Source organism: Pogona vitticeps, chromosome ZW-PAR (genome assembly GCF_051106095.1).
Source record: "Pogona vitticeps strain Pit_001003342236 chromosome ZW-PAR, PviZW2.1, whole genome shotgun sequence".
Lineage (NCBI taxonomy): Eukaryota > Metazoa > Chordata > Lepidosauria > Squamata > Agamidae > Pogona > Pogona vitticeps.
In genome coordinates this window covers 10154479-10298657 of record NC_135800.1, presented here as the reverse complement: position 1 = coordinate 10298657, position 144179 = coordinate 10154479, and the positions used below count along the sequence as shown (strand labels likewise).

Sequence of the window (144179 nt, the reverse complement as noted above, 5' to 3'; positions counted from 1 at the left end):
CTCGTGAAAAAATATAACAGACAGGATATGCCTTTTTTTAAAAATTCGAAAACAATTGCAGCAGACAAGAAGAGCAGAGAGCATTTGTTTCTCATTAGCACACTTGTTTCTCTTGCTTGGCTTTTGAAACAAAATCTGGTTCCTTTCAAAATGTTGGGTCTGGAAACGAAAACAGGCGTTTCCCTCAGTACAGGGGAATCCCAACTAGAGCAGGCCAGTGGAATGAGTGGAATTCTTTATGGTTCTGATCCGTCAGATGCCCACTGACTCAAAGCGCGCAGTGAAATTCCATCTAGCAGTGGCTTATGACTGCAAGAGAAATGAGCCACGACGGTTCTCCTTTGACCAGCTAAATAATTTCCTCTCCATGAGCAGCAAGTGGCCCAGAGGAGGTACGGCCAGGTTCCCTCTCTTACGACTTGGTTAGAAGCTGCTCAATGAATAACAGTAAGTGGACACAGTGTTCTCCTTGTTCACATGTAGAAGAGTGTTGTGTTGTGATCACAATAACTGTGTCGTTCATTCCCGCTCTTCTGCTGACCGAGATGAAGCTCTGGAAGGCGTGGCCTCTCCATGTCCGACTCTTGAAAAGAACCAAAGGCAGTTTGCTTCCAGCCAAATTTGTATAACGATTCGTATTTCAGAAGTCGAGTAACTGTTCCCAGCCTAAAGAGGGGACCATTTGCGGGCAAGAGGGGCAGGATCTGTTCTCGGTCATCCCAGAGTGCAGGAGACACAACCATGGGCTCAAGTGACAGGAAGCTAGATTTCAATTGAAGATCAGTGAAAACGTCCCAACTGTTGGAGCAGTACGACAACGGAACCCATGACCTCGAGAGGTGGCGAGTGCTCCAACACTGGAGACCTTCAAAAGAAACTTGGATAATCCCCTGGCAGATATCCTTTGACTTGTATTCCTGCCTTGAGCAGGGGGTTGGACTTGATGGCCTCACAGGCCCCTTCCAACTTCACGATTCTGTGATTCTAACCACCCATGATCTAGACATTAAAGGTGAAGATTGGAGCCCTTCAGTGTTTGGGGAATTGGTAATTTTAATTCACCATTAAAGGACTTCAGCCTACCGACAAAGAGAGCTAGCCTTTTAAGAGATGATGATGATGATGATGATGATGATGATGATGATGATGATGATGATGATGATGATCATAATAATAATAATAATAATAATAATAATAATAATAATAATAATAATAATAATAATAATAATAATAGGCAGCCATCAATTTGATGTCAGGGTCATCTCTCTCCCCCCGTACAGCATGTCTCAGAAGTCACTGACCATTCCTTTCTCATGGGGGTACTCTGGGATTGTGGAGGCAGCCCAAGGCTACACAGGCTGGCTGGCACAGGAAGGGAATCAAACTCTGGACCATTGGGCTCCATCGCCAGGTCACCAGCTTAGAGAACTACCGAAATTCTCAGTCTCTGACCATTTGGTTTGTTTTGGAAGAAAACTCAAGCTCTCCCTGTTTCTTTGATGAAAAATTTAGGAATATTGTCAAATTCCTTGTTGTGAAGAGTCCCACGGAATTCTGATCCATTCCAACTTTCCAAAAGCGACACCAGAAACTGGCAGTGTCATTAAATGTAGTCAGCCTCTTAAGAGCCAGCTTGTATATTGAAGGAATGGATGTCACAAATATCTTTCTTTTTAGGATCCTCCCTCTTGGGCACTTGCTAGCCATGTTCTTGTTGTTTTCCTGCTTCTTCTGATGATATCCTTCAGGGAACCGCAGGATTGCACAATACATTTATTTATTCCCCAGTTTTGGCAGCTGATGCTCCACCATTTGGCGAGAGCCGCTGTTGCTTTGTATTCTTCAGGGTGTGAAGCAACTCTTCAGCAAGTGACCTACGGACTCCCAGACAGGAGCGCCATGTGTCCTTTTGAAATGGAGAACTGTCCTCTGTTTCAAGTCCGTCTTCCTTTAGAGGACTTTATAAGGTACGTCCAGCCCAATTTGAAGACAGGGGACCATGGGAGGGGAGATCTGGGTCTTTGATTTTGTCCATCCACAAATGGAAAGCACCCGGGCAGTAGACACAGTGACTGGCATCCAGGTGAACTGCTGTCACAGACATAGCAAGAGCAAACTGACATCAGAGACATCAAGAGAATATTCACCAAATTCTTGTTCTCATTGACTTTGGTGGTCTCAAGAGGATAAGTCATGTCCATGAGGAATTTTAGAGCCCTCTGAGATTCCCCCAGCTCCATCTGATAGTGAGACAAAGAGGCTCCTTCAGTGTCTCAAAAGGAGCCCATGTCCTTAAATGGCCCCATTGACCAGGAACTCTGTTTATGATCCAGCAAACTGCCTCTCCAGTCTTCCCTCCACCTCTGTGTTTTGGGTAACGGCCAAGAAAGTGGTTGGCGGTCCTCATTCTGCATGGAGATACCACTTTCCACCGTGGCCGACAGAAGAGAACATATCGCCCAGAGTAGACTTCGGTCTAGATGGGCGGGGTATACATCTAATAAATAAATAAATCTGGATCCCTGAAATCAGAACACTAGGAACCCTTATGATCCATTTGCTGCAGTGGGAAACTAAAGTGAAACCATGTCTACCAGGCTTTGTGCTCTGGAGAGGACACTCCAGCTTTGCATGCAGCGTCGAAGTCCTCCATACAGAGCACGTTACCATAGTCTCTCGAGACCGAAGGGATGCCTATGAGGTCTGCTCGAAACATGAGGGCCTTCCTCAACACACCATGCTAAAGTACACATGAAAAAGCAAACATATAGTACACAGAAGCAAGGGGAAAAAAAGTTTCACAGCCTGAGTGAGTTTGTAAAAATAATGTTGGAGGAAATTGAGCAACTCAGTCAAAACAAGACAAGATAATTCTTCACCTCTCTCTCAGTTGAGCAACAGTTTCTTTACCTCATCTTAAACTTTGGATGGCAGGTACATTTCCCGGGAATCTTCTACCGCAGGATTTACGCAGAAGGAGAACAAAAAGATAGCTATTTTGAGACAGGACGTCGTCTGACGTGTTCCTTAACCACCTCTCTATTGAATTCCAGCCAGCCCTTGTGGCTGATATACAAAGATGATGAATGTTGAAATCTAGAGACATCTTGAAGGTAATCGGTTTCCCATCCCTAATATACCCATATATTTCATTCCGTTCTGTACAGAAGACCTGTCGGGACTGCTAAAAACAGGAACTTGGGGAGGGAAGTCTGGAAGCTTGAAACCGTCTGTGAGGATTGTTTTGACCCTGAGCTTCTTCCCTCAACAAGGAAGATGACACAGGCAGAATATCTTCCAAATGGACAATTCTAAGAGATCACCCACACAGTCTTGGATTTCCAGTCACCATGTATGGTATGGAAGCTGGACAGTTCAGGAAACTGACAGGAAAAAAAAAGAGAGCGAGATTTGTTTGAAATGTGGTGCTGCACGAGAGCTTTGCAAGTATCCTGAATGGCCAGAAAGATAAATAAGTGGGTCCTAGATGATATCAAGCCTAAAATATATCTGGAGGCAAACATGTTAAAGCAGAGGCCGTCCTACTTTGGGTATGTTCTGAGAAGGCAGGGTTTTCCAGAAAAAGTTCATAATGCTGGGAAAGGCGGAAGGTGGCAGGAAGGGAGGAAGACTAAATACCAGATGAACTGGCTCCCTAAAGGAAGCCACAGACTTGAGTCTGAAAGACACAAGGACTGTTGAGAAGGACTGTTGAGGACACAACATTTTTGAGATTCATGGGGTCACCATACGTTGGAGGTGACTTGACCGCACAAAACACCAACAAGATTCAATGGCATGTGTCTTGAATCAGAGAGATGAAATGAAAGCAATTTAAATTGGTGTGTGTGCATGAATGCACATGTGTGTGAGAGGAACATGTGGCTCTCCAGGTATCGTTTGAGGGTGCTATTGAACCTCTGCTGAACCAGGCTGAGGTTTGGAAGAGAAATATAGTCCCATATCATCTAGGAGGCTAGATTTTGCTCCCCCGTGGATGTCATGGCATCCCGTTTACTTTCACAAACCAGATGTTCTGAACCTAGAATAATAAAGCAGGTTCCCTTAGAAGGATGGCCCTCGACCCGAAGGCCTGAACACATTCTAGAGTTCAGTTCTGAGGATCACTTCTGGTTGACCATGCTATCTGGAGCTTTGAGGAGATGATAGTCAAGTTTTCTTGGTGACTACAAGTGGATGACCACTTCCTGGCAAAAACACAGCCCCCTCATAGGCAAGAAGAGCAACCGAAAGTCAAGAGATAAACAGGAAGCAACTTACTGTCCGTTGAAGTGCTAAGATCACGATGGTTCCCAAGGCGACGAGGAGGCAGAGGGTCAGAGAAGCAACGATGAAACAAAGGTAGGTGTGGATCGGGGCATTGGACTGCCTGGGGACACTGCCTTTGGTCATATCTTTGGACTCCTCTTGAGGAGAAATCATTTGGATGAAAGAGCTCTTCTCTGGAGAACGACAGTTCATCCCTTTATAAAGTTCTCACAGTTTTCCCCCATTGCTCCCTTTGATCGCTTTGGTCTTGCGCCTCGGCTCCCGAAGAAGCTCCCCCACTTCTAGGCTCATGCGTTTTGGAAAAAAAATGCTTCATCATTTCTCGTAGGAAGAAAAATAAGAAAAAAAAAATAAGGAGAGGAGATTAGGGGGCAGGAGGTGAATCGACCAAAATCCCAAAGATGAGAAGGTGTTTCTATGCGCTTGAAGGAGGAGTCCCCATTGGTCACGCCTGGTGCCGAGGAGCATTAGGTAATGCAAAAGCAGCTCCTGTTGCCCGTGCTCAGCAGTATTCTGCAAAATCACGATCAACACAGTGTAGACTGAATCACGCGTGGTTGGTGACTTCCTGTTTCGTACATTCTAAGCTTGTTTCACATAAAGGGCGAGCGAGCGAGCGGGCTGAGATGCTGCGACGTTGAAGGAGTTCCCCTTTTTCTCAGCTCTGAAGATCTGGATTCCCAGAGATTGCTGATTCACACTTATTTTTAGAAATGCACATAGCCGCTCTTTCCTTAAATAAATAAATAAATAAATAAATAAATAAATAAACAGACAGACAGACAGACAGACAGAGACAGACAGATATATGATAGATAGATGGTAAATAAATAAATAGCTAGCTAGATGACAGACAGACAGACAGACAGACAGACAGACAGACAGACAGACAGACAGACAGATAGATAGATAGATAGATAGATAGATAGATAGATAGATAGATAGATAGATAGATAGATAGATAGATAGATAGATAGATAGATAGATAGATAGATAGATAGATAGATAGATAGATAGATACCCATCACCTAAAGAAAAGGGAAACACTTCACAAACACACCGTTAAAAGAGGATGATTAAAGGTACTAAATTGCATGGACTTGCTGGCGTATACAGGTGCAGAATTAGATAATTTGAAGAGAGTTGCAATAAATCTCACCTGGTGGGCGAGACCAATGACCGCATGACCTGGGTACTTGTTCAGTTTGCTGTCTGGGTACTTCTAACTGGTGATGGGCAACATCCAGGTCCTTGTGGGTCTTTGCCTTTAGATCAGGCCAGACCAGAGAGCCCTTCAGATACTAGACATGACTCAAGCGAGGACTGTCCACTGCTCAAAACAGAAGAGCATGCCTCACCATCTGAGCACCACTGCCCCAAGTATCTGGGGGGGGGGAGAGGGTCGGCTTCTGTGATTGACTGCTCTTGGATGTTCAGCCTTAAGCCTCTTACAACTTCAGTCTGGACAAACAAAAAAACACAAAAAGCCGTACCCTGCCCCGAGGGGGACCCACGACATCCTACGTAGGAGAATGAAAACGACAGTCTGGAGGCACAGCGAAAAAGGAGAGGTGCTGAGGCTTGAGATCAATACATTTTAGAACAACATCTGCTATCTGTGGCAGCATTGGGTGGGTCACAACTAGGCAGGGATCTTTCTTAGGAAAAGAGTTCTATGATGGCCAGGTTTTCTTGGAAATGACAGACAGACAGACAGAGAGACAGACAGAGAGACAGACAGAGAGACAGACAGACAGACAGACAGATAGATAGATAGATAGATAGATAGATAGATAGATAGATAGATAGATAGATAGATAGATAGATAGATAGATAGATAGATAGATAGATAGATAGATAGATAGATATAGGCAGGACAGTCCTTTTACTTCCATTAAGATCTATTCTCCTCCAAAATGGAGCATCTCCACTTTCTGTTTTTGGAAGGGGTTTCTCATGGTTCAGTTTGATCCTTTAGATGTGCTCCTACAATGAAAGATGTTCAGTCCTGTCGATTTCACTTTTGCCAAAGTTACAGGATGCACGGTGCGTTGTGTTTAAAAGCCACCCCCTGCATTACTCATGGCTTCCCATCATCAGGATTGTCATCACTCTTATTGTTGCTGTTGTGTTATTGACCTCATAATGATCCATGGAATTACGTATTATTAATGTGTTGCATTGATCCTATCGGAAGGGTAGGGAAAAATATAGGGAAAATTTCTGTCTGTGAATCCATTTCAAACATTTGATCATCCTGATGTGCAACCTGTACTCTGGAAAAAATGCTGGTGTTAGGGCAGAATAGAAAGAACCAGAATGGTTTCCCAGTGGAAAAGACACCAGACAAGGGTGGATTTTGTCTGCCATTCATTCAGTCTACATGCAGAACACTGCCTATGGAAAGCTGGACTAGATTTAGATCAGTCCTTCCCACCTTGGGTCTCCAGATGTTCTTAGACTACAACTCCCAGAAATCCTGGCTTAGCACAGTGTGTGGTGAAAGCTTCTGGGAGTTTTAGTCCAAGAACATCTGGGGACCCAAGGTTGGGAACCATTGATTTAGATGAAGGAGGCATGAAAGTTGGTGGAAGAAACACCAGTAATTTAAGATACAGAGATGAGACCATATTAGTAGCAGAAAACAGCAGTGACATCAAACAGTTATTGGGGAAGTTAAAAGAAAAAAGTGCAAAAGCAGACTTGCAGTTGAGTATTAAGAAAACCAAAACCCTGAATACAGAAGAACTGTATACCATTAAGGCTGGCAATTAAGAAATCAAAGTAGTTCGTTCAGTCATCAGTCCAAGCCAGAAAACAAGAAAATAAAATGTGACTTGCATTGGTTCGATAAAATAAACCACCATATTTAGTTCATAAGACCTGAAGGTTAGGCTTTTATTGTCCCTCTGGAAGTCACTTCGTCATAATAATAATCATGTGCTGTCAAGTCAGTTCTGATTTAAGGTGAACCTTTTCAGGGTACTCAGAAGTGGCTGATCCTTCCCTTCTTCTGGAGGCGCTCTGGGACTGTGCAGCTTGCCCAAGGCCACCCAGGCTGCCTCTTCTCCCTGAAGGCCCAAGGAAGAATCAAACTCACAATCTCTGACTCCACAGCCAGATGCCTAAACCACTGAGCTCTCCAGCCAGCTTCTACTTGTTCATAAGATTCTAGGATTGTCTTAAATTGGAAGCAACTTAAGACACATAGCAACTCTCTGGTTCCATCTAGTGGGTGGTTTTGTTACTGTACCTTGTACATTTGATGGCACCCTTCAGTCTCGAAAGACTATGGTATCGTGCTCTGTATCGAGGACTTGGAACAGTGTCTAGTGTGGCTGAGAAGGGCAATTCGAGAGTGACAATCCCTTCCACACTGAAGACAAATCCAATCTGTACATATAAAAATACAAAAGAGAAAAGCAATTAATACTTCCCTTACCTCTTAGGTCTGAGAATAGCATAAAACTAAAAATAAAATAAAATAAAAATAAACCCCTACCCAAATGGCTCTAAACATATCTTGAAACATCAATAAAGACAAATTCTTGAAAGTAACAAGAAAACATTGTTGGCCTCATTAAAAAGTTATGCTGACGTTACTGTAATTGTGCTGTAACTTTACAACTATTCATTGAACTATTAACAAAGTAATTAGTTACTTTAAACTAGTTCCTCCCAAGCTTAGAGGTTGCCTATTCTCTTGCATCTATGTGTAGAGACAACATAAGCAGGGGCGACCGTGGAACAAACAGGTTTCTCTACGCACCACAGACACCTCACAATGAGTCAGAGAAAACCTTTCACTGGAGAAATGAGTCTCAGAAAGGAATTGAAACACCCGGTCAATTTCACCACTTCGTTGCTCTTGCTGCAGAAGTGGAGAGAAAGCATGGGTGTTCGGCCCACTGTTCCTTGCGGCCACCTTGTGCAGATTTCTGATTTTGTGGTTTCAGAGGACTCCGAGGAGAATCCAGTCTTTACAGGAATTTTTTAAAAATCAGAAATTTCAGAACTGGAAGAATTGAAGAGCTTAAAAATCAAAGTAGAGATGGGCTAAAGAAAGACCAAATAGAGCAACGGAGTCTTTAAGATATCATTGCTGGTTAGATCAGTGGTTTAGGTCTTTGGCTGATGAGCCAGAAGTTGGGAGTTCGATTCCCCCACTGGGCCTCCTTGACCAAGGCTGGACTTCATGGCCCATTGGGTCCCTTCCCTCTCTTCAGTTCTAAGAGGATGATTCTCCTCCTCCTCCTCCTCCTCCTTCTCTTGAGCCCCTTGTATGATCAACACATTTATGATCAGATTGGCCTCTTTCTTTCTTCGAGAGTATTTCTCATTTCTTAACACCGCCATGGGCTGGTGTCTGTATCCTGTTCCATTCGACTCTGAGAATGGTTGAACCTCTTGATTTTGGCAGGATGGAACTTTTGTTCCAGTTTGGGAACATAAAATAACCCCCCCCCCCAATGATATGCAGGGCAAAGCAAAACTGGGTGTCACAGGCATCCTTCAGTCTCGAGAGACTATGGTAGCATGCTCTGTATGAAGGACTTCGATGCTGTATGTGAAGCTGGAGTGTCCTCTCCAGAGCACGAAGCCTGGGTAAAATAATATGGAGGATAGGCTGTTACCCAACCAGCAAATCCCCCCTCTCCACATCACTGAAATAGTCCAATGGAAAGGCAAGAGCCAATACAACTGGTTCCAGCGATGTCTCAGGAGTTGACAGAACAACACAAACTGCCTCCGGGACTCCGGCTCTGGATTTTGCCTCAAGGTTAACTCCTGAAGCCTTTTCCATCAGTGGATATAGCCACAAGGGAGGTTTGAATTCAGAATTTTCCTTCTCCTAGATGGGCTGCCTTCTAGTTAACGCGTCCCACCTACCCGGGCTGCTCCATCGTCAAGATGTGTCAAAATACTCTTATCCATAGGGGATGAGAAAAATGGGTGTGTGTATCAGAACAGGAGGAGGTCTTTTGTGAAGCCAATGAGCCTTAATAATTACCCTTTCAAGCCCAAGACCTCTTTCAAGATGAATGATATTAACCTATGTTACAGCTACTGCAGTTGTCAACAACTGGTGCCGTTGCTACAGGAATCTTTCCCATCCCATTCCATAGTGTGAGCCCTGCAGCTAAGCTTAGAGAGAACACAGACAGAGGAGGTGGTTAAGCCATCTTCCTTGGTAATTTTAAAAGTCACCGTGCTTTGGACCGGTCAGTCCAGCTTCTGCTCCACCACCCCTCCAGATCTGGAAAGTCACATACTCATGATGTCATGAGCGTTTCTCTTTCTCCCTCCTTCTCTGGGTCTGTGACCACTCCTGCCCCTATCCAGCTGGGAGGCCTCCTGGTTCGTAGCTTCCATAAAGTTGAGACTCCCAACTTTGAGAGGAACTGGGTTTTATTAAGGTCAGGGGAGAAGGTATGAGAAAAAGTTGTCCCAGATGCATCTCCTCTCTCCAGGTTGCTGGGGAGCTGAGTTGAGTTCAGTAGGCCTTCTTGCCAAGCCCAGTCCTGGTCTGAAATCCAGGTCCACCCACTGTGGACTATCCAAAGTCCATGGCTGATCAGGGTCTTCCAGACAGCCAACCAACACCCTTCAAAGGTTAGGCTTGCAGTGCTTTCTGCTCAAAGGGGCCTGGAGCCTCACCAGGTTATTCCTCCTGCCACCTCTTGCATTCTTTCTACAACTTCCTCCTCCAGTACCTCTGTTGGGTTGGGCGAAGGCCTTGATGTCCTGCTGGACAACAAGGTCTCCATGGTGTTGTAGTTCATGATGAGCTGAATGGGCGGGGGGCAGGGAGGGGACTCCTTCATACCCTCTTCCTTTGGCCACCTCTACCTTGACCCATGTCCCAATCCGGGAGTTCTGGGCAGTTATCGTGTCTCCCTCCCCTAGGGCTCTCTACTTCTCTCAATAGCTCAGTGCTTCCCAACCTTGGGTCCCCAGATGTTCTTGGAATGCAACACCCAGAAGCCCTTGCTGTTTTGGCAAGGGCTTCTGGGGGTTGAAGTCTGAGAACATCTGGGGACCCAAGGTTGGGGAGCACTGCAATGCAAGGAGATAAGTCCCAGTCCCTCTTCCTCCTCCTGCCTGATGCCAGCCTTTCAGATGGCCTCCTCTCCTGCCTCCTTGCCCTGGGGTGGCCTGTCTCTCCTACCCACCCAGACAGTTCTTCTCTCCAATCTGAAGCCTCTGTCTCCATGTCTGATCTTCGTGGTGCCTCAGAGCTGGAATCTCCATGGAGCCCACCCCAGGGTGTCAGGTGAGAGCCCACCAGGGAGGCCCAAGGCAGTCTCTTTCTGTATGGATCTTTTTGTAGAAGGAGGTGAAGAAGAAGAAGAACTAGAACTAGAACTAGAACTAGAACTAGAACTAGAACTAGAAGAAGAAGAAGAAGCAGCAGCAGCAGCAGCAGCAGCAGCAGCAGCAGCAGCAGCCTCTCTGTGGAAAATATCCATCTGAAGAGCTGGTGGGACAGAGCACAACAAAACTTCAGATGACAACCATCTCCTGAAGCACAAGGAACAAGAAGGAAAGAGCATGAAAGGCGATGGAGGAGGTGGACGTGGGCGTTGTGAAAGAAAGAAGCAAAAAAACCTGAAGGGGCAGAAATGTGAAGTTCAGGAATTTTGAGAAATCAGCCTCTGCATTTTGTTGGCAACAGATAGCGATCTGTCTGAATCTCTGTTTTTTGAACATCGCTGCTTTGCAGCTACCGTTAAAAGTTTCCAGTGTGTCATTTCCATTGTGGTTTTGGACTCCTCACACGTATGTATGCGTTGGTGTGGCTCCATACAAACGCAGGCACATCTATCAGTATTTATGCACCTGCATGGCTTGGGGTTAAAATCCTGTCCCTCCAGCGTGTCAGGGGATTGTCCCTAAAGAGACTCCACCGTTGGGCAAAGGATCGTCAAATCATGGGTAAAATCATTGCAGCTAAATTGCCACTCAGAGAAACCTATGGAACTAGAATGAAGGAGATGCAGAGATTACGAGATAATAATAATTTTAAAAAAAACCTATCAGGCTCATCTTGAGCGCATGGCTGTGTAGGCAGGTGAATTTCCTCTGTTCTTCCCTGGCATTTCTGCTCCCCTGTCTTTCAGCCCTGATTTTGACTTCCAGTTTGACTAAAAGATGCTCCAACATTAAATTCTGTACTTCATTTGCCCCAACGACCTCTTTATTTGCATACTTTCCCCTCTGTTTCCTTTCCAATATGTAAATGTATTTCCATAGAACTGACTCAAAAAGGACCTTGAAGTTTTATTATATGTGTACAATTGCCTCTTTGCTAGGAAAAGTTGAAAGCAGTAGGAAAAGAGGGAGACCAAATATTAGATGGTCTGACTCCTAAAAGATTTGAGTTTAAAGGTGTTGAGTTTAAAGGACATTTGGGGGTGGTGGTGGTCGGTTATTCACAGGGTTGCCATAAGTTGGAGGCAACTTCATAGCATTGTAACAACAAACACAGCAACACCATCACATTGTATGTATAGATCTGGTACTATTCTGAGTTTTATATATATCCCTGCATCCCTGCACTGCAAATTCTTTTCTTTAAAAAACAAAAAACCTGAAACTTATTAAAGTACAAAATTCCTCTTTTTTGGGTGTGGGAGACAAATACACGTTCTGTTAGAAGTCTTCAGTGTTCATTACCCTTCAAATTGTTAATTTTTTTGGAAAAATAACTATTTTCACCACTAGAGGGCAGAAGTGGGCTTTTCTGTAAAATACCTATTTGTGCAAGAAAAAAAAAATAGGGGTGGGGTATGGGTGATCAGGTATGTGTCTTTAAGGTCCAGGGAGGAAGATATGGGATCAACAAGTTTGTTAGGTTGTTCTCAAGAGAGATACGCATCCTCAGAAAGTGAGCTCCACACACTCTCAGTTTAATCTCTTTCTGAAAACTCTCTGCACTGCATTCTAATATGGATAAACAGACAGCCAAACATGGACAGCTTCTTGCCCAATAGCAGAATTTTTTAATTTTTTTTTTAAAAAAAGAAATTATGCTAAACAGGAGGTTTAAATGCCACCGGAAAACTAGCTGACTATGCTACAGAACAGCTGGATTTACAACAAAAATCTATCATTTGAAAGGCATTAATGGGGCTTTGAAAGAAAGGAAGCCAATTAGCTGGCTGTTACAGCTTAAATGAATTAAATCACAATCTGTTTGGTGGTTTAAAAGCTACCAGTTGGGGGGAGGGATGTGGTTAGGGTGGACTTGGACAACACACACACATTTAATCCCCATTCTGACAGATTTTTAAAACTTGCACTGACTCAATTGGTTGGGGGGTATTTTCAAAACCCCTTGGTAATTATCAATGAATTCCATGCCTTCCAGCAATATTTAAGCTGCTCACAGCAGTACTTACAAGATCAATATATAAATACTTAACTGAAAACTCCCTATACCCAACTGAACAGGAAGGGAACTTTAAAAAGCCAAGAAGCACAAAAGATCAGCTGCTTACTGATAAAAGGATGCTAAAGAATACAAAAACATGAAAAACAAATCTTAACATGGCCTGGATAGACTCCAAAAAGGCAACTGACTCATTGCCACACAGCTGGATTAACACTGTATACGAATGCCAGAGGTATGGGAAACAAACAAGAAGAACTGGAAATTTTAATTCAGGAGGGTCAATGTGACTTGATAGGAATAACTGAAAAGGGGTGGGATGAATCCCATGATTGGAATACAGCAACTGAGGGATATAAACTGATCAAAAAGAGCAGAGAGAATAAAAAAGGGAGGTGGAGTGGCAGTATATGTCAAAAATGCGCATTCCTGAACAGAAATACAGGAGGAGGCAAAAAACAAAAGGAATTTGGTAGTTGGAATCTACTACCGACCACCCAATCAAAGAGAGGAAGCAGATGAAACTTTTGAAAAACAAATTACAGGGTTTTCAAAGAGACACAACGAAGTAGTGATGGGAGATTTCAATATATGTTAGGAAGCAAATTCTGCCAAGTCTGGCCCTTCCAAGAAATTCCTGGCTTGTGTGGCTGATCATTTTCTCCTACAAAACGTGGAGAGAGAAACTAGAGGACGAGCTATTTTTGACTTGACTTAGTGACCATCTCGATCTCAAAAGGAAACAAAGCAGAGTTGTAGTCACACACATCCGATGAGTCAGGTCCTAAAGGAGTCCAAGAAGGGTGGGAGTTTCTAAAAAAAGAAATTCGAAAAAACACAACTGCAAATAATTCCAACAAGGAAAAAAAAGGTGGGAGATGCCAAAAAAAGGCCAGTGTGGCTTCACAAAAAGCTGTGGGAGGACCTGAAAATAAAAAAGACATGTACAGGAAGTGGAAAGAAGTCCAGGCCACTAAGGATGAGTACAGACAAGTAACAAGGATGGCATGAGGAGGGCAAAAGCTGAGAATGAGCTGAGGTTAGCTAGAGACACTAAAAGCAATAAAAAAGTATTTTTTGGGTATGTGAGTTGCAAAAGACAATCGAAAGACATTGTGGCACAGCTCCGCAGTGGAGATGGAAAAATGATAGCAGAGGACAAAGAAAAGGCAGAGGGTCCCAATTGCTATTTTAGTTCAGACTTTTCCCATAATGACTATGAACTTCCAAACAAATGGAAAGTGCAAGTGGGAGAGACAGGCCTGAGGCTGGAGAGAGATAAACCAGTAGTCAAGGAATACCTTACCACCTTGAACGAGTTCAAATCTCCAGGGCCGGATGAACTGCATCCAAGAGTGCTGAAGGAACTGGCTGAAGAAATCTCAGAACTGCTATCCATTATTTTCTTGAAATCATGGGAAACGGGGGAGGTGCTAGAGGATTGGATGAGGGCAAATGTTGTCGCTGTCTTCAAAAGGGGCAAAAAAGAGGAACCTGGGAACTATAGGCCGGTCACCCTGACATCAATCCCAGGCAAAATTGTGGAACAGATAGATCATAAAGTGGTCATTGGGCAAGCACCTAGAAAACAAGGCAGTAATAACTAGAAGCCAACATGGATTTGTCAAGAACAAATCCTGCCAAACTATTCTGATCTCAGTTTTTGTTCAGGTAACCTCCCTGATAGACAGAGGGAATGCTGTAGACACAGTATATCTTGACTTCAGCAAAGCTTTTGACAAAGTGCCCCATGATCTCCTGATTAGCAAGCTAACTAGGTGCGGGCTGGATACATCAAGTGTCAGGTGGAGACACAGTTGGCTACAGAATTCATACTCAGAAGGTGATGATGAATGGGTCCTTCTCTAACTGCGAGAAGGTAACAAGTGGGGTACCCCAGGGCTCAGTCCTGGCTCCACTGCTCTTCAATATTCTTATGAGGAAATGCAGGGAATACTTTTTATGAAGGAGTGCAGGAAATGCTTGTCAAATTTGCAAATGAAACCAAATTTGGTGGAACAGCTAATATTCTAGAAGACAGAAACAAAATTCAAAATGACCTTGATAGGATGGAGTACTGGGCTGAAAGCAACAGAATAGAATTCAACAGGGAGAAGTGCAAAGTCCTGCACCTCGGAAAGAGAAACCAATTGCACAGTTACAAGATGGGGGAGATCTGGGGGAGACTATGGAATTGTCATAGATCATGAGCTAAATACAGTGGACCCTTGACTTACAGACGGCTTGACTTACAGACTTTTTGAGTTACAGACTTCTCTGGCCGCAAAATTTAGGTTTGACTTGCAGAGTGAGATTTGACTTACAGACCAGAAAAAAACCAAAATGGAACAAAAACGGGCTGTTACGGGATTAATCGGTTTTCAATGCACTGTAGGTCAATGGAGACTTGATTTACAGACTTTTTGACTTGAGAACCGCCTTCCAATACGGATTAAGTTCTCAAGTCAAGACCCCACTGTATGAGCCAACAGTGTGATGTGGCTGTAAGAAAGGCCAATGCTATTTTAGGCTGCATTAATAGAAGTGTGGTTTCCAAATCCCGCAAGGTGGACAGATTATATTTACCACAAAAATCAGAGGCCCTGGATTACTGAAAATACAGCAGATAGTAGAGGAGGAAAAAAGAAGCCTAAATGTCAAATGTCAAATGTCATGATCAGTACAAGCAGAGAAAAATTACTGAAACAGTGAAAATGGAGAATATTTTGAAAACAAGAGAAACAAAGGCTCAATATAAGAAATGACAAGTTGAAAAGAAATTAAACAGCTGGAAAAATAAACCACTACATGGACAACACCTGAGAAATATTGATGGAAAGCATGATCATAATAATTCAACATGGGCATGGCTAAACCTGGGGACCATTAAGAAAGAAACTGAAGGTTTGATGTTTGCTGCACAAGAACAGGCACTCCAAACCAAGGTGATGAAAGCGAAGATCCAAGGAGTTAGTGCTAACAGCAAATGTCGACTCTGCCAAGAAAAAGATGAAACTGTGTCACACCTCATCTGCAAATGTCCAAAGATTGCACAAACAGATTACAAAGTTAGACATGACGGAGTGGCAAAGTAGTGCCCTGGGCGTTATGCAAAAAATTAAAATTGTTGGTCTCTAAAAACCCATGGGGACCTCAGGTAGAGAATGTGTCAGAAAATCAGGACGTCAAGATCTTGTGGGATTTCCAGACAGACACCTTGAACATAACGTACCAGACATAGAAGTAGTAGAATGAAGAAAAGTCTGGATCATTGACATTACAATTCTAAGGGATGCAAGAGCTGAAAATAAAGAATTGGAAAAACTAACCAAGTACAGAGACCTGGCCATCGAAACATCTTGCTTGTGGATGAAACACACTTCAGTGGTTCCTGGAGTCATCGGGGCTTTGGGAACAATATCAAGAAATTTCACACAGTACTATAAGCAGTTGCAGATCTCAGAAATCACACCATCAGAGCTACAGAGAAAATTGGCAATATTAGGAACAGCATACATACTGCGTAGATATTTAACAGATACAGTGGTGCCCCGCATAGCGATGTTAATCCGTTCCAGGATTAACGTCGCTATCCAGATTCGTCGCTATGCGGGGGGGGGGAACCCCATAGGAATGCATTAAACTCTGTTTAATGCATTCCTATTGGGGGAAAACTCACTGCTATGCGGGGATTCCTCCATTCGGCCTCCATTTTCGCTGCCTGGTAAGTGAGGGCAGGGCGCGAAAATGCTGCGGGCAGCCATTTTCTGCACCCGGTGGCCATTTTGGAACTGCCAATCAGCTGTTCCCAAAACATCGCAATGCAAAGAACGGTAAGCGAAACGCTTACCGATCATCGCAATGCGATGTTTTGCCTATTAAAACATTGCAATGCGATCGCATTAGCAATCGCAAAAAACGTGTCACTATGCGGATTCGTTGTTAAACGGTGCGCTCGTTAAGCGAGGCACCACTGTACTTAGGTTTTTGGTTAAAACTTGTATCTGTTATGTAATACCAGTCAATGTTGTTATAATTTTGACAGTGCCTGAAGTTTTTAAAATGATGATGATGATGATGATGATGATGCTGCTGCTGCTGCTGCTGATGATGATGATGATGATGATGATATGAAGAAGAAGACGAAGAAATTTTAGACTTGCAGGAATCCTTTGCCAGGTTGGCTGTTTTCCCAGGAGCCCCAGTGGGGAATCGAACCCCCAACCTTTTGCTCCACAGCCAGAAACTTCAACCACTGAGCTGTCCAGCAATCATCAATACATATGGAAGTGTGTTTTTATATAGTATGCATGTGTGTACATGTGTACTCTCAGGATCTCCTCCTCTTTAACACATATATGCCAATATGTGCGATACAGGGGCTCTAGCCAGTCTAGTTATGAGAGACAACTGGTTTACAAATTTGCTCCTCCACAGAAACAAAAGGAACTTTTCTTCCTCTCTTTTGACTCCTGTTTTTGAGTACGATTGTATTTCTGAATCTGCAGTTCTACCTCTCACTCCTGCCACCTTCTGGAAGTTTGAGATGGTTACTTGTGCATTTTAGGCAAACGGGCAACATACCAAAGAATTCTGGGGTGGGGTGGAGAGATAATGTCGGTTTTCGAAGTTACCCTTGTCTCTGAGCAGGACTAGAGTTTCATGGAACACATCCGATGCTGGAATGTGTTTCCTGGGGAAGAAGCTGGATAGTGCACCAACCCCCTATGGAGGGCAGATTTACGAGCAACACTTTGTAATGTGTGGCACCCAGCTCTTAAAATAACTATGTGCCATCAAATCAATTCTGACTTACGACAACCCTTTTAAGGGTTTTCCAGGTGGAGAAGAATCATCTATGGTTTCCCTTTCCTTTCTTTTGGGGGTAGCCCTGGTATCATCTGTGCTGCTTGCCCAAAGCCACCCAGGCTGGCTCTTCTCCCAGTGCAGGATTTGAACTCCCAACTTCTGGGTCTGCAGCCAGAGACCGAAACCTCAAGAGTTAAAGGCAGCAGGCTTAAGTAACCTGCCATAGTTGTGAGTGGAAGTGATTTCATGAGAGATCCAGCCAGAACTTGCAGGGAAAAAGTTCACCTGCTCTGTTCAGAGGCAGAAAGACAAAGAAACATTTTCCCCCACAACCACTTAAAAAACAGCTCAAAACAAGTCTGATCAGGGCTCCCAAAGGATGTGGTTGATCATTTTTGGTGCAGTGACAGAGAGAACAGAAAACTGAAGTATTACATCATGACACTTTTGACTTCCACCATATAACGCTTGCTCTCACTAGAATGTGCTTTATTTAAGCGTAACCAGCAATTCCAAAGTGGGGGACACAATGCCCGAGAAAACCAAATCTATTAACCTATGGTGTTAGGATGTAAAATCTCTCCCTCTATTGTTCGATATTCTCTCTTGCTAGCTGGATAATTCAGTAGAGCCAGCCTGGGTGGCCTTGGGCCAACTGCATGGTGGTCCCAGGCTGCCCTCTAGAGGTAGGGAAGGGGAAACCACTTCTGAGAACTCTATCTGGAAAACCCTGGAAAGGGTTGCCATAAATCCAAATTAACTTTGACAGCACACAATACATGTAATCTCTCCCTCTCTCTCTCTCTCTCTCTCTCTCTCTCTCTCTGTGTGTGTGTGTGTGTGTGTGTGTGTGCATACTTCATGTATTCTGAGTAGAGATGGACACAAACTGGGAGAATGACGATTCGGGGTGGATCATGGTTCGTGGCAACTTGTGAACTACAAATGAACCCACGAATCCCAGAAAAATGAATCGGTTTGTGGGTTGTTTTCATGCCTGGGGGAGGGGAACTTAATGGCTCCGCCCCTTCTCTACTACTGCCCACCCCCTTCCCACTGCCCCCACAGCCTCCCTACAGTGGACCCTCGACTTACGGAATTAATCTGCATTGGAACGGTGGCTGCAGGTCGAAAAGTCTGTAGGTCGAGGCTCCATTGAGCTACAATGCATTGAAAACCGATTAATCAGTAACCAGCCGTTTTTGTTCCACTTTTTCCCCCCGGTCTGTAGGTCGATTCTCTGGCTGCAAGTCAAACCTAAATTTTGCGGCCAGAGAAGTCTGCAACTCGAAAAATCTGTAAGGGGAGCCGTCTGTAAGTCGAGGGTCCACTTTACCTGGTACTGCCTCCCCCTCTTTCTCCTCCTCCTCCTCCTCCTGCCTCCGGAGACAGCAGCCCGGCTTCCCTGACACTGATCATCAAGGCTGCAGGCTTAGCTCCCGGAAGGGAAGCCAGGCCCTTATCTCTGAAGATGGGCTGCAGCCGTAGAGGAAGAGGAGGCAACGGGAATGAAGCAAGGCTGTCCTCTTTGCCAAAGCCAAAACCAAGCGCTGGATGGGAGGAGATTCGGGCGCTTTGTTTTGTTTCGGCAAAATGGGATCCATGACCCGAACCATGAACCGAATCACAAAGTGCTCCAGTTCATGGTGGGTGGTTCCCCCCCCCCCGGTTCCTAATTCCGCTTGTGCCCATCTCTAATTCTGACAGGGCAGGAGAGTCAAAAATCTCATTTTGCTTCCTTTTTTTTTGCAGATCCCCCCCCATTCCATGTCTGGAGGGCAACGTGTTTGAGATTTTTTTTTAAAAAAAGGGAGGAATAAGTGAAACCAGGTTTCCTCGTCTGTAAACGTCATCTCAGACAGCTGATGTCTCAGCCGCAGCGGACAGCGAACTTATTCCCGGGTGTCTTGTCTGGCGTGCAGCTACGTCAGGGAATCAGACCCGCCGAGCTATTTAGGCTCAACAATTTCCTGAGCAAAACTATTTCCATCTGTTGTAGAAATAGATGGCCGGTGCCATCATCACGTCATCCACAGCCCAGACAGGAGACTCAGGATGGAAGGCTGCTCAGGGAACATGAATCGCGAGAGAAAGGAAAGCCATAATCTGTGACGAGAGGAAGAGAGCCTTTCGTGATCCGACTCCCCAGCCTCACTGGGGGAAAAAAAATCCCCCAAAACAGCTCCATTCTCTTTCCTTTTTCATTGACTTGGGTGTAACCTTCCAGCCTTCTTTCCCACGATGTCTGTGAAACCAGAAAAGGAACTTACCTTGGCATTCAGGATGGGAACATTTCCTAGTTTGTTTCCCCTGCCCCTGCAATATCTATTTGGAAAATTCAAGTACTTTCATCTCACAAATATTTGGGGGAGAGGCAGAATGCAAATTCTTCAGATAGAACCAACTGGAATAGGCCACGTGGGGGCGTCCCTGTTACATAGGTGTTAACAAGGAGGACTTTTTCATGGTGGTGTGGAAGGGTAGCAATCCTAAGTACAGTAACTGAATGCACGGGCATAGAGCAGCCTTCGTTAGTCAAAGATTTTTGACCTGATATATTTCATATACAGTGGTGCCCTGCATAGCGAGGTTAATCTGTTCCGGATTAACCCTCGCTATGGGAAACATCGCTCAACAAAACGAAAAAAACCATTGAAATGCATTAAACTTGGTTTAATGCGTTCCAATGGGCCCCGAAACTCACCGTTGAGTGATGCTTCACTATGGCCGGCAGCCATTTTCGCGCCCTCCCCTTGCTTAGCGAGGGCGCGAAAATGCTGCGCGCGACCATTTCAGGGCTTCCGGCGGCCATTTTGGAGCCGCCGAACAGCTGATCCGCGGGTCGCAAAGCGAACTGCTTACCGACCTTCGCTATGCGATTTTCGGCCATAGAGGCCATCGCTTTGCGATCGCATTAGCGATCGCGAAAACGTCCTTGCTATGCGGATTCGTCGTTCTACGGTGCGCTCGCTAAGCGAGGCACCACTGTATGCTGGCTGGAGAACTCAGTGGGTTAGCTTTCCGGCTGTGCAGCCAAAGGCTGAGAGTTCGATTCCCCCACTGGGCTTCCCAAGAGAAGAGCCAGCCTGGGTGGCCTCGGAAAAGCTGCAGAGCCCCAGAAGAAGCCACCTCTGAGCACTCTCTACCTGGAAAGCCCTGGGAAAGGGTCACCCTAAGCCGGAACTGACTTGACAATACGTGGTGGTTGTTATGCTTCTGATGTCCAGAATCTGCAGCTTCCACCGAGTTCAAATCTTCCCATTGGGGATTGGCGACATTTAAAAAACTCAGTTCACCATGTACACCCCGTTTTCATTTTGCAGGAAACCACCACCAATTTACAATCCTTAATTTCTAGAGCAAAGGAAACATGGCACCCTCTTTGTGTAGGTGTGTTTTTTTTTGTGTGTTTTTTTTTTGGTTGTTGGGTTTATTTCTTTTTGCTTGAAACACTCTCTAAGGACAAGCCCAGACAAGTACTGCAAACTCCGGGTTTGTTTTGCCTTGCCTTGCATAACAATGACACTGGGTGATGCTCTCGAATTTTACCAGCAGTTAGGGTGCATGCTGTTTCCATGAAATCCTCGGTTCGTTTGCTGGTGTTTCCAGGAAGTGTCTACCAGACAGACCGGTTATAATCATCATCCTAAAACGGCACAGCTGGGAGGGACCCTCTGGATCACTGACTCCAATCTTTGTCAAGAAGGGCCGAGTGGGGGAATCGAACTCCCAACCTCTGGCTGCAGCCAGACACCTAAATCACTAGGCTATCCTGCAACTTCTCACCCAATACGTTTCTAGAGAAAACCTTGGTAGCCAGTATGGCAAGAGATCTTCACGACACCCATTGGGCAGACAATGAGCTCATAGGGAGGATTTCTGGTTTGGGCTGACATCAGCAAAGCAGGGTGTAACAGAACAATAACGGATGACAGCTACCTCTCTCCCCCCCCCCTTTCTTTCTCTTTCTGCCCTGCTGGCATCTGTCATTCTGTCTGCCTGGCAGCTTTTTTTCCTCCTCTTACTCATAACTTTACTGTAAAGGCACAGGAAATGGTGTGATTTCTTTTTTCTTTTTCAATTTCAGAGGGGAAAAAAAACCAACATTCAAGCAATAACTGTACAAGTATGGCTGTCCTCACATCATCTGGCTTTTCCACCCTTTGCTGGATCCTCGGAAATGGGAGCAAATGGCGTATTCAATGTGGGCACAGAAAATCGGAGGCCGGAGGCAACTATCCACAACGCAACTCATTGCAAAAGTGTTTGCGTGTGATAGCCTCCTTGTTTCACATCTCTCCTCTGATTTCGTGCCCCTTCTAACTCAGGTTGACCTGCCGGACACCTGCAAGGAGGAGAATAACAGGCATGCTGAGGCCCCCACCCCCGGGACCTGCCTGCCAGGTCTCAATGGTGGAAATTGCCTTGAGATGGCACACCGATTCTCCCTGCCTAGTTCCCTCGAAGAAGGCAAAAGACCACAGCGCAGGCCACGAGTCCTTTAAATCTCCCGCAGAGCCGGCTGCATCTACCCTGATTCTCGCTTCTCCTTTCCCATTACAGCCGGGATTCCCAGCCTGGGGTAAAGGTACCCCCAGGGGTACGAACCAGAACATTTTGGGGGATGTGAAAAAAAGTTGAATAAGGGCAGAAAAGGGCACATCTGGTGAGCAGTCAGAAACCCTTTGGCTTCTTCCTTCTCCCCTGTGCCAATCGACATTTGCTCCAACCCCGTTCTTGTTCTTGCTGCTAACCACCTGCTCCTTTCCTGTCGGTGGTAGTTTTTAGAGGACAAAATCTTGGATAGATTTTAACCCTTTTGCTGTCATGTCTCTGCGTGCTGCCAGAGGGGACGAGGAAGCAGCCTGAAGACAACCCGGGCAGAGAACTGTGCCCGCACGAAGGTACAGTTTACGGAGAAGGATTGCCAAGGGGGTCTGCAAGTGAAAAGATGCTGAGACCCACCTCATTAAAGGTGTGGAGCCCCTTTCCTCAGTCTTTTAGGCTCTCTCGAGAAATGGGTTTCCCTTCCATCTGGGTGGGAAGGATATCACTCCAAAGAGGTTTCCTGCTCCTGCCTACGAGCAAAAATTCCAGCAACTTCTTTTGTCAGACATAATGTTTGCAAACCTCTCTTCCATGGAGGAGACCTAGTATTTTGCACAAAATCCGAGGTGGCTGTTTTGGCCAAATGACCTTAAAAAAAACCAAACAAACACCCTTCTGAAGTTTTTTGTAGATGTGGAAAATGTACAAAAAACCCCGCTTGCAATCTTTCAAGACCTTTCGAAATGTCTCCGTACTGAGGACCTAGAGGGGTACATCCTGACCGAAGGGCCACAGACTTCCTTGGGTTCTCAACCCCATCAGAGTTTTCCTTTTGAAGGTCCTTTTTCGCTAACTGAAGTGTGCTTTGTCTGCCATCTGCTGTTCGAAAGAAGGAAAGCCATCGAAGAAGACCGTTGGGGGGGGAAGCAAAGGAGCGACAGTTTCACTGAAACCGATGCAGTTTGTAGGGGCGGCTTCTCTCTTCCTTTTTTTCCTTGTGTGGGGGTCAGAGCTTTCTGGAGGGATCCATGAAGATCGGGACTTGACTTGTCCTTCCTTGGACTTTGTTGTTGTTGTTACATGCGGTCAAGTTTTCCCTGATCTATGACAACCTCGTGGCTCTCCGAGAAAGGCCCCGTCCTCCCTCCACAGTCCTGTTCAGCTCTTGCAGACTCAGCTCCTGCTGTTCCAAACCCATTTACCATGCTGGGTTAGGATCCTGGCCACTAACTTCGAAAACGTAACTTTTCTAATCATTGTTATCCCAACTCTGGAAAGAGTCCTATACAGTGGTGCCTCACTTAACGATGTTAATTCGTTCCAGCGAAATCGCTCTAGAGTGAAAACGTCGTAAAGCGAAAATAAAAAACCCATTGAAACGCATAAAAACCTGGTTAATGCGTTCCAATGGGCTAAAAACTCACTGTCCAGTGAAGATCCTCCATACGGCAGCCATTTTCGGTGCCTGTATAGCGAGGAATCCGTCCCTATGCACAGCGGGGAGCCATTTTAAGCACCCAGCAGCCATTTTGAAAACCCAACGATCAGCTGTTTTGATCATCGTAATGCAAAGAATCGGTTCCCGAAGCAGGGAACCGATCTTCGCAAAGCAAAAAAAAAAAAACCCATTTAAAACATCGTTTTGCAATCGCAATTGCGATAGCAAAAACATAGTCATAAAGCAGATTCGTCGTAATGCGGGGCAATTGTCAAGCGGGCACAACTGTATTCCTTGCTGCCGTTCAAGACAGAGCCCTGTTAGTGAGCTCATAAGGAATGAAGCCATGACTTTTAAGAACTAACCAGTCAAAAGTTAGGGCCCAGAGGGACGAATCTGTACATCCGGTGTCTCCCATATATGGATTCCAATCCTACTGAAGATGTACCCTTGCCTAAGAGAAGTCGAGTAAGTCTTGGCAGCAATGTGCTTGTTAATAAAGTGCAGGTTGCATTTCTGGCCATGTGCTAAGTTGCACTAGCGGATGGACAGAACGCAACCAGCACCTTCCTAAGAAGCCACCCTTTGTGGTCAAGACCAAGAAGCGGTTTCTCTTCCTTGATTCTGGCTGCTCTTTTTATTATTATTTAATTATTACTTAAAATAATCTTGTCCTGCTTTTCTTCTTTAAAAAAGGAGCCCAGGTCCTTTGATCCATTCTTGTTCCAATTTCTTTCTGAAGCAGATGTGCAAGTTTTGGTAAATTCTGCACCGAACTGAACCAGAATGAAAGGCGGCCCCGAACTGCAGTCATGGAAGCTTGCCGTCCAACGTTAGGAAAGCTGAAAGTTTTTTTTCTAACTCTCTTTAAGATTCAACCCATCACTATCCACATGGGAAATAGTACTTTATCTACCATATTTTTCACTCCATAAGACGCACCTTTCCATAAGATGCACCAATTTTTTAGCAGAAGAAAACAGGAAAATATAATCTGTTTTCTTCGCTCCATAAGACGCACAGACTTTCCACCCCCCTGTTTTGTGGTGAAAAAGTGCATCTTATGGTGCGAAAAATATGGTATTTATACAGGGGGGAAAGAGAGAGACAAACAGACTGACTCATGAATGCATACGATAGATCTTATTAATCATCAGTTGCCCTCAAGTCAATTCTGGCTTGTAGTAATCTTTTTTCAGAGTTTTCTAGATAGAGAGTAACTCAGAGGTGGTTCAGCATTTCCTTCCTCTAGGGGGCGCCCTGGGACAGCTGTGCAGCTGGCCCAAGGCCACCCAGGCTGGCTCTCTTTTATAGGAAGCCCCACGGGGGGGGGGAATCAAACTCCCAACCTCTGGCTGTGCAGCAACCACTGAGCTCTCCAGCCAGTTTAATATACACAGGATCTCTGCAATTCCGAAAACAACCCAGCCCAGGGGAAAAAAAACAACAACTGGACATTTCTGTAAAAGTAACATTGTGCTTTTATTTATTTCTTTCTTTTAAAAAAATTTACAGTCAGACACTGTCCTGCTGTCTTTTGGATAGCCTGGGTTTCTTTTTCTTAAAAAAAGAAGATGACAAACTTTAGCTTAGCATCCTTACCCTCATCGTCGGCATTATTATTTTCCTTATATTAATAAAAAATTAATCTTCGGCTGAAATGTTGAGACTGGACAGCTTTGCTTGCGTGTCCTACTTGCTGCGTGGAATCAAACACACACACACAGATACACACACACGCACATATATTACATATACATAAAGTTTCCAGATGGTCAGCTGAAGCTTAAAGATGGCTAACAGTGAACGTGATAGGATACTTGGTGTTTTTTTTTAATGTAAAGAAAAAAAATATGGCTGGTTTGTTTGGAAACCGACAGCCTTCCTTTTCTCCCCCCTGCCCAGCCACACACTTGGTCGCTCAACAGAGCCCTTGCCAAAGATGCTACGTCAACAGAAACCGACCGGAGAGGAGACAACGCGCGCCCAACCCACCCTGGAGATTGTCATCTTTGGTGCAAAGAAAGCCAGCTACGGACAGAAGACGGAGGTTCCGTCAAGCGTGCTACGTTTCGAAGAAGGCTTTCCCGTCCACCATTCCCACTTTTATATATATATATATAAAACAATGTTGAAAGGAGTCAAGGCTTGGCCAAGCAATGTCACCGCTTTGGTAAAGTCCCCATCGTCCTTGCTAATTCTCTCTGCCCTCTGTTAGTGGGGAAGAACCCAACCACCTTGTTCCCGCTCGGTCTTGCCCGCTCTCTCTTCCGCTCTCTGATGACTTCGGGAGACGCTTCTATGCTCTCTTCCGTCTTCCTTCTAGGTTCCGGAAGCTGTAGGGCCTCAGTTTCATCTCGGCAAACTGGATGGAGTATTCGTGACCTTTCCAGTGGAACCAGTTGACACCCTGGAGAAGGCAAATAAGGGCAGATAAGGATAAACCAGCAAACCCGAAGGATGGGAGAGGAATGTGCTCCCATCCATCCCTAATGGTGTGTTCTTGTTTTGTGAGCGGTGTAAGGATCTTGTATTCTGGGCGAGAAGGAATAAACAGAAGAAGTAAGAAGTAAGAAGTAAGAAGTAAGAAGTAAGAAGTAAGAAGTAAGAAGTAAGAAGAAGAAGAAGAAGAAGAAGAAGAAGAAGAAGAAGAAGAAGAAGAAGAAGAAGAAGAAGAAGAAGAAGAAGAAGAAGAAGAAGAAGAAAAGAGCTGTAGCTGTGTTGGAGCAGCGAGGATTTTGGTCCAGAGCAGCAAAATTGAGCAGTGAATTTGCCAATTTCCTTTCTGTGAAATGATGAGTTTTATCTTTCTTTTGCAAGGGTTCCCCCCCCCCACATTCTCTGTGTCCTCTTCCGGGGGGTTGGACATGGTGTGAGTGAGCATGGATGGAAAGAGGATGCCACCTCCTCCAGGGGCCAAAATGGCTAGTTATGGCTCTGATCAGGAAGAGGATGAGGACCAAAAGAAAAAATGGAGGAGGAGAAGGAAAAGAAGGAGGAGGTGGGAAAAAAGGGGAGAAAAAACACATAGTAATAGTAGTTGTAGTAGTAATAGTACTGGTAGAACAACTTGCCTGGCTGTGGTTGTTGTCTCCATATCTACCCATCAGGTTGACTCTGTGGCAGTTCTTGTACCAGAAAGCTCCTTTGTATGATAAAGCACAGTTTGTGATAGCCGAGTCGTTGTCTTTGTCATAAGTGGAGAAGGATCGCCCGTTGTGGTAGGTCATGGAATCACCTGCATGGTGGGGGGTTAGACAACAACAGCAACTTAACAACCTGGGTCATTTTTTTGGAACAGTTCAAACCATGGGTTAAAACGATTTAAAAACTCTGGGGTGAACGTGTCTTAGCTCTCGTCTTTGTGTAAATATTTCCGAGATGTAATATCAACATTGGCCACTAGGGGGAATCTATTTTGGGGGTACGCTTAAGAGTATCGGAAAGCTCCTGTGAAGTTTCAGATTTGATCCTATCAACAAATTCAACACCCCACCCAGTACTAGGCCACACGTTTTACATTCCTCTCATCCGCACCCTTGTAAAATGTCTATGTCGTAAACTGACTCCTATGCATCTGGGAAAAAAAAAACTTACAGCCCACAATATCTTATGCTAAAAGAGTTAATCTTTAAAGTGCCACCAAATTCTCTGTTCCTTTTTAAAATCCAAACTCTGACAGTAACTATGTTGGGAAACTTGGAATTGTTATTATGTGAAAGACTGTAACTAACTGATAATTTTAATCTAATTAGTTCCAAACTTTGTTGAGGACCCAGTTTAACTCAGTCTAGCCAATGTTCCAGCAGAATCTGGCCGTCTGCTCTCATGACAAAGCACAGGCTGTCTTTGACAATATTTTCCAGACTTCTTCACACTGGGTACAGATTGCCAAGAGAGAAGCCAGCTAAGCACATTCTTGGCATCGAAGGCCCTGCTGCACTCACTCTTATAAAGCACATTCATGACAGGTAGTTAGAGCTTCAAAGGAGACATTGCTGAGCTGAATCTGTTCGTTTACATTCCAGGAAAAGCTTGCCATAAAGAGAGGCATGAAACTCGAAGTGGCGTGGACTGAAAATGGAAACAGCTCAGCAGAGCAGGGTTATACTGAGCCCTTGCAGAAAACAAAGCTCTATGTAAGGAAAACTCAGAACTGGGAAGGAACTAGTTACAAGTAACATAGCTATCTGTAACTGATTACTTTTGGGATGGTAAACAGGGAAACTAGTAGTTACAAATTACTTTTTAGGCTTAATGAATCAATTGTTTTCAAATATTCAAATACTTTTTTTATTTTTAAGATGTGGTATCAGATTTGAGCACTAGAGGGGACCAAATACCATATTTTTCTGTGTATAAGACTATACTTTTGTCTAAAATCTTTAGACTAAAAATTGAGGGTCGTCTTATACACAGAAGTAAGCTGAGGAGAGAAGAAAAACAAGTGGAGGGGAAAGCAGGGATCAAAGCGATCCTGCAGCACTTTGATCCCTTCCCCCCTACACTTGCTAATCCCCACTTAGATTTCTTAATTTTGGATTAGAAAAGTGGGGGGTGTCTTATACATGGGGCCGTCTTATACACAGAAAAATAAGGTAATAATTTCCTGCATCTTTGTGGTTTGTTGTAAGAATGACGCCGTGTATAATGACAATGCAATGTGTTAATAGGGCACAACACAAGACATTACGTGTGCAGTCAGAGGATAGAGGTAATGGCAACCTGGCTGTCATGAAGTAACCAATAGCACGAGTGGCTTTCTGGAGAGGGCAACTTCATTGGATCCAGTAGAGAACAGTAATCACCACAGACTGCCGCCCACGGTCACTGTTGCCACGTTGCTGAAATTTGGTGGCAAACCACTAGAAACCCTATAAAGGAATAATTTTGTGCTGGTTTTCAAGGGCCTTTCTGAGGTACCACTGAAATGTCACAATGTGATTCTCCACCGGGTATTTGGCTGGGTAGAAGTGGGGGGGAGAAATAGCCTTGGGTGGCTGGATGTGCCTTGTGGACCTGCCATCCCTCCCACCCCCTTCTGATCCATATTTGTGAGCTGAAACAAAAGGAAGTGGAGGAACATCAAGAAGCTTCGTGGGCACAAATGCGAACAGAGGTGTGGATAGGGATGAGATGCCTCCGAAACAATCCTAAGAGTTCCATCCCATAATTCATTCCTCTGCCCATCACTTGGCAGCAGCCATTCCAATGGGTTGTAGAACAGAGACCATGGGAAGGTAAGTCAACTGTTGTTTTTGACACCACCCACTTTGAGTTCCTCTTCTCTTGTATCTTTTCTAGATGGTCCTCATAAGACCTTTTCCACTGGTGCCCACGTTTGCTCTTCTCTTCCTTCCCGATCACCCTTTCCTTTTGTGTTGAGTCTTTCAGATCAATCAGCAAACGCATACCTGCCGTGCCACTGTAGCCGTCAACTTTCACCCGGTAGCGAGTCCTGGCGTCTCCCACCGTAAACCTGTCATAGAGGGCATACGCAGTTTCTCCGTGGTCGCGCAGATCAACCCGCAACTCATATTGGCCCTGGGAAGTGATTTTGTGAAGCTTGTCCAGACCTGCGGAGCACAGAGGGCAATCAAAAGCTAAGTGGCTATCGTGCACACATCTTCCAGCCATGAAGCCATATTACACTTGATCACACTTTTTATAACACTAGCCCCAAGAGAACGACACGTTCCCATGTTAAAGAGCTTCAGACCTTTTGGTTTCTAACAATGAAAGTGTGACTCCTCTTTGATAAAGCATGAAGCACCTGAGAGTAGAATTACTCAGAACAGCAATCCTATCTGATGTCAAGGTTTTGGCCAAATTCCTCCCATGTACCTCCACTTTTTGTTGGCCATGTGCAAATGGCAGATGACCTCCAGTACCCACTTACCCAGCCAAAATTCTCCCCTGGGGTTTCCAAATCCAGCCTCATATGTCCTCCAGTTCCTGTAGAAATCTTCTGATCCATCCTGCCTTCTTAGGAACACCTGGAGGCACCCCAAAAAGCCATTGATTAATACATTTTAGTTTCTTGAAATCTGCTCATGGACTGAAATACATTTCTTAGTCACTAGGTGGCAGTCACAAGGCATCTCCCCAGACCTTTCCTAAACAAAAGAGAGGAAGCTGGTATGTTCATTTTCCAGAGGACCTCAAGGCAGTTTCATGTGGTGCTTTCCTCTTCAGGGTCCCTGAATTCTTTCAAAACAGAAGGGCAGGAGGGAGGGGCCTTGTGTCTGAACAGTGTACAAAAGACTGAAGGAGCAGTGGGTTAAAGAGAGGGAAAGACTAGCGGGAAATAAAAAGAGCAAAGGGCTAAGGGGTGTGTGTGTGTGTGTGTGTGTGTGTGTGAGAGAGAGAGAGAGAGAGAGAGAGAGAATGGATTGAAGGTAAAAGAGAACCAAGATGGTGTGGGGAAAAAAGGACTTGATAACCCTTGAGGCACTGGCTCCTTCTGCTGGCTTGCAGATGTATCCTTAACAATCGGTAAATAAAAGAAGAGATACTCACAATCCATCCACCACCGTCCGAAGTCATGTCACAGTACACTTCCGCAGGCTGTGACCGGTTTCCATTCACATAAATGGTGTAAAGGCCAGAGGATGTTTCTCCGTTCAGTAACGCTTGGGAACAATCTCGGGGGTAGGGATACAGAAGCCCAGCTGCAGAGAAGGGCAGGCAGTGAGCCAAGCATCAATGTTTGGGTACTTGTGGTTTTGTTTTTGCAAAAAAAGGCAGCCTCGAGGACCTCCTCGGGTCGTTGGTCTAATTCACTGCACCTCTTCCGCCTCCCTCACCTTTCCTGTTTGTCCCCTAAGCTCAGGAGGGGAAAACAGAAGGCCTTTGAGAAGGTGTTGGACTGAACCACCACCAGCCTTGACCACTGGGCATGCTGGCAAGACCCGATAGGAACTGACATCCTATAGGATTCCAAGGTCCCCAGGAACCTGTCTCTGCCCTTGGTTGTTCTCCTCTGTAGACAAAAGCCAAGCCAAGGCTAACCGGGCCATGAGAACTGAGCCGATTTTGGGTTCCATACTAACTCTTGTCATAGAATCATAGACTAATGAAGTTGGAAGGGGCCCTGTAAGGCCATCAAGTCCATCCCCCTCTTCTTACTCTGCTAGATCCTTTCTCGGTTGGGCCAACCAGGATTGGGCACCATACTTAAAATGCAGCAAGGTCTTGCAACGAATCACGGCAGGGATTGCTAAAACAAGCAAACAAACAAACAAACCCACCACCACTCCGATCCCTCCTGTGTTATGTCTTACTTGTGGTGAAAACAGTTTGGATGATTTTGCTTCTCAGGCCCTGGTTCAGCGCTTGCAGCTTCGCTACGTATTGTGTGGACGCACTCAAGTCGGACAAGCTGTACGACGTTGACTCGGGCCCCAAGATCACTTCCTGGAGAAGGGCGGAAAAGTCAGTGGCAGGGGACCCCCTTTTTGCAGAAGAGCCGCGTGGCGTTAGAAAACAGCTCTTCCATTTTTTAAAGATCTGGGTGCCTTGGATGGATGATTCATAAGAAATCCGTTAAGAAAACAGTTTCAGTGATTGATGAGGCCATTCCCTGTTCCCGATAGATGCTTCCCCCGCTACCTTCCCATTAGAGGCAGGAGTTGGGTGACCACAAATGAATGCCTCATAGGATAATGCTCATGTAGCGGGGCTAGAAAGCAGGGTGGGGGCAGACACGGACATGGTTGACACTTGCGCTATAGTTGTGCGCTATTGCATGCATGCAGTGCATTAAATATTTAGACTTATTCCTCATCAGCCGATCCCTTTAATGCGGCTGCATTAATTAAAGAGAGGGGATTTTCTTCTAGTAAATTGGATATCTTCTTAGCAAGATAAAGGCAAAGGTTCCCCTTGGCGATTAAGCCCAGTTGTGTCCAACTCTAAGGGCTGGTTCTCATCCCTGTTTGTAAGCCGAAGAGCCGGCCTTTGTCTGTAGACACTTTCCATGGTTGCGTGGCTGGCTTTGTTAGACATGGAGCATCATTACATTCCCATCAAGATAGTATGCACTCATCCACTCACATTTCCATGCTTTTGAACTGGCAGGAGCTGGGACAAGCCACAGGAGCTCACCCCGTCGCGGATTCAAACTGCCAATCTTCCGATCGGCAAGCCCAGTGGCTCCGCAGCTTAATCAGTCACTGTGTGATTGAAGCTCCCGTTGCTTCTTGACAGCGGATGATGAGGGATTATGGCAGTCCTAGCTCAACATCTGGAAGGCACGCATGCCTCCTTTGAGGGGGACCCCAGTGGAGTGTGGACCACAAATGTGAACCCATTCCGGCTTTGAGCCCAAACTCTACAGCTGCTGGACCTTGTTCCCCAAATAAATTGGGAATCTTGGATAGTTTGATCTATAGTCTGCAAGAGATTCATTCTCCCCCACAGAACACCATCCACCAACACTGGTCCACAGTGACTTTTAGGGTCTTCTCCAAGACTTCAGAGAATATTCCCCCCCCCCAGTCTATTGGGAAATGTTGAACACCGGTCCTATGGACCCCTATCCACAACCCCCCCATCCGCAGTGGGCGATGGGCTTTTCCCTGCAAGCTGCCACCTGGGACCAAACATTTACCTTGACTTTGCCATCAGCTGATTCATAGATCAGGAGGTAGCCTGTGACAGGGGCCCGAGGACGTTTCCATGTCAGCAGTGCTGTTTCGGACTGAACATCCGTGGCAGTCAGATCCCTTGGTGCATCGATGCCTAGCAGAAAAGTAATAGCATAGAGGAGCATTGGGACAAATCACACACAGGCGATGAGCTAACCGATGCTTGCGGTTGGCTGCCACTTCCTGATCAGGACCGACTGGGCAGGGTGGCCAACGAAGAGGAAACCAAAGCAGATAGTAGGTTTTGTTAAATGTGAGTTATTTCTTCTTAAAAATTAAAATTAAATGTGAGTTAGGTCTCTGGCTGTGGACCGAGAGGACGGGAATTTGATTCCCCCTCTGGGCCTCTTGGGAGAAGAGCCAGCCTGGGTAGCCTTGGGCCAGCTGCACAAAGTCCCAGAGGAAGGGGATGGGAAATCACTTCTGAGTATTCTCTGCCTTGAAAACCCTGGAAAGGGTCAGCAGACGTCAGCACTGACTTGACGGCACACAATAATTACGGAATTTTTCCATGTATAAGACACCCCCATGTATAAGACGCCCCCACTTTTCTAACCAAATATTAAGAAATTTAAATGGGGCTTAGCAAGTGGAGGGGAAAGCAGGGATCAAAGCCCTGTAGGATCACTTTGATCCCTGCTTTCTCCTCCACTTATTTTTGTTCTCGCCTCAACTTACTTCCATGTACAAGACAACCCTCAATTTTTAGTCTAAAGATTTTAGACAAAAATATAGTCTTATACACAGAAAAATATGCTATTTATTATCTCCACACTGGGAACAATGACTTGGAAAGCATTTTGCATGGATGTATTGTTCATACACCACCAGAACCCCAGAATGTTGGGGTTCTGGATCATACGAGCGACCCTTTGAAAGGTGATGGACTGCCCTCTGTTGGAGGTGCTTAAATTGACAAGGGATGGCCATGCCTCGGCATCAGGTGTCTTTAGTCATCGACTTCCACCTTTGTGATTCCTTTTGGGGCTCTCTCTTGCCCTGGAAGCAGACTTGGTAATGCAGTCATGCAAAAAGGACCAACTCTGCTGGAGATATGGCCATCTTCGACCATCCTGCCTATTCTCGATCGCAAGAGGAATTTATTTTGAAACTTACCGTAGGCCAAAAGACCCCCCCAAAGCCCCCAACACCCTGACCAGCATACCTGTGGTGAATTTGGTGGAGATAATGCTGCTTTTCTGTGGCCCCTTAGTGGCGTAAATCCTGAGTGTGTATTCAGAAGCTGGACGGAGGCCAGTGAGGTCATATTCAACGGTATTGCCAGAGACACTCTGAGTCACTTCTCGTTCTAAACAACAAAGAACAGTGCTTGGATAAATGAGCAGCTGAGAAGCTTTGAGTGCATTGAATAAGTGGCTTATGGAGTCACTCCATTTGCAAACTACGGTGGTTCCTCGCAAGACGAATGCCTTCCGGGACGAAAAACCCGCAAGACGATTGGTTTTTGTGATCACTATGGTGCAAAACAGTTTCTTCTATGGCCGTGCAAAACAGTTTCTTCTATGGCCGTGCTTCGCAAGACAGTTTCTCTCTTCTCTCTCGAGACCGATGCCTCGCAAGATGAAAAAAATTAATCCGTCTTTCGAGGTTCCCATAGGAATGCATTGCAATGCATTCCTATGGGAAACCACTTTTCGCAAGATGATTTTTTCGCAAGACAGCACTTCTCGTGGAACGAATTACTTTCATCTTGTGTTGTTGCCACTGGTGAATGTACAGTGATCCATGTAGACAAGGAGCACTAGGCAATACAGTTAAAGAAGAGTGATTTTTTTCTTTTCTTTTAAAGATAAACATTTCCCAGAATTCACAAATTTTTCACTTGGGAGACAGCTATTTTGAACGTTGGCAGTGATGCCAGAGCAACCATGGGGGAGAAAAAAGAGACATCCTAACATCTCAAAGTGAAGTTCGTGTCTAGGCACTCAAAGCCCAGATAAGAATGCAGGCATACACACACCCTCACACTTTGTCACAGTTGTGTGACTTAAGTTTTTTAAAAGAAGAAGGGGGGGCTGGAGTATAAAATCCAGGCAATGCAATACCCCAATTGAATGTCACACTGAAGGGGAAAAATTATGCAAAGGATTACTGCCACAGCCTGGTGACCTTGCTCAGAGACCCTCTTCAGTGTTTGGTGACTGGTACATGTAAAAGAGGACTTGGGCATTGATTGTGTGTGTTTGTATATGTAACTGTCAGGCCATCTCCTTTGCCACTCGCTCAGTGACTTCCTTAAAAGGTATTGATGTTTTTGGTTTCTTTTCCCCTCCTCTAATTGCATCTCACCTTTTTCACTTCAACATGCTGAACCTCATGATTTAACACAAGGAGGGTTCTGCTCTCCCCATGAATGACTCTGGCTCTTTGCTCTGCTTGGTGGTCACCCTAAAAACACCCAAGTAAGCCATATGAGCATTTCAACTTTCAGCTGAACACAGTGGTTACTGCTACTTACCACCCTCAGTAACGTAGGTGATCACATACTCATCCACGGCAGCTATTGCTGGCTGCCACACAGCTAATGCTTCAGAATCTGTGATGTTCACTGCCCTTAGTCCTGAGGGACTGTCCAAAGCTGAAGAAACACAGATGGATAGGATATGTCATAATAAAGCAGAAAAACCAGAAACAGTGGGTGTTGCTCAAAACATACCCAGTATGTTTTGAGCAACAAAACCAGCAAAACAAACAAACAAACAAAACAAAACAAAACAAAAACAGCCATATTGTGGTGTGAAGGAACTGTCTTTTGTGTGCCTTACTCTCAAGGCAAACACATTTGCACCTACTATGCAAATCAAGGTGGGCAACCACAGAGTATTTGGAGGCCATTTTTTGGGTTGATTGTTAAAAAAGATACAAATAAGCCATTCAGTGCTTAGGATCAATCAAAGTCAATGAAACCAAGTTCGGGGGGTTGAATTTCTGTGTCATTTTTGCTCAAAACACGAGAGAGTTAGGAAGCATCTCCTCCTTTCAAAGAGTTAGGAGAAAAGGTTTGCATGTCTTGACCTTGTATGCAAAGATGAGACAAACAATGATCTACACTAGACATGGGGATGAATAAAAAAATGAATCATGATATTTATAGGAAATCATTGATGCGTTGAATATTCGTCACTTCATATTCATCAATTCCAGAGACCCAGTTTTTTACTTGTCCATTCGTTGTTCCAGAAAAGCAGCTTCCCTTTCTGCCTATGCCCCCGCACAGCAGCGGTTCCTTGGGGGCATAGACAGAGAGGAACGGCTAGGCTGCCAGAATGGCAGTTTCCATTCCGGCAGCCTAGTTTGTTCTCTCTGTCTATGGGCCTGCCAAACAGCTGATTGGCAAAGATGGCAGCACCAGTGGCAGAGGCAGCAGGACGAAGTAGAGAGGCAACAGGGGCAGTGGGAAGGGGGAGGTTCATCCCCATTTCTCATTTACACTGTGTTTTGAGCATCACATGCATTTTGGCCCAAGGAGTATTTATTGGCTAGAACAGCCACACAAGACACAGGGAGTTGTCCACGTTCTGTGTTCTACAAGTGTCAAGAACTTAGCTTCTTCTGCACTTCCCTCTGCAGCAAATGTAATAGATAACATGAAAGTACTGCTCGTCTCATAGTGATTGATTGGCATCCTCTGACGGTTCAGTTCATCATTTCCCAACTTTCCACTTGGGAAAATAGATCCATAACACCTCGTTTATTTTTCTTTCTTAACTGTCCAAAAGTTCAAGAGGACACAAATAACAGGCACTCAGCCCGCTGAAGATTTGGAAGACTTATTATCATTGTGGGAATGGGAGGTCATTTATGGAGGTCATGGTGGACTTCAAAAACACGTCAAACCCAAGCAAAGCACCGATTATACAGTATTCTATTGCAGAGTTAGGAGAGACCGTTGGCTGAGGCATCGAGATTTGAACCTTATCCATCTCTGTCAGAGTACATTTCTCCCCTCTCCATTCCAGTCCCAGAAAAATGTTGGAGAAAACCTTGTCTGGAATTTTGGAAAAGGAGAGCGAAGAGATACAAGAGCGGGCAGAAATCATGACACTTCACAATGGTGACCTTCTCTCAATATCTGGGTCTCCAGAGGTTCTTCTGTGATATATCAAAGGAAGATCATGCAATGTAAGTCACTTTATTTGGTTTTGTTCTACTTGAATACCCGCCATCCAAAGGTCTTCTGCTCCTTCAGATGATTTCATCCTTTCTCCCTTGCTGCCCCATCCTTAATCACTTGGAAATTCCTTTCTCTCTTCAATCATCAGCCACATATCTCCCTTCCTTTGAACCCCTATTTGAACCCCTTGGCACAAACCTTCAATTCCCACACCCTACTTGAAGGAGACACTGCTTTCATCCTAAGGGTCAACATTCAAGAGAGGTCCTTGCTAGTTGCATTTCTGTGTTGGGTGGCGTCAAGTACAAAGAACCAGGGCCCCCTCAAATACCAGCATAGGCCAACACACAAGTTTTATTGTTCATGAGTGAGTCTTCAAAGAGACATTTTAACGTTAGGTTGGGAGAGGACCAAAACAACAGTTAGGAGAGCAGCAGGCATGGTGTAATGGATAAATTTGGTTGCCAGCTGGGTGACTCTTGAAGACTGGATTACTAACGGTGCAAATTCACATATACCCCCTTTTTGTGGTCTCTTGTTTCAACTTGACAAGGCACCTCAATGAAGAATGGTCAAGCCCCCTGGGATGTCTCAGCTCCATGTGAAAATGAGACAAGGACCAGCATTTCCCCCTCTTCATTTGCACAAATTGCTCTTTGTGCAAAACTACTCTCTTGTCTCCTTCAGAAACAAAGCCGGAGCTGGCCCTGGACGAAAGGGTGATTTTAAAAAAATAAAACAATTACACAACCCCTTCCAGTGCTCCGAGTCTTTAAAGACCCACACTGTGGAGCAGCCGTCATGACTGTACTGCCCAATCTGTATTATATGGAGACTAACTACTGTATAGATTGGGGGAAGGGAAATATTAGCAGAAAGCTGGCCACACAGAATGTTTGTTCAAAATGTACACTCTGCAGGGGAACAGAAATGAAAATGTTGGTGCAGGCTTTTCCTGCAAACGGATGTGCGTACAAGTCGAAAAGAGCCTACGGATGCAAAAACGAGAAACCGCTAGAAACCAAAAGGGACCCATTCGCCTATTTCTACCAAATGAACGACACCACACTGGGGATTCCTTTGTGGATAGAGTGACAGACGAGGACTCTGGAGGAGAGGAAAGTTACTGAGGAAGTGGAGCTGGCCAAACTACTCCTTAAACACCTTGCTTACTTTGGAAGCCCGGTTAGAGTTGATCTACCGTATTTTTCGCTCCATAAGACGCACCTTTCCATAAGACGCACCAATTTTTTAGGAGAAGAAAACAGGAAAATATAATCTGTTTTCTTCGTTCCCTGTTTTGTGGGGAAAAAGTGCGTCTTATGGTGCGAAAAATACGGTAAGTTGATTCCACCTTGATGGCACAGAATACCCCCCACCCAAGCAAACGGTGTGTGACTGAATCCATCTCACCAAGAGCTAGTCTTTGCCAGCCCCTCCCTCCCTTTTATTTCCTTTTCTACTTTGTAAGCTCCTTGGGGCAGGAACTTTTGTGCGTTGCAACAGGCAGATGGGGCAGCCCGATCGCCGCCCGTCGAGTCCCTGCGCGTACCTGTGGTCAGCGATCCGGAAACAGGGTCACTTTCTTCAAATCCTTTGACCGAGATGATACTGACAATGTACTCCACGCCGGGGACCAGTTTCACCAGCCTAGTTCGGCTTTTGCTTCCGTCTACGGTCACAGCATTGGGAGGACCTGGAATGGACATAAGCTGGGATGCATAGGGGGCCAGAGGTTCAAATACCAAAAGAGAGAGCCTTCCAGAGGTTTCGATCAGTTGGACACCAAATTGTGGAGTAGACCACTAGCCCCCAGCTGTGGGTCCCTGGATGTTCTTGGCCTACAATTCCCAAAAAATCCTGCCCGGCATAGCTAGTGGTGAAGGCTTCTGGAAGTTTTAGTCCAAGAACATCTGGAGACCATTAGAGAGTTACATGACCGTGCTTCTTGTTCAAGATCTTAATAAACAAATGTGCATAAATGATTTTCCCCCCTCAGTTTCTCCAACTACATATCTTTCAGTTTCCCCCTCCATTCTCCCCTCCAACTGCATGTTAAAAAAGAGAGTGTGTTGGACTAGGACTCAGGAGTCCTGGGTTCAAATCCTGACTCAGCAACAGTGGCGCCCTTACCTCCAGTCACTGGGACGTAAGTAATCCGGTAACTATCCACCCGTGTCCGTGGGGGGGTCCAGCTGACCACGGCTGAGTTTTCAGTAATATCTGAGAAAGTGATTTCCTTGGGAGCACCCATCGCTAGCCAAGAAGAAAGACACAAAGAGAAAGGAGGAGTTAACATGTGGCTTTATCAGCCAAGCCAGAGGGAGGAAGAGGGGGAAAAACACAGACACACACACCATGCATTTGGTCTCCCTTTTGCAATCCAGCAGCCAAAATTACAGTAGATATTCAGGTCCAGTGTTACGACAGGAATGGAAAGTTCCGTAGAATCTGGGTGTCCAATCCAGGTTTTGATTTGGACAGTCACCTTGCAGTCTTATCCAAAGTCTCTCTCTCTCTCTCTCTCTTACACACACACACCTTGTAAGTACAACTCAAAGAATCTTGATGAACAGCCAAAAGATGGACCAGATGAGGACAAACACTGCAGACCCAATGGCATGGTGTTAGGCTAGGAAGGTATGGTTTGGGCTGATTCCTCAATGGTTGAGGTCTCCTGGCTGCACAGCCAGAGGCTAGAAGTTCAAATCCTGCACTGCGTGCCTCCTGGGGGAAGAGCCAGCCCGGGTGGCCTTGGGCAAGTTGCACAGAGGTAACCCAGGCACCTCCAGAAGAAGGGACAGGAAAACCACATTTACCTAGAAAACCCTTTAAAGGGTCACCATAAGCCTGAATTGTCTTGATGCATCATCATCATCATCATCATCATCATCATCATCATCATCATCATCATCATCATCATCATCATCATCATCATCATCATCATCATCATCATCATCAGTTTTGATCATCCAAGTGATGTGCAAGGGTTTGTTTCATGAGTCTACTCTTCCTCCCCAGAATTTACAGACAATTGGGCTACACAACCCAGAATCCACAGCCATGTGTCATAACCCCAAAGTAACATTTAGAAGCTCTAGGTCTTCTTCTATGAAAAATAAACTGATGTTTATCTTCCAGGTTTTTTTTTGTAGGGGCTGCTGTCCCCTTCTCCTCCTTGCATGCATACTTGCAGATGATGTGAAAAAAACCACCCAAATCAAAGCCGTACGAGTCTACAAGCTTTAAGCTAAGAGGGTTTTTCTTGTAGCGACTCTGATTTGGAACTTGTTGCGGAGAAACTCATTGTGAAGACCGAGGATGTCTCTCCAGCACCAGGGGAGAATCTGGCATCCCAACATGGACATTCTGCCTTTTCTCTGTAAATAGTTTCCTTTCCTCCCCTCAGTGGCAATGAAAACAATTCGGACTTTAAGAAATGAAAATAAATAAACAGCCCACACAAGAGAAGTCCATTAGCAAATGGGAGACAAACACCAGAAGCAAACCACATTAAAAGCATCGATGGACACGTGCCAGTTGCAGTCAACTGGCTGATTCGGAAAGCAGGAGAAAACCTGCATAGATGAACCCATGTCTTTGTCGGCATCCCAAATAAATTTTGCACCCACCACGTCTCTAACTCCTTCCTCCTTTCCTTCCATTCAGCATCAGCTCCTTCCTTCCTTCCTTCCTTCCTTCCTTCCTTCCTTCCTTCCTTCCTTCCTTCCTTCCTTCCTTCCTTCCTTCCTTCCTTCCTTCCTTCCTTCCTTCCTTCCTTCCTTCCTTCCTTCCTTCCTTCCTTCCTTCCTTCCTTCAACCCAGCCAGAATATTTTGCTGCCTGACACGGTGAGGAAATGGGCTCCCTTTCAGCTTCAAATGCATAGTACCTAAGCCTTATCAAATTATGTTGAGACTCAAGGCAATACGTTCCACCACTTCTTCCTTCTCTTACATAAAAAATGCATAATATATCAACAATTAGCCATTTGCTCCCTTTTTATGCCAAATATTCACTGCCTACCAGAGCACCATTCCTAATAGCAGGGCTGGCCCGTACCACCCCAGCAACTTTTCTTGTAACTTTTGTACAACCAGACAATCCCGAATCCTTCCTCTACCTCATTCTATGGCTTTGGAAAACATTTCATTATGATCAAAAAAAAAGCCTTAGGGCATTTAATTAAAAGATAGTTGCATTAATTCATTTATTTTCTTTTTTCTTGGGCTTTGTGGAGGCTCCGGGCTGGTTAGAGCTGTAAAAGAGTTTGTTTTGTGAGTTTTTCTTGGAGATTCTAATGGACTTTGTCTTATTACAAACAGAGTTATAAAGTATGTCTACAGTTCCTAAATCTACCCCCCCCACACCCTGGAAAAAGACTAAACAACAACAACAACACAAAGGGCCTTATGGAAGGAGGTCCTTCAGTCATCATCAGCAACATCCTGGTGGAAGGAGGTCCTTCAGTCATCATCACCAACAAGAGAGATGCTGCCTGACAAGTTAGTCTTAGAGAGATGCCCCTTTGGGATGGGTCGATCTGAAGGCAAATGAATCGGAAAGGGTTTGATGAACAGGTATTTCACATTGGGTTGACGGAAGTTAACCTGTTACCTATTTTCATACTTTTCAATATCTTTAGAACAGTTCCTCCCAACCTTGGGTCCTCAGATGTTCCTGAGTTACAGCTCCCAGAGATCCTGGCCACCAAGACCAGTGGTGAAAGTTTCTGGGACTTTTAGTCCAAACACATGTGGGGACCCCAGGTTGGAGATTAGAAGATTAGAGGTGGGAAACAAAACTCGATGCTACATGGAATGAGTGTTGTTAATGATGACTACGTTTCATCTTCCTCAGAGGACGGCATCTCAGCAAGTGGACTCATAAACAAAGCCTGTGTTTATCTCCCAATCGGAAAGCAAACCAATCTCAACGTAAGGTACTTTGGAAAGAAAAATCAAGATGACAGTCAGATAACTTTCACCACTGGAGGGAGCACATCTGCAAAAAATGTGCTAAACCTACAGTCTTCTATGACCTTGTGCTTGAGTGGAGCTAGTTTAGACTACTTGAGAAAACAAGCTGGTCTTTCATGATGGAAAAAAAGGAGAAGTGGGGTTATGCATGTGAAGGACAACCAAAGCATGCATCATTCTTTTCCATAGATAGTGTTTCCACAGAGAACGTTATCTGTGAACGGTCTTCCACATTATTTAGTGAAGGGAAGTGTGACAAACACAGAGACACACACAAGTGCACACATACACACAGAGACGAAGGTGAACCATGCCTCTTCTTCTTCTCATGCGAGACGTGGACAATACCTGTTGTAGCAATTGTGTTTATAGGCTGAGAGCGCCGTCCGCTGGTCACCCCATAGAGATCAATGTAATACTCTGTGCCTTCTCTCAACCCAGTGATGTCATGGGTGCGCTCGTGGCCTGGTACAATGAACTCCAGAGGATCGGACGGCCTGTGGGTATCCCTGATTTTAAGAACAAAACTGTCAAAGGCGCCGTCGTCCGCCGTCCAGGACAGGCGGAAACCATCACGGGTGGCATCAGACACCAGCAGGTTGTCCACCTCGGGCTCAGCTTCTGTAAACAGAAATTGAACAAAAAATAAAGGAAGAAGGAACACAAGAGGAGGAGGGGAACAGAGCTTTTAGTTTCCTTTGGAAAAATGAAGACAGAGAAGGAAGAAAAAGTCCAAGGCAGGGGGGATCAACCCCTAGTCAGGTTAGGAGGTGAAGGTTCCAGTCACAGGTTCAAGGCAGTAGAAAAGACCAGTGGGCTATCCGAAAGGAGGGAGAAAAAAATGCATCCAAAGGTTATGAGCAAGAGAAGTTCCCAACCAAAAATGTCAGTGGAGGTGATGTCATTCTTCAAGAACTCAAAAGCAGCAATGAGGTACAAACGAACAGACCATATCCCCCCGCCATGCAATATTAAACATGCTGGTAGTAAGCTTGATGTTCATCCGTTCGCTGTCTTCCATCAGAGCTACTTCGCTTTCTACTAACTTTATTTGACAAGCATAAGCTAAACTGTTGTAACGAGCTCCCATTACCCCTTCCCCAAGCTCCTTTGATCTGTCAGAGCAGTGCTTTCTTTCACATCTTCTGAGAAACGTCCCAGATCTGTGGCCTGCATTTAAATATCCCAGTCAAACTGACAATGCCCCCTTTCCACACAGTTCATCAGATTGCAAACAAATGCCCTTGGCTACCATTCCAGCTGAGGGGACGAGGGCCATCCTGCTCAAGTGACCTTAGATAAGACCTGTGAAGAGGTCTTGAAAGAGAGTTGTGTTTTCTCCACACCACACACTGTCAAAATTCACACAGGACACACTACCCAAAGCATGGGCAATGGCAACTTTGAGTGGAGTGCTGTTGCATTATTGCATCTGTCGTTGGGAAGCCCATGCATTTCGTGTCATAGTTAAGGTACGAAACAAACAGGGAAGGGTATCTGGAATAATAAGTGCACAGTGGAACCGAGCCCTAGGATGGAACTCAGACTGAAATTCAGTTCTAAGTGGTACTTTTACCAAGGAGGGAACAGATCCACCAATGTCTACTCACAGCGGAATTCATCATCCTAACAATCAGAGAGTACCACTGCAACAGTGCTGGGCAATGTTTGGCCTTTCAGGTCTACAAGTCCCACCTTCCTTTGCCCAGATAGCCAATGGTGCTGGGTGAAGGAAGATCTGCAGCCTTCTCATTGCCCACTCTGTCAAACAATCATCCTATCTGAGGAAGTATCCATGAGAGGCCACTTACGGAACAAAAACAGATCCTGAAGTTTGATGGCATTTTTGTCTAATCCAGCAGGGACCTTCTAGTGCTCTTAGGGGCAGAAAGAGGTCCATGGAGCAGCATCTAACCACAGCACTGGAACAAATAAGTAGCAAGGTGTGTGTCCTACCACACAGAATGAAAAAAGTAGGTTTTTCCCTCAATGACAAAGACACGATCTCCTGCTCACAGAGGCTTCTAGAGCTGTCGTCTCTACAGCTCGAGGGAGACGCAATCAATCCCAATTCCAAAATCAAAAGAGACAGTGATTATGTTGGCCTTTTGAGACTTGATGTGGCCTGTACAAAGTGTTCCCGAAAGGTCTCAGATTCTTTGATATGCAGGTGAGAGACTGTCTGGACACAAACTAGATATGGAGCCTTCAGTACTATAGAAGAAAGGCAGAACATTCACTGGATGAAACATTTCCAAGGAACTCTGAGGCAGCCGAATTTCTTGGTCTGCAAGGAAGATGAGAGAACGGCTAACTAATCATGCAACTGGGTTAAGACACAATATTTCCATGGAGGGGGTTATCATGAAAAGTGTGGATATATACGCAAGTCAGAGTCTGCACCTAGAATCTGCACAACTGAAGAATACTCAAGAAATGTGACGTTCCTTTGTTCACTTAATTAGTTTCTATTACCAATCTCCTTTCTCATTTTGAAGCCCCTGCGTCATTCGGAGACGCTATGGTGGTGGATCTTGAAGTTGTTCAATGGGTTTATCATGGGTCTTGGAAGTGGGAATCACCCCTCTATAAACACATGTTTAACCATAAAGTTCACCATGTACTATCTATTTGCAGACTGAAGTAACCCACAAGGAACTTGTAATTGGACTTGGACTACCTGAAGATATAACTATGTTGAAGTTAATCAGAGATGGGCTTGGCCAATGTTGAGCTAGGAGATTACTACTACTACTACTACTTCTTCTTCTTCTTCTTCTTCTTCTTCTTCCTCTTCTTCTTCTTCTTCTTCTTCTTCTTCTTCTTCTTCTTCTTCTTCTAGTTCTTCTTCTTCTTCTTCCAGTTCTAGTTCTTCTTCTTCTTCTTCTAGTTCTAGTTCTTCTTCTTCTTCTTCTAGTTCTAGTTCTTCTTCTTCTAGTTCTTCTTCTAGTTCTTCTAGTTCTTGTTCTTGTTCTTGTTCTTGTTCTTGTTCTTGTTCTTCTTGTTCTTGTTCTTGTTCTTGTTCTTCTTCTTCTTCTTCTTCTTCTTCTTCTTCTTCTTCTTCTTCTTCTCCTCCTATTTCTTCTCCTACTTCTTCCTCTTTTTCTTCTTGTACTTCTTCTCCTTCTCTTCCTTCTCCTTCTTCTTTTCTTCTCCTCCTCCTCCTTCTCCTTCTCCTCCTCCTCCTGTGTTTGCAACACAAGCTGCTTCCTGAGAGCAATTTGTAGAATAACTAAGCAGGGATTAATAGGATGCAGGTACATTAGCGCTCCCCCTTTGGACGGGATGGTGGAGGCACTTGAATAAGTCAATACCTGTACAACATCTACCACATTTTAAATTGTTGTCCTGTGAAAGACAGGAAATAAACATCCAGGTAGGAGGAAAAAGGGAAGGATAGGGGGTCACGTTAGTGGATGTGTGAGTAGCTAGTGATGAGGGAAGCCATGGTTTTATTTGGCAAATGGAGATGGAATGTAAGATCTTCCAGAAGAGTAAAAAAGAGTGAGTAGAGAAGAAAGACAAGAAGAACAGCATTCCAGTTGCATGAAATATACCTGTAAGAGCAACAGCACTTAAAGGCCTGGTTTGCCGGCCTTGGGCAAAGCCATAAAGCATAACTTCATAGCCAATCCCAGTAATGAGACCTCTAAGCGAGAGCTGACGCTGGGTTCCTGGGAGGAGGAACTCTTGGGGGTCCAGCAGTTTGCCGGAATCCACCACGATGACTAGAAAGCTGTCAAAGGCTTTCTCGGATGCCATCCAGGAGACGGTAAACCCATAGGGGTTAATATTTGAGACTGTGAGGTTTTCCAGTGGGGGTAAAGTCTCTGAAAGAAGGGGAAAGGTTGAGTTAGAGGTGGTGGCATGTCTATCTTAAGATATACCACTGGCTTCAGGGAGAAGGATTTGTGATTATTATGCTGTGGGACTGACTGTCAAAGAATCATATATAGGATTCATGAATACTGAATATGGCTCATGGAGCATATAAATAACCCACTTTATGCACAGATAGTGCTGGCTGGATAGCTCAGTGGTTTAGGGTCTCTGGCTGCTGAGCCAGAGGTTGGGAGTTCGATTCCCCTCTGGACTTGATGATCCATGGGGCCCCTTCCAGCTATACAGTTCTAAGATGATGATTAAAATACCAGGCTCAGTCAATCAAAATTATAAAAACATTGACTGGCATTATATAACAGATACAAGTCTTAACCAAAAACCTAAGTATCTGTTAAATATTGTCACAATATGTATGCAGCTCCTAATATTGTCAGGTTTTGTGGTCTGATGGTGTTATTTCTGAGATCTGCAAATGCTTATAATACTTTGTGAAGTTTCTTGATATATTCCCAAAGCCCGAAGGACTACGGGGACACTGAAGTGTGTTTTATCCACAAGCGAGATGTTTCGATCACCAAACATAGTTTTCTGATTCTTTATTTTCAACTCTGGCATCCCCTGGAATTGCAATGTCAATGATCCAGACATTTCTTCGTTCTATTACTACTGTGTCTGGTGTGTTATATTCAAGGTGTTTATCAGTTTGTATCATTATTATTATTATTATTATTATTATTATTATTATTATTATTATTATTATTATTATTATTATTATTATTATTATTATTATTATTATTATTATTATTATTATTATTATTATTACATCTGAACTTGTCCATTGCTAAACTGTGGTTTAATTAATTAGGTAAAGGTTCCCCTTGACATTTTAGTCAGTCGTGTTCGACTCTAGGGGGCGGTGCTCATCCCCGTTTCCAAGCCGTAGAGCCAGCGTTTGTCTGAAGACAATTTCCGTTGTCACGTGGCCAGTGCGACTTAGATTCGGAACGCTGTTTACCTTCCCACCAAGATGGTACCTATTTATCTACTCGCATTTGCATGCTTTCAAACTGCTAGGTTGGCGAGGAGCTGGGACAAAGCGACGGGAGCTCACTCCGTCGCGTGGATTCTATCTTATGACTGCTTGGTCTTCTGACCCTGCAACACACAAAGGCTTCTGCGGTTTAGCCCGCAGCGCCACCACGTCCCTATTTAATTAATTAAGTAGCATACAATTCTTGATGCCAACTTTGGATGTTGACATCTTGTCTCCCCCATATTGCTGGATTTTAATACTTGGGTGGGCAAAGAGCTGAGATAAATCGGGGCGGACATAATGAAAAAATGAAAAGAAAAACACTTTGAAATGGATACCTGTCATCACCAAAGGGATGAGGGGCTCCGTGGGCCCCTCGCCCGTGGTTGTTCCCTGAACGTTAATGTCATAGTCAGTGTAATCTAGTGGGCCTGGCACAAAAGTGTCGGGAACATCTCCCGTTCCTGCAAGCTTCTGAGGCTCTTGTGGTGGCAAAGAGCCTCCAGCATGGACCGCCAGCTTGGCCAGAAGTTCATCTCCGGTGGTCCAGGAGAGGTTGAAGGCGCTGGCCTGAGCGTTTGTGAGTGCAAGCGTGCTCAGCTGTGGGTCGGCCTCTGAAGGAGAAAGAGAACACAAAGCAAAGAGAGGTCAGAACAGCTGGTGGGAAGCTGTGCGGCAGGAAGCCAACCGGAGGGGTCTCATTTCAGCAGTTAACAAAAGAGTCCACAGATCACGCCTCGATTTACCTTCAGTTGGCTATGGCGTGAGGAGGATCTCAGAAAGTCAATGCATGCAGTTCCTTCCCATTTAGCACAGTGCGGTCAACTCCCGTCTTGCAATGGCCATTGAAGGGGGTACTGAGGTGAGCTGAAAATCACCCAGCCCCTTGGGGTCCTCCCCTCCTCTCTAGGAGCCTTGTCTTCTCCAAGGTAACTTAGCGATGGAGGAGATGATTTGGGAAAGGAGATGGTTGTGCGCAGGACAGCCAGCAGATGAGAGAGGCCATCCGCTTGGCCCTGCTTTGTTTATGCTCATGGTGTAAGTGATGCTTGAAAGACCCCAATTAAGGATTCATGCTTGCCCTGCCTTCATGATCCCAGATCGTGACAAGCAGTATCAGCATGATGCTTCTTCCCACCCATGAAATGAGACAAATGGTTCCCTGGGGATGGCACGGAGTACAGAGCAGAACAGGTGACAGACAAGGTGCTGTCAGACTTACATGCAAGTCAGAAATTGTTTCCCCTGCAGAAGGTGGTCCCTGTGGACATTTTCAAAGCATGCTTTCACATCCAGAAACAGGCAGAGCCCTCAGATCACAAGGGTTCCTCCATGCAATGCAAGTTGGGAGAATCTTGCCTGGCAAGATCGAGAACGTTCTTTGTATGTTGGGGATGGCAGCTGCTAGCAAACCTTCCCGGCATCTCACAGGAGTTGAGACATGGTCATCAAGGAGAGACGTAGGACCTCAAGAGAGGGGCTTTGCTTTGACATTCCAGCTACCGATTTGGCCTCACGACGTATGAGACGATTTTGGGAAGTTGTCATGCAAATACCAAGATCCTTCCAAATTCAACGACAGAGCTTTGCTCTTCAGCGTAGACCGTGATGAAAGACTGCATGCAAAAGAACCATCTCTCAGACAGTCGAGGACCTTGGACGCCAAGAGTTCAGAATGAGGAAGAGAGAACAGGCAACACAACAGAAACACAACGAGAGAGAGAGGAGTAGAACCAATGTAGATCAGATTCAGAAATGTTCCAGAAAGATATCAGGCGGAACAACTACATACATATACATATATATGTTGTAGCCAGATGCGTGTCTATATATACACACAAGAAGAAAGAAAGAAAGAAAGGTGACATGGATCTGAATGTGTGCATATATAAAAGAACCAGACAAATGGGTTCCAGACATTAAATTCCCTTAATTGTGGGGCTATGACAAGATTGTTCTCTGTCACAAGCTAAGAAACAAGGCCTCCTTTTTAGTTTCAAAACAAGATGGGATGGAGGTGAGATCATTGGCGGAAATCGCACTGAATGCTGAAGCAATTCTATGAAAAAAAATTGAAACATTCAAAGTTGTGTACCTGTAGTTGCCAGAGCTGTCAGAATCTGGCCACCGTTCCCATCAACCAGGCCATGAAGCTGGAGGCTATAATTAGAGCCTGGCCTTAAATTGGTGAGAACGTATCTCCGTACATCTCCCGGTATTGTGTGTTGCTGGAAGTCCAGAGACTGGTCGTTGGTGTTCCTAACATCTAAGAGAAACTGATCGAACACAAAGTCCTGCGCTTCCCATGTGACCAAGAGGCCGTTGGAGGTCATGTTTGAAACTGTGAGTTTGCTAAGCAGAGGTGCAGCTACTAGGAGGAGAGAAAAAGAAACACACGGGCTGGGATCAACATTGGGAAAGCTCCTGAAAGCTAAATACAACAGATGTGAAACTGACCTTGTTTTTATTGGAAAAACCATGAGATCTAGCACCTACCCTCAAAAGAGAAGTTCAGTAAGATGGACAGAGAATCCAGGAATAAAGGTTGGCTCTGAGAACATCATCAACCCAAGCATTATTTTTTTCAGCACCAGAACTGAAATCCATGCCCAGATCCTTTCACATACTGCAATTTTCCACCTCCCAGGCCTTTGTGACCTCACAACAGCCTAATTTTCGCACCTTGTTGTCACAGTTGTTAAAACCCTGGGACTCAGGAACCCTTGATCATCCCCTCAAAAATGCCTGGAGACCTGCCAGGATGTCCTTTTCCACCTTCTGTCCAACCCTATGATAAGAGAAGCTGAGGAAGTAAGCTTTTTGGGACCCCCTACCAAAGTTAAGTCCTGGGGTTTGGGGTTTTGTTTATTTGATTTTTCCATGTATAAGATGCCCCCATGTATAAGACGCCCCCCACTTTTCTAATCCAAAATTAAGAAATCTAAGTGGGGCTTAGCAAGTGTAAGGGGAAAGGGATCAAAGCCCTGCAGAATCGCTTTGATCCCTGCTTTCCCCTCCACTTGTTTTTGTTCTCTCCTCAGCTAACTTCCATGTATAAGACGACCCTCAATTTTTAGTCTAAAGATTTAAGACAAAAGTATAGTCTTATACACAGAAAAACACAGTAATTGTGCAGAGTGTCAGTTTTAATTAAACAATACTCATTCACAATTCATTGCAGTGGAGATCTGTGCAGAAGCCACTCATGGTCAGTTCTCTTCTCCCTAGTTGGTAATCAAGGCCAAGCCATTTGCAGGTGAATTTCTTGCCCGTACTTTGAGATATTCCCTGGAGACCCTGTTATAGGTCCTTCTGCTGTTACATGGTTGACCAACCTGGAACCAGGTCCTTCTCATCATTGGCACCATGGTAATGCCACCCTCTCCAGCCTCTAGTTAGTGTCATTCTCTCGCAGACTCTACGCAAAGACAATGTTTTGGACAGAGACCCTTTGAGACTCTGGGTTGGTCTTTTTCTTGCTTTGTTGCTTCTACTGCAGGTCTCATGTCCTTGAATCCCACTCAGTACCATGGAAAGGTAGGAAAACTATCAGGGAAGGATATGGCTTAGTCTCCTAGACGTGCTCATGTTGTATGAACATTCTGTTCTCAAGTCGGTAGGATTTGAGAATTATCCTGCTGGATCAGACCAATGATCTGTGTCTGGGCTAATGAATGTTTGGCTCTCCAGATTTTTTTTGGCCTACATTTCCCATCATCTACATCATGAATGATTAACTGTATGGGATCATAGGTTCAAACTACTTGGAAAGCCAACATTTCCTCTCTAATTTGGTGACGTCCTTAGACTTTTCTGCTGTAGTTTAGAGCCATGCATGAGCGCTCTTTGGTAGAGAGGTCTAGGTCCCTCCTCAAACTACAAGTCCCAGCATTCCACATTATGAGGTCATGGCACTTAAAGTGGATTCCAGATGGTGAAGTGTAGCTACTACCAATGTTTGAGAAACAGAAGGAGAACATTCTCTCTGTCCGCTATATATACTTCATCCTGGTGTATGTGTACATAATGGCGTACATACACCTCCCAGGCTGTGTTTGAGATCCTCAGATCTCCCATGATCTTCCAGAGGGGAAATTAAAACAAAACAAAACAACCTAGAATAAAAAAGGTTCCGTTTGATCTTGGAAGCATCTAAGAGCAGTGTCTTGAATCCCAGTGAGCCACTAAGCCTACTGTCCTCCCCACCAAACAATCAAAACCAGCGGCAGTCATCCCATTCAGAGTCTACATCATGCCAAGGTTTGTGTACTTGAGTCACGTGATCCCCGTTCACCTCCTCCTCCTCCCACCACAACATAAGAAGTTCCAGATGTGGTCCTCTTTCCTGGAAGGGTAGCTTCAGAGCCACACTTTGCTAGAAGGCAACATAAGAGCGGAAGGAAATGAATAGCTATGAGGCGGCCCTGCAAGGAAAGAACAGCCGATTTGTTAGCATACGAGATGGGAACATGTACCTGTAGTCACAGCAGCACTTAATGTCTGAGAACGGAAGCCATGAGCAATTCCGTAGAGGTAGATAATGAAATCGGTTTGAGGGGACAGCCCTGAGATATGAGCGCTCCTCGAATCGCCGGAGACATTGTACACCATGGGTTCTGGCAACCTGTTGGAATCAATAATCTCTATGGTAAAGATCTCGAAGTCTCCACCGGTGGTTGTCCAGGAGAGGTTGAAGCTTCCCGGGGTAATGCCCGAAACCGTTAGCTCGCCAACTTCTGGCTTCGTGGCTAAGAGAAGGGAGACAATATTTACTCCTTTTTCGTGCAAGCTCAAAGACTGCTCCTCCGTTTTCTGCTCGGGCGCCTGCATGCCACATTTCCGAAGCAGGAGATGGAATGGCGAAAGCAGCTCACGCAAGGAAAAGAAGGGGAAAGCGGAGAAGCAACACCAAGTTAGATGCATTGCCCAGAAGGGGACTCTCCATAGCAGCCATGCAGATAAAAGCAGGAAACAGCAACCACTCCTGGGGAAAGAGGTGGGGGTCTCTTCCCATGGAGAGACTGGACTCCCTATACAGCTTTCGATGAAAAATATGTTAGCTTGGAGTAAGGGCCTACCTAGATTGGATGGTTCCTAAGAAGAAGGGATCCTTTTCCACGGACTCCATAGGTGGAACAAATTTAATAGGGCAAGCCTTATGAGCACAGAGAGATGTCTTGGAAAATATTGTTTGGGGGGGAGGGGATTGATTGATTGATTGATTGATTGATTGATTGATTGATTGATTGATTGATTGATTTGCTTGCTTGCTTGCTTGCTGGGGGGAGGTTCCTAAATGCCAAGCAGATTTGGGGAAGGGTTGAATGGAATCTACCCAGAATGACAGAAAAAGCGGAAAGGGCTCCTAAGGAAAAACTGCAAAGGATCTCTTTCCCATGACTGGAGGAGTGTCGGAAACCAGTGTCATCTGTGGTTCCGAATGGAAGCATGCAAACTGCTTCATCGGCGTGCACGATCCCATCCTCATCATTGGGACATGGGAAATGTACAAAACGTACATTGGTGCTCAAGGTAGGCAGCTACGAAAAACTACAAACACAGATTTTTATAGTTCTATTCAACCATGAAGCCCAAAGTTAGGCTTCGGCCAAAATTCCTGGCCTGTCACTTGCTTTGTGGTCCAGTTATCTGAAGAGAGAAAATTTTGGATGGGCTTTGTTTTTTTCTGGGAAGGTCCCATTTTCAATCTGTGAGATTTCTTGCAATTTTATTAGTCGGTAGCTGTTGTCTCTTGACACACAGAGACATCCTGATCTATGGGCCATTGTGCAGAAAACAGAGCAGACATATTACAATTTCTGACAGAGGCAACACAAAGAAAATAACAACTCCAGGAAGAGGAACATTCAAGATGAATGAGAACTGGCCGGTTTAGGTTAATATACAAAGGAAGCAAAAGCAGAAAATCTTAGCAAAGCAACAGCTCTGAAGAGGTGGATTTTTGGAGGGCTGGGTTGGAAGAGACCCCCTGCTTTACCGAGAAGGCAGGAATCTTGCAGAGAAGAAAATGGGAACACCCAGCAATGGTTAGTGTGTGCCAAGTTCCCAAAAGAGGCAGCACAATTGCATGCAAAAGAAGTTGGGTTTCATCTCTTCTGTAATCCATGGGACACCCTCTCCACCCCCCCACAAGGTTCATCGGCATAAAAGGATTAGCAGCGCAATGACGACATAGCAAGAGTTTATCAAAGAAAGAACGACCTATAGAGCTGGAGGAAATCAGAACAGAATTCAGGGTGGGTGTCGAGGGGCAGAGTTAGGGTGAGATCTTTAGAATCCTAGAGCCATGAATTTGGAAGGGGCCTCTAAGGCCACCGAGTCCGACCCCCTGCTCAAGGCAGGGATCCCAATCAATGAAGATCGGACAGAGGGAAGTTCTCCAATTTTTCTCTTGAAGGCCTCCAGCGTTGTTGGCCACCACCTCCCAAGGATCATGGGTTCCATTTAACTCTTACAGAGTTAACCCTCTGAAAAATTAGGCAGAGTGATATTGTTAGGGATGTGGACTTTCAGAATAAACGTAGGGAAACGTGATCAGATCTCCCTTCGGTCGTGACCATTGCTATGGAGTCATCTAACCTACCTCAAAGGTTGATTTATGACTATGGGTATTGCCTTGCTAATTTGGGAAGAAAAATCCACACATATTTGTAATGTAAATTGATGAGGAGAGAGTCTCTGACAAGTATCACTCAATGAGACCCTGGTAGGTCCAGATTTCAGTCATTCAGGCTGAAGATGTTCCTTCTTTCCTCATATTTTGGACTATGGTTCTGCTAACAGCATTTTTGAAAAGGGGATAAAATATTTGAATGGATAGCCTTCTGGTTATTCTTCCTTTTCACCCTTTTTTTCTTTAAGAAATGAAAAAAGAAGGGGACCCCCCCAAAAAAAACATGTAATATAGTGCCTTAGGTGGTGTTTCTAGCTACAAGATCTGAGAGGTTAATGTGAGACGGAATATCCAAGTTACGGTTGGTTGGAGAGGCGGGGAAAGCAGTCCAGAAATGGATGGATCTCTCTGCCTGTAAAGGAAGGAAGGAAGAAAAGAAAGACGGAGAGAGAACCGGATTGGCTGAAGGAATGCCCAAGGATACCTGTAGTGGATTCAACCGAGAGGGGTTTTGTTCTATATCCCTGAGTTACACCATACAAGGTGACCATGTAAAGTGTGTTCGGTAGAAGGCCCGTGAGATCCACCCATCGCGCACTGCCTGGAACGGTGAGATTCTTCGCGTCGTCTGGCTGGTTGGAGTCCCGCACCTGTATGACAAAGGTGTCGTAGGCGCCGTCCGCCGCTGTCCAGGTTAGCTGGAAGCCATCCCAGTGAACTTTAGAGACGGATAGATCTCCCAGCTCAGGTTCCTCCTCTGGAGAAGGACAGAGAGCCAACCGGTTAATGAGATTTCCCAAGCCCAATGACCCAGGAGCACCGAGGCCCTGTAGCGTTTGATGAAAGGGCTTTCTTCTTAATGAGTTCCACTTGTAACTCATTACGCATTTATGAGCCCATCTCTCTTTCACTTACACACGGGCACACTCGGCGTATAGATCTGCTTTATGAGAGAACCTTTGGATTAGATTTCCAGAAGAAAACTTGGCAACTGAGCCAAGAAAAGCCGACGTCACCCCGGTATTAAGTTCCAGGACCTCAAGGGGGATTCAGAGGCTGGTTTCCTCTGAAATAGTTTTACAAGCACTAATTATGCCATGCAAGGCCTTGTAAGGATTTTGGCTGCCAGTTTTACAGAGGCCCTTAACTATTCAACATTTGCTGTTCCAGCGCTATGGCAGTATTGCGCTAATGAGCCAGGCTTTCCAGCACTATGGCAGTATTGCGCTAATGAGCCAGGCTGAAAGCTCCGGAGTTGGGGTGAGCAGGCCTTCAATGCTAATGATATGCCTGAAATTAGAGCTTCCCTCGAAGACAAACCATCCGCTCTCTCCATTCCATGCCTCCCATATATTTCAGCCCAAGACATTTTACTGCCTGAGGGAAAACACCATACGGCATCGCACCACATACAACTAGATTGGCAGCTGAAATGTACTTCATTACAAGGCATAAGGTAGCATTTCTTGCCATTCCTGAGGACAACTGGCTAGTATAGGGAGTTCCTTAACAGGCGAATTTCTAAAGAAATGAATGATGCTCAACCCAAACCAGCATTCTAGCTAAACCTTTCCATGCAAAATGGCAGCGATTTACAGTGCAAGAAAGCACTTCATGTGTGCATTTATTTAATGCAAATATGAAAAATGTGCAAAAACTCTCATAATTTCACTCAGGAGGGGGGAGACTGTTGCATTTTTTCATTCTCACCTGCAAAAATGAAAAAAATATCTTTTTTTCTTGAGAGATAAGACTGCTTCCATGCAAACAGTGCGCCCAAATATGCTGTGGTTGGGTAGCAGCTGCTTCTGTGTGGATGCTGTCAATGATGGGCACCTTCTCCCCCCATGCATGATAGCAAAGAAAGAACCAGAGTTTTATGACGTGACTCCAGTTTCATAGCTGCTGCAAATCCATGCCAGGGTTTGATCAGCACATTGCAGGAGCTAGCAAAAAGGCGCTTGGCTAACTAAGCGCAGACTAAAACATGAAGTGGATTCATTGCTCTGCTGGAATTAGAGCCACAAGCTTCTACTGGAAATAATCCATGCTTTGTCTCCCGGACATGCAGAAGTGGAAACGTTTGTGCACCATAACGCCAAAAAACACGACACTTTTCAGGGATGAGAATCAGCCCAAGACCAAGATGCTCCTTTTTCCAGTCCAAGCACAAAAACCAACTGGACTGGCAGTCCAGAGCTTGATAATGCTGGAGAATTCTGGGAAGCATATTCCAAAAAGATAACTTTTCAAAACCTAGGCCTTAATTCAACACGGGCAGTGAGACGGAGTCTTACCGCTACATCGGAAGGGAGCTCCCTAGTTTAGGAGATGTAAAATATACTGTATGGCAATGGCAAAAGCTGCTCTGTCTTTCAAGAGGTAGCAATGACCATGAGTCCCAGGAAATATAGGTGAAGGACTGAGCACCCCCCCAAAAAAATAGTTAAGCACCATGGAGAGCTCTTGTAAAGTTCTCACTAGAACTTGGGACAGATTTGCTTCCTCTCTCACACATAAGCCCGAGCTGTGGAGGGCCACACCTCCCTCACTAAGATACAGTTGGACCCTCGTATCCACAAGATCAGCACTTATCCGTGGTCTGGCAATGTTAGAAATATTAAAAGAAAAAACTAGAAATATATATTTCCACAATGTATTTGCCAGAAGTGACCACTAGAGGGCATCAGAGACCATGTTATGTATTCTTCTTGTTGAAGAACACCGTATGGCACCACACGATTCCCTCTAGTGGCCAGTTCTGGTAATTTCTTTAGCTTTCACTATTTATCCACTGTTTCCAGCATCCGTGGGAGTGCTTGGAACCAATTTCCCCCAGATACAGGGGTCCTACTGTATCTTCCCTAATAGGTTAAAAAAAGGGCTGTGTTAGGAACAGTCATTCATGCAACCTTCACAGGAGAGAAGAAATCAAGTGCCATTCTTAGGTTTTGCTACTTTCCACCTCTTATGAGAATGAAGCCTGTTGACCTTATGGCAAAGGATGGTGGTTCTGGCAGGAACCTCCACATCTCAAGCATTCCTTAAAAAATAAGGCCAGATGTCATTTTTTTCTCCCATCATGCATCAGCATGTCAGCCACAATCACCTCTTGCTTATAGAGCAGCAGACATTCAAGACATACAACTTAAGATAAACAGAGAACAAGCTTCTCCTATTTATGGTCTATATCCTTTGTTTTCTCTCCTCTTTCTCCATATTTGTAATGCCACTGGGTAGCTCAGGGGTCGAAGTCTTTGGCTGGGGAGCTAGAGGTTGGGAGTTCAATCCCCCCCTGGGCTTACTTGACAGGGGATGGACTGGATGACCCATAGGGTCCCTTCCAAATTCTGCTGATCTAAGAGGACAATCTGATAGTCATGATCAGCATGGGCATCTCAACATTAACTCTCACCCCACTCATATTGTGGACTCCCCCCACAAATCTATGGGGAAATTTACTCTCATGAACCCCTCGCCCCCCAGCGCTAGCCTCTTATGAGTTGCTAGCTGACCAGTTTCCCCCCTCATCTCCTCTTCCCTACAACATGTTTTTTTCTCCTAAGAACCCTGTGGCTGATCAGTTCCTAGAACGCTGTCAAAACCAAGGAGATGAGAATTTGAACTGCGGGCTCCACCGAGCTATTCTGAGCTTCCTCAAAGGGAAGCCTGGAGAGGCATATAATAAATATGAGGAATGGAAACATGAGACATGATGGGATGGCAGTAGCCGGACCAGAGCAGGCTGATTAACTGAGAATAAATACAGGCTGGACTTGAGAGCTTTTTGGACAAACAACAGATACACTGCTATAAACATTCTTTCCAAATGCAAAATTCCTGTATTTATTATATTCTAGGCTCAGTAAAGCCTCCCAGCTTATGCTTCTGTCTTCTTATATTGGCCCAACTGAAGAGCTGAACCCTGTAAAAAAAAATTCAAGGCAATCCCTTCCCGTTATTTCGAGCATGGAGGTCAAAGAACACAACATTTTGCTGGGTGCAGGGTTTTCTGTCCACATTTTTTACCTCTGGTGGTAGATTCAAGCCTTTATGAGGCATGGAGGTGAGAAGACAAAAGGGTCGGAAGCCATGTGAGGCTTAAACCCCAAATGGCTTAGGACTTCAAAGCTTGCCTCTTTCCACGTATTCTTACCCAAGCACAGATATCTTCCGGGATATCTTCCAGGGTCGCTGCAGTGGGAGCAATAGGTCACCATTAATGGTGATGGCACAAGCTTCTCTGATCCTCCCAGCTTGTTGTGCTCCATCATCAGAAGGCCAGGGCAGGCTTTGCCTGAATTCTGGACCAGATTGTTCAGACACGAAACTCAGAGGAGACACCATCCCGGACCTACAGTTTCAGCTTCTAATGATCTGCAAAGCTATAGCCTCTGATCTGATCCATGGAGATAAAACTGGGGTCTGGACATAGCCTACCCAATATCCATGGAAAGATGGTGGGACTAAAATAATGTTAGTGGGTACTTGGGCACTCTTAAACTTTCTCTGAATCAGGTCTTGGAAGTCTAATTGTGAGAGAGCGAGATTGAGTGTGTGTGTGTGCGTGTGTGTGTGTGTGATGTTCTCTGGATGAGTTTCTTTTGAATGTTCCCCATCTTTGCTTGTACAGAGTGGCTTCTGGAGGAGGACTCACCTAAGAATCCAAGAGGCCTGTTCTGATGTCTAAGTTAGAATTACTCAAGTTTCCAAAGCTTCTCTTTGGGCATATAAAGTAACTCTGGGGCATTTAAGGGCAGAAGGGCTGGAATGATGGGTCTTGTCATACTTGGCCCAGGAGGGGAGGTTTCTCACCCCCACAGGCGACCATCGGCGGAAACAAGGCGAGGATTGGTTTCTTGAGCCACATCCTGGCATCCTTCCAGGACGCCCTTATTTGAACCTTCCTCCTGATGGTTGCATACAAGGACCCCCCCCCTCCGCCCCTCGAGGTGGAGAGAGCTCACCCAACCGGCTAAAACGTGGCTCCCTGGATGTAAGAGCGTTTTTGGCTTGCTGACACTTCCATGCGGAGTCCTGGAGAACAGCTTCAGCTTGACAAGGAAGGAGAAAGGATCAGCAAGCAGCCCTTCAGGATGCTGGACTCCAACGCCGGAGAAACCCGGCTTTTCAGAACTCACAGTGGGTTTCTCTCGACCGGCTTTTCTCAAGCCGCATTGTGCTTTTCTTGGAAGAGGTTGTGATATCCATCATCTCAACTGGGGTGGATAATTTAGGGGTAGATGAACATTCTGAGATGTTGACCAGCTTTTCCCCAGAAAAAGCCATTGCTTAACTTATTTGTGGTTACGAGGGGCGAAAGCCAGTTGTTGGAGGCAACGAGCAAGGACCCATGGGATGAAAGGTCTTGCTAAGTCAACTCTCTTTAATTCAGTAGGTCTCCTCTAGTGCAACCTAAAACTTGGATTTTTTCCTCCATGGTGTCCACATGCTCTCTTTCTTGGCTATGGACTTTCTACACATACCCCAGTGTGTCTTTCATGCGTATGCCTTCCGGCGCATGTGTCTGGGGATATCTTACAGGGCAAACTGTTAAAAGACGCCGCCTGCCTTGAAGATTCCTTTCGCTTGTCCCGGGTTTGGAAGACAGCTCCATGCTTTTCATGTGGTTTCTAAATGCCTAGCCATGGGGAAATTGTGGAGCATGTGATAATTTTTGTGTGTGGGGGGGGAGTTGATGTAAATTGGCATGTTTCTGTCCTGGGTTCCAGAAACCAGATGGAGGTGCAGGAACACTAAAGTCCCAGATGGCATCAATCCATTGCTCCGGCTAGTTTCAAACTCCATCAAAGGGCCTCTTTTTGCTTTTATTGCTCAGATATGGGAGGATTTCTTAAACATCCAGACCCCTTAATCCACAGATTGCATGGAAAGAAACTTTGATCTTGTCCCTTCCTTTTGAGCCATGTGGCACACCAAAACCAGAGTTTGAGATTCTAGGCTCGAGGGGGAAGGACATGTTCAAAATCATTTGTCCTGACTGAATAGGCTGAGCTACCACAGCCATGCTCTAAGCCATGCGCTGGATGTGGCCTCTTGCTTCTGATTGTTTCATTGCCCGGTGAAGGGACAGTAACTGTCTAGCTCAGTATGTTGCTACTCACATCTGTGTGTTCAACTCTCCTTGCAAAACCACCGAGAGGGTGGACCAAATGCTTTCCTCTCCCCAATCTACCTGCACCCCCAGATCCTCACAGGCTAGGCTCCTACAGATTCTCATACCATTTTGAGCTGGCTGTGGGTCAAGCTGCCCCTGACCTCCTCCGTTTTGACCTTTGGCTTTTTCTGGGCCGCTAAAAATGTTTTCCAAAGAGGTTTTGAACGGCATCCTCTAATGACTGTCAAATTTGTTCCCTGTCTTACTTTCGTTCGCCACTCTTGGTGTGCTTCTTTCTTGTGATTGATGGCTTTGTTTTTTATTTTTATTATTTCACCGTATTCCTTTCTTTTTCCTCTTACTGTTGTATACTGTATTTGTTTGCTCTCTCTGTGCCCAGAGTTGCACTGCCTTGCACTAACCGGGTGGTGTAAACGTTGAATGAATAAATATAATCAACAGGGTGGCCAGAGAGGCAGCTAGCCCTTTTGGCACCTGGGGTGACCAGCCCTGTCGCCCACCCACTCCACCATGACACAAGATCACCCTGTACAAAAAGAGGGCCATGTAGGGCTCCTCAAAAAGAAACCAAAATACACTTTCAAGACAAAAAGAGGCAAAAACAGGCCATAGAGACCATGTCTCCCCCAATCCCCATGCCTGATTTTGGTACCCTCAGAGGATCTCAGAAGTCTGCTCCAAATCTTGTACCTTCGGGGCTGGCAAATAAAGTTATTTACCCCACAGAGGATTCAGGCATTTTCCTTAGGACCAACCCAGCTATTTGTGTTTTTGAGACATTTAGTGGGTCCACCGTATCATCCTGTCCCATCATAGGATCATAGAAAAGTGAAGTTGGAAGGGGCCTACAAGGCCATCAAGTCCAACCCTCTGGTCAATGCAGGAATACCATTAAAGCATATCTGCCAGGTGATTATCCAAGTTTTTCTTGAAGGCCTCCAGGGTTGGAGCGCTCATCACCTCTCGAAGTCACTGGTTCCACTGTCATGCTGCTCTAACAGTTAGGAAGTTTTTCCCGATATTCAGCCCAAATCTGGCTTCCTTTAACCTGTGCCCATTGTTGTGTGTTATGCACTCTGGGAGGATGGAGGACAGATCCTGCCCTTCCTCTGGATGATAGCCTTTAAAATGTTTGAAAAGTGCTATCATATCACCCCCCTCAGTCTTCTTTTCTCAAGGCTAAACAGGCCCAGTCCCTTCATTCTTTCCCTTATAGAGCTTGGTTTCCAGCCCCCTGATAACATCCTTGTTGCCCTCCTCTGAACTTGCTCCAATTTGTCAGCCTCTTTCTTAAAATGTGGTCTCCAGAACTGGACACAGGACTCAAGATGAGTCCTAACCAGTACTGAATAGAGGGGGACCAGTACCTCATGGGGTTTGGAAACTAGACTTCTTTTTACACATCCTAAGTGCATCCCCCCAAATTATTGTCTGAAACGGAGAAGAGAACAACAGGGTGTGTGTGACTTTTCTTAACCATTGGAGGGGTTAATTTTTACAGCTTTCCTGCTGAATTCTCTCAAAACTTTGGTCTTTTTCTAGCATCCCCCCCAAGAAGGCTTCACATGTGCATCAGATTTACACCTAACATGCATTTCTGAAGAATGTCATCTACTGTAGTTCCTTAGAACACAACACTGCTCTTCCACCCACCCCTCCTTCGGCTGCATTGGAGATGTGACCATATGACAAGACTTTCTTCCTCGTGAAGCCCAATGAGGGTTAACCCCAAAAATTCTCTAGAAAGAAACCGGGTGAAGCTGGTTAACCAAAGATAGAGAGAAGAAATCCCAGCGAAACAGTATAACGTACCAGTAGAACCGGACACGGTGGACGGTTTGCTCCGGTGCCTTCCTTTCTCCGCTGTCAGGCTGATTGTGTACTCTGTTCCGGCATCGAGCGATCTTAAGATATGAGATGTGCTATCAGCAGGAATCTCTAGTTCATTTTTCTTCCCCGATGGAGTCACGTAGGTAAGGCGGGTAGCGGTCGATTTTGGCCAGAGGTCGTTTCCAGCGCAGGGTGAGCGTGGTCTCGGTAGGATCGGTGACCTCCAAGTCTTTGGGGCTATCCAAATCTGTGTGCAAAGAGGGACCCGCTTTAGAAACCAAGGCTTTATGTGCTCAAATGGGGGAAAAACACAGTGGAGCCAGAGGTTGGGAGTTTGATTCCCCACTGGGCCTCCTTGACAGAGGCTGAACTCATTGATCAATAGAGTCTCTTCCAGCTTGGTAGTTTTAGGATGATGATGATGAAGAAGAACTAGAAGAATTAGAACTAGAACTAGAACTAGAACTAGAACTAGAAGAAGAAGAAGAAGAAGAAGAAGAAGAAGAAGAAGAAGAAGAAGAAGAAGAAGAAGAAGAAGAAGAAGAAGAAGAAGAAGAAGAAGAAGAAGAAGAAGAAGAAGAAGAAGAAGAAGAAGAAGAAGAAGAAGAAGAAGAAGAAGAAGAAGAAGAAGAAGAAGAAGAAGAAGAAGAAGAAGAAGAAGAAGAAGAAGAAGAAGAAGAATTATTGCTGGGAAATTGCTCCAACCCAGCCCCAAAAAGTAGAGGCCCTAGAGATGGACCCAAAAGGTCCAAATTGGACATAATTGTGGTTGGTCTGGAGCACATTTCCCCCTGCATGATATGATTGCCAGGAGAAAGATTGCACCAGACCACTCCACACAAGCCATCCAAATGGTGATCTCTTCACCCACGATTCCTACTTGACTGTGGTAGGCAGATGGAACCCTGTGGTTGAAAGAACTGGCCCACTGAGAATTAGTGGTCGGTCCCCACCCTTTTTAAGGAGAACAAAGTAGTCTTTAAGGCCAAGCCAATGCCTTCATCAGAGCTGGACTCAAGACAGAGGGAAACAGCCAGAAACAAACGCCCTGACCACAAAACATTTCCCTGGTTTCTTGTACCAAGACTAAAGAACAGATGGAGTACTCATTAGAAATGCATGGGCCTCATCAATCCAAAGGTTTCATAGTCCTGTCCCTTCTCAGACACTGTTATCGCAAGCCAATATTTATTTTCTATGTCTGAAAATGCAACAACAACGGTAATTTTAGAGTTGCGTTGCTCAACGGGACCCTGTGGATCATCCAGTCCATCCCCTGACAAGGAGGCCCAGGGCGGGAATCGAACTCCCAACCCCCTGGGTCCATAGATAGAGTCCTAAACCTCTGAGTGAAGTTGATGCTGATAGCTTCTAAACCTGGTCAACCGTAAAGCACCAAGCAAAGTTATCTCAGCTTCCTGGGTTAAACCCTGCGATCCTCGGTGAGAGATTCGCCTGAATCCTGTTACGTAGCCCCACCAACTCCACCGCACAGCGAGAAGGTGCAGCCAATAAATCAGTCCTTGCTTGGGTTCTTCATTGCAGATGATCAAGCACCTTGGTGGATGATTTGGAATCCAATCAGAGACCCTAATATGAACACCAATTTGCTGCTATGAATTACATCATTTCAATTCTGCCTGCATAACTACGCAACAGGGTTTGGGACCAACATTTTCCTTTTTTCTCTATGGAAATAAGACTTTTCCCTCTTACCCGTTCCAGCATTGACAGTGGCAGGAGCACTCTCTTTGTCCTGTTTCACCGCAGTCACCCCAATGCCATATTCCGTTCCAGGCCTTAAACCTAAATGAAATGAAGTGAAATGAAAGATAAAATTAAAAAAGAAAATACAATTCCGTGCTGTCGTTTGAAATCCCCGTCAGTTGTATGCCCTGTGATGATTAAATAACTTCTAAAGCAATGGTTCCCAACCGTCGGTTCCTAGAAGTTCTTGGACTACGACTTCCAGAAGCCTTCACTGCTAGCTGTGCTGGCCAGGATTTCTGGGATTCGTAGTCCAAGCACATCTGGGGACCCCAGGTTGGGAACCACTGTTCTAAAGACAATTATTTCACCTTTCAGGAAACGTACCTGTAAGTGTAGCTTTGGTCGTGGCCTGGTTGCTTCTGGGCACAGTAACTTCAGCGTGGTCTCCACCTGATATGGGGGCATACTTGATCCTATAAACCTCTGGCGTTGCCTGGCTATTCTTCCATTCTAGGGTAATGGTGTTGTCTGTCTGGGAGATCCTTTTCAGATTTTTGGGAGCATCGAGTTCTGGTGGGAAAGAGAGGAAACAGTGTGACTGTTCACATTAGAAAAACTTTGGGTGTACAGATGAAGGGATGAGTCTATTCCTGCTCCATATCATGCGTTCTTTCCTAATTCTGCTCTGCCCTCACTAAGCTGCAACTCTTAAGAAAAATCTCCATGGCTTTGTACCCAGGTCTCTGTAGGATCACCACCTCTCCTAAGACCCCCTCCCAGGATTTGAGATGATTACCAAAGGCCATGTTACTCGTCCAACCAACCTCAGAGGTCTGGTCGGTCCATACAGGGCTTTCTCTATAAACCTTTTGGTTACATAATCCCTTTCTGACTGAGGGAAGTCACAGCTGGAGCAGCTGGACAGCTGAGTATTTATTTATTTATCAGATTTCTATCCGCCCATCTAAACCAAAGGTAGTTAAAGCATCCGGCTATGGAACCAGAGGTTGTGAGTTCGATTCCCCACTGGTGGGCCTTCCTGACAGGAGCTGGACTTCATGATCCATATGGTCCCTTCTAGCTCTCTGCCATTCAAGGATGATGATGATGATGATGATGATGATGATGATGTTGTTGTTGTTGTTGTTGTTGTTGTTGATGATGATGATGATGATCATCATCATCATCATCAATCATCAATCATCAATCATCATCATCATCATCATCATCATCATCATCATCATCATCATCATCAGGACTTTGGCCCTTTAAAATGGTATTTTATTCCACAAATTTTCAGGAAGGCTGGAGAAACGGGCTGCAGTTCCGAGACATTTATGCCAAATAAAACGGATCCTGTCTAAGGTTCCACAAAATTTTCTTTGCTATTGTATGTGAAATTACTTTATGCTTGAAGACCCAGGAGAACAGAAAAACAATTCACCAATACTTCAACAAGTAATGTCTAATTCTATATTTTATTTGAATGTTTTTCCCCTCACAAAAATAGGTACCTCTAGCTCATCCTGAAGTAGATGTTTGAAAAAAAATATGTGTTGTCTTTACCTGTGGTAAAGGTTTCCGTTACGGGGTCGCTCTCCATATCCCCCCGTCGGGACACCAGCGTCACCTCGTATTCTGTGTGCGGCCTCAGATTGCCGATGGAGTACTGGTTTTCGTCCTCCGAGAGATCAATAGAGGTTCGGTCCCCTGGGGAATCCTTGGGACCAAATGTGAGCTCAATGCCATCAATTTCAGCCAAGGGTTTAAACCACGTGATAAGTGCTGTGGTGTCTGTAACATCCTTAGCTTCAATCTGGCTGGGAGCGTCAAGCCCTAGGACATGAGGGAAAAGAGGAGGCAAGATTTTAAGATCATTGAGTCTAACCAAACTCTTCGCTAGAAGAGGTGTTAAAACAGCATCAACTAGGAACAGGATTTTCAGATTTTCAATCTCATAATTGTCCATTCCTGGAGTTCTGCCTGACAGATTGAGACCTAAATGTGGCTCGCCTGGGAGAAAGGCCTAAACGGCAAGACCTTAAGGCCTAGCTCTGCCTAGCTTCCTGTTCAAAAAGGAAGTTCCCAGCTAGCCCCAGAGTAGGAACAAGACAAGACAGCACTGAATGATGCTATTGCTTTTGACGGCTGTTGTGGCACTTGTAGATAGCAGTCCTTCTCTTAAACATTCATACTTGGTTGACGTAAGCCCGGGGACATCCAGTGACTACCTACTTGTTGTTACTACTCTGGAGAGACCAGGTCCCCTGGTCTGATTCTTCACAACATAAAGGGACACATTATATTGTTGTCCTGGAGCCAAGCCTGGTTGGACGTAGGATGTCTGTGGCCTCTTCAGACTGCTCCGTATTCCTCCATTGTCTTCCTTTTTCTACAAAACAAAAGGTCAAAGAATTGGAATGTGAAGAAACAAGAACCCAATCTGGGACATTTCAATTCACAACAGAAGCCTTGCGAGTTGGGTTTTCCTTACCAAGCTGTTAAAAACAATCTCCCATCCACTGAATGGAATATCTAGTGGGTCCCATTCCACTTCCACTGATGTTTCTTTAACAGATTTGAATTTCAAGCCGTCAGGGGCAGGCAAATCTGAGACGCAAAAGGAGAACAGATATGAGATGTGGCTTCACTGCAGAGCTGAACAAACCATATTTGGTCACAGGTACATGGTGATGATGCAACAGAAAGAGAAGGAATACACCACCCATTCAAACAATGGGAAGGATTCACCAGCATCATTAGTTGACCTTTAACTAAGACTGATGAAAGCACAGAATGAGATGCATTTGTTTAGATAAGAGCCCACCAAGTGATAAATGCTGGTCTAGATGGTCAAATGTTCTGACTCAATACATGGCAACTTCTTATATTCCTATATTCTCCAGCCTGGCTTTACACGTTGCCGTTCTGTTGGAAATCAATTCTGGGAGGAGAAATTGGGTGGCTTCCAAATAGACTCACAAGTGGCAACCCGGGCGCTAATTGGGATGCTCTTCTTGTTCTTCAGGACGGCAAAGACGCGGATGAAATACTCCACACCAGGTTCCAGTTCCCGGATCGTAGCTGACGTTCTGTTTCCGGGGACTCGGAAGTGCAATTCTAAGCCCCCGACCGCCGTAGGGACATAGGTGATGAGGTATTCTGAGACCACGTTCTCGTTCTTCCATTCCAGGTTGACAGTCTTATCCGTCACATCTACAATGGTCAGATCTTTCGGAGGAGACACTAGGAAGAGAAGGGACAGAGAAACAGAGAGACACTTAAAACATCTAAGGGGTGCCCAGAGTGCTGTTATGGATAGAGAGACCCTGGTCTGAATCCCCACTTGGACATGGAAGGAGTGGATCTGACAAAACTTGGGGAGTGGAGCTAGCAAAACCACCTTCTAAATCAGTGGTCTCCAACCTTGGGCCTCCAGATGTTCTTGGACCTCAACTCCCAGAAATCCTGGCCAGCAGAGGGGGTGGCGAAGAATTCTGGGAGTTGTAGTCAAAGATCATCTGGAGGCCCATAGTTGGAGACCACTGCTCTAAATGTATCACTTACCTTGGAGACCCTATTAGTGTCGTGATTGAGTCCAACGTGCCAGCACATAACTAACTAATGCATTTAAGAAGTAAAGGATGTGTAGGTGAAAATTCATTTTGTTATTTAAACGCTCATCTGCATGTTCAGGAGGACATGCCACCAGAAGAGTGCCATTGTGAACCTCACTCCCCTAGCAGGGAATGGTCCACTCCCTCTGGAGTTTGAAAGCACAGGATCTTTGCAGAAGAAAATTAGCAAAATAAAGGAATGGGAGAGGACAGAGCTGTCATCCTGGTGCAGTGGAATGCTATATCCAGGTCACATCTGGCTGAGGACCCAGAGGTTGGGAGTTCACTTCCCCACTGTGCCCCTTGCAAGCAGAGCCAGCCTGTGGGGCCTTGGGCCAGCTGCACAGTCCCAGAGCACCCCCAGAAGAAGGGAAGGGGAAACCACTTCTGCATATTCTCTATCTGGAAAACCTTGGAAAGGGTTGCCCTAAGACAGAATTGACTTGACAGCACATTATTATTTATTATTATCATCATGATACCATCTGACCCAGCTTCTCTGCTCCCTCTGAGCTTAAATACAGTCTTCCCAGCAGTTGGGAGAGAAATGAATTGATTTCTTCAGGAAGATTGCCTTGTTGCATACAATCTCTTTTGTAATACAGACTATGGACGGTGGTTCAGTCTTGAATGGGCCATTAAGAGCCCCTCGGCTTGACAACAGAACTACCCCTCATTGGCTGATATGGATCGATGATACAGCTGGCTGCATTTTGGACTCCCCTGAGAGAGCAGCTGCGGGAGATGGCCATGATGAGCAGGTCCCAATTTACTGCGGCACATAAATCACATCCCTTAACGACAACAATAGTCAGCGATGGTCAACTTTTGGGTGGAACTTACCATCAGAACAGTCGTCACCAACGTAGCCTTCTTCACAAACACATCGCCCATCTACGCAGCGACCGAGATCGTTGCAATTGTTGAGGCAGGAGCGTTGGCTGCAGTCAACACCTTGGTATCCCTCGTCGCACACGCATGCCCCGTCGACGCATCGGCCTCGGTTGCTGCAGTCTTTGGGACACCGGCGTTGGCCACAGTCCACCCCGGTGTAGCCCTCGTCACACACACACTGGCCGTTGATGCAACGGCCACGGTCGTGGCAATTGTTGGGGCAAGCCAATTCGAGGCAGTCGACGCCCACAAAGCCCTGGTTGCACATACACACGCCGTTGACGCAGAGGCCGCGGCTGTTGCAGTCGTTGGGACATTGCCGTTCGGCGCAGTCTTCCCCGGTGTAGCCTTCATCACACACGCACTGGCCGTCGACACAGCGGCCTTGGTTGTTGCAGTCGTTGGGGCACCTCAGTTCTCCACAGTCCACCCCTGTGAAGGCCTCCTCACACACACACTGGCCGTCCACACAGCGGCCCCGGCTGTGGCAGTCATTGGGGCACCGCCGCTCCCCACAGTCCTCACCCACAAAGCCCTCATCGCAAACGCACTGCCCATTGACACAACGGCCTCTGTTGTGGCAGTCGTTGGGACATTTCAGGTCTCCGCAGTCGTCCCCCATGAAGCCCTCATCGCACTCACACTGGCCATTGATGCAACGCCCTCGGTTGTGGCAGTCGTTGGGACATCTCAGCTCGCTACAGTCCTCCCCCATGAACCTTTCATCACACACACACTGGCCGTTGACACAACGCCCTCGGTTGTGGCAGTCGTTGGGGCACCTCACTTCTCCACAGTCGGGCCCCAAGAAGCCCTCACTGCACACGCACTGGCCATTAACGCAACGGCCACGCCGGTGGCAGTCGTTGGGGCACCTCCGGTCTGCACAGTCGTCCCCTGTGAAGCCTTCGTAGCATTCACACACCCCATTCTCACACCGGCCATTGCCGTGGCAGTCGTTGGGGCAGGCCACCTCCCCGCAGTCCTCTCCCGTGAACCCGGCTTCGCAATAGCAGGTCCCGTTGACGCAACGCCCTCGGTCGTAGCAGTCGTTGGGACAGACAAGCTCGCCGCAGTCTTCCCCGGTGTATCCCTCGTCGCAGACGCACTCCTCTTCGATGCAGCGGCCTCGGTTGTGGCAGTTGTTGGGGCACAAGGACTGGCTGCAGTCGGCTCCGCTGAAGCCTTCATCACAGAGGCATTGCCCGTTGACACACTTGCCGTGTGTGCTGCAGGGCGGCAGGCACACTTCCAGGCTGCAGTCCTCACCCCCGTAGCCCTCAAAGCACACGCACCGCCCATCAATGCATTTACCCTGGTCATTGCAGTCTCCCGGACATGTCCGCTGCCCGCAATCCTCTCCGGTGTAGCCTTCGTCACAAAGACACTTGCCATTGATGCACCGGCCCCTGTTGTTGCAATTGGAGGGGCATTCGGGGTCCGAGCAGTTGGGTCCTTTCCACCCAGGTTCGCAGATACAGCCACAGATATCGTTGCTGTAATTTCCACGTCCGCCGCAATAGGGGGCGACATCGGTGCGACCTAGAACCGCGAAAGAAGAATGCACGTTGGTCCCACGGCTGAAGGTGCAAGAAGTGAAGCGAAGGAACGTATCATGACCCATTCTTGAGTCCCCAGGTGTTCTTGGACTAAAACGCCCAGAAGTCTTCACCACTAACTTTGCTGGCCTGGATTTATGGGAATTGTAGTCCAGCTAGGGACCCAAGGTCGGGAACCACGGGATTAGTGGATCACCCCGATTATGTCCCTCATTTCTTCTAAGGCCCACACTCCCCTCCTTCTTAATTCCCATTCAAATCGGAGAAAGTTCTGAAATTAAATCATGAAAATCCATTCTATGATATGTTTGCCATATCTACAGATACATCTGAAGATGAGGTTGAACCTCACCACTGGAGCACACTCTGCGTTCTCCTGTTGTAAGGTTGGTAGAGGTGGGTTTACTCCAGTATCAGGCAGACAGTGACTCTGTTCTGGGTCTTAACCCGACCTCCATAGGAGCTTTCCAAAGCAATGAGCTCTCCTTGCCCCAAAGAGGCTCAGAACCTTGGGCACCCTCCTTGGAAGTTCGGACTAAAACCTGAAGCAGACTTGCCAAGCCCCCCGGCAGCCTTGGGGATCCCTGTCTGCCTCCTGTAAGTTTCCTTTCCCACCCTCTGTAGGTAAAGCTAGAGATGAAAACCAGCCGGAAACCACAGAGAGCTTCCTCTGCATCAGCATGAACCCTATTTGGCAAGCTGGACCCACAGCGTGGCTTGGTGCGAGGTGGCTTCCCATGTTTTGATCGCCAGGAACCGTGGCAGTGATACCTGAAACTGTCCTTTAACAAAACATGGACCAGTCTTTTTCTGGCAGCCCATGCGGAGGGAAATGGGGACATCAACACACCCAAGGAATGGAAAGGAATCCTATATTGTAGATCAGGAGAAATATTTTTATGGGATACAAACAGAGAAGAGGGTAATGATCTGGCCAAGTATTACACCTTTGAATACACCATTGCTCAGTGTAAAAGCTTTGAAGCCCAGCTCTGCCTCATGAGCTGCATTAGCAAGCTGGATGCCGCAAGAAACCATCGGCACCCCGCTGTTTCAGGCACAGATAAAGAGCTGGCACATTGCAGAGTGCAGGACTCTTAACAGGATTCATTATGGACTTCCCTTCTAAACCGTGAATGTTTTATGCATTCTGGATTCGGGCTGTGTTGGAAGGCTCTTGGGAAAAGTTCGTCTAAAATGCGAACATGTATTATTAATGAAAATCAATGTATAAAATGCATATACTTTATGCCCATTATCTACCAGTTGACTTTCCCCAACACTTTCTTAAATCTGCCCTTCTTTTTTGTCCTCCTCATTCGTGCAGACGGAAAATCTTTCAGGTCAGTGGGTCCCGACCTTGGGTCCCCAGATGTTCTTGGACTACAACTCCCAGAAAGCCTGACCAGCGCAGCTGGGGACCCAAGGTTGAGAACCACTACTCTAAATGAGTGACCCTCATCCTTCAACCCTCCAGATGTTTCAGCATGGCCAGCTGCATAGGGGCATGGAAGCTGCCATTCCAAAACACCCCAGATACCTAAAGGATGAGAAAAACTTCTCGGTCTAATTGAAGACTGCCCTCCTTCCTTGAAAGTTCATGGGTATCAACAGGATACTTTGCTTGAGCAATTAGATTGGTTAATGAAGTCCCTGCTTACCTCCCTGCAGCCAATCACAAAATAAAGCCAAGCTAAATGGCAACGTACACAAGGAGGCCAGCACACTGTAGAAAAAAGAGATGTCTTTTCAGTTTCCTTACCTTCCACGTTTTGTCCACTAGGGCAGCACCCAGCACCACTACCACACTGATCTCGTAGAGAGGACACCAGGCCCTCCAGTTCTTCCAGCCTGCTCAACAGATCCTTGATATCTGGGGCCGCCGCGCAACCACAAGCCCGGCGAGGGATGTTTATCCTGTGCGTGAAGACAATCTGGTTCTCCTCATTCAAGGTGTGCTCCTGGTAGTGTTTGCTGGGCTCTGTCTGAGTTTTGAGTTCGGAGTCCCCGCTGGCCGGGTCTAAGTCCACAGAACAAAGGGAGCCCACTGGAACATTGATATTGTAGACATGGTTGAAGACCACGGGTTGGTTGTCTTCGGGCAACGTCATGTTGATCCCGGTCTCCCTCTTCTGCCGAATGATTCTCTTGATGAGTCCTCCGTTAATATCTTGAGGGGACAGAGACATGGCCAATAAAGCCAGAAACCAGGTAGGGAATCCCATATTGAGGCTTAGTTCCTGTGCAATACTCTAACGTTGCTTTGTGTTCACAGTCAAAAGCGGAATAAGAAAGCCACCCTCAGATGAGACAAGATCATCCAGTTCTCCTTCCTCTTCTTGCACCTGCAATAGTTGAAATGACAATACAGTGAGCCAGCTTCTCTATGAAACCAAAGTCATGGCAGTGCCGTGACCTCCAAGGAAGAGGACAGCTGGAAATGAACAAGACCTTCAAGCTGCTGGTTTGGAGGAGGGAACAGAGGCAGTGCCTTAACTATGGTGAGATTCCATCTCCTGGGGTCTTGTGGGTCTTCATAAGAACCTGGGTTTGAGCCTGGGAAGAAACATGGGACTGTGATGGGTGAGGGATGACTCAACTAGATTCCAGATCTTAGTCTCTGAGCCCACATCTAATTGTTATTTGGGCTCACCTTGTGTTCCTTTTTATGGAAGCAAGACATAAGATGTCCCCCTTCCATTCTCATCTTAGAACTGCAGAGCTGGAAGGGACCCTATAAATCATCAAGTCTGGTCCCTGTCAAGTAGGCCCATGGGGGGGGGGGTGAAGTCAAACTCCCAACCTCTGGTTCTGCAGAGAGACCTTAAACTACTGAGATATCCAGCAGTTCTTAATCATCTCAGAAGTGCACAACTGGAAGGGACCCTATGGATCATCTAGTCCGGCCCCTGTCAAGGAGGCCCAGGGGGGAATCGAACCCCTAACCTCTGGCTCCATAGCCAGAGGCCTAAACCGCTGAGCAATCCAGCAGTTAAAGCACTTTATCTTAATGCTGTGATCACATGCATAACGTTGCAGTCATCTGTCCACACCCTGAATATGCTTAGATGCCTTCGACAAGATGCAACTGTGTTTTCCCCCATTCAAGCACATAAAGCCTTGGTTTCTAAAGTGAGCCCCTCTTTGCACACAGACTTGGATAGCCCCAGAGACTTGGAGGTCACCGATCCTACCGAGATCATGCTCGCCTTGCGCCAGTCCTAACCTTTGGCTCCATAGCCAGATGCCTAAAGCACTGAGGTCGGTAGACTTGACTTTTCTCCCTATCTCTAACTGTTAGAGGAGGCTGAGAAAACAGGACAGGACTGCTCCAAAATCACCAAGTGGGCTTCATAATTCAACAGGAACAGCTACTTGACTCTCCAAAGCGGCCAGACACTTACAGGAAACCACTGAGCTTCCAGTTACAATAATCTGTTGTATCAAGGGACGACAAGATCTCTCTCTCTCTCTCTCTGTCTCCACACACACACACCTTCTGTGTGTCTTTGGCAGCCCACTTCAGCTCCTCAGGATGCCTCCTTTCTCTGATAGATTCCAAAGTGCCAAACAACTTGATGTGGGAACCGGGAGAAGCTGGTGAGGTCAGCTCCACTCAGGCGTGATGCGACGAAATGCAAGGGACCTCTGTAGGGCAAATTAATAGAAATGCACAGTGGCATCCAGAGTGTGTGTCTCTCTCCCCCCCTTTCCCCACAAGGAACAGCTTGCAATGGCTCGCCCAGCTCAAAGAAATTCTCCTGGCGGCGCAGTCCGTGGCCAAAAAGCTCTGGGCCTTGGGCCATCTCCTGGAACTCGAGGGAGTGGAGAGAAAGTGGAGGGGTGGGGGTGGAGAACTGTGATTTTGCTCTCTTTCTTTGAGAGTTAGCTGTTGAGAAAGTTGTGGCTCCTGACACAGCGGGAGTGAGAAGAGTTTTGATGCCCTTCTGCTATGTTGGCGCCACCGTTTTTTTTATTTTTTCTGAACTGGCAACACAACTGTGCTTTTTGAACTCTATTGGGTGGAAAATGCCCTTATTCTGATGACAGGAAGGTGCCTTTTTACTCAACTCCTCTTCTCAGAGAATGGAGACATGTGTGTGTGTGTGTGTGTGTGTGTGTGTGTGTGTGTGTGTGTGTGTGTGTGTGTGTGTGTGTGTGTGTGTGTGTGTGTGTGTGTGTGTGTGTGTGTGTGTGTGTCGGGGGGGGAAGGAGCCCAGGATCTGGCTGAGGTGGAAAGACTTCAGACACTGAGTTAACCGTGCCACCCTGTCTGCTTTTAATCCAGCTTTGAATGGATATAACTGTCTCCTACGTGGAGCGCTACCTCCTTGATATATTTGACTTGAGGTTCTACTATAACAAAAGAGTGATGATGAAACCGGCAGCTGCAAATGCTTCCACTTTTCCCAATCAGCAGCCCTTTTAGTAAATAAAATGGTTGAATCTCTTCCTTTCACCTTGTCTAATCAACACAAAGTCCTGAAATAAAACCACAGTTAGGGTTAATCTTGAGCTCGGACACGATTGGTCCCAAAGGGAGGTGGGGGGGGGGGAAGCTGTGTGTGGCCAGATCCTTTGCTGAGGGTGTTTTGGGAGGAATGTCAATTCATCCCATTGTTTATATGACGGGCTGATGGGCAGGCTTGGGTTGGGTTTCGGAGACATTCACAGCACGAAGCCGTCAGGAAGGAGAAAGAGGAGCCTGCTTCTGAATAAATAAAGAGGAATTTGATTTGTAACTGTGAAAAGAAATCCCAACTTGTTCGTCATACCAAGATTTGGAGCGTCGAAGCTGAGAGGCTATAGATGGCCTACGTCTTAACCCCTACTAGCCTATGGTGAAGATAAGATTCAAACTGTAGGTCCTTCAACAGAGTGGAACCCGAATGCGATGCTGGTAGTTAGGAGGAAAGTATTAATGTGGTCCTAGTCAGAGGAGAATGTACTTTGATGATTTACAAGGCTTCTGTTCTCCAGTCCCCCTAGCTCTGGATGGTCTACATGAGCTGGAGATGTCGAAGGTCCCTTGAAGAATCAGATACGGGCATGTTCTTCCCCCTGGCCCATTTCTGCCAAAAATTACTTCAAAGCTCCAGCCTACAAGGAATGTGCTCTACCAATGAGTGACATCTCTCTCAAAAAGTAGACGTCCGGAGCCAGATCAAGGATGAAGAACTGAAGGTGCACCGGATGGTTTTGGCTGAAAATAACCCCAGGCTATCATCATTGACCGTGCTGGGTGAGGGTGGCAGGAGCTGTCGATTAAATCATCCCACAGGAGCAAAGATTCCCCTGCTCCTGGTCAGCGGCAGCTGGTGACTCCAGCCCGAAGGGGGCAGTGAATCCATTTCAGGTTTTAGCCATAACTTTACAGGAGTGCTCTGATTTGCTGAGCCCTTTCCCCGACCTAAGGTTCAGCACCATGGAGAGCTCGTACAGCATTCAAATCAATACCCCAAATGAAACCATTGCCACAACCATGTTGTGAAATCATTGACCTCCATCGGTGCTGGGTTACATGAACCAATAATGTATATCCCCAGCATTAAGCACTTCTATTTCCAAGGTAGATGGAAGAGTTGATTTTTAAAAATGAATGCAGTGAGTATCCATGCTCTTCTGCTTAATGTATTTCCATAGACTGCATGGCAGAGTCAACACATTGTCCCCATCTTCTAAGCTTGTTTGATATTGTTTTCCTCCATCTCTATCCACCCTGTTCATTGGCCAGAATGTTACAACCACGACAGTGGCACACGTCTCATCTGCCCTCTCCTAGTATTGATGCATCTCCGGTTTAAATATCTCATTTAGTTGGCCACAACTTATGGGCCACTAGCAGAGTTTACATGAGATTAAGCACCAAGACATGAGCAGTGAGTAACTAATTCTGCATTAAGAAGGCCAGTTGCTTGTCCAAACACAGCTTAATTTGTTTTCTTATTTCCACAAGTGAATTATGAGGAGCACACTGATGCTTGTATTTAGAGAAGCTTGACTTTTTCCAAAATCTGGCTGGCTAAATATAACCATTACCTAATGCAGTCTTTGGTGCTACTTACTTAAACACTCAACTCAGCACAAACTGTGTGTTTATGGAGCGATCAAAGCTGATCTGACACAACCCAGAGCAGGCAAGACAGCCACGCTCACGCTGGATGGCCTTCAGCTGCGAAAGTCTCAGCTTCGTGAAGGGGGTCGCCAACACAGATTAGCATCAGAAATGTTTTGAAAAGACCCAACACACTTTCTGGGTAAGCATAGCCAGTTTCAGGGACATGCAAAGCCTTATGAAAAATGGGAACCCTGACTTATTAGGGGGGCCTTCAGCTCACCAAACATCACGCCCAGAGACTTGGGGGCAATTTTGCACCAAGAATGATGGGGATTTGTAAGCCCCAGTTCCCTGTTAGGCAGGGTGTAGCCCCAGAGGGAATGGAAACACCTTTCCAAGCCACCTTAAGGGCCTTTACCATGCTAGGTTTCTGAGCCTTTGGGTGGAAGGAGGGGCTCACCCAGAATGAAGGTGACCACAAGTTCTTCTAAGACCCCAATTCTGCCCGGTGATGGAGAAGTTTTAGCCTCTGGATTTCATGGCTTACAGCAGTGGTCCCCAACCTTGGGCCTCCAGATGTTCTTGGACTACAACTCCCAGAAGCCTTCACCACCACCTCTGCTGGCCAGGATTTATGAGAGTTGAAGTCCAAGAACATCTGGAGGCCCAAGGTTGGGGACCACTGGCTTACAGGACCCTTTGGCTTCCCAACCTTGGATCTCCAGATGTTCTTGGTCTGTGACTCCCTGACCAGCACAGCTAGTGGTGAAGGCTTCTGAGAATTTTAGTCCAAGAACATCTGGGGACCCAAGGCTGGGAATCACTGGTTTAGTCAGTAATGGTAAACCAAAGGTGTTTCTGGCATTTGAGAAATGAAGGTGGCTCAGCAGTTAAAGACATGGAGAGTTCCATGAAAGGTCCCAGTTCTAATCCATACAGAGCCATAGGATGGCCTTCTGCGCCCTCCAGTCCCACCCAGAGCAGGAGACTGATGTGCCTGGCACAATTATCCCGATAATTGGAGCAACCCCCAAAGAACCGAAACATGGACAATCTTCCATGCAGTAATTATGCTTTTCTGTCGGAAGGAATACAGCAAAGGAGAACCTTGGGCCAGTTCAAGGACTGAGACCCAAAGCTAGTGGGCCATAAAACACATGTAGAGGTCAATGGAGCAGCATTTCCCACATTCCCATGGGATCCCTTTCCCATGAGCCACTGGGCATGCAATGTTGCAGTCAATCTATGATCAGGCATGGAAAGGAGCCTCCTTACATGGTGAGGAAACCTCACACAGCAGCTCTTGTGCAACCCAGTAAATCAGTGGTTCCCAACCTTGAGTCCTCAGCAATATTCCCTCTAATTTCTTCTTGTACTACATGGAGCTCTGTCTCCCCCTGCATGTGGTGTTCTACCCACAACCAGAAGCAAATCAGCAGCAACATCAATCTGGCTGCACGGGATCGATGCAGTGCTGAGCGCCCACATACACACCACTTAGAGGGAGCATTGGTCTCCAGATGTTCTTGAACTCATACTCCCAGAAATCTTGGCTCATGGTGAAGGCTTCTGGGAGTTGCAGTCCAAGAACATCTGGGAGCCCAAGGTTGGGAACCACTGCAGCGATTGAATAAAATTTGGGCCCCATAAGTATTGTTTTGGTCAAGATTTTGTCAATTGTAGCCCGTCGCCAGCTTCCTCGGGACACAAGTGAGCAGCAGCCTGGGAAAAGTAGTAATAAACGTGTAAGTCTCAAGAGTGACACAAGATCCTTCTTCAAAATGAAAAGCATTCTTTGGATCCGGGAGGGTTCCAACTTTCAGCCACCTCCACTCAACTGGGGAGCATCATGAAGTGCAAGGAGAGCATACAGGGGAAGAATGGAAAAAAAGTGTTACATCCTGCACCAGCTGATTCCCAGGATGGAAACGGTCACATGACAACACAGAGCCAACACATCAGGAGGGCACTTAACATCTCAGCAGGAATCAAAGAAAGTCAGCTAAATAAAGCTCCTTGTGTGATTTGCAGGAAGGCACAAAAATTTGAACTGCCGAAGCAGGAAGAGTGACAATATGTCACACCGACGGCCAACGTTTCCTTCACAGGGGCAAAAGCCATTGCTGCCGCCTTATTCATATTTCCAGGGCCTGACCAAAGCAGCCTCCCACCCCACACCCCACCGGGCAGACCTGATTTAGAGAAAATCTATAGATTAGAAGCATCAGGTCGCCTCGGCACAATGAGCAGCCACCATCGGACCAAGGGTGGAAAGGGCAAACACGGCACTAAAAATGGAAACAGCGCTGTGGAAACTCGAGCTCAAAATGACTCCCTGGAAAGCAAAGAGAAATGGATTTTCCCCCCTCCAACAGCTAATCTTGGGATCTGTGTGTTCAAACGCTTCATCCTTTGGTTTCTGCAACTTATTGTGGAGTTCTGTGTTTTTCTGGGTTAACAGTTCAATCTGCCTGTATGAACCTCTTCTTTCTCCCAACTGGTAGCGCTTCCTTCCCCTTATAACGGGGTTGGTTGGTCCCGGCCGATGTTGGCAGGGAAGAAGTCACCGCACAGATCCAGGGGTGACAGACAAAGACATGGAAGAGCAACAGGAAATATTCATGCATAGCCAAACAGACCCATCTCCCGGCTAATGAAAGGAGCCAGGCACACTTTCAGACAGAAGCAGCAGGATGGAAAGAGATGTGGGAGAGCTGATTCTCATCTCTGATAAGGATGTAGGCAGAAGTGGGGTGGGCGGGCTGGGGGGGATAGCCTGACCCAGAGGTGGGAGCAGCACTCCACTTACCTTAATGGACCAGCACTCCAAATCAGGAGCCCAATTAACATTTACTTTATCTAAATTATTAAAGACTTACTTGTTTGCTAACGTGTTTCATCCAAAGTCCAGCTGCTCCTCCCAACAGTAATACCCCAACTGAACCGAGGATTGAATGATAAGTCCACACTTATAAATCACAACCCTCCTCTATGTCGCAGTCCTGAAACAGCATGTCAAGTCCATCGCTGGTGATGGTGACCATCTTTTTCTGGGTATAAAGTCTTGAGAAGCAGTTGCCCAGTCCCTTCTTCCGGTGGCCCTGTGGGACCACCATGCCCTTGGTCTGAGGCCACACAAGAGGCAGCAGGACACTCGGGAGAGGTATAGTGGACCTTCAAACTCCTGGCCCCTGATTGGGAGCCAGGAACTCCAACCCACCGAGGCAAGCCAGTGACATCATGAACCAGTGAAGGGCGAATTCAAAAGAAGCTGGTCAACTTCCCTTTGAGTTACTGTTGCACACCAGTAAAAGGATTAGCCGACACAAGATAATAAAGGAAGGGAGGAAGGTGCGCAGGTGAAAGGATGCTGGCTGACTCTTCTGGCCCACTGGGTGGCATCAAAACTCCACCCTAAGTCCCCGCCTTCAACTCCTTCACTCCATGGACCTCTGAACCCATCTGCAGGTCTCACAAAGAGTCTAAAAGGTGGTTCTAAATCCATACTAGGCTATGGATCATCCGATCAAGGAAAGTGCTCGTTGGCTACCATTCCACGGCTTCCTTTTGCTTGCTAGCCATGTTTCTATATAGGGCAGTTATAGAAATGGTATCTCACTCCGCACCATGACATCATCCTCGGGAATCCCGAGATTTATAGTTTGGGGAGATGCCCACATTTCTATGCTCGACAGCTTTGGTGAACTAACCTTAACCACAGCAGGGACCTCTCAGGACTCCCCCAAATATACAACTCCCAAGATTCCAACAGAGGGGGACGCAACATTTAAAATGGGACCAAACTGGTATAACTGTGCAGTGTAGACACACTTCAGATCAGGCTGAATTGACACCCCTTTGGTTTGGATATCCAAAACCAGCCCAAATCTCCACAGTTTCACCAAAAGCACCACTATTCGCTTCTCTGACCTGACCTTCTCCTTCATTCCCCATCATCTATGATCTCTACAGCTTGGCTGCTTAAGGATGATGGGTATTGCCACCTAGCACAATCTGGACAGCCGGGGAGGGCTACTGCTGGCGTTTCAGGAGAGTCTTCCTGAGCACCCCAACTTCGCATGATGTTTCATTCCCTTCCCCACCCCCCTCGCCATATGACCGGCTGGAAAATAACCAACATCCTCTTTCTAAACTTAACTTTTGGAAAGTTCCATTGCCAAGTCACACACGGACGGGGCTATTTCCACCCCCCCAATTCAATGACTTCATTTTGGATTCTGGCAAACCCTTCCCAGCCCCAGCTTCGTGCTTATAGGGCCTGTACATCTCTGCTTCTCTCTCCCAAATAAATTACAGACCAAATGTAAATTTTAAACATAGGGCTGCTGTTTCGCTTCCAGAATCTTTCGGGTTTCATCCAAAACACACTGAGCCATAGATTCCAAAGAGCCCTTTCTGGAAAAATGGGTGGCAGCTCCTCTCCTCTCAAAATAATAATAATAATGTATCAGTCATTTTACTGAAGTGTTATGGATCTCGAATGGTCTCTCCTTACTATGGACGAGCATAAACGTTTGTAGCTTATTGCCTGATATAATGGCCAGGGATTTACTCAGAAGTGTTAATTGGGTATATTGGTCTCTATTTGGAAAAAAAAACATGGAAAGAAAGAGAGGAAGTCTATTTTAGGACAGTGGCACCCAATTTTGGCTCATCAGGTGTTCTTGGACACCTCCCAGAAATCTTGGCCAGAGCACCTTGTGGTGAAGGCTTCTGGGAGTTGTAGTCCAAGAACATCTGGGGACCCAACATTGGGTTGACTTCAAGAGAGGCATACCTTCTCCACCCCTTTGAACCACCAACCCTGATGGGGATGATGGGGATGACCATCACCGCCAGGAGGGCTTTCTCCTCATCCACACAGCAACGTTGGATCCTTCTGCGACTACACCCAACAATCATCTTCTAATCCAAAGTAGCCCACCCATTTCCAGACTGGAAGTTAGAGGCCTCCACACACCAACAGAACAAAGTAGAGAGAGCACCACGTGTTCTGTGGCTGGATCTCACTGAAGCTGTTGGCCTAACCTCGCGGCGGTGTAGGGAAGTACTCCTGAAAGAGGTCCAGCGCCTTAGAGGTCTCCTCTGAGGTTCATATGAAGAACCGGAGCGGATCCTTCCCTCCTACGCCATCAAAGCCTCCCGCCTCCAACGGGCTCGTGCGATGGCTTCATTTCAGCCCCGCTGTGGGATTTCCACTCCACTAGCATCGTGTTTGATTTAGGACTCTCTATTTAACTTCACATGTAGTTTAGCCCCGAGGGATACTTTGCCAGAAAGCGAAAGGAGGGGGGTGGTGGTTTTTAACTCTTCTGCACTTAACTGCAACTCAGAAGTCCAATTAACACACTTGCGCATTGAACTAGAAGGGCTCCTCAATATAGCGCCGCGGCACCAGACAATGCTCAGCGTGCGATTGTATGTAGCAGGGAGACCTTATAAATTGCCTCGCTTTTCATTACATTTCCACATAGCTTCACAAGTGATGGTTCTGGACCTTCTTCCCTGGATTCCTGTGCCCTCAGCGTGAGAGTCTTAAAAACTATGAGACATCCCCCTCCCATATGAGGAGCCTACAGACATGATTCTCTCGTGAGCAAGGTTTTTCCCCCTCGTTAAATAATTCTTATTTTAGCCGGCCTTCCATCTCTCCCCGCTTACTGCTCCTCTGTCCTTGGTACTGGGATATTTAACATCTGAAGGAACAAGCAAACATCTTTCGCTAAAACTCCTGAGACTGCAGAAGTGGTTCCTAGAAGTCCCGAATTAGTAGCCCGCGCACGCCCGCTGCGAGACTGCAGCCTGGCCTACTTCTGTCACATATGGTGAAATCAAGGATTTGCCTTTACTTGGAAGCTCTGGGAAGGTGGACACATTGGCCTGTCCCAGAGAGCCCTCTTCTCGCCCAGCCTCCCCACAGGAAAAGTTAGGAGGGCAGAGAAGACATGCAGTCACCTATAGACCTTCTCAGAGGGGCAGATGAAGTCTGAAAAACAGGACCAGAGGTAGGAAAAAATTTGGAGGTGGGAGTCTTTGTTGGAGTCATTTCAACCTCCTATGTATGCTGCCTTTAGTAGGTTTGGTTGGGTTGAGGTTCAAAGCTAGTGAATGACACAAAAAAGGGGTGGTCTACTTTTAGGGGACTTGAAGCTGATTCTGCTCTGCACTTAAGAGGGTTTTTTTAAAAGCCAAAATTCTAAACTCTGCAAAAGGCCCAGCAGTTTTGACCTTCCAGGTATTTGGGCCTGAATCCCCCTCAGCCTCCTCCAGTACAACCAAAGGCAAAGGATGATGGGCGTTGTCATTCAAAACTGCTGGGGGAAAACCTGTTCTTGCTATTCAACAATGGGATCAAGTAGATTTTCATGGGGGCCCTGTTTGCGGACTCTTTGTCCGTCCATCATAGCAATGTCTACCTTCACTGGCCCAAACACGGGAGGCCTACATATCTCATCATTCCCAGCATCCTGATTGGGGATGATGGGATATATAGAGGAACGATTGTGGGTAGGACCGATGGATTGAAGCCATTCCTTAGTTTAATGGCAACAGATTTCCAAGCTTTTGGGTGGAAGCCTTTACCGGGCAAGGGGAACGAGGTCAGCTGACCTAAAACCTTGAAACAAGAGCAGAAATTCATCAGCACCCCGATGAATCTCCTGCTCCCAGACTGGGTTTCTACAACAAGCAGCTATAAGAGCAATTTGATGCTATAAATGGACATGTAAAAATGAGTCACCAACAGAAGCATGATCTCCGGGGCCAGAGGAGTAATATTTGTGTTCTTACTCAGAGCAAGAGGTTTTATTTCGAGCAGTGCCTTCTGTTTGACGGCTGACAAGTTGGAATGGATTCAGAAAAAAAATCTCCAAGGAGTTTCATGACTATTTTTTATAAATTTTTGGAGAAGTTGAAGACAATACGTTTATTTCAGGTGTGTGTGTGTGTGGGGGAAAGGCATGTCAGATAGGCCAGGATGTGGTTCCCCCCCCCGGTTTAGTCTTGTTTTAATCACACATTTCCCGGATTAAAATTCTGACACAAGGGAAAGCAAAACAAAGAGATTTGCAGATCCCACGAGGAACTCATTAACAGATCGTGTTGAATCGTTTCGGGGTGTGCAAAACACACTTAGCTCCAGTCAGCATGGCACACCCCTTGCTCCTATACACGAGACAGAAGAAGATATTGCTATCATCCGCCCCTGTCGCAGGCTGGCTGAATGACTCAGTGGGTTGGAGCATCTGGCTGTGGAGCCAGGATTGAATTCCCCACAGTGCCTTCTAAGAGAAAAGCCAGTGTGTATATCTTTGCGCAAGCAACGTAATAATCATCCCAGTGTGCCACCAGGAAAAGGGACCTAGTAAATTTCTCCTTGAAAATGCTGGGAAGGGCACCATGAGACAGAAGCAACTTGACAGCAAACCATTATCATTCCCCTTGTAACAAGTGCAAACTTTTTAGGGGTAACATGGTCTTGAGGATCAATTAAGATCCATTAGGTTTACAAAAGACCCACCCCTGACTTGTCATCTACACAGATTCTTAAATTTCTGGACTCTCCATGGAGCCACAGCTAGGAGACGGACGTCTTGCAGAATTCAGAGTTGACCACTATGCTACCGTTTACCCTCTCTTCACCATCCAGCCAACCTGGGAATCGAGGCAGAAGCTGGCTGAGGAAATTTCACTGTCTGAGAAAGCCCAGCAAATGACATTGAGCCAGCGACCTGAATCAGAAGCCCCCTTGTACCTGATTTGAGCACCCAAATCATAAAAAACCTGCCAATTTGTTGTTGCTCCTGGGGATAAAAATCTCCCCCCCTCAAACAACAAATCAAATTAGAAACAAATGTTTTCCTGGTTCCCAAATTGTGGGAAGCCCAACCCAGAAGCACAATCAGTTTCTTCCCACTCTTGCTGCTTTCAGGAAGGGCGTGAAAACACGTCTTTTTGTCAGCCATCTTCCTACAGGCACAACGATATGATAATGATGACAGCAATGATGATGATGATATAACATCATGAGACAGAGAAGACTGTCTGCCTCTCTCTCTCTCTTTCCACCTGGTAGCAAATTATTCTAAGAGCTAAGCTGCTGCTTAGCTGGCTGGATCTCCCAGCGATCGAGGTGTCTGGCTGTGGAGTCCAAGGTTGGGAGTTCGAATCCCCCACACTGGGCCTCCAGGGGGAAGAGCCAGCCTGGGTGGCCTTGGGCCAGCTGTGCCGCGGTCCCAGGGCACTCCCCAGAAAGCCCTAAGTCATAAGTCAGAATTTACTTGATGGTGCATCATCATCATCATCATCATCATCATCATCATCATCATCATCGTCATCGTCATCGTCATCGTCATCGTCATCGTCATCGTTGTTGTTGTTGTTGTTGTTGTTGTTGTTGTTGTTGTTATTTCTGTGTATAAGACACCCCTCACTTTTCTAATCCAAAATTAAGAAATCTAAGTGGGGCTTAGCAAGTGTAGGGGGAAAGGGATCAAAGCGCTGCAGGGTCGCTTTGATCCCTGCTTTCCCTTCCACTTGTTTTTGTTCTCTCCTTCTGTGTATAAGACAACCCTCAATTTTCAGTCTAAAGATTTTAGACAAAAGTATAGTCTTATTCATGGAAAATACGGTAATATGGCTTGACTATCTTTAGATGGCCTGTTTGCTGTTGTGTGTTGTTGTTGTTGTTGTTGTTGTTGTTGTTGTTGTTGCTATTATTATTATTATTATTATTATTATTATTATTATTATTATTATTATTATTATTATTATTATTATTATTATTATTATTATTATTATTATTATTATTATTATTATTACGCCAACGATGGCAACTTGTTCCTTACACTCCAGTGCTCCAGAACTCGACTCGGGCAAGAATTAAAAAGAACAGAAGCCTTCCCGGGACATATACCGGAAAGGTTTTACACTTGGAGAGAGGCTCTTTCCAGCCCCCCCCCACCTCCCTTCTTCTTGTCCAGCTGGAAGTGCTTAAATCTCCCTAACATTTTCCAATTAAAGGGAGAATGATTCTCACGAGAACAGGCGATGGGGCTTCTGCATAATGAAATGTATATTTTAATCTTAATTAGATGGTCCGCGTCGGTTCTCCCTAGTCATTAGTGCTGGGAGAGGGCTGAGGCGGGCGAGGGGGGCTAAGGAAGCGTTCCGGAGAGCGTTTTGGTGGTGGTGGTGGTGGGTGGGAATCCAGGGTCCCTTTTGCATTCATGGCACAGATCCTTCCTGCCAGACAGACACCCCCTTGTTAGGGAGAGAGCTGGCCCACCCCCCCTCACTTATTGACATCACGTTACAGGAGGGAGATGTGAGGATTTCCTGGATGCCTGCCCGGGGTTCTCATTTTCCCCACATGTGGAATGAGTTTGCCCACCGGCCAGAAGTGTCTGGAGGTGGAGGATGGGGGGGGGGCGAGAACATTTCAACTAGACTGGGAGTACCTTTAAATACAGGAACAGAGGGGGCTTCTGCTCTCTCCCGTTGCACCCGTTCAGCAGGTGGAAACACAAACAGAACTGGTCTTGGTTCCATTCCTTTCCTTCCTTGGCTTACTGTAAGCTGCCCATCAAAAGTCAATGCGCACTTGTGTGCGTGGGTGTGAAAGAGACATGTGGCATAGTGGTTAGAGCACCGTAGCTGAGCACAGGAAAACCAGATTCTATGTCTTCACTGAGACACGACACTTTCTTGGTTGATCTTGAGCTGATCGCTCTGTCTCACCCTGGTTGACCTCGGAGGGTTTCGGTGAAGACAGAATGGGGCGGGTGGGTGGCCGTGAGTTCCTTATCATCATCACCATCATCTTAGAATGGCAGAGCTGGATGGGGCCTTATGGACCCAGGGGGAATCGAACCCCCAACCTCTAGCTCTGCAGCCTTGGAGATAAAGTAACCAAAGCAATACAGGAATGGTTTTTTCTTTCTGTCTGAGGATGATGGGAATTGTACTGCAAGACAGCTCTGCTATATTTTCTCCCAGAGCCGAGTGAGAACTATTAGTTTGCGGAAGTATTTTAAGCTCATTTGTTCGATTCTCTCTCTGGGCGTCCCTGACTGGGGCTGGACTAGAGGACCCCCGAGGGCCCCTTCCAGCTCTGGAGTTCTAAGATTATTCGATTATTAAAAATGCACCTTCTCAACTGGCCTGTATCTAAGGGAGACGAAGCAGCAAAATAATAAACTAGGCTTCTACCGGTTGACTGTTTCACAGCTTGTCATAATCCTAAAAATATAATTTATCCCCTCAAAAGCCAAGAAATCTCAGTTTTGAGCAAAGGAAATGTATGTTTTTAACCCCGCAAGTTTGAGAACTTCTGGATGTTCAGCCTCTCACAGGCCACATCTTTATGGCCCACATCCTGCATCTGATATACAGCCTGACTGGACTGTGAGGTCTATATGTCAATCAGATGTTCCCACAAAGTTTAATAGCTTAGGAGTCCAATACCTTGCTAGACAGTTACCCCGCATGACAGTTTTTTCACTAGACATTGACTTTTTGCGATTGCTATAGCGATTCGCAAAACAGTGATTCCTATGGGGGAATTTCGCTGGACAATGTTTGGTCCCTGCTTTGCAAACTGATTTTCGCTAGACAACGATTTTGACAGCTCCCTCCATGCTCGCAAAATGGATGTTTTCAGGACCTATGCTTCGCAAGACAGCTATTTAAACAGCTGATCGGCAGTTCGCAAAGTGGCTTTCCTATGGCTGATCTTCGCTAGACAACGACGATTCTTCCCCATTGGAATGCATTAAACAGGTTTCAATGCATTCCAATGGGGAAATGCTTTTTGCTAAATGATGATTTGGCTAAACAGTGATTTCAGTGGCATGGATTATCATCATCTAGCAAGGCACCACTGTAAGTGGTACATGGAGCTGAGTTACTGGCTTCTCACACTCCCAGTAAAATCATGCTCTGTCACAGCCTTTCCTTGAATGCTCAGAAGATGTCTGAGTTCTTCCGCCATGTTGAAATTCCCTGCACCTAGAGAGCTAGTGCATCAGGGATAACTAAAGTAGCGCTCGCCGCCTGAGGTGCTAGATTTCCACCAGAAAGGACTTGGAGCTTGCAATTTGCGAACAGCCCAAAACTTGGAGACTCCTCTGCCGTAGTTCTGAAAATGACAGCCACCCATGAAGAAGACTATTCTTGATAGATCAAGGCACACCGATTGGAAGAACCGTCAAATTTCCATCCAGAAACAGATCCTGGACAACCGAGGCAGAAGAGCCGGAGTCAAGAGCAACAACACAGAAAGGCAAACACAGCAAGAAGAAATGCTCCTGCCAAGTTCCAAACATGGCCATCCAACAGAACTTCAGCATGAGGAGTGGCCGAGAAAAATCAAGTCTTCCGCCATGAAGGAAATGGACCCCTTGATGGGATCTCCAGAGTCCTGCAGAGCAGGAGAAGGTCTTGTCCCCATGAGCGTGTCCCGTCACTTCCGGTTTGCTCTTAGAAACTCTCCGGCCTCCCTCACACCCATCCCCACATACGTTAGCTCATCAACAGGACCAGCCCTACCCTTAGGCAGAGTGGATGCTCCTCCTCAGCCTTCCTGGCTATCTCCCTCTGTAGGACGGCAGAACGCCAAGCGCTACAGAACTCATGGTCCTCTTCGAAACTGGCCCGCCGTCACCGTCGCCTCACCAGAACAGGAGGAACACAGATTCCCGGCTCCAGCTTTTCAATGGGGGAAGGCAAAGGGGGGCACCAGCTTGTCTTTTGCCTCAGGTGGCAAAATATCTTAGGCTCGAGGTTAGCCTGGATTTCTCGGGAAGCCAACCAGCCGCCACGGCTGTCTAACCTGACGGGAAGGATAGTCAACCTTTAGAAAGGCTCCTCCCCCTCTTCCCCCCCCCCCCGGGTGTCCTTCTACTCTCCCTACACAGGCTTTTAGACAGCAGAAATGACATACGCAAGGTTTTCCCAGAGTTTAGCCACCCAGGGGAGGAAAACAATGAAATGGTTGAAGGCTCCTTCAGAATCAGGGCCTCTTGCCCCGGAACACAGACCAGCTCTATATCAGAGGCTGTGGTTCATCGTAGCCTTCTCTGTAACATAATAGCTTCCTATGTAATCATCATCATTTTAATGGATCGTTAAGTCTGACAGGGACGCACAGAGAGGAACTGAACTCCCAGCCTCTAACCCCTTGGCCAGAGACCTAAACCACTGCAATTTGGACCTAATCCAGAAGTCCTTACATAGATCTGTCAGGGAGGGCAATGCCCAAGTTCCCTACCAGTGAAATTCGTGTGGCATGCGCCAAGGAAAGCTTTTGCCTGCAGTTTCCTCTAAGTAAACCTAATCCCCTGACAAAAGGATCTCGTGATCCTAGAAGCATCTCCAGAAGTTCCTCAGAATGAGTCGGTGTCATAGGTAGGAGCACATGAAATGGGACCAATTCATTCCGTCTTCCCCTTGCAGGAGCAGAGATAGGAATGGACACTGACGTAGTACTTCCAATCTGTAATTCCTAACATCCGAGCTTAATTGAGAGAAGAAAGATGGAGAAACAAGAGTTGAGTCTAGAAGGGCAGTGGCTCTCGAGTTCTCTGGGTAGACTCTGGACTTCAACACCCAGAACCTCCGAGGGATTTGATAGACTAGCTGGGCTTTATGGGAGCTGAGAGGCTCAACTACAGTTCTCATCATCCTCGGACACCTGTTGGCCATGCTTTTGAGGATGATGGGCGGTGAGTTTTCATGACCTCTAGAGCCATCAGGTTGGGTGGAAGGCTGGCAGGACCTCACCCCCCCCGGCAGTGAATGCATTTTCAACCCCACCCTGGGGAAAAGAAAAAAACGAAAATGGATTTTCTTTCCAGAGCATCAAATTGATCCCAGCAGGCGCTATAAATAAATTACAACTTGTCTGTCTCAGACAAAGCTCGTTCGAGCCATTTCCCTCCCACCCCCACCACAAAGGAATGAAAGAAGACTCGGTCGAGAAACAGGATCTGGAAGCAAAGCATTACAAATACAACCCCCTCCATATTATTTAGGACCGGGAGTTTATCCAAGTCTACCGGGAAGCATAGGCCATGGAGTCTTAACAAGTTTTACTCCCAAGTAAATGCATCTAGGATCGAAGCCAACGTGTACTCTTGGTTGGGTTTATTTGGGCATCTCAGTAAGACAAAAATTGGCTAGTGGTGAGATGGCACTCTTACTCATAGGGAGAGTCGCTTTGTATAATTTTTTTTTAAGTGGAACTCACAGGGTGTGCAACGAAATGTTGTCGCTGGATAGATCGCTTAAGTGTGAGCTCCATTGTTCCTACAAGAATCAGTTCAGTGTGGAAGGCTAGAGGACCTCCATGATGCTTCCATCTCTACCTTCTTTCGGGTTTCCTCCCCCAAAATAAGTTCTGTGGAGGCTCAATAGGGGTATGGCCGCCGAAGGAAGAGTGGTTCACAACCATTTTTGGTCCTCTAGATGTTTGGAAGTCAAATCTCTAAAACATTGCCTATGCTGGCTGGGGCTTCTGGACTTTCTGAAACCCAAAACATATGTTTTATTTTGTTTTCCCCAAAGGCTGATAAAACAGTGGTTTGAAGACCACTATGAGAGGGACCGTTCCAATGTGCCCTGGAGACCCACCTTCTTCTTCTAGATACCAGCGGTCACTATCAGAAGCAACAGAAGCAGCCAGCTGGCCACTGTCTTCAAACCCAGCTCTATGACCTGGTGGACTTTTCCAGCAGAACCCTATCCCCCCAACATCACTGTTTTCTCCTTGCTTTCCAAATCCTTTATGTCTTTGCCTTTGGAAGCTTGTCAGCAGGGATTGAGTTGATTCTCTTGTTTATCATCCTCATTAGAGCTGCAGAGCTGGAAGGGACCCTACGGATCATCCAACCCAACCCCTCTCAAGGAGGCCCAGTAGAGGAATCGAACTCCCAACCTCCAGCTCCTCAGCCAGAGACCTCAAACCCTGAGCATGTTCAGCCGTTTGTTGGATGGAGAGTGGCACAAACGGGTTCTCTTTCAAAATTAATTTTGCCTCATTTGTTTTACTTCATTTTACAATCAATTCATTTCATACAGAGCTGGCACTGGCTTCGTCCAGAAACACGCTTGTTCTACCCACTGGATGGAAACCATGTCTTGGAAATAATTGTTTGGCTTCATTTAAAGTTCTTGACTTTTAAAAAAAATTAAGCAAGAACACTAGTACTGGTTCAAGCCCCACTTTAGAGCAAAACCTCATGGCCATCTTGAAAGCAGATTCTGCCCACGTGGTCCGGCTTAGACTTGAAGACCCATCCTGAACTAAAGCTTCCAGCCTAAGCATACTTAGAGCGTGATCACACACGTGAAATTGATTGCATTTTGGACTGCTTGTGGAATAATCTGCACTGATCTAGCTCCCCTAGACCACACAATGTACAAAGAAGTGTCTGCCTCCAAGCTGGACCTTCTTGGCCAAGTTGTTGGGCTTCTACTTGGGTGTGTGTGTGTGTGGGGGGGAGATCTTGGCCAGGGCAATCCTCTGGCAGACCACTCCTTTAAAGCAACCATTTCCATCACATGGATGTCTTTGCTGTTGTCTGATCACCCCTTTGGTTTGGGGCATGCCCTACTCACACCAACTCAGAGAGAACCAGGTCGTCCACCTCCGACCGGTGCCAGGTAAAGCAACATGGAGAAGAGCTTTACAAGAGAACAGGAAAATGTTCTGTCCATAAAATTCCACAAGCTGCCACGCCAAGCTCTGCCCACGTGGCTCATGAATCGAGGCTCCCCATGCCAGCTACTGTGGTCCATCCAGTGTTTAGTTCTTGAGATCATAAGCCTGGACAAATGTAAAGGTCAGCCTTTTAGTAGGCATGGAAGCTAACCTGGAGCTGAATAAAATTGGGGGATGACAGGGTGCTGAGCGCAGATAAAAAAAAGCTTGCTTCTAGCTTACAGCCACGGGGAGGGGGGAAAACGTCTTAAGAAATAAAGCTGTGCCACAGATCACCCTCTGCTTTTAAGAGCAAGAAAGAACGGGTGAGAGAGAGAAAGAGAGAAAGAGGGGAAGAAAGAGAGAGAGAGAGAAGAAAGAAAGAAAAAGAAAGAAAGAAAGAAAGAAAGAAAGAAAGAAAGAAAGAAAGAAAGAAAGAAAGAAAGAAAGAAAGAAAGAAAGAAAAACGGCTGCTCCAAGTCTCCTCTTTTCATCTTTCAGTCTGGAAGGCAGACACACACATTTTTCTGGACAGTGAAAAAAAAACCCTGGAAGCTGATCAGACCAAAAGATAGAAAGCAGATTCAGAGCCGAGAGTTTTACAAGATTCTTCTTCTTGCATTTTAAAATAATCCTCCCCCCCCCAATCCCTCTCTCCCCACCTTCTGCAGCGTCTGGAGAAGTGTCGATTTTGGACACCCAAGTTTGGAGACCCTCCTGGTGCCGTCCGTGCATGCTTAGGTGCACACACTCACACTCCTTGCATACGCACAATAGCCACATCGAGGAAACCCTCTCATGCGCCTCGCCCACATTGCCCCCTTCCATTGTCCGTGTCCTTTGCCAGTCTCATTGGTGTGCAGGCGCATGTGCGCAAACCCCCCCCACTCGATGATCGCCTTCAGCTCCCTTTCATTTCATTCATCGGCTCGCTCATGCATCCACAAGAGCACCATGGAAACAGAGAGCTCAGAAACCCATCTGACAGCACGCACTAGACATGCAACTTGAGAAAGTGAATGAATAACTGAATTTATCCGTCTGTCCGTCTGTCTGTCCCCCCAAGCTCAAAACGTCTCCAGGTGAAGACTTCTAGAAACTCCAAGAAACTTTTTTTAAAGAAAGAAAATAATAATTCCCCCTTCCCTCTGTCATTCATAGCAGAAGTTAGACTGTGGAAAGGAAGACTTACCTTTTAGGTAGGTGTTAGTCCGTCATGCTTTGCCCAGATCTCCAGCGAGATAATAAAAATAGGGTGTTGAGCAAGGGTGCTTAGCGGTGCTCCTTGGAGCTCTGCCTGTCACAGACGATGTTCGGTCCACAGTGGAGGTGGTGGAGGAGGAGAGCGAAAAGGGATGAGGCAGAGCGATGCTGGACAGTAAGGCAAACAGTGGTTGCAACGAACCACTTCTGCTGTTTTATAGAGCTGAGGCTGGTACTTCAGCTTATTCCACTGTAATGGGATGCCTTGGAGGGCTCTCTCTCTCTCTCTCTCTCTCTCTCTGTGTACTTTTGCACCCGGTGAATTAAAGGCACAGCTTTCCTCCAGATCCTGCGTTCCCCTATGAAGGAAACCCCCCATATATAGAGAGGAGAGCGGAGTGGGGCAAAAAAAAAAAAAAGACATTTGCATGTAATTTATGGTGGAAGGAAGAAATGACCTCCCCCTTTCCCCTCACCACTCAGGGGGTGGCTGAGTGCAGGAAAGTCAGCCCAAAGGCAGCCAATGACTCAGAGTGGGAGCATTATTCCACACACACACAGACACACACCCCAAGGGATTCGGTGTTGTTAAAAGAACACCAGATATTTCCTTATAGTTTTGTAACCGTTGGCCTCTGCCGCCACAAACCGACGGCACGCCAGATCCCCGAGGGAGCCAAGATGTGATGGGTCGCGCCGCTTAAACAGCCTGCGCCTTCCAAGTTGTGGGTGTAGAGGAATCGACAATCTGGTTGTCATTTGGGAAAGGATTGGGTCCTTCCTTGCTTTGGAGGGGGGGGCTCTCAAAAATGGGTGGTGGTCTCCACAGACCTCGTCCCTGTCTCCTTTAAATGATGAGAGTGGAGCCCGAAGACCTAACACTTGAAAAAAAAAAAGAGGTCCTTTCTGGGTGGGAATCCAGCCCTGACCAGAGGCCCGACTCCACCTTGGACTGCTTCAAGGCAGCCCCACGGCTTCCCGGCCATCTTCGCCCTGGCTGGGGTAGAGTGCTCCATTTGCAGGAGGTTCAGTTCCTCTCAACTGGACTGCTGCCCTCAAACGTGGTAGATGTGGTACACTATGTGGTCAGGTTTGGGTGGCCAGATACACTCTATTGTCCTTCAGTTCAGGGAGGCAAATATCTTGGTCCAGCCCCTCACGGAGAGGAGTGGGAGGAGGAGGCGGAAGAGGTGCCACTCAGAGAAGAGAGGGAAGCCAAGGAAAAGCCATCCCGTCTCTTCTTTGTTGCAAGGATCAGATAGACCGGATTAGGAACCCGGGAAAGCCTATCTGTGGGAGAAAGATAAGCCCATTCTTTTATTTATTTATTTATTTGTAGCAGCTGGGAGTAGACTCCTCCCATTTTCATCTTCCCTACACACACACACACACACACACACACACACACACACACACACACACACACACACACACACACACACACACACACACACACACACACACACACACACACACACACACACACACACACCACTCTAGAGATCCCATTTGTCTCACGACTCTTTGTGTCCCTTCAGAAGCCCATCCAGGCCATCTGTTTGTTTGTGTTTCACTTTTGACCCAAACGTCCAGCGAGGTGTCCAAGAAAGCCGAGGCGGAATGGTCTCTGGAAGGAGGAGGATGAGGAGCAGGACATGGCACGGATCTATCGAAGAGGGAACTAACCGGTGGGATCCATCCAAAGAGACGTTCTGCCAGTCATGTCTCATCTCAGACAGTGGTTCCCAACCTGGGGTCCCCAAGATGTTCGTGGACTGCAGCTCCCAGAAATCCTGGCCAGCACAGCGAGTGGCCAAAGCTTCTGGGAGTTTCAGTCCAAGAACATTGAACTACCTTGAGTCCTTTCGAGGAGAAGGGTGCGGTAAAAAATATTTTAAATAAATAAACATCTGGGGACCCAAATCTGGGAACCACTGATCTAAGAGAAGATGGTAGCCTAGAACACTGGTTCTTAACCTTGGGTTACTCAGGAGTTTTGGACTGCAACTCCCAGAAGCCTTCACCACCAGCTGTCCTAACTGGGGTTTCTGGGAGTTGCAGTTCAAAAGCATCCGAGTAACAAAGGTTAAGAACCACTGGCCTAGAAGGATAACAAGGCAGTCTGAGGTCTTCCTTGAGTTGGTCCATCTAGTAGAGAAAGGGATAGATAGCCAGGGAAGTCTAAAGATGACACGCAGCAGCTGCAACAACAAACTTGTCATTTAAAAATGGTCTTTATGCTTACACCAGTCTCTGTGCGCGCTCCCCATCCCATCTTTAGACATCTGAATGCAAGTCATGGGGAGAAAACAGATCTATTTTATTGATGAGCTCCTTTTATCTCCCACCTGTCTTCTGTCAAACTCAATGTCATCATCATCATCTTCGAACCACAGAACTGGAAGGGACCCTGTGGATCATCAAGTCCAGCTCTAGTCAAGGAGGCACCGAGGGGGAATCGAACTCCCAACCTCGGGGTCTTTAGCCACAGCCCTCAACCCCTGAGGTCAGTAGACTTGACTTTCCTCTCCATCCCTGTGAGTTAAGGAAGGCTGACTGGTCCAGAGTCACCTAGTGGGTTTCACCTGTATCTCCAAAGTCTTCCCTCTAACCGTGGTCTAACAGTTCCTGCCTCTGAGGTCACAGAGCCGAATGCCTGCCTCAACTCCTTGACGGACCCATGAGTCGGCCAAGTTTTCTCTCCAGTCCTCGGTGGAAAGGAGCGGACCTCCGAGATGCCCACTGACAGGCAGCCGGCCGCTGGAATTGGACACATGCCATACTCTCAGGAGATCTCCGAATGACAGGTGCAGCTCTGGACATTGATGGATGGGGGCATCGAGGAGTGATGCACCACTGGGGGGGCCTGGGGAGTTTTGACAGCTCACTTTCTGTCGGCTCGTTCCCTCCCCTTGTGCAAACCACAAGGGCTCTACAGACGTTAAACCAGATGGAAAGATCTCTTCCTCTGTGCCCCTGCCTGACCAGAGTACTAAGCTGAGCTGAGCTGATTTTTCTCAGAAAGCCTTCCTCTGAGAAAATGTCTAAGACATTGCTTTTTCCTCACACAGCCTCCAGCCCTGATGATCATTAGGCAGATGTTTCTCCAGGATTCGGCCATTTATTTTGGGTGGGCTGTCGTTTCCCCATGTCAAGAAGACCAGGTGAAAACTGGTTTATCCAAGAATCATTTTTCCATGTGCAGACATACCTTCCTGCTTTTTTAAAATGCACCATCAAGTCTATTCTGACTTATGGTGACCTTTTTCAGGGTTTTCCGGGTAGAGAGTTGACCCTTCCCTGCTTCTGGAGGCATCCTGGGATTGTACAGCTTGCCCAAGGCCACCAGGGCTGGCACTTCTCTTGGGAGGCACAGCGGAGACTCGCACTCTGGACCATACCTAAACTGAGGAGCTATCCTGCCAGCATTGCATTGATGCAAAATGGGAGAGATTCTTGAATTGCATCTAAGAAGAGCTTGGAACTCATAAGAACAGCTTTGTGGGCTCTGTATGGGCCATGGACTGCACTTTGACCATCGAGTCTTCTCCCTTGTGGGTTGGTCCCAAGGTCACGATGAGCAAGCTGAGGCTCATATAGCAATAGGCAGGCCCAGCTAGAAGCATCCAGAGCCATTTGTTAGCAAGCATCTAACAAAGTCCTGCCACACAGTTGGGTAAACCCAACGCTGAAGTCCAAGAACGATGGAGGATCAAGCTGGTCCAGTAGTAACAGCAAATAAATAAGGAGGAACTAAAACACAATCAAACTAATCCAGATTAGGATATACAACAGATGCCGTCTGGTTATAGAAAAGACACTCTACAAACTCCCAGTTCCAGGCTGAGTTTTGTGTGTCGGTGTCATGCCAGAGCCCCACCCAAGACTCAGTTGCGGGCGTTTAACTAGCCGATAACAGAGCTTGTCTGAAAGATTCTGCCCAAGGGGAGCAAAATCTCCCAGGCTCTTCCCTGGGAGGAAGAGCTTTCCCTCAATGAGATCCCTAATACTTAGGAAAAGAAGCACCTACCTACTGCAGGGGAAAAAAATGCAGAGCAATCAGGATCAATGAAATAATATGCCATTTTACTCTATCTACATGTAGGCTAATGTAATGTGATCCTGGCTTCACCCGCAGGAAAGCCAAAGTCTGGGCATCAAAATGGCTAGTTATGCTCCTGGTTACAAGAAACAGTTGATCTAGCTCCTTTTCCCAGTTACAAAGGTATGTCTCTTAAGGCAATGAATACCTGGATATACTCAGGGTGGCGCCGTATGCCCATTCTCAAACTGTCTCCAGAAGAATTGTTTCCAGCCAGGTGGCCCCCCTTTCAAATGTGCCAGGTGTCCACAGGGACAGACCAGGACTCCGGAGACCTGGGTTGACAGCAGTGCTCAGCCATGGAAACTCACGAGACAGGTGGTGCTGGGGAGACCAATCTTTACCTTGAAAAGCAACTGTGTGCCTTGGAAACACTATGTGAGGCACTACAAGTCGGATGGGATTTGATGGCACATCACACCCATCTAGAAGATACAGTCATGCCTCGCTTTATGATTGCCCCACATTACGACAAAACCGCATTACGACAATCTTTTTGCGATCGCAATTGCTATAGCAAAGCGATTGTCTAAATGGGTTTTTCACTTTACGATGTTCTAGCTTAACGGCGATTTTCCTGGAATGGATTATCGCCTTTAAGCGAGGCACCACTGTACTCACAGATTTTCTTGTTATTCACCAAAAGGGTGTCTCGGCATATCCAGATGCTCATTAAAAAGTTGGTCTAATTGGTACCTTTATATCCATCTACAGAGAATCCTTCTTGGTCAATTGCTTTGTTCTTCTCCAACTTTGGTCGTCTCCCCATCCCTGCTCATGGCCTCCGGGTCTGTTTTCAGCGTGCAAATAGGCTGGCAAATTTTGGCGGGTGTCCATTCAGGTTCAGTGCTAATTCCTTGGAATGTGTGTGTGTGTGTGTGTGTGTGTGTGTGTGTGTGTTTGTGTGTGTGTGTGTGTGTGTGTGTGTGTGTGTGTGTGTGTGTGACCAAGGCATCTTTCATCAACCCATCCTGCTGCTGACTCAGCTCTTTGACAGGACAAACCCCCACCGTGATCACAGTAATTTAAAAGCTAGCTTTTGGTTAGCAATAAACCCTGACCCGATCGTAAATTTTCAGGCAGCATCAATTTTTTTAACTACTCCGCAAACCATTTAGCAATGCAGGACAACTGGGGTCAACCTCGGGGAGAACTGATGGATGGCCTATAATTTTACATGGGGCTCTCGTTTCCAATGCAGGCACATCTACAGGTGCCCCGAGTCAGCCAGCTGGGGGACTAGTTTGTGTGTGGCACCAGGTAGGTTTAAGGATCACCAGGTATGGCTGTGAAATCTGAACAGCAAAGGACATTGTCAGGAAAAAGAAAAACTCTCTTTGGGAGAAGAGCGTTGTGGATTTCGTGGACCACCAGAAAAACAAGCAAGGGGGTTCAGGATCAAATCAAACGTGAACTATCTCTGGAAGCAAAAATGTTGAAGCTGAGGCTGTCCTATTTGGGGCACATAAAGAGAAGGCAGGGTAAGAAAAGACCATAATGATGGGAAAGGTGGGAGGCAGCAGGAAAAGAGGAAGACACAATATGAGATGGACTGAGTCCCTAAAGGAAGCCACAGACTTGCGTTTGCAAGAGCTGAGCAGAGCCGTTGAGGACATGAAGTTTTGGAGATTGCTTATTTATTGTGTCACTATAAGTTGGAGGCAACTCGACAGCATGTAACAACAACAAAGATGACGTTCATCTTGTCCACCCTGGTATAAACGGTGTAGTGATGTGAAATTTGCAGCTTGCAGTTAGATTTCTCAGTCTGAAGGTTTTTTTTTTCCTCCCCAAGAAATCTCGGAGCAAGCTTTCCTGTTTTGCTAGTCACAGAAGAAGAGGTTCCTGCCTCCTTTGTGGCTTGCTTCATATGCTTCCTTCTACTGCATGGCATATAGAAGAACCAGCAGATGAGCAAATGGCACTGCCCAGGAATGGGTCAGATTCATCTAAATGTCAAAGTAGGCTCTCACCGATCATCGGGAAAGAATGGACCAAATCCAGGAAGAGAACCTTGCTCAGGTTAAGGCATGATTCTGACTGATCCTGGAGAAACTAAACTGACCAATTCATTTCTGCAAACAGATGGTACAGTGTTGAGTGTTAGGGAATGCTATGCATTAGAAGCATGCCCAATTGCGCATTTCAGCACCAGGGAGAGCTCCAAAAGAAAGCAGACATTGCTCCAGTTGGTTTCTGTCTTAAATAGAGATCCAGGAGAGGAGGCTGAATATTTATGTCTCTCTTTTAACTAAAAGCTGGAGGGAGAGTATAATGGCCACCCTCTGCTTTAAAATTTATTAGGGATCCAGAGCTTTGTCTGTAGAGTCTCTTAAAAAGGCTTCCTCTGTTCCTATTCCTGGATTCTGGAATTCCATACAGAAGAAGGCTACATGGCCATCCTTTTTGAGGCATTTGGGGGGGGGGGGAGCAGCAAAGATTCTTTTACTCAGGCAAGCTTCTGGCTACTATCTGAGCTTGAAATGGCTTTTAACAGGGCAGATGCTGTATTTTCCTTAGCACACGTGTTTAAAATGATGTTTGATTTTTTTATGCTTCTGTTCATTTTACGTTTTTACCATACTTGGTTGTCAAAGGCTCTGGGTCTATTTCGTGGAAGAAACATGTAGAGAAATCCAGTCCCATCAATCAAATAAATAATCCACTTATCTAATATTTGGATGACAGGAGGCTAGGCAAGCACTTCATACATTTTCTTCAGGAGAAAGAGAAGCTTTTCCACGATGTCCAATAATTAGCCGTACTCATTGTACCATGTCTTAGTTTCTTTCTTTCTTTCCTTTAAAAAAAAAAAAACCCTTTTTCAAGTAGTGGCACTTTGGTTCACAGATGCGAATTGCGCTGAAGTTCACACAAAAAGGTGAACTGCCACATCCTGTTCCCAAGTGAAGCAAAACAACGAGAATTTACAAATTGATTTGCTTCCCTACCACAGTTAGATTCACACAGGGCACAATTGGCAAACAAACCATCTACAGGGTTCAAGGTGTGTGTGTGTATTTTTTTCAACCCATAAAATAAAATTGCCTTGTGAACAAACCTCTGTAGAAAACTTAGGAGGATTACCCGCTCTTTGAGGTAATTCCATACGGTCTTCATGTCTTCTAATTCCCTGTGTGTCAGGGTGAAAGCCAAAAAAAAAAAAAAAAAAAAAAAAAAGAACCCACAAAAGTTCTAGCCAGGCTGGTTTTCCTATTCCAAGTCCATCAGAATTTGCAAAGAGATTTGAATCAGGGGTAGAGATTGTGTAGTCGTTTAGTCGTGTCCGACTCTTCGTGACCCCATGGACCAGAGCATGCCGGGCTCTCCTGTCTTCCACTGCCTCCCAGAGTTGGGTCACATTCATGTTGGTCACTTCGGTGACATTATCCAACCATCTTGTCCTCTGTTGTCCCCTTCTCCTCTTGCCTTCACACTTTCCCAACATCAGGGTCTCTTCTCATGAGATGGCCAAAAGATTGGAGCCTCAGCTTCAGGATCCGTCCTTCCAATGAGCACTCGGGGTTGATTTCTTTCAAAATGGATAGATTTGTCCTCTTTGCAATCCAGGGGACTCTCAAGAGCCTCCTCCAGCACCACAATTCAAATGGGTAGAGATTGCATTGGGTCAAACCAGATGTTCAGAAGCCACAATCGTCATCATCACCATAGAATATCATTGTCAGTTTCGACTTAGGGTGACCCCTTCTATGGTTTTCTAGGTAGAGGGTACCCAGAAGGTGTTTTCCCCTTTCCTTCTTCTGGGGGTGCCCTGGGACTTTGTGCAGTGGGGCCGAGGCTGCTTAGACTGGCTTTGTGCAGTCGTACCAAGGCTGCCTAGACTAGGTACAAGGAGAATCAAATTCCCAACCTTAGGCTCCGCAGCCACATCCATAAACTATCCAATGAGCTCAGTAACCACAAACTGCTCTGAAAATCAGATTGCTGGATGGGGGGTGGGTGAGATGACTAATGAACAGCCCAATTAAATCCTCATTCTCAAGTTCTCTCTCCCCCCTTTCTCTCACTATTAGGCATCGTGTACATAACAGTGGCCACCCACAGTCCCTCCCAACGACAACGCAACACCCTGTCCATTCTCTGTTGTACGTCCTCCAGCACCACACCTCAAGGGCCGAGAGAGAGAGAGCCCTGATTAAGCCAGCCGGCATTCGCATTATCTTCCGAGTCATGCGTGGTCCTCCAGTTCCTGCCGTGGTGGGAGGCCACGGCCAATGAGCTCAGCCCTGAACGTCAGACAAAGAGAGCCCGGGGAGGTATAATTCCTCAAGCCCCGACACAGCCGTGTACGTGGCCTCAGCGCACATCCTCCGCCGACTTCTTCAGGGACTGAGGGGAAACCTCCGAGCAGATGGGGTTCGACTTACATTCTCTGTGGTTTGTTTTTATTAAAGACAGCTGCCATCCTAAAACAGTTCCAGTTCCATCCCTCCTTTGCCGTCGCACCATTAGCTATTCCGTGCAGGACCTCAGCTAAGAAAAAAACAAAACGGAGAGTGAATATTCGACACTTCCAACTTGCTGTCGTCACATACACCACATCACGAACATGGGAAATTAAGATTTCACTCTTTCTTCCCGACATGGTGCCATTCTTGTACCCACAGCCAGGAACCTTGTGGCGATCAGCAGCCAAAATTTAGGGTCAGTAAGCCTCTGGTGCTGGGGGAGAGCTTTGCGGAGACCCTCGACTCCCAGCGAAACAAAACAAGTGGGACCTAAAACGAATCCAGGCACACCTCTCTCTCTCTCCCTGGAGGCAAAAAAAGGATGACACTGAGGCTGTTGGACACATCCTGAGAAGGCAGGATACTCTGGAAAAGACCCAAGGAGAGCGGAAGGCAGTGAGGAAAGAGGAAGATCAAATATGAGATGGGTTGACTCCTTAAAAGAAGCCATGGCGGTTGAGTTTGCAAGAGCTGAGCAGGGCCGTTGAGGGCCTTTTGGAGAGGGCTCCTTTACAGGGTTGTCGTAAGTCAAGGGCAACTCAACAGCACGTAACAACAACAAAGTCTCCGAACCACTATAAGCACGGATGTCAATTCTGGTGGTTGTGTTTCACCCCCTCTGCCTCTCCCTTTTCCTCTCCTCCCCCCCCATTCCTTTCCTTGTAGAGGATGCTGGACATCATCATGGATGTTCTGACCACCCACGATGGCTCCAAGCACGGCATTCGAACCCATCTCCCAGAACCTCCATTTTAAAGATCTACAGCTGTGCCAATCGGTGCCTCTTGCTTCTCATGACCCATCTGTCCTTTCTATGGGTGGCATGTTTGACAATTTCTTGGTCTTTATTCATTTGTTTTTACACATGTTTGTTGGGTGCTCTCTCGACCCAAGGGGTTTTCAACAACCTGCCCTAGAACCGAGATTCCAAATGCTCTTTGTTGGAAGGGGAGACTTTCTACATCTTCACCTTCCATCACAGCCTCACCACCGTGCACCGTCATGAGAGACCAAATTTGCAGGTGGTTGAAATGTCTGTGCAGATTGTTACAGCTGATCATCCAGGACAGAATGAATTGGGGGTGGGGATGAGTATAGGAAGAATGTATTGAAGAACACTGATGGCTGGAACGTATGCGCCTTTCGGATTCTCCCCTCTAAATTTTATAATGCAATTCATAGCTCAGGAATTACATTACATTATACTGTGGAAAACCACATAAAAATGTCTCAGGTGGGGGGAAAATGAACACAAAAGGTGTATGTTAAGGAAATTTGCACTTGAAAAATGTGTATAAATTTCTGCAAGGTTTTCTTTTTAAATTGCAGAACAACCCAGAAACTGGATGCCACAGACCTATGACTCGGTACAGGTGAAAATGGCCCCAGGCTAGCCTCAAACCAGTCCAAACGCCTTTCCTCATCATTGATTACTTTCTGCAATAACTGCTAATTAACTGCTGAGGAGCGAAACGGATGGGGGGGGAAGGGCAGTCCAGTTGCATGCCTGCTAATTAGAAACAGGTCCACATTGCTTTGCCAGACAGAAGCCAGTCCATGTCTTGCACAAGCCGAGTCTTCTAGCATCTCTGAACAAGCCCTGGAGGGGAAGTGATGAATTCTTAACACCTGTGGCCTCCAAGTTTAATGCAAATTCTTAAAAGAAGCCATTGCAACATCAGGAAAAGAGAGAGAGAGTGGGGGCAGAATTCCAGTAAGTTGTCAACTGGAAGCGTTCCCATCAGGAGGGCCAGAGGCTATTGCATGGAAAGAATGAAATTTGAAAGAAAAAAAAGTGTGTGTGTGGGGGGAAGACCTCAAAAATCCTCAGAATGTACACTATTTTCATTTCCCCAGTCCTGGAAAGGAAACAGAACTGTGATGGGGTTCTGTTCCAGCCTGGTTCTCTCCATCCGAGGCTGCAATAGCGCCAAAGCGCTGGAAGCTGCTCTGTCAGCAGCGCAGCGAGATAGCCTCATGGCTCACCGATGGCGTTCAAATGGCGTCTCCTCTCCCAAAGGGCCTCTCCTTCCGTGACAAAGCAGGAGAAATCCAGCAGGCCTTCCCGTCCAGCTCGCCCGCCCTTTTCCAAGGGAGAGGCATCTGTAATAATCTAAAATGATACCTTTCAAATTTAAGGATGGAACAAGCTGGGGGGGGGGTAGACGCTTTTGGCTCCATGGAGGAAATCAGAAGATGGACACCAGATGTGCGATGCATTGGAGCATATGTTCCCTTCCCACTAAGTAGCTGTTTCTTCTTTCCATTCCTGAAAAGCCTAGAAGCAGAACATTCTGGCAGAGCTGTGGCCCTTTTCAGCTTCTTTCTGGGTCTTCTCCAACACAATCTTTCCACCATCTAAATGAGAGAGAGAAAGGGAGATTAACCATGGTTATAAGCTAGTAGCCATAAACCATCAGCTGCCCTTCGTAGTTCATCCTTTGTTTCCAAAGACAAGCATCTCCATCAGGTTCGCCATTTAAGGTGCAAAAAGAGAAGACGTAATTGTGAGGGTTGAGCAGGTCATGCATCAAATGCAACAACCAGCAAGAAAAGGCCTTGCCATATAATCTCCACCTCCTCTTCATCAATTCTGATTTATGGCAATCCTTCCCGGTAAAGACTCCTCAGGTGTTTGCCGTTCCCATACTGGGGAATCAAACTCCCAACCTCTGGCTCTGCAGCCAGATACTTAAACCACCGAGCTATCCACCCATCAAAACATCCAGGTGGTTGTTGAACCCCCATCACTCTATCACGTTCCAACCAGCCTGGAATACGATCACAATTAACGGCCCAACGGGAAACGATCGGCCGAGGCAGCCAACAATCCTGAGTAACGCTGACTTGACGGAGGTATCGAAGTGCTCTTAAACTTGGGTCTGGTCCTTGTGCATAACGTCTGGCCAACATGTGTGGCGAGAAGTCTTTGATGGGACCGCCGCTGAATCATTCCGAAACTGAGTTCTCCTTGCTCTGGGACACAACGGCCCTCGCTGCCTTTTGCATTCTCAGATATACGAGTCAGAGAATTGGCTCCTACCCAGTCCAGTCCCTAGGACCATGCGTTGGGGATACACATTGGAGAGCAGCCATGGACTTCTGTAGACAATGCCGTGACTCAGTGGATGTATGCAGAAGCACCAGTAGTTTCCTATTTCGGGTGTTAGAGGCAAACACGATCTCATCCCTGAAGAATCCACCTTTCCCCCCCCCCCACACTTCCAGACTGCTGGTATGCTGTCAGAAAACCCTCGGCTCTGAGTAGGTCTTGCAAGACGAACGTTACAAGCTGGGCTCCGTCCTCCACCATCTCCATCATCTCAGGGTCTAATTGATGACGAAAGTTTTCCAAGAACCTCACATTGACAAAGGACGTTGTTTGCCAGCTGCTATGCTACAGGATGAGATGGGAAAGCTCATGCTCCCGCACTTAATGCTTCAGACTTTGGGCCAGAAGTCTGGAAGAAAAAAAAAAAGGGCTGAAGCCATGCGGAGCTTCTGGAAGGAGATGTCGTGAGGGCTTGATGGCCATCTGTGCTCCAGCTGTGCTTGTCTAACCTGGTAGGTGTGCCCGAAGGAAGAGAAAGCGCCCACAGAGTGTGGTAGAACATTCAGCTTGGGAAACAAATTCAGCCTTTGAACCTTGGGAGCTGCCCATCTAGACTGGCCCATCTCATCCATTGCAGAATTCTCCAGGGTTGTCCACAGAAAGAGACCTTGTCTCCTCAGATCCTTGGGCATTCCATCTAACTAACTTTCCACACCCAGGTTTCTAGGCAGTCCTTCAGCATCACGCTGCTCCTCAACGACAAAAGTCCAAGCTTTGTAAGTTGTGCAGGAAGATGGAAGAAGGTGGTAGGCCCTCCTCATCATGAGGACAGTCTATAATGAAACTGATCCACGCTGTGCCGTCTCTTCTCGTGCGAGGGCTCAACTCTGATCCCTAGGATACTCCAAGTGTTACATACAAGGTGTTGCTCCCCGGTGGAAATCTAGAGTAGTGTATTAGTTACAACGCTGGACTGAAAATGGTGAGACTAAGCTTCAAAGCCCTGAAACTCAGCTGGTGATCCTTGGCCAATCATTCTTGCCCAAGAAGAAAGGAGGCATTAATTCTCCTCGCAACTCATGAAATAACCAAGCCAGTGTGGGATCTTCTGGGAATTATCATCCAGAGGGGGGAAAAAGGGACTTCCTAGGTTCTGCTCATTGTCCCTCTCAGTTAAAGGAAAGAGTTGTGTGTGCTTTGCAACCAAACAGCCTAAACACCCTGTTTCAGGTTCAATGGCAAAGGCAGTCCCATTGCTGATGGCGATGTAAGATGGCCCCCGTGGGTCCCGTCCGCTTCAGTGCATGCTCTGGGCGCTGTTTTCTCCTCCCCTTCAGGCAGCCCTCTATCTTGAACCAGCCCTGGCTCCACTCCCTGCAGCCGAGGCGAACAGTGAGGTCATCTTTCCGAGAGTCCGCCGAGAGAAAACACCGGGGATATTAAACAGATCTGTTCTCTCCTTGTCGGGAGGCATAAACAGGGACGGAGGCCAACGGCGACGACGTATGGGGAGCATCAAAGTCAGGTAACACTCTGTTCAGCACAACGCTGCTGCGGAGGAGAGCGAGGGAGAAACAACCGAGGCCAGCCCTCACATAGCTGCTACCCTACATCACACCATTCCCACATGGCCGGCTGCGCTCGTGGGCCTGGTAACCAACCCCTGCTCTCTCCAAAACACTGTCGGACGCAGGATCTCACCCATCTGTTTGTTTGCTCTGAAATACCCTCCTGTTCAATGTATTAAGCAAGACTTGTTTTCTTTGGGAAGGGATACGAAGGAGGATGCCAGATGCTAACAAAGGCAAAGCCTCTCTGATACTGCCTGGATCTGGACTGTCACGGGAAGAACGCTCCTCGGTTGAATAAAAGGAGCAACCCCACAGCCCCCAGAGCACTGTAAATGTTGTCACATAAACAGCTAGCTGCTGCTGCTGCTGCTGAAGATCGGGGGGTGGCGGTCAGGCTGTGATGGGTCACAGTGTGACCCTCAGCCTTTTTGCTGATGCCCTCGACAAGGGATCGGGGCCAGACCGCTGGGAAAAGTGGCCTGCACTGTTCGTTCCAAGGCAGCTGGCAGAGAGAGGAGGCAGCTGGCAGGGAAGCAAGAGAGAAGGGTGAGAAGGATGGATGGCTGAGAGGGAGAGAGAGAGAGTGGTAGAAAAAAGTGAAGGAGGTAAGGAAGTAGTAGAAAGAGAAGGAGAGAGAAGAAGTATCGAGAGAAAAGGGGGTGAGAGAGCATGATGGAGGGAGAAATGGAGGAAGAAGAGAGAAGGAGTAATGGCAGTGAGAGAAAGGAAGGAAGGAATTGATGATGGATAGAAGGAAGGAAGGAAGGAAGGAAGGAAGGAAGGAAGGAAGGAAGGAAGGAAGGAAGGAAGGAAGGAAGGAAGGAAGGAAGGAAGGAAGGAAGGAAGGAAGGAAGGAAGGAAGGAAGGAGCTGATGATGGATAGAAGGAAGGAAGGAAGGAAGGAAGGAAGGAAGGAAGGAAGGAAGGAAGGAAGGAAGGAAGGAAGGAAGGAAGGAAGGAAGGAAGGAGCTAATGATGGGTAGAAGGAAGGAAGGAAGGAAAGAAGGAAGGAAGGAAGGAGCTGATGATGGATTGAAGGAAGGAAGGAAGAAGAGAGAAGGGGTATCAGCAAGAAAAATGGGAAAAGGGATGATCCTGCCTCCTTCTGTCCCTTTCCCCTTGCCTCTGACCTCAAACATCCCCAAGAGGTTTTACCAGCTAATTGCACCTCTCTTTAAGAGCGGGGGAGTCTAATGGCGGTCATGTAGTCACTCACCACACATTTCCTGACAAAGCCAACTCCTGTGCACTCTTGACATCAGAAGCAGCCACACACTCCCACTTGTAGGGCAGGTTTGTTGACACAGTTGGCCTGCAGATGTTTAGAAGGAGGTGTGAGATGGCCATGATTTCTCCAGTATTTTTCCCCCCCTGGCTGATCTTCCAGCCATCCAGTCCAACAGAGGCAGAGGTTCTGGTTTCCCACAGGACAATGCTTTGGGCGGGTGGGAGGACCAATGGATTGATCAACAGATGAAGCGAAGGACTGATGGATCAATGGACTGATGGAATGATCAATGAGTTGTTTCATGGCAGAGGCTGAAAGCAAGAGAACGCAAGAACCTGACGTAGATCAGAGATAGGGGAACCCATCAATTTTTATTTTTCCTACCTTCAGCCAAAATTGTTCTCTTCCAAACAACAGATTAGTGAATGTTGTTGAACAGGAAAAAGGAAGCCAGATCTACCCTTTCAAGTGTATGTTTCATAACTGTGGGGCTACCACTGAAAAGGCCCTGTCTTATGCTGCTTGCCAGCCTAAGTACGTCTATGACCAGGCCCTCTGTGGTCAATCTACCTACCTACTGAAGTCTGCATTTGGTTTCTGATATTTCGCCACAGGCTACATAGAGTCACTGTCTGTCCATCAGAGAATCTTCTCCCCACTGGAGAAGCCAGAAGACATTCATCAGCTATAGATTTACTCTAATGGCATAGATCGGCGTTAGACCAAATGACCCTTTCAGCTCTACCATTTTATGAATCTACAGTTCTACCCATTCTGGCTTCTAAAGCAGAACCAGTAGATTAGAAACAGGTTCCCTGAAGGGTCTCTTTCATTCACTTGAAATTTCATGAAGATCTCCTTCATTAACCTAGGCCTGGTACATAATACCAGAACAAGGTCAGGTAAATCCAGAACCATGCTTAATAAGGGAGGCATGCATCTTGCATTGCCTGTTTCTAGAATCGTGGAAGATCTGCTGTCATTCAGAGCAGGCGGTATTTCTTTAGAGGGTCCGTAAGTCACACAAGATGGTTCTTTGTATATATCCTTCCATCTAAACAAATACATTCCTTCCCAGTGATGCACAGCGATAGATCTCATCCTTCTTCTCAAACTCACAAAGTGATGACAAAGATAATCCTCCAATCTGGAAGAAATAATGGTTTCCCCTGCCCAGAGGCCAAGAGACCATCCATTTCTTGACGGTGATGGGAGATCAGAGCTACCATATGAATTCCTTTGGGTCTGGATCTCTAGGGGAACCGATTGCCCAGTGCAAGTTGCCAGCAAAACTGCATCTTAGAAAGAGGGAAGGAAAGACTTAAGTATTTCTCAGCTCGGAGAAAAATTATGTTTTCAAATAGGAGAAATGTTGCAAACAGTTGTAAGAGATGTTTGTGAAGTGTGTGTGTGTGTGTGTGTAAGGCAGATCTCCTGATGAGAGAGTGGTTTAGTTATGATGCACAGTGATTTATAAGCAACGTCTTAGAAGGCTTAGCAAAAGCATTCGGTGTTTGGCAGGTGGGGAACAGATGTGAAATAGACCTGGATTCGGGTGCTCAGGTGGGCTCCTTCTGTGATGGGTGGGGGAAATTTTGCTGTGTTTTTTTTTCCAAAGGGAGGAGGTGGTTCCCATCCCAACTGATTCTCACAAACAAGACTCTTAGAGCCTTGTGGTGCAGTGGTTAAACTACTGTACTGCAGCCAAAACTGTGCTCACGATCCAGGGTTCAATCCCAGGTAGCCGGCTCGAGGTTCACTCAGCCTTCCATCCTTCTGAGGTCAGTAAAAGGAGTACCCAGCTTGCTGGGGAGTGAGGGCAATGTGTAGCCTGCATAATTAAACCATAAACCACCCAGAGAGTGCCTTACATGCTATGGGCAGTATATAAGCAGTACACTTTTTTATGCTTCTTCAGAACCATAGTGGATTTGCTTTCCTCCCCATTCAAGGGTTTTTCTCTCCCATTAGATAGCTCGGGGGTTGAAGTCTCCGGCTGCGGAGCCAGAGGTTGGGAGTTTGATTCCTTCACAGGGGCTAGACTCGATCATCCTTAGGGGCTCCTTCCAGCTCTGCAGTTCTAAGAGGATTACAACGTTGATGATGATGATGTGAAACATCCAAATTCGGATTCAGTAACTTAGCTGGCTGGATAGCTCTGTGGTTTAGTTGGGAGTTCGATTCCCTACCCTCTGCTTTCTTGATAGGGGCTGGACTTGATGATCTAGGGGATCCCTTCCAGCTCCACAGCTCTAAGATTACAGGACTGCTGGATAGCCCAGTGGTTTAGACCTCTGGCTGCAGAGACAGAGGCTGGGAGTTTGAATCCCCCATTGAGCCTCCTTGACAGGGGCTGGACTCCATGACCGATAGGCTTCCTTCCAGCTCTGTAAGTGTATTAAAGATTAAAGCCCTGTGGGTGACGGCGTCAATGACCTGAGGACTATCCATATTCTGAGTCTTCTGCTCCACCAGGCTCCAGACCTCATATTACTCCAGGGCATTGTGGAATGGAAGGCAGAAGGTCAGTGTCCTCTCTCTCTCTCTCTGACACACAGACATGCACAAAGGCACACATAATGGACATTGAGAAACCCTGTTCTGATAAAATTCTGCAGACTAAGTATGTGTGTTTGTTTCGGGGCTGGGGGTAAGAAAACAGAAACTTCTCTGACATTTTCTCAGAGGAAAAAAAAAACTCGCCTTCTGAGAAATTGCAGCTCAGCGCTAGTTTTCTTTTTCACTTCTGGCAATGCCTGACCCAAAAATATTTGCCCCATTTATTTGCATTGCCGTCTCTCATCCCCCCCTCCATCTTTTTCTCTCTTGTTTGACATTACTCACCCTAACAAAAGCTGGCGGCGGGTTTCTCTCTCTTTTTTGTAGATTTCTCAGGCATTGCTGTCTCCATGGAATACAATCGTGTCCCAGTCGTGGGTCTGTTGGGGACAGAGCAGCCCACGCCTCTCGTGAGCCTCTGAGCTCTGCTGAATCACCAGAGTAGGGCGATTCCAAGATATTTTGCTGTCTGAGGCAAAGGGGAACCTGACTGCTGGACCACCTCAATTCCATGCTCAACAACGGACTGGACCCACAATTGGTTTTTAAGAGGATGCTGGAGATGACTCGGAATCACTTTTTCCCATCATTCTTGAGAGCAGAATTGTATCTTAAGACATATTGAGCAAAGCAAGTCATAACACGCAAAGCTCTGCTCTCAAATACTGTATTTTTCTGTGTATAAGACGCCCCCATGTATAAGACACCCCTACTTTTCTAACCCCAAATTAACAAATCTAAGAGGGACTTAGCAAATGTAAGGTTAAAAGGATCAAAGCGTTACAGGATGTCTTTGATCCCTGCTTTCTCCCTTTGTGCTAAGCCCTGTGTAGCTCAGCAAAAGTAGGGGGAAAGGGATGAAAGCAATTCCATGACTGCTCAATCATTTTGATCCCTTTCCCTCTTGTACAGATATGGGATTGCTTTGATCCTTCCCCCCTCCTTTTGCTAAGCCCCATGGGACTTAGCAAGCAGGGGGGAAAGCAGGAATCAAAGCGATCCTGCAGCAATTTGATCACTGTTTTCCTTTTGCTAAGGCTTAGCAAGTGGAGGGGAAAGCAGGGATCAAAGCCCTGCAGGATCATTTTGATCCCTGCTTTCCCCTCCACTTGGTTTTTTCTCTCCTCAGGTTACTTCTGTGTATAAGATGACCCTCAATTTTTAGTCTAAATATTTTAGACAAAAGTATCATCTTATACAGGGAAAATACGGTATATTGCTGCCATCTCCCATCACCTCCCACCTGAGGTGACCACATCACAACTGCCTACTGCAGGAGGGGGCCTGGTGGCCCCCATTCCAGACGTGTGGCGAATCCACTCCGCTTTTTGGTCTGCATGTTACAGGGGTCACATTGGTTTTTGAAGCTACTTTGGGGGAGAGAGCTCATCCTGTTGGACAGCTCCTGTGAAGTGCAGGTGAAAATCCATAGTTGATTTGTTCCACCTGCAAAACTGGAGGCACTATTGACCTAACAACAGAGCTGACCTTCATCATAAAACACTTTTCTTTTACATTTAGCGCTTGTCCGTCATATAATAATACTCATGTGCCGTCAAGTCAGCTCTAACTTATGGCAACTCTTTTCCAAGATTTTCAAGGTAGAGAGGACTCAGAAGTGGTTTCCCCTTTCCTTTCTCTAGGGGGTGCCCTGGGACCACCATGCAGCTGGCCCAAGGCCACCCAGGCTGGCTCTTTTCCTGGGAGGCACATGGGGGAATCGAACTCTCAACCACTAAGCCACTGATCTTTCTAGCCAGCTCATGCAAGGAAAAGACACCAACCGTTGAGGGAACCCAAAGTCAACGTCTACTGTTTGAGTGCTGCTCTTTGTCCAAAGCGCAACAGTGAAAAGCCACAACAAAGCTGGTGCCAGCTCTATTTTCTGAAACAAGACAGACTAATTAGAAACACTCGAATCTGCATAGAAATCTAGAGGGCCACCTCTTGAAGGCAATTGCATCATGGTCGCTTCTGTCTATTCTGGCCCCTGTCCATTTGCTCTGCAGTGCAATGATCTCAGAAGACATTGTGGGAAGTGTTGAAGTAGTTTTTCCAGACTTCTTTGACCAGGGAGCAAAAGCAGGGAGAAGGATCTGAAAAGAGAGGGTGAGGGAGGAACAACCATCCTGTTGCTTTGGGTTCATCGTTCACAGATCTTAATGGCTCTTGATTTGCCCCATCAGACATGACAGATGTGTTTCTCAGCTGATGTTCCTCTGGTTGGCGTCCGATATGGCTCTTAGAGGAAGGCTGGTAGTGGGCGCAATGTAACCGGCTGGTGTGATCAATTGCTTTGGAGATGATCATAACCTTGGACCTTACTGCTGCACGACCGAAAACAAGAAGGGGAACCTCCTGAGCTGCTAAATCTTTACAGGCTCCTTCCAAGTCAATTATTATATGCTTCTAACCCCCAACTGTTTTTGTGGGTCTCAAATTCCCTAGAGCTGGGGAGGGCGGACGGTGGGCAAAAATTGTTAATCGCTGCTCCAAGAAGCACTAAGGTGGTGATTCTCCTTTAAAGCAAGAGGGCTGCTGGATAGCTCAGTGGTTGAGGTCTCTGGCTGTGGAGCCAGGAGGTTGGGAGTTTGATTCCTCCATGGGGCCTCCTTGATAGGGGCTGGACTGGATGATCCCACAGGGTCCCTTCCAGCTCTGCAGTTTTGAGATTAAGGTAGTTTGGGCCCTTATTGTTTTGCTTTGGGTTGAGCAGCTCCTCAGCCTCCCAAAAGGCAAAAAGGTGATTCCTGGTTACTTCCAGGAAGTAAAAAAAAATCTCCCTTTTTTTGCCTAATGAAAATTCTGTTTTGTGCTGGGGTCCTGAGGAGTGCTCTGGGGGATCCTTTAGATCCACCGATCGATCCGGGAAGGGTCAATTCAGTCGGCCAGCTGAAAGAGACGGAAGGGAGCTCCTGTCTTCCCTACTGCTACTCCCCCTTTTTAGGTTTTGAACAGAAAGTCCGCATCTTCTGGTTCAGACGTCGTGCGGATGCTGGTCAGATACTGTGAGGCCGGCACTGCCCTGTTTCCCAAACTCACAGTCAGTAAATTTGCATGTTATTATTATCGTGACAGGAAGGGGGGGGGAAGAAACCTCTCCATTCAACAGCCAGACCTCTGACTCTATAAGATCCCAGTATTACAGAATGTACGGCATTTACATCCTCCCCATTTCCCTCAGAAAGAAAAGAGAAACGTTTGAGAGATGTTAGCCAGTAGATAATTCAAACATGGAGAAACTGAACTGCATTCCATTTTACGGAGATGGAAGTAAAGGTTCATCAAAACGGTCAGTTCAAGATGACCCTGAAGTCCTGACTGGCGGACAAACGGTGTACCTACACTGTGCACGTATAGCTGTTTAAATGCTGGGTCTCCATCTTAACTCTTGCATGGCTCAGGGGTTGAGGTCTCTGGCTGTGGAGCCAGAAGTTGGGAGTTTGAATCCCCCACTGGGCCTCCTTGTCAAGGGCTGGATTCAATGTTCCATAAGGTTCTTTCCAGATCTGAAGTTCTAAGATGATGATGATGATTAAGGAATCCCGGAGTTTGTAGATTGGAAAGGTCAGTGGACTTCTCAGCTGGAGAGCGCTAATACGCACCTCGGAATGACAGCATGGAATTCTAAACATGGTTACAGAATAGAACCATCACCTCGATGAAGTTTGTGGAGTAGGAATGTTCACAGTGAGTGACCCATTGATTTCAATGCGAACTTACCAAAAAGTTACTTCCTGACCCTTAACACAAAACCAACACGCAATTTTCTCCACCGGAGACATAGTTTTCTGTGTGGAGTCTACGTGATGCACTTCACGCACAAAAAAATTAATTAATTTAGTTAATTAGTTAAACAGAGCAGCGGCTTCTAGGATTTGAATGGGTATGGAGAAAACTCATCACAAATGACTCAGGTACATGGATGTGTAACTAGACTTTTGGGTAAGCAACATACAAAGCACAATCTGGATTTTCACCAGTGTACTTTACCTTGGCCCAACTAATAAAATACATCCTTTTATAGCAACATGTTGGCCCAGCAGTGGTGAGAAGATTAAATGTGGGTATTTCCACTGTAGCCTCCACAGCTGTTAAGAAAATCTGCACATAGCTTTATGGCGTGTGTTTATCCCATCACAATTCATGTCTGCTCTATGGTGCAATTCAAGTGACACCAAAGGAAGGAAAAAATTACTATGAAATCTAACATTTCCAAGAAGGTGAGGATAAAGTGAAACTTAATGTGAGGTCTTTTCAATCTTATTTTTCTGAGTCGGCTCTTTGCTGGGATACAATTTCTTGGACCACACAGCCCATAACTCTCCATTCTGGGAGTTCTGTCTGACAGACACCTTAAAAGGTAAAGGTAAAGGTTCCCCTTGACCATTTTTGTCCAGTCGTGTTCGACTCTAGGGGGCGGTGCTCATCCCCGTTTCCAAGCCATAGAGCCAGCGTTTTGTCCAAAGACAATCTTCCGTGGTCACATGGCCAGTGCGACTTAGACACGGAACGCTGTTACCTTCCCACCGAGGTGGTCCCTATTGATCTACTTGCATTTGCATGCTTTCGAACCACTAGGTTGGTGGGAGCTGGGACAAGTGACGGGCGCTCACTCCGTCGCGTGGTTTCGATCTTACGACTGCTGGTCTTCTGACCCTGCAGCACAGGCTTCTGCGGTTTAGCCCGCAGCGCCATCACGTCCCCATGACAGACACCTTACAGGCACCCAAATGTGGCTCGTCTGGGAGAAAGGCCTTAATTGGAAGGCCTTGAGGCCTAGCGAGGCCTAGCTCTGCCCAAGCTTCCTGTTCTTACCCCATTGCATGCTGGGAAGTTTTTTTTAAGCTAGGCCTAGCTAAGTCTCAAATCCTTCTGGTTTAGGCCTTTCTCTCAGGTGAGCCATATTATGGCGTCTGTTTGGTCAGGTTTGTCAGGTGGCGCCACTGAAATGGAGACTTTGTAATCCAAGAAAATCCCCTCCCTACTCTGACCAGAGGATGTTTCTGATATTTCAGAGACAGATTTTAGTCTGAACAGGGTGATAGCTCTTCAACATGCTGGACGCTGGCCCCAACAAAGCCATTCAGGACCTCAGATTGTTCCTTTAAAGCGCAAACGAAAAAACCTAAGCTGATTCAGAATCACCACCCTTATGGCCTTATAGTCATGGGCACCAGCTTGCTCTGAGCCCTTTGGAAGACAGTCTTCTCCTGGGCCGACCAACCATTGGGGGGTATCTGACACTAGAACCGCCTGAGTTGTTGCTCTCAGACTTTGGGACTTCCCGATGAGTCAGCCTAGGTTCATTATTCCTCTGCTGTCATTTTGCGAATAAATGAACAATACCCCCCCCCGCCATTCAATTTTTGTTCTGGAAATGGTTTTTAACAAATGTTGTGTCGAAATTGCCTTTTAATCCAATGGTCCTTTGATGCTTAACTATGCTTAAGGACCGTAAACTTTCTCGTGTTTTCGCCTATGCTTGTATTTCTTGATGTTCATTAGCCGACATGGACCCTCAGACGTGGAGGGATTCACAGAGCAGAACAGAGTAATCCACCCCCTTTTCTCATTAACTGGCACTTAACGGTTTCAATAACTCATTCTGAGACACAAGTAGGAGAAAGGATAAAATCGATTTTATCTACAGTTGTGAACAGATCAAACAGCAAACTGTCAAACATGACTGCTTTCACCAACAGATTTCAGCAGACTAGAGACTGCCAACAGCCAACAGAGAGGGGGGGGAAGTCCTGAGCAGAGAGGTGAGGCACTCTTTGAATTCATGGGGCAGGAAGGAATGATTGTTGAGTGCTGGATACACTGCAAGTAATTTAAGCCCAGAAAGGTCCCTTCCAGCCAAACCTACTAAATGCAGCATGCGAGGTTGCAAAAACTCCAACCTAGCCTGCTGTAAGGAGTACATCTGGGGGGAAATAAAGAAGAAAAGGTGGGTCTTCTCTCCTTTCCTTTCCCCCATAAGTGTCTGAAACTGGGGGAAATGAAGGCAGAATCCATCTTCCTTCCACCTCTCCGCTTCAAACCCACATCAGAGGACAGCTGGGGAAGGAAATCAGATTCCTTGTTGGCCAAAGTCCTCCGCTTTGCAATCGGTGAGTCAGCAAACAGCGGATGAGGCTGAAGTCTCTAGAGTGGACTCACTTATGACTGAGGTTCCGTCCTAGTGCTTTTAGGGCTTATAGCAAATGAGCTCTTGAAGCAGGAACCTGAATCATTTCCCTTGTGTGTCTCTCATCCACCTTCTGGCTAGGATGACATCCTGCCTCTTCTCCTTCCTTCTCCTCCTCCACCATCACTACCCCTTGGCTTCTTGGGACCTCTTTGGACACCCCACGAGAGAAGTAACTGACCATTGCCTGTCCTGCTCCAAGGTCTGTTGGGGATTCTGAGAGCAGCCAAACCAGGAGATAACATCCTGATGAAGTCAAGCTAAGAAGCAGATGATGACCATGATGAAAAGGACAAGAACAAACCTTCATCTCTTCCTCTTCTTCCTCATCAGAACTATAGAAATGGTCCTGGACAAAGGGTTCCAAGATCCATGGTTGATTCTGAAGCCATGTTGTGTAGGAAATCTCAGTTGAAACTGCATAGGGTAGAATAAAGTCTTTTCTCTTCGGAAGACCACCTGGAAACCCCAGCGATGAGTTTCATCATGGAACCAAAACGGAATTTAAACATCACAATAGGAAGCAGTGTGGCTCTGTCCTCCTCGCTATGCCACCAAGACGACCATGACCTTTAACGGGCTGCCTCATCTCCTTTCCCCTCCCGCCGCTCGCCCGTTCCGACAGCAGCTGGCGTGTTGTGGTCACGCCGCATGCATGTCATTATCCTGGTAACAAAGACAGCGACAATATTCAAGAGCCTGTATTTTACGTATGTGTGTGCCCTCTGCATTTCACCCACCCACCCTTTTATTCCACCCACCACCACCCCGCTTTTTCAAATCTGAGGGTTGTCCCAATCCTTACGCATGGATGGTGCTGGTTTTACTGAATCAGGACCCAAGCAAATCAAGACTGAGTTTTGAGAACAGGTATCTGTAGTCTGAGATTTATCTATTTCTATTTGACAGGTGAATTTTCTTATGCGAGGCCTGTGATTTTAGGTATCCAGCTGGTTTTGACCTTAAATTTTAGAGAAAACTTGTAGCTGCCCTGGGCTTTCATTGTGAAGAGTTAGATGTCATTCATAATAACAGCAAGTGCAGTGAGGAAGCTCCTCGCTCAAACTGGTGTGTTGGTGAGAAAAATTGTGTGCACCTTTGTTTGTGTGTTAGGTTTTCACTTTTTAAATGTCTGCACCAAACTTTGATTGCATTTGCGTCTGGATTTCTCCAAATACACCAACGTGTATACCGTTTAATCTCATTAATACATTTTACAAGCATTCCCCTCCAATCAAATACAAATTTATTCGCTCTTGCACGAAAGTACACATTTTCAAACATTTTCCACAGCGGTACCGTACTGAGTATTTCTAGGTTAGAGAAATGCATCACAAAATCCAGTAAAGCATGGACACTAGAGCATGATCGTGTTTTGCTTTGCCCTCTGATTAAAGAGATCCAAATTTCAGTGGGACCCAAATGAATTATTCCCCCATCGTTTGAATCCAAATTTAAGCATCTTCCTTTTTCAAATTTGTTCTGCTCCCCCTAAGGACTAGAAACTTGATGGTAGAATTTAAAAAAAACTAGGCCTTCCAGAAATGTTCAGTTTAATTCCAAGCAGGACAAGAGATTGCAGAGATCATCCTCCCACACGAAGAACAATGCACGGAATTGAGCCCGTGGTTACCCGGGTAACAAAGAAAGCAACGATATTCAATCCTTTGGGAATGCAGCCAAGAGTTATGTCAGCTGTTTCCAGAGAGCTGATAACTCTGTTTTTTTTTCATCTCACTGTCTAGAAATGCAAACTCAGGCGCACCTGGATGGAGCATTTGAATTCTCCTAGAAAATCCCCCCTTTGTTTTAAAAATCAAAACCTTCAGATCATATCTATTCCAGGAGTGATGGAACTGCTTAGAACTTGGTGGTGTGGTTGGAAGGGGAGCTCTCTAAAAGACGTCCACCTGCGGGAACTTCCCTTCTAATGCGATGGAGTTGTCGTGTGACAGGACCGCTCTCGTCGACAATAGAAAAGGTGTGATGAAGTCTGACAGGCCCCTCCAAGGGTGGAGAGATCCATACTTCGAGGGTCTGTTCATACGTAGGTCATGGTGTTCACCACAGAAGTGGCTCCCCTTCTCCCCAGTTTATAACAGGTCAAACTAAGGGCGAGGAGATTTTAACGAGGTGGGATAACAGGTTTCAAGTTCCTAGAACTTAACAAGGGTGCCAGGGAGGAAAATAAAGCCGCTTTCCCTCATGACACCTCCTCTGAAGCGAGTCTGTAGGTTCTCCTGACGGAGGAGGCTTTGCGGAAGGCCTTTAACGATTAATTAGCATGTTCAGTCTTCATTGCCATGTGCAAAGGAAATCGGCCAAAGGGTGAAGTCATCTAAGAGAAGCCTTGCCAAGAAAAAAAAAGATGGTGGGGGTTGGGGGGGACCACTGAATGGTTCCTGTTTACAGACGAGGGACTTTCTCCGGATGAATGGAGACCTTCCCCCAACCCCTACAGCTTCATTGATTTACAAATGTAGCCCCTTCTCTGTTTCCCCGCAGAAGAGCTGAAAACAGCAGACCAGATAGAGAAGTGGACCTTCCAAATCCATGAAGACGAGTAGACAGACTTCCGCTTCCCCGAGTCCTCTCCATTTCAATGAAGCTTCTCGTCAAATTAACACATTGATGCACTTTTGTCAGCTACAAGGAAGGCCTTGTGAACGGGGCAAAAAAACACTCTATATCCTCTGCTCTGCAGCTGTTTTAGGGCCAGTCCCCCTCCTTAATTCACAGTCCCAGCCAAATAGGGATCATATATCCCGTGAGTTGACTATGAGGATAGAAGGTATATCTCATTTCTGCACTGTGCCAGTTTCAGAAATCATCATTGATTGGCCGATAGAGGGAAATCTGCTTCTCTTGGACCTCAGCTCTTTGAATACCCTAACCAGCCTAGCTGCAGTCCATGTATGAAAGCTTATGCCAATAAACATTCATGAGTTTTTAAGATTTCACAACATACTCTTGGTTTTCTTTTTTTCTGCAACAGGCTGACGTGGCTACGTCCACAAGGAACATCTTCAATCAAGTAGAAGCTTGTCTATAGTGATCAAGTCTATTGTCCATCTGGATCATTACTTTATACAGTGGTGCCTCGCATTACGATGTTAATTCGTTCCAGCACAATCGCTGTAGAACGAAAATATTGTAAAGCGAAATTAAAAAGCCCATAGAAATGCATTAAAACCTGATTAATGCGTTCCTATGGGCTTGAAACTCACCATCCAGCGAAGATCCTCCATAGCGCAGCCATTTTTGCTGCCCATGAAGCGAGGAATCCGTCCCAGAAAAGAGTGGGTAGCCTTTTTTTTAACCCGGTGGCCATTTTGAAACCACCGATCAGCTGGCCGAAAATCATCGTTTTGCGAGAATCGGTTCCCGAAGCAGGGAACCGATCATCGCAAAGCGAAATTTCCCCGTAGGAAACATTGTTTTGCGATGACTTTTGCGATTGCAAAACCTTCGTTGTAATGCGATTTCATCGTTAAACGGGGCGCTCGTCTCGCGAGGCACCACTGTATGTTGATTGGCTGGACTCCACAACACTGATAGGCTGGACTCCTTTTCAACAGAAGTCTTTTTGCCCTGTCTTGGGAGATGTGGGGTTTTTTTGTATGCAAAGTCAGTGCTCTAAAGACTAAGCTACATCAAGATTTATTTTTTTTAAAAAAATCAGAGGGGATCTGAGATATCTGTCAGTTGAATTGATAGAAAAGTAGTATGTGAAACAGGCTGTTGCTTTAATAGTGGAAGAGTGGATAGATGAGGAAGACATCCATCAGTTTAACTAACTATAGGGGGGTTCCCTCATCCTTGATCCCTAGTATCTGAAATAATCATTTGATAGCCATAATCGAATAGGGCCACTCAATATGGCAGACCAAGGGTGCATATAGTTAGTTCTTGTCCTATCTCTCCATTATAATTCTCCACTTGCGGTCAAAGCAAGACACAATTGCCTCATTTTGGCAGCCATCGTCTGTGGGCGTCGGAGGTTTCATGACTCAACAGAAAACAAGGAAATTTCTTCTCATCCCAAAGGGCTGTCCTGGACTCAGTCAACAATGCTGCCTATCACAGGGTGTGTGTGGGATGTCCCCACGAGAGGTCTCCAGGCTTGAGGAGGCTTTGGTGGTGGTGTCTACAGAGACCTGCTCTTGCAGATGGGTTTGGTGGTTTCATGAATTTTAGAGGCAGCCAATGTCTTATGAATTACAGGCGAGAAAGTCAATCATTACAGGCTTCGCTTCTCCCCACAGTGCCAGCTTCAAAACTATGTTCAGATGTGTCTCTGTCTGTGTCTCTCTCTGTCGATCTCTCCCATGGCTATACAACCTCCTTTGAACAGAGCTGTAAGCAGGGCTGTGCCCCAGAGTAACACAAGATGCTGAAATCTGCTGATGAGTGTTAGGAAAATACATGCCAAGACCTCCTAGCCATCTTCATTTTCTTTTTAATACAAAACGTATAAGCTTTCTTTCTTGCTCTCTAGGGGTGATGCTTTTTCTCCTCCTTTGTCTTGGTGGGGGACGCCCATGGCTCAGAGCGAAGTGGGTGGGAGATGGTACCAAATCGCTCATTCTCAGCCTCTGGTCTCCAGATGTTCATGGACTAAAACCCCTAGAAGCCTTCCCACTAGCTGTGCTGGCTAGGATTTCTGGGAGTTGTAGTTCGAGAACTTCCAGGGACGCTAGGTTGGGACTTTAGGGGCACCATATTTTCTCCTCCTTTTTCTTGGTGTGGTGGGCAATGATGGCTCAGAGAAGAGTGGGTGGGAGATGGTACAAAATCATGATGATTTATAACAGTGCTCCCCAACCTTGGGCCTCCAGATGTTCTTGGACTACAACTGCCAGAAGCCTTCACCACCACCTCTGCTGGCCAGGATTTCCGGGAGTTGAAGTCCAAGAACATCTGGAGGCCCAAGGTTGGGGACCACTGATTTAGAACACAGCTCTGCCTTTTGGCACTGTCTCCTAAATCAACATGAGACCTTCTCTGTTCTCAACCTTTCCGACCTCAACCTGGATTGATCTTCTTTCTAACTGCACACACAGTAACTGCAAGTGCCCTAAAAAAGGCTCAGCTTTCTTTCCAGGGCAAGAAGCAGACCTTTCATGGAGGAGTGACGTAACTTCAGGAAACTGCTTTTCCACGGATGGACGCCTGCGTATGAGGTGTTGGTTTTCAGAGAGGGCATCAGGCCAGCCCTGAAAAGCCTATCAGCCCACCATGAAAAGCCTACCATATCTGTGGGTTTTCCCCTCTACCATGATTGAAGAGTGATCTCCTACACTGTTATGACATTACCCACTCCCTTCATCACCCAGCCCATATATTTCCACTCTTTCCCTGCATGGTGCAGGATTGAATATCTAAAAGAGGCCCGCTGAGGTGTTCTCCCTCTTTTGACCTCCTGTCACAGTAGCCCCTGTTTCTGCATTGCCTGGCAAATGAAACGGGAGAAGGGGAAGGAGGAGGGCCGGGTTGCTGGATGTTTCCTCGGGATTTTGCAAAACCTACTCAATGGCCCCCTTCCACTCTCCTGAGATCCAGACACAAAGCACTTCCTTCGCTTCTTGTGTTAGGTAAAGGTTCCCCTTGACAATTTGTCCAGTCGTGTCCGACTCTAGGGCGCGGTGCTCATCTCCGTTTCCAACCCATAGAGCTAGTGTATGTCCGAAGACAATCTATGGTCACATGACAAGCGCAACTAGACACAGAACACCGTGTTAGAGAGTCTTAAATCTATTGTGTTAGAGAGTCTTACATCACCCCAAGTAGGTAGATGAGGAAGCAAACTAAAGCAAACTGGGGCTCTAAGGAGATTTCTTAAAGGCTCAATCCTTTCCGTTCTGTTGAATCTCATTTCACAATATCCTAATTCTCTCTTCACATTGGCTTCCTTCTTCATTGTGTGTGTCATGTGCCCTTCTGACTTACAGTGACCCTAACAGGGTCTTCAAGCTATGTGAGATGTTCCCGGTGTGCCTTATCACTTTTGCCCTCCAGTGAGTTTCCAAAGCTGAACAGGGAATTGAACCCAGTCGTTCTGTTCAGTGGTTGTTGTGGGTTTTTTGGGCTCTTTCGCCGTGTTCTGAAGGTTGTTCTTCCTGACGTTTCGCCAGTCTCTGTGGCCGGCATCTTCAGAGGACTGGAGTACTATCCAACAAACATGGAGTACTATCCAACTATCCAACAACCAGCAACAGAGCATGGACAGAGTTCCTACTCCAGTCCTCTGAAGATGCCGGCCACAGAGACTGGCGAAACGTCAGGAAGAACAACCTTCAGAACACGGCCAAAGAGCCCGAAAAACCCACAACAACCGTCAGATCCTGGCCATGAAAGCCTTCGAGATATCTGCACTGTCCCTCTGTTTTTCAGTTTCCAAGGTTTTGTACCATTCTTACATTCCTTTTATGAGATGGGGCCCTTTTGAGCAAGACCTTGTTCTCATCGGTATAAGTAGTGGAGGAAATTCTTGCCCACCATCACTGCTGGGAAGAAGAAGATTACCGTTCTCCCGTCTCCTGTGGAAAGAGAATGCAGATGAGGAGGTACATCCCCGCTGGGACCATCAGACTTCCTCAGCAGTCGAGGAATTCCTTCTTCTAGTAATGAGCTCTCTGTAATGCATCGTTTGTAATCATCACCATTATCATCCTCTTAGAACTGCATAGCTGGAAGGACTCATATGGATTACGGAGTCCAGCCCTTGTCAAGGAAGCCCAGGGAAGAAAAATCGGAAGTCTAACGTATGACTCCACAGCCAGAGACCGAAACCACTGAGCCCTTTATGAATCCTGCTCTTTGTTTGGGCTGGGCATCACATAATTCTGCTGGACTCCTGTCTCAAAAAACATAAAGGTCATGGAACCAGGAGTGAGCAAAACCCCCAAGTGATGTTTCCTCGCTGCCAAGAACCCAGTGAAGTAAAGGTAAAAGCCAACGCCAAGGAAGGCCTCGGGCGTCTTTCTTGACAAAGGTTTTTCTGGGGGTGGAAAAGAAGGTCGGACAAAGAATGAGCACAGTCGGCGAATTGCAAAAATTAAGAATCCTGGGAAATGCCCATCGGTGCAGCCGGACTCCAATTCTTCGGTCCGGGCACAGGAGCGGACGCGGCTCCTCCACACATTCCACATCTGAGAAGCATTTTTCACTCCGATTTTTGCTGTTTCAACATCTTCTGATTCAAAAGCCCCCAAAAAAGTAAAAGCAAAAGCTGGTGGGTTATTTTTAATTTTTTTGGTGTGTGTTTTTTTGGCCTATCTGGCAGGAAATGAAACCCAACCATTTGATTACTGCCTTTTCTTGCCTTGTGGCTTTTCCATCTGGAGACCAAGACTCCTACGTTTCTATTTGATTTGATTTTGATTGTTAAAAAATAATCCTGCTTGAAGCCAGGAAGCCGCACGTCGTTCCTCTCAAGAAGGAAAAATCTCCCGGATGAATGGAAGGCAAAAGGAACTTCGGCTGACGGTAGGCCCACCTACCCCAGGAATCAAATTCTCCCACTGCCACTTCCTCTGGGATGTGAGTAGGAACCTAGATTAGAACCTAAGAACCTAAGAAGAGCCCTGAAGGATCAGGCCAAGGGCCCAACTAGTCCAGCTTCTTGTATCTCACCGTGGCCCCACCAGATGCCTCTGGGAGCACACCAGACAACTACGGTAGATCCCTGTCTCCTGATCCCCCTCCCCTGCATCTGACATTTGGAAGTCTTTTCCTTTTAAGCCTGGAGATGATACATCCCCATCATGGCTTGTAACCTGCGATGGACTTTTTCCTCCAGGAATCTGTTCAATCCCCTCTGAAAGGCATCTAGGACAGATGCCATCCCCACATCCTGTGGCAAGCGGTTCCACAGGCTAACACCACGCTGGGTCAAGAAAGATTTTCTTTGGTCTGTTCTCATTTTCCCAACACTCAGTCGGAGTGGATGTCCCCTGGCTCTAAGGAAAAAGAGCTTTGGAAAGATCCTTCTGGAGCTCTTCACAATCCCGTCTGGTCTTCACCACCTGGAAAGGTTTCGTGTCATCTGCAAACGTGGCCACCTCACTGCTTATCTCTTGTCTCTAGGTCATTGATGAACAGGTTGAAAAGCACCAGTCCCAGGACAGATCCCTGGGGCACACCACTCTTCTCCTCTCTCCATGGTGAAAACTGCCCACTGACAGCTACTCTCCGTTTTCTGGTTCTCCACCAATTCTCAGTCCATAAGAGGACTTGCCCTCTTATCTCCTGACGGTGGAGTTTTCTCAGCAGCCTTTGGTGAGGCACCCCGTCAAGCGCCTTCTGAAAATCCACATCCACTGGTTCGCCTACACCCACATGCCTGTTGACCTACGTATAGGTCTTGCATATGGGCTCCAACCTCCAGCATCTGCTTATGCTTTTAATTGTTGTGAAACAATGCTTTCTTGGGTTGAAAGAAAGCAAATAAATGTCACTGTAAATGAATGAATTACTGCATTGTTGGCCTTAGCAAACTCCAAACCTATATGATACACTGGGAAAAATTCTTGGCTGTTGATGCTGTAATGAACTATAATTAGGACTCGGTTGTCTCTTCCTATGCCTTATATATATTTTTTTCTCTTTGAATTGCGCAGGAACATTACAATGTAGATCGCATTACCGGTCTTTGCCCAAAACTGCAATGACTAAATCGTTAACAATCGCATTGTTTCAAAAATAGTAGCACATCTAATTTTGGAGAAAGGATTGGAGTTGATGTTTTCGGAGCTGCAAAGCTATACCGAAACACATTGATTCAATAATCTCTCCCATAATTAGATCATTTCCAGACAGTTGCAGGCATGTTTCCATGTCGGTCGTAGCCTAGTCATATTTGAGTGATCAAATATGATGATTTCGAGATCACATTCCCCTGGCTGATTTCACGGTGTCAAGAGGCTGATAAACATGGACCAGATGAAGTCAACCTCCTCCGATGCTACCAGAAAGCTTTTCCTCTTTAGGATATTAGAACGCTTGTTGAAAATAAATACGAAGGAGAGACGAATCTCGGAAACATTGCAGACTTGCTCAAAAACATCCAGAGGCTATAAGCGAATCCATCCTAGGCTGATGACTTTTTCAGCCAACCAAAGACGATGCAAACATTGTGTGGGTTTTTCCAAGGCAAACTGTCTCTGTGTTGTCACAAAAGCTTGATTTTAAGTACAGTGGTGCCTCGCATAACGAGCGCACCGTTTAATGACAAATCCGCATAGTGATCTATTTTTTGGGATTGCTAATGCAATCGCATTGTGATGTTCTGATTGGGCAAACATCGCATTGCAATGATCGGTAAACGTTTCCCTTACCGATGTTTTTAGAACAGCTGATCGGCAGTTCCAAAATGGCCACCGGGTGCCCAAAATGGCCACTGCAAGCATTTTCGCACGCTGCCCTCGCTTACCAAGGTGACGAAAATGGCAGCGCTATGGAGGATCTCCTCAAAGCAGGACAGCCTCAGCTTCACCATTTTTGCCTCCAGAGATAGTTCAAGCTAAATTTGATCTAGGACCTACTTGTTTGTCTTTCTGAATTATACACACATGCAAATACAGAAAGGTGCTCTCTCTGTATAATAATGGTATTTCTCAAACAAAACTAGAGGAAGAAAGAGTTTATAGGATACTAGATTTTGAAAGAGAGGAGTCTACCTGAAGAGCAGTGAGTGGAGGGGAAGGAAGGAGCTGATGATGGATAGGAAGGAAGGAAGGAAGGAAGAAGCTGATGATGGATAGAAAGGAAGGAAGGAAGAAGCTGATGATGGATAGAAAGAAGGAAGAGAGGGAGGAAGGGAGGGAGGGAGAGAGAGAGAGAAAGAAAGAAAGAAAGAAAGAAAGAAAGAAAGAAAGAAAGAAAGAAAGAAAGAAAGAAAGAAAGAAAGAAAGAAAGAAAGAAAGAAAGAAAGAAAGAAAGAAAGAAAGAAAGAAAGCCATAGATGTGGACCATTTTTTTATATTTATTTCTGTATTTATTGCACTGAGCAGAGGAGACATGGAAGACAATGGTTAGCAATATAGAAGAAAGAAGAAAGGGCCCCAGGACAAATTTGTGGAACAAAGGACAGCATCCATTAAGGCCCTTGTGGCTTCATAGCAAAGAAGCAATGAAGAGTTTCCCTGTTTTTCCACAAGGTCTCAATGGAGAGCCGGCCAAGGCAAATGTTCTATATACTGAATAGTCTGTCTTCCCAGGCTTGGCAGATTGCAAGCTGGGGGCCATCCAGGGGGAGAAGAGGGAGCTCCCCTGAGCCCTCGGGCAGAAGAGAATGACAACAAGAAGGACCCATCAGAGATATTCCTTCCAGCTGGGAGAATGGAGGAGCTTTCAGGAAGGCCTGCCTAGCCTGATCTGGGATGGCTCTCAAGAAATGGACATATTGGGGAGGGGGAAAGAGAAAACGGGTGGTGGTGATGTCCATTAGGCGTAGTGAAAGACAATGGTTTTCCTTAACCATTAATGTCAACTTTATCAGCCAAGAGTAGGTGCCTCCGGTTCATTCTTGTGAGACAAAAGGAATGGAAATGGGCAGTGTGGAGGGAGAATCTTTAACACCATTCCATCTAGTCAGCAAGAGGGACATCTATCTATCTATCTATCTATCTATCTATCTATCTATCTATCTATCTATCTATCTATCTATCTATCTATCTATCTATCTATCTATCTATCTATCTATCTATCTATCTATCTATCTATCTATCTATCTATCTATCTATCTATCTATCTATCTATCTATCTATCTATCTATCTATCTATCTATCTATCTGCCTGCCTGCCTGCCTGCCTGCCTGCCTGCCTGCCTGCCTGCCTGCCTGCCTGCCTGCCTGTCTGCCTATTCACTCATCCATCCATCCATCCATCCATCCATCCATCCATCCATCCATCCATCCATCCATCCATCCTCTCATTCTTTAATCCATTCACTTGCTCGCTCATTTTTTCGTATCTCTTGCTCTGTTTGTTTGTTTGTTTTTCATTCGTTCATTCATTCATTCATTCATTCATTCATTCATTCATTCATTCAACTTGTATACCACACCGATTAGTAGTAAACACTACTCTGGGTGGGTTACAGTCAGAGAGAAGCAGCATGATATAAATTAAATCATAAATACTGCTCTGGGCAGTTTGAAACAAGCATAAAATAAAATAAATCTTAAATAATAATAATACTAAATACTAAACCCACATATGAACAAATAAGACAGCCCCTGACAAATAACCCCCCCCGCAAAAAACCAGGCAAGCACCCCATATAATCATTTAAAGCAGCCCTCAAAAAAAAAAAAAACCCACAAAAGACCAAATGATGGCGAAGAAACAAGGGAAGATTAGTCAGGGCTTTCTAGGCGAGGAGCGGATGCTCTCCAAGGCTTCCATAAATAGCCTTCTTTTCAGAAAAGACTGATGAAATCCCATTTCAAGTCCAGAAGAAATATGGAACCAACCCAACTCCCCTGGAATTGGGAGTTTTGGGGCACAACTAAAATCCTAAAGAATGTAATGCCTGGAGATCTAAGAGAAGTTGCCATCAAATCTTGGACTTTGGCCTTAAGTCTTGAGCTCTGATGGAAACATTCAAAGATGACAGAAGAAGGGAAGGAAGATGGTGGATATAATAGATATATGGATATACGGGTATAGAAACCATCGGAGGGTTGGGGGAGTTCAAGTCAACCGCATCCCCATTATCAGGGCAGCTTGGGAGGTCGGATGAGAAGCGGCTTTGATCAGGGGGATGCGGAAGGTTCGTTGCCTGTTTGAACGAGGGGCTGAATACTTCCCCGGGCTTTACTAGGTCGTCCTGACATTTTTACGGGAACTCCCGGTGGTCCGAACATGTGGCAGCTGGGGAGCTGACATTTATGAACGGAGAAGATCAGAAGCAACATCCTCGTCTTGGTGACCGGGTTACTTTCACCGCCCTGCTCTTTAATTCCAGGGTTGCACATGAAGGTTTCAACGGGCACATCCACCCCGAGCGGAAGCTGACATTCGGTGACTCAGACGACAGGGGCTGTTTTGGGGAGAGAGATGAACTCAGAGGTGGCAAGAAGGTTTCAAGACCATGAAGTTCTGAAATAGATTTCTAGAGGTTGCTCTAAGGGTGCAATCACATGGGGGAACAGGTCATATGTTTTAATCACCCCTGGAGGCATGATCCGGTGTAAGTGACCCCACAGCATAAGGGCACTCACAAACCAAGCCTATTCTTGATCTGTATCCAAGCCGGATTTTTATGGTCCACTGGCAGACCTACTCCCTTTTTGGGCCAAGGTGAAGCAATCAAACCAAATTGACCCTTTCCGATGCAGTCAGACATGATCCTTTTTCACCATCTGATCGTAGCTAACAACGAAAACAAGGACTTTGTAAATCAGCCTGTTTCCAACCTCCTGCTTTCCAGATGTGTTGAAACTGTCTTTCCCTGGGGATGGTGACAGTTGTGGTCGAACCTCGGGAGCATCTAATTTGGAATGGCTAATCTGGATAATCATAAGCAATGTATTCCTCGCCTTGACAATGGAAGGGTGTATTCAAACAAAGAGGCATGGTTTGTCCCAATGGACCTTGTTTCCTACAACTTCAAGACACTTGGAGTCCACTAGACCACCATCTGTTATGCATGGAGAACACATGGTTATTTTTGAGGGGCAATGGAAAACACATTGCATGTTCGCATGAAATTCCTTCCTTTAATAGGAAAAGTGACTGAATGGTCCAGTCCAGTGGTTGGTACATCTACCTTGAGTCCCCAAATGTTCTTGGACTGCAACTCCCAGAAATCCTGGCCAGCGCAGCTAGTTTTGAAGGCTTCTAGAAGTTATACTCCAAGAATCCCTGGGGACCCAAAGTTGGGAACCACTGACTTAGATACTACGGAAGTGCCTCTGAATAAACCACTTCCTTCCTTCCTTCCTTCCTTCCTTCCTTCCTTCCTTCCTTCCTTCCTTCCTTCCTTCCTTCCTTCCTTCCTTCCTTCCTTCCTTCCTTCCTTCCTTCCTTCCTTCCTTCCTTCCTTCCTTCCTTCCTTCCTTCCATTCATCATCAGCTCCTTCCTTCCTTCCTTCCTTCCTTCCTTCCTTCCTTCCTTCCTTCCTTCCTTCCTTCCTTCCTTCCTTCCTTCCTTCCTTCCTTCCTTCCTTCCTTCCTTTTTCACATGCATGTGACAATGAAAAGAAGATGTGCTAATAGTAGGCACTTTTACTTATACCAGCAAAAATTTGCCTTGGCAGAACCAATGCTAAAAAAGCCGCCCAAGCAAATATCGGCTTTGCTTCTCCATTTGTGCTGCCTTGCAGTTTTCAGTGGTATATGAGATTATGAGGATTTGAAAGGGGGAGGGTGTCACTGATGGATGCTCTGAGAAAAGCTTAGCTCATTTTCCACCAACGGAGGACAACACCTCAGCTTGTCCTAGTTCTCCCTTGCTTTGTTGCTCCTTTCTCTCTTTACCGCCCCTTCCCTTCATCCATCTTCGTTCCCAAGGGAGAGAGTGTGTTAAATCCCCAGCCTGTCTGAAGCAAGGAGCCAAAGTTTTCCAGAGTGAGCTCTCTGCATTCCCCGTCAGCGGTTCTGTAGAATGACAAGCAGCTGAAGGCAGGGAGGAGGAGGAGGAGGGAAGGGAGGCCAGGACAATGAGCCATTGAGTTGAACCAAATAAGAATGTTCACTGCCGCAAAGGGAGTGTTACAGGTCAATTTTGCAGCTTAGGAAAGCTAATCAGAAGAGGGGGAGCGGGCATAATCCTCTTCTGTCACGTCTAGTCTGAAATAGGAAACAGTCTTAGGAAAAGAAAAACATTTGCCAGAGCAAATTTCCCATGTGCACCTCCAGTGCGCATGGAAACATTTCTGGCTCCATGGCTTTAGCCTCCAGGAGCTTCATAGGAACCTAGGTGGTTGGTCTCACACCGAGGTCTTCTCAGCAACGTCAGCAATGGTGACTTGCAGCAGGTCGAAAGGAAGGTGGCCACAAAACAGCCATGCGCTTCATCAGCGCATGGCTATCAACATGCTACAGCCCCACAGGGGCTTGTCTACATGTCCTTGGGCAGAGCATCACACAGCCTGGTGGGCCAGGGCATGGAGATCTGTTTTCTTCAGGAAAGGACCCCTTAGCATCGTTTTGTATCATTCTGACTTAATTCAAGCCAGCCTAATGCAGGCCAGCTGCTTTGCAAAAAGGAAGACCTTAATTCCAGGCTCTCGAGCAACATCCCTTTCTTCTGTCGCTAGGCAAACAGGGAGTGGAAACATAGATCATGCCGTTGGCTCGACAAGGTTTTCCCCCAGCACTTTCTACCTTCTCCGTGCACGGAGAACTTCAGGCTCTTTGGCACTGCTGCAGCCAGTGGCGTGGCAGGTCGCCAGGTGAGGAGCCCGGGTCTGGCTGGCCAATGGCCTGGGAAGCCATCGACGTTGTTCTTGGCTGGTGGGGGGAGGCCGTCACCAGTACAGTTCCAAAGACAGAGCAAGAACCCCATTTCTGGGGAAAGAACTCTTTCTAACTCAAGTATTTTTAGGTGCGCTCGGTTGAGTTGGATACTTAGTGGTGGAGCCAGCTGTTGGGAATGTGGTTCCCTGCTGTGTCTCCTGGGAGAAAAGCCAGCCTCTGTAGCCTTGGGAAAGCTGCACAGTCCCAGGGCATTCCCAGAAGAAGGGAATGGTACTCTGAGTACTGTCTACCTGGAAAACCCTGGAAAGGTTCTCCATAGGTCAAAATCAATTTGACAGCATGCAATCATTACTATTTTTATCAGTCGACTTGGAGAAAGTGGGAAATGACAAACCATTGCCTAAAACCCCTCCCCGAGGCTCAAGACTCACGTTTCTTCGGCACCCATGGCATTCACATAGAACCACTATTGCTGTTATTGTTGTTGTTGGCTGTTATTATTCTATTATCCTTGCTGGTTAAGAAAGCTAACCCATCAGGAATCATATCTACTCACACCTTCTCGGTGGTGGCCCCTGATCTAGGGAGTTCCATCTCCAGATGCCATCACCCTATTAGACAAGTGAGGAGTGTATCGGTGCCTTCTTTTAAAATGTGTGGTCGAGCTTTTTTACGGCATGTGTCACTGCTTTTGTAAAACCCCAAGGGTTAGAAGTGGCATTGTTTAATCCATTGCTGAATGTGTAAATAGCGAAAGATCACCAAAATGTGGACCCCGCCCGACATTTTTGCCATCTGAAGATCTCAGTGCTGGTGTTCCATGAAATGTCTACCAAGGTTGCTGTTCATCCTTATGGTGCTGAAACCGTGGGGCAGCGAAAGGTGGGTAAATGTGCACTGAGAAGAAACTAACGCTGGTACAATGCTTGCCCAAGAGAACATGCAGAATAGCCATTCTGTGTTGATGCCCAAGTGTTGTCCTCTACATCCTTCAGGTCCTGAGAGATGCGAACTTCTCCCCATATGGTATCTGTTGCTAAGTTATTAAAGCAAATGTTATAAGGGCTGGCGCTCCACTGGAAAATCATGTGCTGGCCAGCAAGCATGGAGCTGCCCCTTCACCTGCGTCTTCGCTAGCTCCATGTAACGCGTAGTCTGGTCTACAACCAAACATTTTTGGGGGAAGCTTACTGAGATGAAAACAAGCAAGACAACAATCTCTCTCTCTCTCTCTCTCTCTCTCACACACACACACACACACACACACACACACACACACAATCAGAATCAGAGCTTGCAAATGCTCACTTTACAGACTTCAAGTCCAAAACTCCTCCCAGCTGACCATGCCGGCTGCAAGATTTGGCCAACAGAAATCTGAAAAGAAACTTCACAGTCTCATACAAAGCTTTGAATTCAACCGAAGCCATTGGAAAATCGCAAATCACTTCAACACAGAGAAGGTGCTTTGAGGATGACCGCCATGTTCCTCTGTTTCCAGCAGAAATGAAGACATTTTTGTTCCTGGACTTGCAACCCGCTTCACGAGAGACAAGGTGTGGTGGAAAGAGATAAGATCTTTGGGACAACACAATGCTTTAACTGTTCAAGTAGAGAAACCAAAGTCTCAGGAAGACGAAAACATCACTGAATTCATAGGGTTCGGATAGAACTCTTGCTGAGTGCTGGAAAAATCTTCATGATGAAGCATGGAGTTGGCATCCCCAGGAACAGACGTTCCATGACCAACAGAGTGGTCGTATAGACCAGATGGGCGGGATATAAATCAAATAAATAAATAAATAAATAAATAAATAACATAAACAAGCCCCAGATGAGCCCCAGCGAGCCACTGTTTCTTCCATAGTCATTGTCTTGGAGGGAACCCTTCAAATGCCTATTTCAACTGTTCTACAGACAATGGCTGAAATCCTGTTGCACATCTGTACACTGCGCAACAAGGATGACGCCATCCCCTGGTGACAGTCCTCTTGACGTCATCACCTCATGATGTCAGGACTGCCATTGACAATCTGTGAGTTATTTTTCTAATGTAGAAGATTCACCCCTATAATCTATGGCTCCCAAAAGCTTTTTTTGGGGGGGCAAACGGGATCCCCAGGGAGCCTTGGAGTGGTGAAGGGGCATGGAATAGAAGGCTTTAAATTAAATTAAAAGAAAGAGTAACATCGCCAGGTGACATCACCCATGTTGCGCACTGTCTCATCAACGGGAGTTCAACCCTTGTGAGCTGACGTCAATCCATGGGCTTAGCCCATGATTATATATTTTCCATCTCTCGTCTTTATATATATGCTTACAAAAGTATCTTTCTCATTTTGTTTTCTCAAGAAATCTCTTTGCTGCAGAAGTTGAGGAACATGGCTGCTTTTTGCTGTTAGCAGATTTATCGCCTCCGTTTCCTTGCGTAAATTGTACCAGCAGACAAAAAGCTGAGCAAGATCCTTCCCACCCGGGTGTCCGCTTTCGAGATTCACCCCACGTTATTTCATTAAACCTCAGCCTCGAGGTTGACTGACGATGGCCACCCAGGCGGCTTTACAAATGCATCGGTCACATGCCGTCCAACAGACGGATTTCCCCCCCTCCCCAGTTTTTGTATGAAGTTACAGGGAGAAGGCTGTGGGGTTTACCATGACATCATTGCAGTGGCCCTATGGATTTAAGCAAGTGAGACCTTATTGTTCTCTCTCTTTTTCTTTCTTTCCCATTATTCGTAGGTGTAACAAGAGTTTCTTCAGAGAGGCTTATGCAATTGAAATGAAACATGTCTGGAGTGTAATAATAAGCAAGCTTTTCTTCCCAAAACGAAAGGAGCTTAATTACTAAAAGTGGGAACTTCCTGTAAGCTTTGCAGCTCTTTGGATGTGAGTCCGAACAATTGCAGAGTTGGTTTGGGGTATCTTTTTTTTCCCCAAGTGTTCAAGCCTCTCTCTTTCAAAGGCCCCCATGGCCGTATTTCTCCTAATAGGCCTCTGAAGTTTTCAGTCAACCAAAGTCTTCTCCGAATGCCCAGGTGACCCTACTGGTAGGGATGTTTCTCCACAGCTCTCGGTCCGTGTTTCTACCTGTATTCACAGATGTCATCGAAATGGCCCCAGATTCCAAATAATCTGGTTGTCTTTCTAAAATGGGACCAAAAGGGGATAGATATGACTATGTCTAACTTTTGTTTGTTTGCTGACTGGTTGCAAGCAGTTCATGTCTTCCCAAGATGCCATGTCTATCTTAGACCTGTGGAAACCGAGAGGATTCTCACTCAATAAACTTGCAAATATGCATTCCTCTTCTTCCCTTTTCTTCCATTTCCTTGGGCAGGATCTGTTCTCGGCCATCCCAGAGTGCAGGACATGCAGCCATGGGCTGAAGTTATAGGAAGCCATAATTTGATTGAATATCAGGAAAAACTTCGTAACTGTTAGAGCAGTACGATGATGGGACCCATGACTTTGAGAGGTGGTGAGCACTCGAAGACTGGAGGCCTTCAAGAGGAACCTAGACAACCACCTGGCAGATATCCTTTGATGTGTATTCCTGCACTGAGCAAGGGATTGGACATAATGGCCTTATACGCCCCTTCCAACTTGACTATTCTATGATTCTATGATTCCTTCTGCACTATTAGTCTCTTTTATAAGGCCTTAGACCTTCTACCCCAATAGCGTCCTCTACAGCAGTGGTCCCCAACCTTGGGCCTCCAGATGTTCTTGGACTACAACTCCCAGAAGCCTTTGCCACCACCTCTGCTGGCCAGGATTTCTGGGAGTTGAAGTCCAAGAACATCTGGAGGCCCAAGGTTGGGGACCACTGCTCTACAGGAGAGACCAGGACACACTACGGATAAATAATCTGGAACAAACTGCCTCCTGCACCCATTTGCCAATGGGTTCATTGTTTCTAAGCCTTCTTAAAGGATTCTGCCCATGGCTGACTATTTTTTTGGAGTTTGGGGAACACAACACCCTGTACATCAAATGCAAGGAGCAAACTAGGATCAGCGAAGAAGCCAAGTGGAAAGATAGCTTGGAGCATGATGGAGACCTGAACGAGTTTGTGGGGATGATGTAAGTAAATGAAGAACTTCAGATGTGTTACATGTTGTTATGGGTTGAAGCATCTTGGTATGGGGCCAGGGGCTAGGACGTTCCACCATGCCTCCAGAAAGAAGGGCCAACCACGATGAACCAGATCTTCAGGAATAGTGATTAGGGAAGGGAAGCAAAGGGAATTCCCGCTTACGAGAAATGGAAGGAAGGCATTAAACGATGGATAGAATGCATGGATTCAGATCTCCATAGACTTCTGCACGTTGGGATCTGAAACTGACTATGATTAATTATGTACTCCAGTTTGGTACTGCATAATGACCATTCGCTTTTGGTTTCTTAAGAGGCAACGCCACCGATTTTTTCATCCAATACTCTCTGCTCCAAAAAAATACAGCGGTGATCGTACAGAAAATACTGTGAACTGTGAGAGGCACAGCATATATTTTCCAGGGAATACATCAAAGTCGAGACATCACCGTAGAAGCAAGCTGGAACATCTCCAGGTCCTTTATTCCATGGTTCAACCACTAATCACAACCAGTCAAGGAAAACCGGGCTTCACAGTCCTGACTCAAATCCGAGACATGTGCCAAAATAAATCCCCTCCCCTCCATCCTCTCTCTCGCTGCCTCCCCCAAGGAGAAAGCCATTAATTCAAAGCGGCAAGCTCTTTGGCAGAGAAAATAGACTTCTCTCAGTGAATCAAAGGGGTTTTAGGAAGATCCCATAGGGTGCGTACATACAAAGCCCTCACGCTGTCTCTGAAACGGGAGACATGACGCACACGCCACCGGAAAACCATGAGCCCCCCGGCTCCTATACTTCTTTGGCTAATTATCTAGCTTTTGTTAAAGCTATGTCATGTTTTTCCCCCCCATGTGAAGCCACGTTTCATAGAAGCAAGATTATGAGATTCTTCCAGGGTTTTCCTTGATCTCCTAATGTATGTTTCCGTCTCCCTCCCTCCCTCTCTCTCTCTCTCTCTCATCTGTCTGTCATTCTATCTACGGCCAGATTCCTCTTAGTATTCATGCAAATTCTGCATAATTTGCTTCATCTAATTGATGCTAATTAATGAGGTGTTGTCTCACACTCACCTGTGCAACTGAGGTGTGCCCCAGCACCTCATCAATTAGCGGCTGCAAGTTACACCAACGAGATTCCAGTCGGTCTTTGCCAGTCAATCTGGTAGCTACATGGCTCTCCTCTTACCTGCTCAGCAAGCCATTGATCTGCCTACCTTATTTACCCACCCACTTACCTATCTATTTACTGGTATACTTACTACCCACCTACATAGCTACTCATATGTGTGTGTTCTATGCCATTGAGTTGGAATTGACTTATAGCAACCCTCATAGGGCTTTCAAGGTGAGAAGTGAGATATTCAAGGAGTGGTTTTACCAGTTCACTCCCCCAGTGAGTTTCCATGGCCAGGTGGGGATTTGAACCCTGTTCTCCACAGTTCTAGTCCATCACTCTACTGACTACATCTACCCATGTAGACATCTAAATGTCCATGTTTGTCCAAAGTGTTCAAGGACTGTTGTACATCTGATGGGAATTCTGAACACACTGGCAGGACTGTGTGTTGCAGTTACCTAATTTCCAGTTCATGGTGCATGGCCCCAGTAGAATTCTGCCTTTGGAGTGACCATATGCCATCAGAGCATCAAATGCATGGAAAACCAACCAACCAACCAACCAACCAACCAACCAACCAACCAACCAACCAACCAACCAACCAACCAACCAACCAACCAACCAACCAACCAACCAACCAACCAACCAACCAACCAACCAACCAACCAACCAACCAACCAACCAACCAACCAGTCTCTCCCTCCCTCCCTCCCTCCCTCCTGTGACAAACCCAGACCTACTGGGATATGTCACACAGTTACACTAAGCTGCCACCAACCATTCCCTATAAGAAGTCACACAGACCAGGGATGGATTTTTAAACAATAAAAGAATAAGGTTTATTTTAAATACACACAGGGAAAAATAAAACAATCAGGTGAATAAGATAAAGTAACGTGGCTTATTCTCACTCATACAAGCATACAGTTTGGTTCACCCAGAACCCTTAACTTGAAGCACAGACCCTGAACCTATCAGTTCTGGCTAACCAGCAGACACCTGAACCTATCAGGTTGGTACTCTGACACACAGTAGTACCCTGTCTGACACACAGACTCCCACAACAGCTTCTTCTTCCCAGCTGCTGCTTCGTCACATCCCAGTGTCTCTCAGTGTCTCTCACCACACAGGCATCACATATTTATACAGTACAGCCCCTCCTCCTGATGTCCCGCCTTCCACTCCCCATAGGATGGAACTTTCCCTCCAAACCCATGACAGACAGGTAACATCAGTGCTGTATGTAACACCTCCCCTCTTTATAAGTTGTTTTGTAGGGGGAAAGCTAAGGTGCTTTTCACCAAAAAACAACCTGTATAAAATACACAACAACAGTTATACATACCATATAATACTTACTCATACTTACATTCTAAGTTAAGCATAGCAAATAGGCATTTAAACATTTACCTTATACATTACATCAATTTACCTTTATTCATACAAACCAAATTCAAAAAAAAACACAGGTACATTTATTTTTTGTCACCAACATATGTACATAGTCCATATTCTTTCGCCGTCTTCATTTTTCAGGTCTTCTTGATAAGGCGTCAGCAACACAGTTCACTGACCCTCTGACCACCTTCACTTCAAAGTCATAGTCCTGTAGGTTTAAAGCCCACCTCATAAGTTTGCTATTGTGGGTTTTCATTGTCTTTAACCATTGCAATGGTGAATGGTCAGTACACAGAATAAAATGTCTTCCCCAGATGTAAGGCTTGGCCTTCTGGATCGCGTAGACTATGGCCAAACACTCCTTCTCCACGGTTGCCAAATGTCTCTCACCTTTTTGAAGTTTCCTACTCAGGTAGGACACTGGATGCTGGTCACCATTCTCATCCTCCTGGCACAGAACTGCTCCTACCCCGCTGTTAGACGCATCGGTGTAGATGATGAACTCCCGGTCGAAGTCTGGAGCCCGCAACACTGGATAGTTGATTAACGCCTCCTTCAACCTCTGGAACGCCGCCTCACAGTCGCTGGTCCACGGGATGCGGTCATCAGCCTTCTTCCTCGTCAGATCGGTCAGCGGAGCCGCAATCTCGCTAAACCTCGGGATGAACTTTCTGTAGTAGCCCACCAACCCAAGAAATGATTTGACTTTTTTCTTGGTGTTGGGTCTAGGCCAATCACGAACTGCTTCTATTTTGGCCTCCAGGGGTTTTATCATTCCTCCCCCTACCATGTGACCCAAGTATTTTATTTCTGGGCTACCCAGCTGACACTTGCTGGCCTTTACTGTTAGCCCTGCTGCACTTAACCTCTGCAGCACTAACTCCAGGTGTATCAGGTGATCTTCCCAGGTATTACTGAAGATCCCTATGTCGTCAATGTAGGCCACTGTAAAGTCACTGAGCCCTGCCAAGGTCTGGTCCATCAGCCTTTGGAATGTGGCTGGTGCATTTCTGAGACCAAAGCTCAGGACTCGAAACTCATAGAGACCAAAAGGGCTGCAAAAGGCAGTCTTTTCTTGATCCCTGGGATCAATTCTTAATTGCCAATATCCCTTTACCAGGTCCAATGATGAGATGAACCGACAACCCCCTATGGTTTCAATCAGGTTGTCTAGCCTGGGCATTGGGTAGGCATCAGGAGTGGTTACACGGTTTAATTTCCTGTAATCAACACAAAACCTAATGCTCCCATCAGGCTTGTCCACAAGGACTATCGGAGAGGACCAAGGACTAGAAGAGGGGACGATTATGTTCTCCCTAAGCATCTCGTCCAGCTCCTTCCGCACCTTGTCCCTATAGGGTCCCGTTACTCGGTATGGGGATACTGCCTGCGGGGGTGCATCCCCTGTGTGGATCCGATGCATCACTCCCTTCACTATCCCCGGCTTGTTGGAAAACACCTGTTGATATTTACTAAGCAGCATTTTTAGTTCTTGCTGCTGGTCTTGGGTGAGTGCAGGACTGATCTTTACCTCCTCTGGGTTGTATTTTACTTCCCCTCTACCCTCCCAGAAGGGTAATTCAGCTTCCTCACTCTCAGCTGCTTTTATCGCGAATAAAACCCTCTGTTCCCCTCTGTAGTAGGGTTTTAGGGCATTCACATGAACCACCCTCCTTGCTTGGTTCTCCTCCTGCTCTATTAGGTAGTTCAGGTCTGACATCTTGGAAATGACCCTATATGGTCCTGCCCATTTGAGCTGCAATTTATTCTCTCTGCAGGGCCTAAGCCAAAGCACTTCCTCCCCTGGGTCAAAGTGCCTCTCTCTAGCTTTGTGGTCATACCATGTTTTCTGTCTGACCTTCTGAGCTTGCAGGTTTTCTGCTGCCAGCTCTAGATTTCTCCTTAGGTCATTCATCAAGGTGTCTATGCATGTCACAACGTCTTGTGGGTCATCCTGGGTGATCTGCTCCCAATCTTGCTTGATCAAATCAAGGGGCCCTTTCACCCCTAAGTGTGCAGCAAACATGTCAGAGTGACCCCTTTGTAAGATCATGGGGCGATACTTTCCAGGTACCACCAGCTGACTTCTGATCCCATCTCCCCCTTTTGAGATATTCCTCAGGGTCTCTCTATATAAAATCCCCTTTTCCTCCAGAAATCTCACTGGGGTTTCAGGTGTTAGCTGGGCGTCAGTCACCTGTTCAAAACACTTTTGGAGAGTGGCGTCTGCCTTTTGCTCCTGTCCAAATCTGCTGTCTGTGGTTAAGGTTTCCACCACAGCTTCTGAACTCCCCTCTGCTTCCGTCTCTGGCTCATCATTACCCCCCTGAACTGTCCCTGTGGTGGCTTGTGAGCGTGTAATCACTAGCACCCGTTTCACATGTTCAGCCAGGTCATTTCCCACGAGCACGGCTGCTGGCAGAGTCGATGAAATCGCTAGCCGCCAATCTCCCCTCCAGCCTTGAAAGTTGACAGGTACCTCTGCTACTGGCAGAGAGATTACCTGCCCCTCAATCCCTGCCACCTTCATGCTCTCATTTGGGATTATAAACTCCCTAGGAATAATATCTGGATGGCACAGGGTTACCTGGGAACAAGTGTCCCGCAGCCCCCTATACTGACGGTCAAGTATTCCTACGTCCACCCCTGCTGTCTCAAACAACTGAGAATCTGTTTTCACCAGCAAGCAGCGCTTTACTTCCACAAGAGGACCATTTTCCTCAGCCTGATCAGCAGCGGTAGCTGTTCCAGACTGAGTAGTCATGGCAACAGGCTCCCTCAGTGACACTGAGCCTTGCTCTTTCTGGACACAGAACACAGCTTTTGGCTTGGTCCCACTAGAATTCTGAGGCACCATTCCTTTTAGCTGCTTTAATTTCTCACACTCTGAGATTAGATGACCCTTTCCCTGACAGAAATAACATTTTCTGGTGTATTTTGATTCTCTCTCATCTTGTTTTGGTTTTCCCTCCAAAATCTGAGGTCTTAGTTTCATGTCTGAGGGCTTCCCTTCACCATGGGCCCCTCCCCCTTGCTGGCTTTTCCCTGTTCCCTGAGAGTACTTGCTGTAGGTTTCTTTGGGTTTACCTACAGATTTCCCCTCACCCAAGGGCTTTCTTATTTGGGAAATAAAATCTGCGATCTCTGCGGCTGCTGCCACAGATTTCGGTTTCCTTTCCCTCACCTGGAATTTCAATTCCCCATGCAGGACTGAATAGAACTGTTCCAGCGCTATCAAATCTTTAAGCTGCTCATAGGTCTCTGTCCCTTCCTGCGATAGCCATTTCTCGAGCAGCCTCACCAATTGGGCCCCCACTTGGGTAAAAGTCTGTTCTGGCTTTTTGGTGAGGGACCTGAATCTTTGTCTCAGCTGCTCCGCATTTATCCCATGTCTGGCAAACACCAGTTTTTTAAACTCTGCAAAATCTTTCATCAGTTCCTCAGGCATCTCGGCATAAACCTCAGCCAGGCTACCACTGATTAAAGATCGCATGATGGTCATCTTCTCAGTTTCCCTCACTGAGAAGTCCACAAACGCTCTTTCCACTAGGGAAAAGAACACCTCAGGACAATCTCCCTTGTGGTACACAGGGAATTTCTTCAGGTCAGCCTTAGACAATTGGCCTCCCTCAGAATCCCTATTGTTATTATTGTTCTGGTTCATCAGTTCCAGTTTTCTTAATTCAAACGCCATTTTCTCTCTCTCCAATCTTTCTTCTCTTTCCAATCTCTCTATCTCAAATTGCCTTTGTTTCTCCCTTTCCCTTTGCTCCATTTCAAATTGCCTTTCCCTTTCCTCCCTTCTTTCTCTCTCTAATCTTTCCTCCATTTCCCTCACCCTCAGTTCATGCTGTTGGGCTAGGAGTATTTTTCTGAGTTCTGGGTCCTGCTCTCCTGTGCTGTCACCTTGCACTGAGCCAAATTCCTCCTCAGAACCTTGGTCAATCTGGGGGTCTTTCACTTCACTCATTTCTGCTACTTGGCTTCGAGTCAAGGGCATAACCCCCCCCTCAGAACAGGCTGCTTTAAAAAGTCAAGCCTCAAAATAAAACGACCACTTTTTTCCTTTTTGCCTCAGAACCAGCTCTCCCTAGAGATTGCTGCTGTTCTTCAGCACTAACTTGCAACAGTATCGAGTCAGAGCCTACCCCCCTCTGCTGGGCCTCTCAGCTGGCAAGCTAGATCACTGTTACTACGCAGTTTTGCCTCAGCTTTTTCCCGCCAAAACTAGGCTGCCTCAGAGCACCTTAATCTAAGTCTCCCCAGTTGGCACGTTCTTCTACTAGCGCACCTCCCCGTGAGGTACACCTAGAAGATTACCTACGCGCCTCAGACTGTCCCTGACTAGACCCCCCTTGCTCTGGGCACACTTGCCAAGGCTTTGCTGGACCGCTGGACAACTGGACCAGTCGTATCCCACACGCTGGACACCAATCAATGTGACAAACCCAGACCTACTGGGATATGTCACACAGTTACACTAAGCTGCCACCAACCATTCCCTATAAGAAGTCACACAGACCAGGGATGGATTTTTAAACAATAAAAGAATAAGGTTTATTTTAAATACACACAGGGAAAAATAAAACAATCAGGTGAATAAGATAAAGTAACGTGGCTTATTCTCACTCATACAAGCATACAGTTTGGTTCACCCAGAACCCTTAACTTGAAGCACAGACCCTGAACCTATCAGTTCTGGCTAACCAGCAGACACCTGAACCTATCAGGTTGGTACTCTGACACACAGTAGTACCCTGTCTGACACACAGACTCCCACAACAGCTTCTTCTTCCCAGCTGCTGCTTCGTCACATCCCAGTGTCTCTCAGTGTCTCTCACCACACAGGCATCACATATTTATACAGTACAGCCCCTCCTCCTGATGTCCCGCCTTCCACTCCCCATAGGATGGAACTTTCCCTCCAAACCCATGACAGACAGGTAACATCAGTGCTGTATGTAACACCTCCCTCCCTCCCTCACTCACTCACTCACCCACCCACCCACTCACTCACTCACTCACTCACTCACTCTGGATAGCCCAATAGTATCTGGCTGCAGAGCCAGAGTTTGGGAGTTTGATTCCCCCACTATGCCTCCCAGGGGGAAGAGCCAGCCTGGGTAGCCTTGGGCAAGCTGCACAGTCCCAGGGCTACCCCCCCCCAGAAGGAAAGGGCAAATCACTTCTGTGTATTCCCTACCTAGAAAACCCTGGAAAGGGTAGCTATTGTTCAGAATTGATTGGATGTCATGCAATTATGAATATCTATCTAGATCACCGTAAAAAGATTTGCATCCATTCCTCTATGAAAACCTTACATTTTCCTTCCTTTTTTTTTTCAAAAAAAGGGAGCCGTTTATCTGTCAATTAACATGGGCTGGCTCACCGTGGCACACCCTTAAGGCTCGTTGGCACACAAGCCATTCAATTACAGCCCATGAGGCACATTGAAGGATGCCAGATGCCCCCAACCTCTTATTTTATTGTCATCTCTTTCCCAGAATTTTGCCGTCAGTTCGAGCAGAAGGGACCTCTTGGAACCCAGTAATGATAGATACGCCTGAAACTGACATGTCACAATTGCCCCCACAATGGTGTCAATGAAATGGTTCAATTGGCCATCGCCCATCTGGCTCGGGGCCCAAGAGCTGACAGCCTGGTAAGGAATTGTGGGATGGCGTCTGGCGTCTGTCCAAGCGTAGGACAGGAGACAATTGCAACAGGCAATTACGCTGCCGGTTTGGGCTTCAAAGTGGGTTGCGGTGGTGGTGGGGAATTAATGAGCCCCCCTGATATTTGGACAACAAAGCCCATCCGCTCCAGACAAGACAACCTCTTGCCTGGGTGATGAGAACTGCAATCCAAATAAAATCTGCAGGGTTATCTCTCAAACCCCTTCCTTGTCAGGGCAACCTGGCCTACGGCATAGCAGAGGACCTTCATGAATTATTCCATGCAATTGTTGATTCCACGGCAAAGGCCCATTAGGGGCTCCCTTCAAAGGAAGGTCCCTTAGTTATGAGAAGCGCTGCTTAAAAACATCAGGCTCATAAACCATGACAGATTTCCCCCATAGTTGCTTTCATGATGCATTTTGAGAACCAAGCACGCTGCAGCAGTTTATAGACCCAGAGCATTTATTGGTCTCCTGTAAACAAGCCACCATGACAGACGGAGCAGAAAGGGCTGGTTCCGTTCCCATACAGGAAAAAAAAAAAAGAAGGATTTTAAATTCATCTTGTAAGTTGCTTTGAGTCCTTCTGGGAAAAACACAAGATATACAGTAAATTCAGTTGGTAAATGAGAAATAAGTCCAAGCATTCTGTGGCAGAGAGAGAGAGAGAGAGAGAGGATACATTATGGACCTTTCAATCCTGTTTCAATCCAGGTCAGTTCCTAAGGACCTCAGACATGGAAGATGTCCTTTTGGGGACTTGGAAGGGAAGCGTTAGTGCCATCATATGTCTACGTCTCATCAGGGTGGTCTGCAATGGTGGCACCCAAAGGGTTACCTCCTTCTGTCCCCACCCACTCAGAAACTAGAAAGCCAGCAAATCGAAGCCAAGCCAGAACTGGCCACCACAAGTCAAAGCTGCAATTAGCTCCTGGGACCATCTGGAATGGTTTCCACCACTTTGGCAAGCCCTCCTAGACCATAATCGTGGTCTCCTCATGTTTTCCATGGAATGGGTCCCAAGATCCCACATTATCTGGGGTACAAAATGGAAGCCTGCGGCACTGTCCCAAGGCGCTTCCCTAAGATGTGGAGATGGATCAGGAGAAGACATCCCTGGAGGGAGAGGAAAACCCAAATGCTCTCTATAGTTCCAGATTCTTAAAAGGCCACAATTGGTGTGCAAGGTCTGTTATTGGAACAAAGATCAACCCGTCCAGCCTTTTTCTCCATGCTCTCTCTCAACATCTGCGCTGCTGAGATGTAAGCAAGGATTTATCTCTCTTGTTCTTACATGAAGAAGACCAAGGAGGTGACAAAGAAAGAGGAGGAGGTCATCAAATAGGCTACAAAGAACAAGGAGAGAGAAGTGCATTATAGAGTGGTGCCTCGCTAGACGATGACAATCCGTCCTGCGGAAATTGCTGTTTAGCGAAATCATTGTCTAGCGAAAAGCATTTCCCCATTGGAATGCATGGAAACCTGTTTAATGCGTTCTAATGGGGAAGAATCGTCATTGTCTAGTAAAGATCGGCCATAGGAAAGCCGCTTTGCGAACCACCGATCAGCTGTTTAAATAGCTGTCTTGCGAAGCATAGGTCCCCAAAACACCCATATTGCGAGCGCGGAGGGAACTGTCAAAATCGTTGCCTAGTGAAAATCGGTTTGCGAAGCAGGGACCAAACATTGTCCAGTGAAATTCCCCCATAGGAATCACTGTTTTGCGAATCACTATAGCGATCGCAAAAGTCAATGTCTGGTGAAAAAACTGTCATGCGAAGTAACTGTCTAGCGACGCACCACTGTAATGATAATCATCTTTGAATTGCAGAGCTGGAAGGGACCCTTGGGATCATCAAGTCTAGCCCCACTCAAAGAGGCCCCGTGGGGAAACTGAACTCTCAACCAAGACTTAAACCACTGAGCTACCCAGCCGTTTTTGATTTGCAATGCAATCATACTACTGTGCACTCTGAAACACAAGCACCATTACTTCCCAGTATATCAGCTTTTGGGTGAAGCTGCAGGGACCTCGGCAGGTACGAATGACCCAGGAGATACACAAATAGGAGATTGACTAGCCATAGGGCTCCTTCCAGCCCTGCAGTTCTAAGATCCCTAGATCAGATTGTCAGACCTCTTCCTGTAATGACTCTGGTGCACTAATAAAATCCTCTGATTGGTTAAAACCTAATTAGGAACACATGAGCGTAGAGACAGAGTTCGCCATCCAGAAAAGGCAATGGTGTGCAAGCGTATTGGAAAAATGGGTTTACTTGGACCCCGCCCCACGTTTTCTGGTGCCTCGGAAGGTGCAGGAACAATGGAAAGGGATTCCCCCCCTCCCCTGAATGGCAAGTTTATTTAACAAATATCTTGAATCCAAAAGCGATTCTTTGCATGATTCAGCCCAAAGGGAAAGCATCTTGGCTTTGTTGCTGTGTTCTAGGGGGCCAGGGATGGGAATCTTTATTTTTCTCAGTTTTGCACTCCAGGACAAGAAATTACCTACTCCCCCCCACCCCACATCCCGTGACTGTTGAGCAGGTGGGGTACGTTCTGTCTCAATTACAGTTTTCGCATTCGTACTTCCATACGAATTCCACAAAATTTCATATGACTTTCATATGGATTTCACACGAATTTCACACGGATGTCACACGAATTTCATACGAATTTTGCGTGCCATACAGCGGACACAAACTGCACACAGTTAGGACCATTTCACAACACTCTTCACCTCAGAAATGAGAATATTTATGAGCCTTTATTATGCCCATTCCTCTTGCCTACAACAGACACCCTCATTCTATTTTCCAAACAGCTGAGTATTTACATCTCAAGGTGGTGCGGTCTCACGTCTCCCATGGTTTTAGCCCACTTTTAATGAAACTTTAAAACAAAAACAAAAAAACAGCTCCTTGAAACAAAACACGACCAAAAAGGAACATTTCTGTGAGGGAGAGACGGAGGCCTGTTTTGTTGCCCTTCCCCAGTCAGAGGAAATCACGGAAACGGCTGATGAAGTAGTTTTCCAGAGAAAAGAGGTCCTGTGTGGAAAATGAGAAATTTGTCTTCTGGGGTACATTTCTGGAAGAGGTGAAAGGCAGGTCAGGTCCCTCTCCCTCTAAACATGCGTGAGCGCACATCTGTACCAAAATCGTCAGTAGCCAAATGGATATGGCAAGGAATGACCTGAGCATGAGGATGATTTGGAGTCTCCTCTTCCAAATAGTCCTTCTACAGTGGTGCCTCACAAGACGAGTGCCCCGTTTAACGACGAAATCGCATTACGACGAACTTTTTGCGATCGCTAAACGGATCGCAAAATGATGTTTCCAATGGGGGAATTTCGCTTTGCGATGATTGGTTCCCTGCTTCGGGAACCGATTCTCACAAAATGACAATTTTCAGCCAGCTGATCGGCAGTTTCAAAATGGCTGCCGGGTTAAAAAAAATGGCTCCCCGCTCTTTTCTGGGACGGATTCTTCACTGCATGGGCAGCAAAAATGGCCGCGCTATGGAGGATCTTCAGTGGACGTTGAGTTTCAAGCCCATAGGAACACATTAATTGGGTTTTAATGCATTTCTATGGGCTTTTTTATTTGACATTACGACATTTTCGTTCTACAGTGATTTCGCTGGAACAAATTGACATCGTAATGCGAGGCACCACTGTATTTGAAAGCAGCTCTTTGTCTCTCACTCTGCTTGTTGAAGGTCTCCGTCATCCAAAGTCAACGGAAGGGTTAAAACCCTGTTAAGAGAGAAGTCAAGCCGTGATGTCTGTCTTTTAGCCTTAGGCATCATTTT

The 144179-nt window shown here is 46.3% G+C and overlaps 2 protein-coding genes and 1 long non-coding RNA gene across 3 annotated transcripts in view; all 3 read right to left on the bottom strand.

The window, feature by feature from the left end:
- TNFSF8 (TNF superfamily member 8) overlaps nt 1-4968 on the bottom strand; it is a 14761-nt gene extending 9793 nt beyond the window's left edge. Inside the window, exon 1 of the mRNA XM_020813254.3 lies at nt 4282-4968. Coding sequence (XP_020668913.3) covers nt 4282-4482 — 201 coding nt within the window. The 5' untranslated portion in view covers nt 4483-4968. The remainder of the gene's footprint in view (nt 1-4281) is intronic.
- A 19966-nt stretch (nt 4969-24934) lies between these two features.
- TNC (tenascin C) lies at nt 24935-91041 on the bottom strand. Its single transcript, XM_072984546.2, is given in 28 exon segments — nt 24935-25887; nt 26552-26715; nt 28892-29053; nt 29377-29473; nt 29997-30148; nt 30761-30893; nt 32089-32219; nt 33291-33434; nt 34605-34724; nt 37813-37956; nt 38394-38516; nt 41587-41859; nt 44796-45068; nt 46453-46728; nt 48210-48482; nt 50590-50862; nt 53233-53505; nt 60700-60868; nt 60870-60964; nt 62434-62523; nt 62812-62997; nt 63994-64263; nt 64663-64819; nt 64922-65037; nt 65410-65673; nt 66888-68480; nt 70260-70842; nt 90467-91041. Coding segments are annotated over 27 exon segments (6525 nt in total). The 5' UTR covers nt 70723-70842; nt 90467-91041; the 3' UTR covers nt 24935-25776.
- On the bottom strand, nt 43120-44208 carry LOC144585148 (uncharacterized). The gene is made up of 2 exons (XR_013539662.1): nt 43919-44208; nt 43120-43739 (listed from the first exon to the last, which is right to left on the bottom strand). It is a non-coding gene; the product is annotated as an uncharacterized LOC144585148 (long non-coding RNA).
- Nucleotides 91042-144179: the final 53138 nt, after the last annotated feature.